Genomic DNA, 144,179 nt, shown 5'->3' on the forward strand with positions numbered 1-144,179 from the left:
GTAACTGGGATTACAGCTGTTAGGCATCTACATAATGAAAATACTATTTTTGAGCAATTTTAAGTTGATTTTAAATACCTTTTGTTGACTTACCACATATTTTTCTATATGTTCGTGTTTGGCTTCTGGAGATTAAACCTAGAGCAGGTTAAGCACGCCGTATATTTTCCTTATATGGTGTGAAACATTTCTGTTGCCTAATTCATAAAACCATTTGTATGTGAATAAAGCCAAAACATAGATGTCAGTAAAAAGAAAATTACAATAAGAAGTAGATACCAGAGCAAAAAGGGCTTTGGGGGTATGTGTCTCAAGTGCCAGACTGCCTAAGCAGAGAGCTCAAATATAAAACCTAGTAACATCCATTGAAACATACACACCAAAGAAAATCAGAAAGGAAAAAAAAATCTTCAACTTCTCAGCTTCATTCTTGTTTGCTATAGTAGTTTTAAAATGTTTTACATTCTCCTATGTTTCTCCTACTGAATGGTAGGATCTGTGTTCCCTCCTCTCGATTCTTGGCCAGTCCTTAGTGAACCTAGGGATTCCCTAACAGGCTATGGTATAAGTCCCTGCAATGAGTGAGACTTGGCAGGTATCCTGTAGTTTATATCTGCTTCTCTATGGGGAGCCAGTTGCCTGAAACCACTAGGTGGCAGCCAAGCTGAGTTCTCAACAGAGCACCACCACCCTGCCCTGTGACTATACCACTATGGGCCCCGCCCAGTCTTGTGACTGCACCATCTATGACATCGTCCAGCCTGGGAGTGTACCATCAGTGGCACTGCCTAGCCTTGTGGGTATACCATCACACATATCCATCCTTGGGAGTATATCATCATGGACACTGGCCAGCCTTGTGAGTGGTACCATTGAGGACACTGACCAACCTTGTGAGTATATCATCATGGACACTGACCAGCCTTGTGAGTGTACCATCTTAGAGACTGAGCGGTGTTGCGAGTGTTCCATCGACACCCTCCAGCCTTGTGAGTCTGCCATTGTCTACGCCACTAGCTCTTGTGAGTCTGCTTCCCTGTACTCTAGCCGCTCTTGTGAGTCCTCCGTTTTGTACACCAGCCGCTCTTGTGAGTCTGCTATTGTAGATCCCACCCAACCTTATGACTGTACTATGTGCCATGCCTCGCAACCTTGTGAGTGTACCATTGTGGAACGGCCTTGTGAGTGTACTGTTGTAAAAACCACAAAGTCTTGTGAATATACTGGTAGGGATACCTCCCAGCCTCGTGAAGGTACCATCGTGAAATCCAGCAAGTCTTCTGAGTCTACCACTGAAGATGCCTTCCAGCCTTGTGAGTGTTCCTTCTGTTTTACCACCCAGCCTTGCAAGTGTACTTCTAAGTATTCCTCCCACACTCGTGAGTGTAACATAGTGAAACCCATCAAGCCTTCTGAGTCTACCATTGGGGATACCTCCCAGCCTTCTGAGTGTCCCATCTGTTTCACCACACTGCCTTGTAAGTGCCCAGCCTCCAAGTATGCTTCCAAGTATGCTTCCGAGTCTAGTGAGTGTACCATGGTGACACCCATCACGCTGTCTACATGTGCCACTAAAGATCCTTCTCAGCCTTGTGAGTGTCCCATCTGTTTAACCCAGCCTTGTACGTGTGCTGCCTCCAAGTATGCCTCCAAGTATGCTTCTGAGTCGAGTGAGTGTACCATGGTGACACCCATCAAACTGTCTACATGTGCCACCAAAGATCCTTGTCAGCCTTGTGAGTGTCCCATCTGTTTAACCCAGCCTTGTAAGTGCGCTGCCTCCAAGTATGCCTCCAAGTATGCTTCTGAGTCTAGTGAGTGTACCATGGTGACACCCATCACGCTGTCTACATGTGCCACTAAAGATCCTTCTCAGCCTTGTGAGTGTCCCATCTGTTTAACCCAGCCTTGTAAGTGTGCTGCCTCCAAGTATGCCTCCAAGTATGCTTCCGAGACAAGTGAGTGTACCATGGTGACACCCATCACGCTGTCTACATGTGCCACTAAAGATCCTTCTCAGCCTTGTGAATGTCCCATCTGTTTAACCCAGCCTTGTACGTGTGCTGCCTCCAAGTATGCCTCCAAGTATGCTTCTGAGTCGAGTGAGTGTACCATGGTAACACCCATCAAACTGTCTACATGTGCCACCAAAGATCCTTGTCAGCCTTGTGAGTGTCCCATCTGTTTAACCCAGCCTTGTAAGTGCGCTGCCTCCAAGTATGCCTCCAAGTATGCTTCTGAGTCGAGTGAGTGTACCATGGTAACACCCATCAAACTGTCTACATGTGCCACCAAAGATCCTTGTCAGCCTTGTGAGTGTCCCATCTGTTTAACCCAGCCTTGTAAGTGCGCTGCCTCCAAGTATGCCTCCAAGTATGCTTCTGAGTCTAGTGAGTGTACCATGGTAACACCCATCACACTGTCTACATGTGCCACGAAAGATCCTTCTCAGCCTTGTGAGTGTCCCATCTGTTTAACCCAGCCTTGTACGTGTGCTGCCTCCAAGTATGCCTCCAAGTATGCTTCTGAGTCGAGTGAGTGTACCATGGTAACACCCATCACGCTGTCTACATGTGCCACTAAAGGTCCTTCTCAGCCTTGTGAGTGTCCCATCTGTTTAACCCAGCCTTGTAAGTGCGCTGCCTCCAAGTATGCCTCCAAGTATGCTTCTGAGTCTAGTGAGTGTACCATGGTGACACCCATCACACTGTCTACATGTGCCACGAAAGATCCTTGTCAGCCTTGTGAATGTCCCATCTGTTTAACCCAGCCTTGTAAGTGCGCTGCCTCCAAGTATGCCTCCAAGTATGCTTCTGAGTCGAGTGAGTGTACCATGGTGACACCCATCACACTGTCTACATGTGCCACCAAAGATCCTTCTCAGCCTTGTGAGTGTCCCATCTGTTTAACCCAGCCTTGTACATGTGCTGCCTCCAAGTATGCCTCCAAGTATGCTTCTGAGACAAGTGAGTGTACGATGGTAACACCCATCACATTGTCTACATGTGCCACTAAAGATCCTTCTCAGCCTTGTGAGTGTCCCATCTGTTTAACCCAGCCTTGTACGTGTGCTGCCTCCAAGTATGCCTCCAAGTATGCTTCCGAGACTAGTGAGTGTACCATGGTAACACCCATCACGCTCTCTACTTGTACCACTAAGGATCCTTCCCAGTCTTATGAATGTCCTATCTGTTTCACCACACTGCCTTGTAAGTGTACTACCTCTAAGTATACCTCTGAGACTCTTGAGTGTACTGTGACACCCATCACGCTCTCTACATGTGCCACTAAAGATCCTTCTCAGCCTTGTGAGTGTCCCATCTGTTTAACTACCCTGCCTTGTAAGTGTACCTCTAAGTATACCTCTGAGACTCGTGAGTGTACCATTGTGCAACCCATCACATTTTCTGCATGTACCACTAAAGATCCCTCTCAGCCTTCTGAGTGTCCCGTCTGTTTCACCACCCTGCCTTGTAAGTGTACTTCTAAGTATACCTCTGAGATTCGTGAGTATACCATCGTGAAACCCATCTCGTTTTCTGAGTGTGCCACTGAGGATACCTCCCAGCTTTGTGAGTGTCCCTACTGTTTCACCACTCAGCCTTGTGAGTGTACCATCATGAAACTCGCCAAGCCTTGTGAGTATGCCATGAAGGATCATTGCCAGTCTTGTGAATGTGCCATCATGAGACCCATTAAGCCTTGTATGTGTACCATTAAGGATTCCTCGCAGCCTTGTAAGTGTACTGTCATGAAATTCATCAAACCTTGTGAATGTACTATTAAGGATCCCTCTCAGCCTTGTAAGTGTGGCATGAAACCCATCAAACCCTGTGAATGCAGCACTAAGGATCTCTCCCAGCCTTGCAAGTGCACCTTCTGTAACATCGTGAAACTCATCAAGGATTCTGAATGTGCTACTAAGGATCCCTCCCAGCCTTGTGAGTGTACCATCTGTGGTGCCATTCAGCCTTGTAAGTGTATAATTAAGGATCCCTGCCAGTCTTGTAAGTGTACCATCTGTAATGCCATTCAGCCTTGTAAGTGTACCATGGAGGATTCCTCCCTGCCTTGTAAGTGCACTATCTGTGAAGCCACTCCATCTTGTGTGTGTACCACCCAGGATCTCTCCCAGCCTTGTAAGTGTACCATTTGTGATGCCACTCAGCCTTGTAAGTGTACCATTAAGGATCCTTCCCAGCCTTGTAAGTGTATCACCTGTGACACCATTCAGCCTTGTGAATGTACCATTAAGGATCCCTCTCTGCCTTGTAAATGTACCACCTGTGATGCCATTCAGCCTTGTGAGTGTACCACTAAGGACTCTTCCCAGCCTTGTAAGGGTAGCATTGTAAAACTCATTAAGACTTGTCAGTGTGCCGCTAAGGAGCCCTCCAAGCCTTGTAAGTCTACCATCGTGAAACCCAAGAAGGTTTGTGAGGGTACCACTAAGGATGCCTCTCAGCTGCGTAAGTGTATCATCTGTAAAAAAACCCCTTGTGAGTGTACCATCGTGAACATCACCCAGCCTTGTCCCTAATAGTACATCATGGTACAGCCCAGTCGAGCTCTAGGTAGTTGCATATCCATCCAGCAACTAACTTTATGGACTCTTATGTCCCAACCATGGACTACTCAGGAGAGCTCTTCTCAGGTTTGATACCCAATAAATTGTGCACAAAATAAAATAGTTGCTTTAAGTCACAGAGTTTTGGAGTGATTTGTTGTATGTAGCAAAATTGTCTTGGCCACTGGACCACTGGTCTCTGAATTCCTTATCTAGGGATAAGAATGCAGAGCTGTCGGCAGGCAAAGGAAGCAATGTAGACATGGAGTTCAGGACAGAGGAGGAGCTGCTTCAGGAACCAGTTGGTCTCTCCTAAGGGCACGTAGGGGTTTGTAGCTAACTAATCTGAGCCTCAATTTCTCCTTCAGACTTCTTCCATGCTGCTGTCCACCTAGCCCATGTCCCTGCTGTTACCAGTAGGTGCTCACATTGATAAAGATCAGAGGTTCTTGGTGTCTCAAATAATTGGCTGAAGACTCCCACACACCAAAGTCAAGTGGCAAAGCAAGTTTAAGTACACATAAGTTTGAGCTAGGTAGCTCAAGAGCAAGCACATGAAAATGTTTACTTCTGTAGAGCACAGGGAGCATGAGGTGTTTGTTGTAATGATAGCTGAACTTAGGGGAAGGAGGGATCATGACCTGGCAGAATTTTGGAAGGGAGCTGCATGTACAAGGTTGTCATTTTGTAGTTTTAAGTATATGTGTGAGATGCAACCCATGTGCATGGAGCTTTACATAGGAGTTGGTTGTACAAAGGTCATTCTGAGGACACATTTAATTTATATTGGTCAAGCTTAAACGTACTTTTTTAAAAAAATGTTTTTGCTGGTCCTTGAGGCTTGAACTCAAGGCTTGGGCTCTGTCCCTCAGCCTCTTTGTGCTCAAGGCTAGTGCTCTTATCACTTGAGCCACAGTACCACTTCTAATTTTTTTTTGCTCATTATGCAAAGCAAATTATGCATCAGGACTAGAAAATTCAGAGATGTTCCGAGGGTTTTTTGTTTGTTTTTACTGGTCCTGGGACTTTAACTCAAGGACCTGGGCACCGTCCCTGAGCTTTAGCTCAAGGCTTACACTCTTATCACTTGAGCCACAACTCCTGGATTTTCTTTCTTCTTTTTTTTTTTTGTTTTGTTTGTTTAGTGGAGAGGAGACTTTCACAGACTTTTCTTCTGGGGCTGGCTTCCACCCCTAAACCTCAGATGGCAGCCTCCTAAGTAGCTAGGATTAGAGGCATGAGCTACCAGAACCTGGCTCCGGAGTTATTAAACTTTCAGTTGTCCAAGAAGAGACACTAAAATAATTGCTGTGTATGTGTATCTTCTCTAATACGCTTTTCCTGATGTGACTTGGTTCATTTACTGTTGAAAAAAATCAGCAAATCAGTAAAAAACAAAGATCTCTCATCTCCTGAAGTTTACATTCTTGCAGGAAACAAACAAAAAGATGAATCTAGATAGATACACCATACAATATGCTAGGAAGTAACACATACTGTTGAGAAAGAGTGCAGGGGATGGGTGGTAGTGGAGGAAAAAGAATTTAGAGGAACTGGGGGAAACAGCTAAGGTGAAATCAAGGATGGAGGTTCCAGGCAGAGAAAATAGCTGGAACAAGGTTTCTCTACCCTTGATTCCTTGAGCTTGATATGTATGGGAAAGATCAAAGATATCAAAGTGGCCGCAGTGCCCTGAGAAAGAGTGGCTGCCTTCAGAAGACCTGAGTACAGGAGTGACAAGTTTCAAGACTCTGGTCAGTACATCATAATCTGTCAAGGTAAGTGAGCAGCCACAGAAGAGATTAATCAGGGGCAGTGGTGGCTGAGGGGATGGGAGGGAGGCATGTGCTGGGTGTATTGGAATGGGAGAATGAATGTGAATTTTTCATGCCCCGGATACAAGACGGGAAATCAAGATTGGTCACAGAGATCAGAATTATGACTTTCAGTGACTCATTTTATAGAAGAGTAAATGGAGGGTTGGGGGCTGGTCTACATCTGTCCTAGAAGAAAAAACTCGACCTACTCAGAATTAACCAAGTTCCTAGCTTGTGTTTCCTGTGCATGGTTATACAAGGATATAAGGCATCTGTAAAGTTAAGAAACTTATTCAACCTAAATGGAGAGCCAGGGTTTGGTTCTCAGTCCTGGTTAGCTCCTACATCTGTTTATCTTTTCCACAATTTTTTCAGCTGGGAGAATGTAAACTGGCTTTTCTTACATAATCACTGTGGAAGACAAAATTATTAATAGAAGAATGCCATGGCCTTCTGAATTTTTTCCTTCTGGAATGATATTTCCTACAACATTCTCATGTTTTTATTTTTGTCATCTTTGTTGGTAAATTGCTTTGTTTTCTGCTATCATAGCTTCTAACTGTGTGACTGTGTATGTAAATGTTGCTGATTTGTGTGTGTTGGTACTAGGGTCTGAACTCAAGGCCTTGGTTTCTCACTTAGCTTTTTCTTCTCAAGGTTGGTGTTCAACCACTTGAGCCACACCTTCACTTCTGGCTTTTGCCGGCTACTTGGAGTAGATAAAAGTTTCTCAATTTTTTCCTATGCTGGCTTCAAACTGAGATCTTCACATCTCAGTCTTTTAAGTAGCAAGGATTACAGGTATGGCACATCGATACCCAGCTCTCCCTTTTGGTTTATAGATAATTATGGCTGCTTCTAGATGGAATTCTATATTGAGTTTTTGGGTGCTTTTAGATAATCCTATTTATCTTAAATGAAACATGTTTAGCTTCACAAAATCTGGATGTCCTTGGCACGGTTGTCATGCATCATTTTGAGATTCTTTTTCCTGCCATATCTCAAAACTTAAAATTGTGGAGAAATGAAAATGAAGAAATGTGTATTTCAGGTAGGTGTGGGGTATATACCTGTAATCCTAGCATTCAGGAAGTAGAGGCAGAAAGATGTAGGATCTAAGGCCAGCCTTCAGAGCTCCATAGATTGTCTTTAAAAGAGGAAATTTGTATTTCAACTTAGTGGCATTTCAAATTAATGAAAACAGAATTGCCAATTTTAATTTGATATAATTTTAAATTTTCAGTAATATTTTACCAGTAATAATGAGGGGTAAAATGACCAAGGGATGCTATATACATGTATGGAAATAATGACCATGGAATCCTCACATTATACAACTTATAAATAAAATACAAGAAGGGGAAAATCATGTCAACTTAATGTGAGACTTTTTTTTTTTTTGGCTAGTCCTGGGGCTTGGACTCAGGGCCTGAGCATTGTCCCTGGCTTCTTTTTTGCTCAAGGCTAGCCACAGCACCACTTCCAGCTTTTTCTGTTTGTGTGGTGTTTAGGAATTGAACCCAGGGCTTTGTCCATGCTAGGCAAGCACTCTACTGCTAAGCTGGAATGTGAAACCTTTACCATGGATTTTTTTAAAAATTCCCTTTTTTGTTAAAAAAAAATAGACATTGTTTACTAATATTAAGCAGCGTTTACTTGTGTGAATTTGAACCATTCAAAACCTTTATAGGGTAAAGGATAAAAAGAAGCTTTGTATTTTTTTTCATAGTTCTCCATGGCAGTAGACAAAGACAGTTTTTAAAAAGTCTAATGTCTTTAAATGTATTAACTAAAGAATAGCAAACAGTTAAGTACCTAATTGTGTTGATAACACAATTGCCCTTTTAGGACAATTCTGTTTGGAAAGTAGCTTTTATGTTTCTGCAGTCATTGCAATTACAACTTAGTCTCTCTAAACTATATGCCTGCCTTCTAATGAATGCAATGGAAGCTTCTAATTAAAGTGTGCAATGCTAAATTTCTTTACATTAAGGCCCAGCTGAACCCAGTGTGGAGTTACAGAATGAAAGTAAAACACCATTAACACTTTGCCTGCTGTTTGCTTCCAGTCTCTGGTAATTAACAGCTGAAAAGAACATAAAATATGTGAACTCCCACCCAGTAAGTTTCAAGCCTACATCTTGTTTTTTCTCCTTCCTTCATTCCTTCCTTCCTTCGTTCCTTCCTTCCTTCCTTCCTTCGTTCCTTCCTTCGTTCCTTCGTTCCTTCCTTCCTTCCTTTCTTTCTTTCTTTCTTTCTTTCTTTCTTTCTTTCTTTCTTTCTTTCTTTCTTTCTTTCTTTCTTCTCTCTTCCTTTCCTTTCCTTTCTTTTCCTTTTTCCTTTCCCTTTCCCTTTCCCTTCCCTTCCCTTTCATTTGGCTTCATTTGAGTTAATCCAATGAAAATAAACGTCTTATTGTATTCTTCTTAGGCAACTTTTGTGAAGTAGAGGAAAATTGGTGATTTCATCAGACATGACAGTGAAGAGACAGAGTATCCAAGAGGGTAAATACTTAATTCTTTTGTTCCTTCATTTAGTCTTCTAAATATTCCTTTTTGCAGTTCCGGGTAATGGAAATAATTTCAACAGAACAGTAGGGTTATGGCATTGAAGATGGCAATTCACTTCCCTATCACACCATAGTGTGAAGGAATGGAGTGGAGGAATGACCAGCTGAACCTTTGGTGTCAATTGAGGATCAATAATCTAGGAAGTGGAGATAGAGCTAAAATAGGAGCCCACACTAGCCTTGGGCCAGTGACAATGTGAGACCCTGAGTTCAAGCCCCAGTACACACACACACTCTCTCTCTCTCTCTCTCTCTCTCTCTCTCTCTCTCTCTCTCTCTCTCTCTCTCTCTCTCTCTCTCACTCTCTCTCGCTGGACCTTAGTAAAAATTGGGAGATCTTTTGAACAACATTTGGGATCACTGTGGTTAGTTTGGCTGGTAAAGAGCCTAGAACCTTGGTTGCAGAAAGCCAAGCATTGTATCTGATATATTGTAATGCTTTAACATGGGAGTCTTGCTTTTTGCACTTGGGCATTTCCCCCACTTAGCGGAGAGAAGATACCTAGCTGGCATTGCCAGAATAGCATTTTATGCAGAGCACGTTGACTAGAATTGTGCATACGTATGTCCCCAGCCACCACTGGCCAGGAGAAGCTTCCCATCCTGAAATCCGAGAGTTGTCTGTCTTTCACCCACTACCTAAGCAAAACCTGGGATCTTATCAGAAGGAAGAAAGGAGTGGAATTGACTTTTCAGGGGAGCAAAAGATAGTTCCTGTCATAACTTAAACAAAAGAAAAGGTCTTGATCCTGCCTTAATATTTGAATAATTCTTTGGTTGAGAACATCTTTGTTGTATGTGTGTGCTGATCCTGGGGCTTGAACTCAGGACTTGAGACACTAGTCTGGAGCTTTATTGCTCAAGGCTACTGCTCCACTTCCAGCATTATAGTCAGTTGGAGATAAAAAGTCTCATGGACTTTCCTAGGATCCTCAGATCTCAGCCCCTTGAGTAGCTAGGATTACAGGTGTGATCCACTGATGAATATACTATTTTCTTTTTACTTTTAACATGGAAATTTTGTTTCCAAAATTTTAGATTTTCATATTGCAATGAGAAACTTAATCCTTCCTCCTCTCACCTTCCACCTCTTTCTCCTATACCTTTTAAAAAATTATTAATTACCCTCCTCTCCTTCAGATATAATCCTATAAGTGTATAAACCTAGCTACTCAGGAATCTAAGATCTGAGGATCATGGTTTGAAGCCAGCCCAGGCAGGAAAGTCTATACGACTCTTTATTTCCAATTAACCACCAAGAAACCTGAAGTTGAGCTGTGACTCAAAGTGGTAGAACAGTTTCCTTGAGCACAAAACTTTAGGGATAGCACTGAAACCCCAAGAAAAACAGATTTTAGGATGTCTCTTTTTCATCAATATTCTAAAGCTTTCAAATGAATTCCCCCCCCCCCCCCTCATTTGGCAGAACTTTCCTTGGGGTCACTGTGACATGAAATGACATGTTTCTCTTCTGAGACTTTTCTCTTTCTGAGACTTTTTCCTGGATTACCCTCATAATTGCTCCAAGACATTTTTTTTCTCTCTCTTTTGTTTGTTTGATACAGGATTTCTGTAAGAATAGGATGTCTTGGGTGGTTCTCTTCTGTTCTTATTTTTCTTCTTTTTGGCATTGTTTTTATTTTCTATATGATTTCCTAAGTGTTACTTTACAATTTTTCTCTTTCTATTGAACATTTTATTTTGGCTTTTAGGTGCATAGTTTCTTTTTTTTTTTTTTTTGGCCAGTCCTGGGCCTTGGACTCAGGGCCTGAGCACTGTCCCTGGCTTCTTCCCGCTCAAGGCTAGCACTCTGCCACTTGAGCCACAGCGCCGCTTCTGGCCGTTTTCTGTATATGTGGTGCTGGGGAATCGAACCTAGGGCCTCGTGTATCCGAGGCAGGCACTCTTGCCACTAGGCTATATCCCCAGCCCTTTAGGTGCTCTATGTTCCCTGAATTTTTAAAATGCTTCGTCTTTCTCTAAGTAAAAGATGCAATATCTTCTGGTGTCTTCATGTATGTGTATGTGAGTGTGTGTATATGTGTTTGTGTTTGGTTACTGGAGATCAAATCCAGGACTGTGCACTTGCTAGGCAAGCAGCTCTACCACTGAGCAACTTCTCAGCCCTAAATATGACCTGTTTCCATCCATACCCCCACCTCATTTCTTTGCCTTGCAGTAGTGGGGCATCAGCATACTAGACTAGAGCACTGTTACACCTCCCAGCCTTCTGCAAATAGCGATCCCAATTTCTGACTGCTTTGTCTTTGCTTCTCCCAAGTCTCCCTCCCCAGTTTATTCCTTGTGTTTTCCACCTGTCATTCATGGTAAAGTCTTTTCCTGGAGTGACTGGGGACTACTGGCGGGCTGCTTATTCTTACAGTCATGAAGAAGCTGGCCTCACCGCTGACAGCTCATAGTCTTCATGAGAACACTTTGGGAATAAGTCTCTGCCTTTCATCTCTGGCATTCCCAGCTTATTTCTGGTGATATAAGACTCAGCTTTCTGGTACTTTAGGGAAGAATGGATGAATAGGTGCCACTCACTGTTTATGACATAGAATTCCTGTTTTTGGAGTCCTGAGACAGAAAACGGAGGAGCTGACTGCTTCTCATCCAATCCCCAGCCAGCTCTGTTGGAGTTAGTCTTGTCCTGAGATTGGTGGCTGATAATGGTCTGGGAGGAGGCCTCTTTCTGGTCCTTTCAGCAGAAAAGAATTTAAGGACACACAGGAAAACCAAGAAAGTTAAAGATAGATAGTATACAATCCAGATAAGGGTGCAGGAATATCTGATGGAATAGAGAGCGTATTAGCATCTTGAGTATATATGGTGAAATAGAAAGTTTGGTTTGGCTCAAAGTTATCCTAAGAAAAGTTTTTTTTTTTCTTTTGATCTGACACTTGGTACATTTAAGTACTCTTTGCTGTTACCTTGTTATCAATTAGGACCAGAGACTTTACCTGATTATTTTATTTAATTTCTTTTACATTGCTCTGAAGCTGGGTGTCCGTGGTTCACAACTATAATCCTAGCTAGCTCTCAAGAGATAGAGAACTGAGGATTATGGTTGCAATGAGTCTGGGTAGACAGATCTCTGGGACTGTTCCCATTAAACAGCAAAACGCTGGAAGTGATAGCATGGCTCAAATGGTAGAGTGCCAGCCTTGAGCCAAGAAATTTAGCTTGAGGCCTGGAGTTTAAGCCTTGGTACTGGCAGAGTGCTTTGAGGTAGCAATTGTGTTTATTCTCATTTTATAACTAAATGGTCCTCAAATTCTACCTTTTCTTCCTCCAAAATATCCTTTTGCTTATTCAAAAGTATTCTGCCCAAACAGTGCCGGCTTAGGGTGGAAAGAGCTTGGACTAGATCCCAGCCTTCCCTGGATTTCAATTCCAGTGCTGCTACTCACTGGCCATGACCTCAGTGTGTGTACAATATAGTATCGTGTGGGAAAAACAAAAGCATGAAAAGTAGCCAGACTAGAATCAATAGTAGAGAATCCATAGGAGCTGCTTTCCTCTCCCTTCCTTACTTGGAAATAATGGAGATGACGTGGAACTTGAGGCTGCTTTGGGGAGGGAGGGGTGAAGAGAGCATTGTGTGGGGAGGATGGAGTTGTGAGGCCTAGCCCCCATCCCAACTTCTGGCTCATGGAGCAGGAAGAACACAGGGTTCTTTCCCCTGAGGCCCATACTGACCTGTGTTACTCAGGGCTGCTCTGACTCAGCACCTTAGGTGCTTGTTACCTGGTTTCTTGAAAGAGGGGACCTTATAAAAGGGGAAACCCATTCCCTACAGTAGGCATGTGATCAATAAGGGAGAACACCTTGAAAGGCAGGAGTTGGAGCTACAGGGATGAGAACCTTGAGGGCTCAGAAAAGTAGGGGAGATGTTGGGGAGACCTGGAGTCCTGGGACACTGCTCAATAGGGTGTTAACATGCTTCCTTCAGCATGTGCCACTTGAGCACACATGGTGTCACAAGTGTAGAGGCCGAGGTGCTGAGTCAGGGGTGTGGGGTGACTTCCTGGGTTGGAACTCACTGTAGCAGCAGTGTGCCCTTCGGCCATTCACCTCTGTTCCCCTCCCCCCATTGGGGTGTCTGTCATATGGGGAGAATAATCACCTTCTGAGAGTATTGCTGCCAAGATTGGATGGCTTACTCAGGGCCTTGCACCCTCACTCTGCTGCTTCCCTCAAGGCTGGCCCTCTACCAAGTGAGCCACAGCTCCACGAATGGCTTTTTGGTGGTTAACCAGAGATGAGAGTCTCATAGACTTTTCTGCCTGGGTTGGCTTTGAACCATGATCCTCAGATCCCAGCCTCCTGAAGATTACAGGTGTGAGCTATCGGTGGCACTAGTCTTATAAGGTGTTCGCAGTAGTGCCTGCCACACAGCATTCCGTACATTTTAGCTGTTTTTATGTGCCAGACTGGGCCATAAGTTCAGAAATGTAAACCCAAGTGTCACTGTATGATGATGTTCTGAAGCTCATCCCCAAAGAATCGGAACAAGGCTCAGCCTGTCAAGATGACGATCTTATTGAGGTGAGCCCAGCCCTGGCCTGTCCTGTGGGGCACAGTTTGTGCCTTTCTTCCAGGATTCCTGATAGCCCTTTGTTTTCAGTCCCTTCATTTTGGTGACTGCAGAGCAATAGGAAAGACCCAGCCCAAGAGTCAGGCTTGTGACTTGCCATGGACCGGACAGGCTGCAGAGCTGACAGATGGGAATTGAGAAAATTACAGATTTTGAGTTGCATCCAAAGGACCCAAGAGAACACTTAATCAAGCTCTCCCCCCATCCCCTTTCATTTGGAAGGGGTTGGTGACCTGACTACCCAGTCAGAACTCCCGAAGCAAACACTCCTCTGACAGCCTGCTTCTAAAATGTGCTGATGCTACAGATGATACCGCTGAAGCCCAGTGTGCTGACTTCCTTGTGTATTAAGTTACGCTTGGAAAAGATGTCAACTAAATATAGTCATCCAGTAAATGAGCGAGTAAAATTCTTTCTTAAGAATGGTGCTGGTTCATCCAGAACATTTTCCCACACTAAGTCTTTAACTTTTTTCAGGTGGGGATTGGGGGTGGGGTGGAGGGTGGGGATAAAGAGATGAAGAGGGGAGAGGGGAGAGGGCTGAAGAGGGAGTTCTTACTAGTAGCTGTTACTCAAAATGAACGCAAGAGGTCACTGCTGTTCCTTGACTGGACATGACCTTGGTTCCTTAAAGGCCGTGTACACCTAACTCTGAAGACAATTCCCAATCTGGGAGTCTCATTTGTACCACATAGCCAGCTGGGAGATATCAGATTCCCATTTTGCTGGAAAGTATAGGTTTGATGCAAGAACATCCACCTGTGTCATTGTTCAAAGATGACAAAGCAATGAAAAAAATGGCAAATTCCCTAATAACCATGTGTGAGGAAAAATGTTTTCCCGAGTTGAAGAGGGAGGCTCAAGGAAGTGAATTTCTAGCTGCCAAGGGCTGGGATGGGTGACCTCATTTGGAAAATAATTGCCAAGTAGGGTAGTATAGTTGGGCACCAATGGATCACACCTGCAGTAATTCTAGCTACTTTTGGAGGCTGAGGACAAGAGGATTGTGATTCAAGGTCAGCATGGCTAGGCAGTAAAGTTGGACACAGTGGCCCACAGCTTTGTAAAAGGCTGGTATCTGGAGAATTACAGTTTCTGATCAGAAAGGTTCCAAGACTGTCTCAGTGGAAGAAGACGGATGTGGTGATGTGCCTGTCATACTAGCTATGATGCCAGAATAAAATGCAGATTACTGTCCAGGAGCTTGTCCAGGAGGCAGGACCCTATGTTAAAGCAAAACACAGAGGTTGATCTGGTACATGGAGTACATATATAGAAATGTTACAGTGAACCTCCCCTCATATAACTAATGTGTGATAACTAAAAGTAGCAAAAAAAAAAAAAAAAAAAAGACCAAAGACCTGGAAGTTGTCTCAGCATCAGCTTAGCAAGTACAGTACCTTGTGTTCAAAGCTGGTAAGAGCCACAAAAGAGGAGGTAGGTAAGGGTGGAACAAGGGTTCTGTCCATGGATTCTTTTTGCAGTGCCTGGGACTGAACCCAGGGCCTCGCACATGCTAGACAAGTGCTCTCCTTCTGAGCTACATCCTTGTGCTGCTTATTTTTTTTCCTTGTGAGGACTATTGACCGTTGGCTGCCATTTGGCACAGAAAGCTAAATGAAAAGCAATCTTTTGCTAATTTCAGCTGTTTACCAGAGGCTATAGGCCTGTCCTGCTTTGGGCTACATCTATCACCTGCTCCCTGCTCACTCTGGCACCCTCCCCTGGCTTTCCCCTACCCCCTTCATGTGGTTGATTTTCTTCAGGCTTCCAGTCCTTTCTCTAAAGAGTCCCTTTCTGAATTCCCCAGACAAGCACACTGCCCACTAGTCCCTGTCACTGTTCCCAGGTTTTATCCCCCACAAACACTACCACAATGTGTTGCTCTCTAGTCAGTTCTGAATATGTGTAGGGCTTCACGTCCCCGTGTATAAAGCAGTGCTGGCCAAGTAATGATTTCATGTCAAGGGATGGGCATGTCAAGGGAATGAGTAATAGTGGACAGACCTGGTGCTTGTGAATAGGAAAAGCAAATCTAGGAGTCACTTATCATTTAATGATTATTAATAAACCAATGATCGAGTTCTCCATTTGTTTATGTTTAAAGGTGTAGTATATTCATTAATGCAAGTTCAGTATAGCTATTGACATGAAAAATAAGGCATGCCCTTTGCCATGAAGAAGGTATTGTGTACCCTGCAGCCAGTAGGGCTTTAGGGAACTGATGGTGAAGCAGCTCTCCCAGGGTTTGGGACAAATTGAACTTCAAAATAACTCATTTTGGAGCCTGCTGAGCATGGCTGTCACCCACAGAGAAGAGAATGGGAATGGTAGTGCCTTCCCTGTCCCCAGGACAGACGCTGCCCTAGTGACATCTTCCTGTCTGCCTGAGACAGTGGCACACACACTTTCCTATTGGCCAGACCTGTTGGGCTTTTTTTTTTAAGCACTTACTAAATTACAGGTAGCATGCTAAGTAATTTCAGGTATTAGTGTCGTTAATTCTTACAACGAAACTGCAAGTCAGGTACTACCACCAGGTCCAAACTACAGACACAGGCACCCTGGCATGCAGAAGTTGGGCTGTAGCAGAGTCTGAGGTCTGCACCCCACACCGAGCCTTGGGACACATGCAAACTAGACAGCGCTGCAGCAGGTTCCCTCCAGAATGATGCGCGGATACCAAGCCCAAGCCTACTGGCCCTCAGGGCTCCTCCACAGCCTCAGTGGAACTGTCCTCCAGGGAGGTGGAATGGTCCCCTGGCCTGTGTCCCTACCTCAAGGTGGAGAAAGCATTTCTTAGGTGCAAAATGTTGCCCACAGATGTGAAAGGTGTGTGCTATATTTCCGAGGTTAAATGTCCCCTCAAAATGCCCCATCTCCAAGCTGGTGCTACTGGGAGATGGTGAAACCTTTGGGAGGCAGAGCTGGCATGAAAAGGATTGTGGGAGAACAGTCTTTTCTGCTTTCTTTTGTCTTCCTGGCCAAGCAGTGAGCAATTTGCTCTGTGGCACACTCGACCCTCAGTAGAGGTGCAGGACAATGAGGCCCAGGAGCATGGACAGTGAGCCACAGTCAACCTTCTCTCTTTAGAAGTTGATTGCCTCTGGTAATTTGTTCCTGTGACAAAGGTCTCACTAGGACAGTTCGGCTAGAAAAAGTCCAGCCGAATGAACTAGGAATGAAAAGCACAAAAAGAGAGGAAAGCTTGAAGTCTGAACATACACATGCCAGAGGCTGCCAAAAAAATGGCAGAGAAACACCACAGGCTCTGGCATCCGGAGAAGCTCAGCCCGACTCTCAGCACTGTCTTCACTGTACTGGCGAGATGATTTAAAAAATTTTAATGTACGTTTTTAAAATAGTTGTACAAAGGGGCTCTAATTCAACACGTCAAGAGTATATGCATCATGGGGGCTGGGGATATAGCCTAGTGGCAAGAGTGCCTGCCTAGGATACACGAGGCCCTAGGTTCGATTCCCCAGCACCACATATACAGAAAACGGCCAGAAGCGGCGCTGTGGCTCAAGTGGCAGAGTGCTAGCCTTGAGCAAAAAGAAGCCAGGGACAGTGCTCAGGCCCTGAGTCCAAGGCCCACGACTGGCAAAAAAAAAAAAAAAAAGTATATGCATCTTGATTAGTGTCGCCTCTTCCATCATCCTCCCCCATCTATCCCAACCCCACCATCCCTTCAAGTTACTTGCTTCCATTTTGCCATGTGTACATTGAGCATTAGGACTGTATCCTCTTTTTAGAGGATTTTTTAAATTTAGTTTTTGAGGCAACGTATCACCATGCAGATGAAGCTGGTTTTGAACTCTCCATCTTTCTGCTTCTATCTCCCAAGTACTAGGATTACAGCTAGGAACAACCATTCTATGCTGTATATGTTGCTTAACCATTAGTAGTCTCGGTTTTCTCAACTGTAAGAGTAGATTAATTATGTACACAGAATTTGTAGAAAAATCTCAGTGTCTTCTGAAATGAATGGTATGAAAAAATTTAACATAGTTTAAGGAAACAAAAGGAAGAATCCACAGAGAAAAACCTACATTGCTGAATTCCTGGCAGCTGTTGAATTCATCCAGCGATGAAAACATTGGGTCAAAAGAGCAGAAGGTTTGTAAACTTTGTCTAAGCAGAACTTGAACTTGTGATTCTCCTGCCTTCATTTCTCTGACTTGCTGGGATTATAGGTGTTTCTCACCCAGCTTCAACATATATTCCTATCTAGTAGCTAGAGACTTAATACTCAGTCTTCACATGCAACAGGTATGGTGGGGGGCGGAGGTGGGGGGAGTCCTTAGCAATCCAGAGGCTGTGACCTGTCAGGAGCACTAAGAATCACCATTACCATTTTCTGCTTCCTGTTGAATGTAAATAACAACCAGGGAGTTGAGAATGCTGGATAGGAGGCTGGCATTGTCAGGCCTCAATGTGGAATCCGGGTTCCTGGCAAAGTCAAGGAAATATGTGTATTAAGCCCTCTCCCTTCCATAGCTGGCCCCTTTTATTATCTTTAAGTAGTTGTACAAAAGAGCTTCAATATATCAATTTCTGAGTCCTCCCATCTCTCCCAACCCCACACATCCTCTTAAGCTGTCTGGTTCCATTTTCACACATGTTCATTGAATGTTATGACTGTGTTCACCCACACTGTCTCCCCCCCCCCCCCCATCTCTCTCAGGAGATTCGTCAAGGTCCTCTATAGCTCACAAGTGTATGTCACTGCATCAGCTCCACAGCCATAAGAACTTTTCCAAGTGACACAAGAGTTTGGTCATTCTGAATTCTGAAGTTGGATGACTGTGGGGAGGGAGCAAATGGTAGCCAATATCAGATCAGAGCTGGCTGCAGCAGGTAAGGATTCCAGCTCTTTGAACCAAGTCACCAATGCCCCCTTGCAGAACACATGACAGGATCAACATCTGACTGCACTGGTCACCATCTGTGTCCTTCTAAACTGGCTGAAGTTGCCAGGCCACCTCTAAGGTATACCTGCATGCAGTTTCTTTGCTGTTTCAGATGTGGCCATGGTAAGCCTGGGAATGCATTGTTGAAGGAGCTTGTACTCATTCAGACTAAGATGAGAAACCCGGAAACTGTAGTCCACAGGCTTGCTTCTCTTTGATTTGTTTGTTGTTAAGCAGATTCTGGTTCTGAGGGCTTGGCACTATGCTAAAGGAAAGGAGGCTATTTGCTTCCTGATGAGTCTAATGTGAGGAAGCCAAGTAAGTCATGTCTGTTTTCAGATTCCAGAGATGCCTGGGAAGAATCCAATGGACATCTGAAGAGCTTTGAATGAGGGCAAGGATGAAAGATCCCCCCTGGCCTTTGGCCACACACCCTGTTTACTTTCCAAAGACAATGGGGGACTTGAAGTGTGCTACAATAACACCTGAATGGGATTAGTCAGCATCCAAAGAAGTCAACTGGATTAAGCCATCTTTAAGACTCTGGGAGAGGAAGGGGTTTGGGGGTGGGTATTTGTCTTGCCCTCTGATCTTATATGTTCATGAGTCTTACAGATTCCTCAGGAACAGGAAGAGTTGGTAAATGAGAGAATTCTCCATGATGTGTATGGAACATACAGAACTGTGGGTTTGTTGTTGGTTATTTGCTTATTTTTTTTTTTAGCCAGCATGTGGTCTCTAGAGATAACGGACAGAATTAAATTATGTATGAACCCACAAGTTTAGCATTCCAGGCCTTTTTCTAAAAAAGAGACCATCCAGCCGGCCTACTGCAGGGAATGCACTAGGTGATTCAGCCCGCAGCATCTGATTGGCTGGCTTCTCCCCTGCTTCAAAGGTCTGTCTTACTCTCCCCTTAGCTCTGGGTCCAGGGTTTGCAACTCCTCTATTTTTGTGCTGCCAATAGGGTACTCAGTGCTCTGAGCTCTTTTCTCCTTTTCTGCTCTAGGCTGGAGCTCTCTACCAATTGAGCCACACCTCCAGTTCCAACCTTTTGTTGGTTAATCAGAAATGAATCAGGCTTTTGTCCCTAGACTAGCTTTGAACCACAATCCTTAGAAATCTGCCTCTTGGTTAGCTAGAATTAGAATCACCACACCCAGGCTGCACCCCTCTTTCTGGAAATCCTGGCTGGAGGGAAAGGAATATTGTAAACATTCCCATGTTGTAGAAATGGAAACATCTCAATCCTTTGCCAGTGACTGGTGGCAGTAAATGATCCAAGCCATCCCTTGACTGAAATGAACCTGTGTGTACATACGTGTGCATGTGTTACATACGTGAAAAGTCACACACACACACACACACATACACATACATACTGAATCTCTGGGACAGATTACCCATTTCTTAAGCTACAAAGTGCCACACAGTTGGGCATCTAGTTGGAAGAATTACTTCTAGTCTGATGTCTTGATATAGGGCAAGCAGCCAAATACCTTCTCAGTTAATCTCCTTTAAGCCAGCTGTGCACTGGTCCCTTGCCCAATTCTTCTGTTCCCCCCTTCCCCCCACCCCACCCTGGCCCCCAATTTTCATGCTGACTTGAAACTCTTCAGTAGTTTCTCCTCCTCTAAACTGAGTGGCAAAAAGGTCCTTTAACGATTGATCCACACCAGTGTCTTTGAAAAACTCTTTTTTTTTTTAGGTCCAAGACTGGAACTCAACCTCTACCTGACACTTTCACTCATTGGCTAGTGCTCTACCACCTAAGCCATACCTCCAACTTCTATACCCACTGTTCTAACAGTAGGATAGACAAAAATCCTAAGATCAAGTGGAGTGTGATAATGGATAGAAGCTTGGGCCCTGTGGGACTGAGCAAAGGTAAGAGGACAGGAACAGGAAGGAGAGGAAGTTCCTGGGGGGTGGGGGTGAGAACCAAGCAAATTTGTGTTTGAAGCACTGGGATTGTACTGACTGTCTAGGCAAGGATAAAACGGCTGAATGAGAGCAGCCAAGGCCAAACACAATGTTTGTGTAAAAGAAGGTGTGACCAGTGCCTAGGGGAGGGACCTGCCCAGATGACCCTTCATCATCTTCACGAGGCAGGAGAAAGTGGGGAGCCTGGGACCTCAGGCAATGGGAAAACCCTCTCTCTCCCTCTCCCCCTTCTCTCCTCTCTCCTCTTCCTCTTCTTTCTTCTCTCTTTCCTTTTGGTGGCACTAGGGTTTGAACTCAGGGCTTTGCACTTGCTAGGCAGGTGCTATACCACTTGAGCCAAGCCCCTAGCTGAAGAAAGTCCTCTTTTGCCTGCTTGTATTTTCCCAGGGAAGACAGAAGAGAAGGTACAAAACCAGCCCATCTTTAAAAGGGGGGTACCTTTGAGGAGGGGAAGGCAGTGAGGTTCCCAAGGAGCCACAGATCATTTTAATTTGTGTGCGAGGATTCCTTCAGACAGAAGTCTGGTGAATTTTACTCTGATAAAATCAAGTGGGAATTGCTAGTTCAGGGATTTGAATTCAGGGCCTCACACTTGCTCAGATGGGTGTCTGTCACTGGAGCAATGACTCCAGTGTCTGATCATTCTGAAGATATAGTCCAGATGACTTTCCTGCCAGGCTGGCTTTGAACTGTGATCCTCCTGGTCTCAGTCTTGAGTAGCAAGTGTGAGACCCCTGTACCTGGCCAAGGTGAAGCCTTGAATGCTGAATTCTCTGGCGGGGCCAATCTTTTCTTCATGTGGTAGACAGGACAAATACCTGAAATATATATTTAGGCACTAAATATACATTATAATGTAATTTTATAATTCCTTATGTGGGCTCAAAGAGTCCCCTCCACTAATTCAACATGAAGACCCTCCACATCTTAGAATTCTTGCAAGGGCACTTGTCTGTGATTCTGGGAGGTAAAGGGATACCTTCCCTAAAGGAGGAGTTGTAATGGACAGACGCCAAAGAGAGGCTGCTACAACCTATACCAACAGAATTATGTTTTTATTTTAAAAATTCCCTCGTAGAGAATACACATCTGAAAGAAAATATAGCAAATACAGCAGTGGCTATGTCTTTTCCTTTCCTTTAATCTTTATTCTTATTTTTAGTGGTGGTGATGGTATGGGCTTTGAGCTGAGGGTCTGGTAGCTTGTTTGCTTAGCACCAGGCCCATTTTATTCTAGATAGTTCACCTTGCACTCCCCCAAGTCCAGTTCCTTTCCTTCAGTGGCCTGGTTCTGTGCGCTCACCTTGTGAACCTGGAAAAAGCACCCAGAGCCTTGGCTTTGAGGTTTTTTTTTCTGGCTAGTATGAGGTAGGATTGCCAAAGGGGGTGGGATGGGGAGGACATTACCTCACCTAGCTCCAAAGGTTCATCCCTCCCTCCCTCCCTCCCTCCCTCCCTCCCTCCCTCCCTCCCTCCCTCCCTCCCTCCCTCCCTCCCTCCCCCCCCCCTTTCCTCCTGGCCTGAGTGCTGTCCCAAGGCTGGCACCCTATCAGTTGAGCCACAGCTCCACTTCTGGCTTTTTTTTTTTGCTGGTTTACTGTAGCTAAGAGTCCCATGGACTTTCCTGCCCAGCCTGACTTCAAACTGATATCCTCAGATCTCAGCTTCCTGAGTAGGTGTGAGCAGCCACCAATGTCCGGTGGTTATATCTTGATGGTAGAATTATGAATGAGGGTTAAAAATTATATGTGAATTTTCTTTAAGTAGTTGTAAACAAACCAGTTGATGAGTACAATGCATCTGGATTAATATCACCCCTTTAAGAATGAAGTTTCAACACAGCACAGTAAGGGAACTTTCTCCTGTTTGAATGTGACTTAACTGTCAAGCCAAGAGCATTGAGATTTCTCGAGCTTTAAAACTCCCCATAATCCTAGCTACTCAGGCTAGATCTGAGGATTGAGGTTTGAAGTCAGCCTGGTCAGAAAAGTCTGTGAAGCTATTTCCAGTCAGCTAGCAAAACATGGGACTTAATACCACTCAGGTAGTAGAGTTCAAGCCTTGAGTTTGGAAAAGCCAAGAGAATATGAAGTCCCAAGTTCAAGCCCCAGTACTGACATAAACCAACAGAAAACAATTCCCCCCTCCCCCTTGGCAATCTTACCTCTTTCATATGAGCCAAAAAAAAATGCCAAAGCCAGGGCTCGGGGTGGGTGGGGGGGCTTTTTCCAGGCCCACCAAGGTGAATGCATAGAACTGGGTCCTGACATTAAGTTAGCCATGGAAGAACAAGGGGCAAGGGAGAGTGCAGAGCTGAACTAACTAGAAAAAGCCCAAAGGCTGAGACTGGGAAACAAAGCCAGCTTTCCCAAGGAGGTTCCCTCATCTCCCCCAGATTATTGTCATCAAGTCTCTTGAAGAGACTACAGCACCACACCGAAAAGGATTGCCCAGCTATAGGGGACCTGGAAGCCATGGGTTGGGGCGGGGGGGGGGGGGGGGGGGGGGGGAACTGAGGAACCCCAGGGCTTCCTGGGTGGGTTGTAGCAGCCTCTCTTTTGGTGTCGGTCCATTACAACTCCTCCTTTAGAGCAGGTCTCCCTTTACCTTCCCAGGGGGCAGGCCTTCCCTGGCCCCCCATTGCTAAATCTTTGTATGCCCCCCTGCAGTTTAGCACTAGCTTGAGTAGGTTGTAATGTAGTCACCGGTCTAGCACACCCTTCCCCCACAGCGGGATCCTCGGGCTGCTCCTGAGGATTGGGCGGATAGTAAATATTTGTGGCCAGAATCTGGCCTGCTGTCTGTGGCCCCCCCTCATTTACATTGTTGCACCCTGAGAAAGCTCCCAGGACAGAAGAAAGTGCACAATAAATCCTGGCCAGGATGTTTTCCTATTAAGAGGATCGAGGGGAGTTTTCAGTCAAAGGCTCCTAGCCTTTGCGGGGTATTTGATAAAAACCTATTCATTCCCTTTCCGCGAAAGAACAGAAATAAGACACCCTGCTTACAACTTGAGGGCGTGGAGAGTCCTACCACCCCAGATAAAAACCTAGACTTAAAAATCAAGAAGAGCCAGGCGCCAATGGCTCACTCCTGTAATCCCAGCTACTCTGGCGGCCGAGAGCCAGAGGATCCCCGTTAGAAGTCAGCCCGAGGAGGAGGAGGAAGTAAGTCCTCCATGAACCAGCGCACCCCGTGCGGCGACCCTCCGAAGAAGGGACGAGGACGTCGAGCGGGCCGGGAAGGGTAAGCGCAGCTCCCGATTTCAGCTCAGCCCACCGCTCCCTCCAGACAAAGTTCAGGACAGACAGCGTCGCCAGGGTCCGGGGAACCTTGGCCGGGCCGCCACGTGCTGGCTGCGGAATCCGGAGGGCAGCGCCTCCCCGCGCCGCGCCGACCCGGGTTCGCGGCCCGGGGGGGTGGCAGGTGCAGGCACACCTGTGCCACGGGCGCAGGGCGGGGCAGGAGTGGGGGGGTGGTGGAATCTGGGGGTGTGAGGAAGATGAGGAATGAGGGGAGGACGAGAAGGGGGGGGGAGGCCGGAGGAGGGGAGGGAGGGAGGGAGGGGGAGGAGTCTGTAACTTTCAGTTCAAGGGCATTGTGGGAAGCAGCCATGGTCTGAGGCGGGCGCCTCACCTGTCAGCCGCGCGGGCTCGGGCGCTCGCGGATCTCCGGGCGCAGCTGGCGGCGGGGCCGGGTCACCATGGTGAGTCCCGGCGGGCGGCGCGGCCCCGGGGACGAGCGCGCTCCCGGGGACACCTGCGGAGCCGGGGCCGGGCGCGCGGCCCGGAGGGGTACGGGGGTGGAGGGGGAGTCGCCCCGGGGCTCTGCGGCTCGCGGGGACCCCACAGGCTCCCCAGGGGGTGGCCGTGGAACCCCCAGCGCCGCAACTGCATTCATCCTGCGCTCCGCCGAGCGCCTCGGCTGTGCGGGGCACGGTGCCGAGCGCTGCGCACGGCGCGGGGGACCAGATGGATCCCCGCGCCCAGGTTGCTTCCAGTCTAGGGGAGGGAAGGGGGACGGGCTTGACAAAGAAAGGTGGGAGCGGAGGGGCCACGGGGGTGGGGGGGGGCGGCGTCTCCCTCAGGTGGAGATAATTGAGATGCCGCGGGTCCCGGGGGCTTTCCGGGGGCTCTGCGTGTCCTGGGGGGTGGGGGGGGGGCGGCTCTGCAGGTGGAAGGAGTATGAGCGAGTGCCCCGGGAAGAGCCCAGAGCCCCGGTGGTAGCAGGGAGACGGGCGGGGCCGGAGGAAGCCCAAGTGAGGAGTTTTGGTTTTGGTTCCAGCGGAACGAACTTCGGGGGGGTGTTTGGACTGTTGTGGTTTGACTCGTGCCAAGTTTCTAGGTCCCCTTGGCTGGTGGAGACGGCCCCGCGGCCCCGGTAGGAGCCGGGACAGCCGAGGGGACCGTGCTGTACGTTCGATCGGAGGTGCCCGGCCCGATGGTGGCTACAGCCCCCCCTGCTGCGGTGCCTTCTGCACGCCGTGCTCCGAGCTGCACCCGCCCCGCGCCCCCACGTGCGCTCACTCCTCGGGTCCGTGGAAGAAAAGTGGTGGGCAGGCTCACGGTGGGCTAAGAAAACGGATCGACAGGGCATTTGCTTAGTCCTGAGTACCTTACAGGAAACCCACAGGTTGGAGCCCTAGGGGAGGCATCTCTGCCCGCTGGAGGCCCATTTTGCTTGTTTGTGGAGGGTGCCTTGTAAATGCAGGGAGAGGCAACAGGGACGCTGTAAATAATAGAGCAACTCTCTTGGCCTGCTCGAGTTTCCAAGGAACTGGGCGATGCTATGCGCAGGTGATACTATGCCCAGGTGATGCTATTCCCAGGCCGCCAGCTCATTTGCCTAATGGAGGGTGGAGTAGCGCCTGAGTGCGTTCTCAGTGCAGATCTGCTTGCTCCACGGGCTCTGTGAGGAAGGGACCTGTGTTATTGGACCCCATCCACCTGGCGAGAGTCTTAGCTTTTCTGCTCATGATGAGAGAGGGTCAGAAAGCTGGGGAGTTTCTCCAGCTGTTTTCCACCAGGTTGCTCCTCTAGGATATATTGCCGATCACAACAAGGCCTGCAGGATGTCCAGCTCCGTACTCTCATCCCATCCTGGGAAGACCACACGGCCCAGACCAAACTGCACTTTGCCAGCTCAGAGCCCTTCCTGCAGAGATGACTCCTGTTTGCTCTCTGTTGGTCCTGTTTGGTCTCTGCTCCTAACTTATAAGACAAGTGTTCTCGAAGTGCAGCTTAGGCACCACTAGGGGTCCCCCAGGATCTCTTTGGGGAGACTCGCAAGGTCAAAACCCTTCTCAAAACAATAATTTGCCCTTTTAATTCTCATTCTAAGACTGCAGGGAAGTTTTTTTTCTTTGAGTCCACATGAGTGAAAACGGCACATCAGACCAAAGGCAAAGGCAGGTAGGAGAGTCCAGCAGCCTTCTTCAGGCTGGACATTAGGAGAATTGCAAAACTAACACAAAACCATTTTCTTCTAATTTCTTTGCCGTTGGAAAATAGTGTTAATAGTGAAAATGCTGTTGCTTATGTGGAATAGGCACAATATTATCACTTATTTTTATTTCATTGAAAAATGTTGCTTTATTCTCTTTCAGTAATTGGCATCAAATGGTTTCAAGTCAACACATTGTTTTATGAGTACAATGTATCTTGATCAGTGTCACCCCTTCCATCGTTCTCACCCACTTATTCCAACCCCTCCCATCCCCTTAAGTTACCTGGTTCCATTTTCACATATGCATATGGAAGCTTATGACCACATTCACCACCATTTCTCCATCGTCTGACACCCCTCCCCAGCCTTGAGCCCCACTCCTGTCTGACAGCACCTAGTTCAGCTTCCTGCTATTCATTTTGTTAAACTGTAAGTTACTCGTCCAAAGGAGTTACACTAGTGGAATCCTCCCTAGTCAATTTCTCTGTGTACATATGCATATGGCCCAGGTACCATATTTTAAAATGAATTAGTAATGCTGTGTCAATGGATGTATCAATGGGCTATAACTGATGTAAGCCAGAAGAACCTGGCATTCTTAGTTTGTAGGAAGGTCCAAAATATGTCAAAGTCATGGTCATGGGGATATGCCAGGGACTGTGAACGAGTGTACCTAAAAGTGCTTTGGAAGAGCCCTGCCCCTTGTAGGTGTAACGCTGTAGAGTTACCTCTCACCTATAGTCACAAGCAGGAAGGCATATGCAGCCTCAGTAGGTCCAGCGCATGCTCTCTGGTTGGACAGCCAGTTTATGAGTCTTTTCCCTCCTTCCTGGTTCCTGTCTCTTGCTGACTTATTTGCTAGAGAACTAGAAAATATTTACCTCCTGTCACCTGGTACTCCACACAGAAAGTGACTTTTGCTTCCTAGGTGCCCTGGTGGCCTATTGTGCATGTGGAGTCGTGGTCCTGTTTGCCACTGGATCATTCTGTTTGAGTTAACTGTGTGTGTTTTATCTTGCCTTTGTGTTTAGAAATCTCTACCTTGGAAAACAATGTTAGGCCTATTGTTCTAGAGGAATTCCACAGGCTCTTACTCTGATCAGTAAGGACTCACTGTTGAATGATTGACAGTGCCCATGGATGAAAGACTCCTTTACTTATTTTTCCGATAGTTGTGAAGGGGGCTGGGAATGTGGTTTAACCATAGAGTGCTTGCCTTGCATGCATGAAGCCCTGGGTTCGATTCTTCAGTAGCACATAAACAGAAAAAGCTAGAAGTGGCGCTGTGGCTCAAGTGGTGGAGTGCTAGCCTTGAGCATAGTGAGGCTCAGACAGAGCCCAGGCCCTGAGTTCAAGGCCCAGGACCAGCAGCAGCAGCAGCAGCAGAAGAAGAAGAAGAGTGTGAAGACTGATAGGAGGACACTGAAGAGGCTCTGGAGCCTTTCCCAATACTGTGAAAAATTTCCTATGGTCTTTTATTAATACTCTGGGATGGAAGTTGGTGTGGTATGTATTTATTGTACTGTGTTGCCAGTGTCCTTTGAGGTTCCATGAGTTATTTCACTATGTGCTAAGATGTAATAGGTGAAAGTAATCTTTCATTCTCTTTGTCTCCTTCCTTCATTTCCTCCCTCCCTCCTCCCTCTTATACATTTTCTCTCTCTCATACACATACAGAATACACATGAATATTTTTTATGTGTCTATGACTCATTTCTTCAATTTTATCTTTTTGTTGCTATACCCAGACCTTCCTCTGGAGACTTGAGCCCCCCACTGTGATTCCTGTGGTCCCTGGGACTTGCTGCCTCTCCTAGCTCTCCCATCTGACACTTCTAATTCTCCTGACACTCTTCCTGGTGGGACTCTTCATTTTCTTTGAAGCCTTGGAGCTACTTACTCAGGAAGATGGCCTTTGAACACTGAGATCCCCCCAGATCCTGTGCCTGAAACAAATGCACATCGATAGCATAGCTCTCCAGTACCCCAACTGGCTGGAGAAATCTACTTGTGTGACTGCTAGTATCAGGATAAAGTAAGAAGCTGAGTAGTGCAGGGGAATGCTGCGCAGTTTGAAATGGGATGCCCTTGACCTCTAGGAGGAAGCTGGCCTTGGAAAAATACTGCCAGCCTCAGATCTGTAAGCTTCTGACAGGTAAAGCTGAGTTTGGAAGTCACTTTCCTCTTAAAGTGAGAGTGACTTTCTGAGGTGGCCTGAGGGTAGGGGGTGGGGGGTGGGGGCTGCAAATAAGATCGTCATACTTTCGTCTCAGTGCCACAGGCATGAACCTAAGAAAGCACATTCAGTCAAGACTGAAGGCATCAGGGATTTCACGTTATTGACCTTACAGGTGGCCTCTATTGAGATTTCTACACTGTCACCTGGAAGTTCAAAAGACTCTTAGGCTTCCTTCCATACTGAGTGAGCCAAAGGGGAGGAGTTAAGTCCACGAGCTGCAAGCCCGGGTGCCTGTACTCTTTGTGTGCTCAGTCTTACAGAGGAGAAAGGTCCACAGATGCACAGAGGGTCCAGCTCACAGCTTGCTTTAGATCGGCAAGAAAAAATTGTTTTAAAATTCAAGTGTGTTTGGGTCCCCAGTGCAAAATTGATGCATATTTGAAAGGCAAAGCCCTTAGACAGCTTGCTTCTCACTAGCTGCTTACAGCTAGTTCTCCAGGTTTCATGAGGCTGCCTGCCTGGAGCATTTAGCTAGGAAAACATGAGAGACAGAGCTCTAAGACACAGGACAGTATGTTTTCTCTGGAAAAGTATAGTTGGTAATAATTTTAGGCTTTACCATTCCTATTGTGTCTGTCATACTTCTGTTTTGGAATAAAGTAGATGGATAAGGCTGTGCTTTTGGTTTTACTTTCTGTTTTTGCATGATCATTTTGTTTGGTCTGTGTATGTGTGTGTGTAATACTGTGTTTTGGACTTAGAGCCTTATGCTCGATGGACAAGCTCTTTGCCCCTTGAAGCACACCCCAGTCTATTTTGGCTTCAGTTATTTTTGTGGGAAGGACTTGAATTTTTGCCTGGGACCAACCCTCCAGCCTTTGCCTCCCAGGTAACTAGCATTACAGATGGGAACTGTCACACCTAACTTATTCTTTTTTTTTTTTTTTGGCCAGTCCTGGGCCTTGGACTCAGGGTCTGAGCACTGTCCCTGGCTTCTTCCCGCTCAAGGCTAGCACTCCGCCACTTGAGCCACAGCGCCGCTTCTGGCCGTTTTCTGTATATGTGGTGCTGGGGAATCGAACCTAGGGCCTCGTGTATCCGAGGCAGGCACTCTTGCCGCTAGGCTATATCCCCAGCCCTATTCTTTTTTTTAATCATCCTTTTAAAATGATTTTTTATTAGCATATCTTAGTTGTACAAGGAGGGGAGGGTTTCATTGCAACATTACCATACATACAGCATGCCCCATCATCAGTCTACCCCTTGATCACTCTTGTTTATCCTCCATCTCCACTTCTTAAAACAATGTCAGCAGGTGTCATTGTTCTATTTTCATAAGTATATACTAAGTATTTTGATCATATTTATCCTTATTTGCCCTTTTCATGCACCCTCCCCATTACCCAGAAGTGACTGTTTTACTCTCCTGTCATTCATATTTTTGTATATGTTATTTGTAATACTATACCATAGTATCTGGTATGGGCATATTTTGTATTTTTAATCAGAATATCCCCCTTTATTGCTTTCTCTTTCTGTTACTCAACCTCCTATTGCAGAGCTGTGTTTTAATAACACCATATACTAACAACATGTTGGAGGGCCAGATTTGATGTATATATTGTAGTTCCTTGACCCATACTTGAAGGTGGCTTTTAGTAATTGATTCATCTGCATGTTGGACAAATACATTTGTAATAGGCCAGAATGTTGATACAATTTATGGTGTTAGTGCAAAATGAAAGCATAAGGTTGTTTGATTAAAAAATATGGAGGAAGTGGCGCTGTGGCTCAAAGTAGTAGAGTGGTAGCCTTGAGCCAAAGAGCTCAGGGACGGTGTCTAGGCCCTGAGTTCAAGCCCCATGACCAACAAAAAAGTAGAAAAAAAATATGGAGGATTTCAAGTTAAGAAGAGTGGAGCATGGATCCTTAAACCAAGTGCCTAGCCCTCCTGAATGCAGCCCTCATGCAGTAACCTTGTGTCCACAGAAAGCTGCCCTGGAGGGAGGCCTAGGAGATTGTCTTGAACAAACTGGAAGCCACTGCACTCAGGTAGATCATGAGGATCAATCACACAGACAGGGTTTAATATCAACACTCATCAGAGCATCATCTGGCTTTTACTCAGTGGGAGTTATGTTTTAGGCTTGGGTGTGTGTGAGGTTGAAATGAAAGAAAACACCACACACATGTGCTCACATTTCCACACATCACACATACACATATATATGCACATGTATGCACACACACAATTTCTGTCATCTGTCTACCTACTTATCTTTTGGCCAGATTCCTGGGACTCCTGAATGAGCTTGCCTCCATATGAGAACTGAGAACAAGAGAATGGGAGAGAGAGAACAATGTGGTCCATTTTTCCTCAGTGACACAGAAAAGAGGCTTTGGGTAATGAAATGAAATCATACCTTTTCATAGGACTGACTCAGTAAAATAGAGGGCTTGCCAGATGATCTGGGGTGGGCCTCTGTGTCCAGTAGACACTGAAGGTTCCTGTAAGATTAAGAAGTCTTGTTCATGAGCCCACCACAGGAGTGGCGGTACACTTCTGTAATCTCATCACTGAGGTTAAGGCTGGAGATTTGTATATATTCATTCAGGGACACTCCATCTCAGAAACAGTAACAACAGCAAAAGGAGTTAAGTAGCTGATGGTCAGGAAGGACCTGTCAATCCTGGGAGCAGACTCAGATGGTCGCTGATCTGTGTGACCTCAGATTTCCGTGTTTATTGCGCATTACCAGCTCTTTCCCCTTTAGCCCCTAAAATCAGGGTAGTGAATCTCCATCATGCAGGTGAAGTTATGAAAGACTTGAAAAAGATTAGTATTTCTTTTAAGGAAGTGTCAGATTGCATCGAGTCACAGGGGCTGCTAGAAGAGGCATTTCTGTCATGTTCACGTCACATGTGTTATGTGTTCTCTATGGAAGTGTCTCTTAGGGCTGCTTGAATGGCCCTTTATAATGCTCCCCCCTCCCCGTGGCTTGTGCCCATTTAGAAAGGAAGGTGTGAGTGCTCAGGTGGAAAGGTGACAGGTAGGCAGCTCCGCCCCCATGTCCTCACTCACCTCTGCCTAAAGTTACCTGAGCCTTACATGAGGTCTTCCAGTTCAGGAAGCACAGGGCTTGGCGCCCGGAACTCATTCCATAAGTGTTAACTAGGGTTATTATTTTTGTTGTTGAGGACAAAAGATTTTTTATTATTTATTAATCGCCTCAGCTACTTTCAACCTCAGATTTACTGTTACTGCTTGAAACAAAAGAAACAAGGTTGTAATAGTTGAAAAACAAGTACTTGCTAGAGTTTGATTATAACAGCTGTAGAGGAGCCAAGTGGAGATGACAAAACAAAACAAAACAAAAAAACCTTAGAATACCCATGGGTAAGACTTTGAAAGAAATAGTTTCAACAATGTTTTTCTGTTGTTTTTTTTTTTCTGTTTGTTTATTCATTCATTCATTTAGTTAGTGCCAGTACTGAGGCTTGAACTCAGGACCTCACACTGTCATGTGACTCACGGCTGGCATCCTGCCACTTGAACCACAGCTCCACTTGGAGCTTTTGCTGATTAAAATCTTTTGTCTGCCTAGGCTGGCTTTAACTCTTGATTCTCAGATCTCAGCCTCCTAAGTAGCTAGGATTGCAGATGTGAGGCAACAGCACCTAGCTCCAGAGAGCTAGCTTGCTTGCTTGCTTTCTCTCTCTCTTTCTTTCTCTCTCTTTTTTGCTCTCTCTCTCTCTCTTTCTTTGGCTTGAACTCAGGGCCTGGGCACTGTCCCTGAGCTTTTGTTGAAGGCTAACACTCTATCACTTGAGCCATAGCGTCACTTCTGGCCTTTTCTGTTTATGTGATACTGAGGAATTGAACCCAGGGCTTCATACATACTAGGCAAGCACTCTACCTCGAAGCCACATTCTCAACCTTCCAGGGAGATTTCTAATGACTGCTGAGTTGGCTGAAGTAGGAAGAACAGAAAGTTCTTTTATTTTGTCGGTTGTGGGGCCTAGGTGCTGTCCTTGAGCTCTTCAGCTCAAGGCTAGCACTCCACCACTCAAAACACAGCGGTACTTCTGGTTTTCTGGTGTTTAATTGGAGATAAGAGTCTCACGGACTTTCCTGCCTGGGTTGGCTTTGAACTGCGATCCTCAGATCTCAGCCTCCTGAGCAGCTAGGATTACAGACGTGAGCCACCGGTACCCAGCTAAGAAGTTCTTGATAACTATTTAAGTTATTACATATTACCATACAGAGGGTTGAGTTTAGCATATTAAACATAGTTAACAAAGTTAAAAAAAATCATACTTAGAAAGATCCAGTAAGCATCATCACTAAGTCATTCATGTTTTAGTTGACTTCAAGGTGTATTGAGAATTGCCTGAAATTTCTGCTTTCTGTCACCAGTATCCTTTTTGTTTTCTCTCTAATAATTTGTACCCTCAACAAAAGTCCTGTGTGCTTCTCAGTGAAAAGCAAATGAGAGCATGGTTCAATACAGAAAAAAAAAAAAAAAGAAGAGAAACAACAGGTGTTCCTGATAAGTTCCAAGGTACTTAGTCCATCTGGGAGAAACAACATTAATGGAGTAGCACCTCATTTATTGCATGGTAGGGTGTTTTCCACTTGTCCTCCTTTCATTCAATACTGGTACTTGAACTCAAGGTCTTGTGCTTCCTTGCCTTGTGCTCCACCACTTGAGCCACATGTCCAGCTCGATATTTGCTGATTATTTGGGAATGTAGTCTCACAGATTTTCTGCCTAAACTGACCTAAAAGGCCCATCCTTAGTATCTCAGCCTCCTGAATAGCTAGAATTATAGTTGTGAGGCACTGGCATCTGGCTGACATTGCATTTGTTGTTTGTTTTGTACTGGTATTGGGGCTTGAACTCAGACCCTGGATGCTGTTCCTAAGCTTTGTTTTTTTTTTCTTATTTATTTATTTATTTATTTATTTATTTTCTTTTTATTTATTTATTTATTTCAAATTTTTATTATCAAACTGATGTACAGAGAGGTTACAGTTTCATTCGTTCGGCATTGGATACATTTCTTGTACTGTTTGTTACCTTGTCCCTCATACCCCCCTCCCTCCCCCTCTTTCCTTCCCCCCCCCCAGGTGTTCAGTTCACTTACACCAAACAGTTTTACAAGTATTGCTTTTGTAGTTGTTTCTCTTTTTTTACCCTGTGTCTCTCAAATTTGGTATTCCCTTTGAATTTCCTACTTCCAATACCAGTAAACACGGTTTCCAATATACTCAGATAAGATTACAAAGACAGTGTAGGTACAACCACAGGAATGTGATACAAGAACATCATCAATAATAGAAGCTACAGATACACATAGGACGTTGAAAGTAGTTACAACTGTGATATAACAATTGTTTCCATAACATGGAGTTCATTTCACTTAGCATCATCTTATGTGTTCATAAGGGTATAGCTATTGGGCCTTGTGATGCTCTGCTATGACTTGCCTAAACCTGTACTAATTATTCCCAATAAGGGAGACCATAGAGTCCATGTTTCTTTGGGTCTGGCTCACTTCACTTAGTATAACTTTTTCCAAGTCCTTCCATTTCCTTACAAATGGAACAATGTCATTCTTTCTGATAGAGGCATCAAATTCCATTGTGTACATGTACCACATTTTCCTGATCCATTCGTCTACTGAGGGGCATCTGGGTTGGTTCCAGATTCTTGCTATGACAAATTGTGCTGCGATGAACATTGTTGTGCTGGTGGCATTACTGTAATTTTGTTTGTGGTCTTTTGGATAGATACCCAAAAGTGGGGCTGTTCCTAAGCTTTGTTTTGCTCAAGGCTGATGCTCTACAACTTCTGGCATTTTGATGGCTAATTGGAGAGATGAGTCTCACAACCTTTCCTGCTCAGGTTTGCTTCAAATGGTACCCTCAGATCTCAGCCTCTAGAGTTGCTTAGATTACAGGCTTGAACCACAGGATGCCCAGCTTTGCATTCTTTAGTTGTCAGGAAAGAAAACTCCACAGTATAAGATCTGAGTCTTTCTTGATTATGAGAAGCTCATCAGGGAATGGTTACTATTTATTGCCAAGCTAGCCTTGGACAAGAGTGGCAAATTAAACTGACTGTGTTGTTTAGCTTATATCAGCACAGAACTTCAGTGGAGAAAGATAGAGATGTAGGGCAGACATTTTGGACTTCATCCAAAATAAAACCTGGCAGGGCGAGGTGACCCTGCCTGCAGCTTTCCCAAAAGAATGTGTGTATGAGGATCAGGTGTGCGTGTGAGTAGGTACAGTAGGAGAGCAGATGTAAAGAAAATTATTATTAAGAAAATATAAATTCTCCAGGAGAGCTGGGTGAAGGTTGACCACAGTGAACTGTTTCCCTATGGATTTTCTCATCTTCCTCTCCTCCTCTAACCTTGCTTCCCCAGACAATCCCTTGGGGAATTATTTATCCAGAACTTTCAAGAATACCATTTCTCACACGTAGATTTTCCACTTAGTGAACAAGAACAACTTCTTTAAAAATAGTGTATTTAAAAAAAAATAAGTATTAAGCATCTGGGTCAAAAGTAGCTTTAGTCTTGTTCCAAGTCAGGAGGTGCCTGAATTCACTCAGTGGCTTGGGTTGGGAAAGAGCATCTATGCAAGCAAGGCTCAATGCTATAGGAGTTTCAAGTGTGTATCTGTGAGTACTCTGTCTCTGGGTGAATCAGATTATTGTTCATGGATCTAAAAAAACACCAGCAATCTCCCTCCAATATTCTCTGATCCTCTTTACTCCCCATGCTCTTCTTCCGCCACTTTATTATCTGTCTGCCTGTCTGTCTATCATCTATCTTTAATTACTTCTATTAGGTATAGGCAGTAGTAGGGTTTGAACTCAGGACTTTTGCAGTTGCAATCTACGTAGGTGTGCATTTATTTTTCCACAAAGAAAACATTCCTATAATAATAAGTTTATTCACTGAAGTAAGAATAAAAGCACAGCCTTATTATTTTGCTGTGGAGTTAACACGCTTCACTTCTTAGGAAATGAGAACAAATCACCTTAGTTTTTCCTTAGGCCTCACATATGGGCTGGTTTTACCATCGGTGAGCATATTCTTTTTAAGTTTGTTACTTCCCCAGTGCTCAGGAATCCAAAGATGGTTTAAAAGTCTAGGAAGGAAATGCGATCAGACCCTAAAGATTTATTACTTGGGTCTGCCTGGAATTAATTAACTGAGTCAGTCCCTCTGTTTTCCTTGGAGTGCATCCAAAATCAACTCTGTGTGGCTTCTCCCAGAATAACACTTCTGGGCTCTTCTTCCAAAAGAAAATGTGTTGTGGGCCTATCAGAGCCGAAGAGTAAACTTAACAAAGCAAGGAGAATGGGTGATTGTGTCCTTAAGCTTTATAGCAAAAATTACTTAAAGGATATTTATTTTTGGAGTCAGTTGTTTTGTTCTGTGAACTCCATATATTATATTGGTAAAATGAATTAAGAGTCTAAGTCAAAGCCAGGTGGGTGGCTCATGCATGAGATCTTAGCTGTTCAGGAGGCTGAGATCTAAGAATCAAGGTTCAAAGCCAGCTATGCAGACAAATCCACGAGACTCTTATCTCCAATTATCCAGCAAAAAGACAGAAGTGGAGCTGTGGTTCAAGTGATAGAGTTACAATCTTGAGTGAAAAAAGCAAACAAGAGGGCAAGGCCCTAAGTTCAAGCTCCAGGACCCACACACATATACAAAAGTAATAAAAATTGTAGTCAACACACTAGTCATTTTAAAATGGATTTTTGTTCTTTTTGTCTAACTGAAATATCCTGTCCAGGCTTAAAATACTTCTGATGCTGATCTTACTTTAAAAGGTGTGTGTGTGTGTGTGTGTGTGTGTGTGTGTGTGTGTGTGTGTGTTGGCTCTAGGGCTTGAACTCAGGGCCTGTGTGCTGTTCCTTGCTCAAGGTTAGTACTCTACGACTTGAGCCACAGCTCCACTTCTAGCTTTGCTGGATAATTGAGATAAGAGTCTCATGGATTTTTCATGCATAACTGGAGATAAAGAGTCTCACAGACTTTCCTGCCCAGGCTGCTCTCGAGTCAGGATCCTCCAATCTCAGACTCCTGAGTAGCTAAGATTACAAGCATGAGCCGCAGGTGCTCAACTCCATAAATGCCTTTAAAAAAAAAATTGAAGTACAACTGAGAAGTTCAAAACGGGGTTGGGGGGATGTTTTGCGAAGGAGACACTGAGAATTCTTATGGTGACAATGTCATTTGTAAAGTTCTCTAGTCTCAGGTACATGAGCATGATGATTCCATCCTGGAGGGCTAGTGATCATTTGAATACAGTCCTTCAAGTACATGTGCTTTCAGAATTGTGTCATATTTGAAGAAGAGGAAGGCCCACGCTTGGTGCAGAATAACCACTTCCCATTATTGACAAGAAAGCAAAGAGCACAGTGTGAGACACTCCACGTTGTATACCTCCCCTGGCCTTCTTGTTCAGTGACTTCTTTCTCTGAGAGTTTCAGGTCAGGTCCTCTATAGCTTGAACATCTCAGGCTGCTTCTATTTCTTGAAGCCTCTAGTATTGTAAAAAATGTATGGATCAAGCTGCGAGCTTGAGTTGGTTGTGGACATGTGCTTACAAATGCAGGGAGAACATTGCTGTCTTGGCACATTGTTGGCTTTTCTGTGACCAATTGAATAATGCCACAGTTGGAAGCCTGCCACCTTCTGTGGACTTTGTGAATGGAGTGGCCACCTCTTCCCTCTTTTTAAAAAAGTTTTAATTTTGTCAAGGTGATATACAGAGGGGTTACAGTTACATACATAAGGTAGCAAGTACATTTCTTGTCAAACTTGTTACCCCCATCCCTCATGTTATTCGAAGGGGCTCTCCTGTAATTCTGAATGTGTTAGTCCAGATTTGTGTCTCATACATTGACCCTCACAAGGCCCATATTTGGAAAATGGCTCACAGAAGAGAAACAGAGGATACAGTCCAGCTTTATTTTCCAAACAGGCCTGTAGTTGGTACAGATTGAGTTGGGGATACCCCAGAGCCTACCTGCCTTCCAAGTCCAGGTCTACCGTCCGTAGTTATATGACCTTGAGCACATCCATGACGTGACCTCCCTGGGACTCAGTTTACTCATTTCTTTTCAGTGTTGGGAATCAAACTCAGGGCTGTGCATGTTGGGCAAGCACTCTAACAATGGGTAATCTTTACAGCCCAGATCCCTCATCTTAAAAGATGGGAAATAATTATTCTCCTTAGATATTTGTTGTGAAGATTAAGAAATTAAAATAGCTTATCACAAAGCTCATCACATGCAGTGATGTTCTAAATACTGTACAATAGTAACATGTTGTGTGTCTTGACTTTTTTCTTTTCAGTAAAAATAGAAATACACTTTTTATATGTGCATAATTGAATACATGTAATTGCCTGGGCATTTTAAAACATTCCAAAGAATGCAAGGGAGTCTCTGACTCCAATTCCCTCTCACTGAAGACCTACTGACTCTTGTTCTTTAGTTGTGGAGACAGTTGAAGCGCTAAGCAGAGTTTCCAGAAGCATTAAAACTGCTCAGTGAAGTTTAGTGATTGGTAATGTGAAGTCAAAATGGCCCAGCTCCATGGAAACCCCTGAAGCCCTCCAAACTTCCTTCAGCAAGAACTGTTCAGATTTCACCTGTCACGCTTTAAAATTACCTTTAATTTCAGTCTAGAATTTCCATGTCTATCAAACATCGCCCAGTCCTGAACATCACTTCTGTAAGTTTGATGGGCAGATCGGGCACTTGCTCCCACCTTACCAAGGTTCACAGGCACATACACCTAAGTGGGGGAAGATTTTGGTTTCATAAATGTTGATACTCAAGTTAGTCTGTAATATTTGGTTTCTGAGAAGTGTGTGAAAGTGATTTATTACTGTTGATCGAAGAATCCCCATGTGTCCCATCCCATTCTTTTTATAAAGAATATAGAGTGGGGGAAGGTGGATGAGAAAGGGTGATGAGGTGAGTCTGATGGGGATGCATTAAATTCATATATGAAGCCCCCTTGTGCAATTAACTGAAGTGAATCAAAGTGTGTCTGTGTGAAAGAGAGAGAGAGAATATGGCTGTCATTGCATTATGGAGAGAGAGAAAAGTCTGGCATAGGGTAGTGGAGAGTTGACAGGACCCTGAATAGCCTCTCAGGCTCAGTTCCCCAGACACATTGTGACATCAGTTTATGTGATCACAGAGATGGTACTTGGCAAAACCTGAGCTTTTAAGTACTTTATATGCCACAATTCCATATCACTAAGGCTATTTTACTGGCACAATAGTGGTAATTAAAGAGTAAGTAGGCCTCATACCACTTAAAAGATATCTAGAACTATCCAGTTCTTGTGGTGGTACATACCTGTAATCTCAGCGACGGGATGATCATTGGTTCAGGGCCAGTTGGTGAAACAGAGACGGTGTCTCAAAACAAACTATTAAAGGGGCACAGAGTATGAGTAGAAGGGGTGAGATAAATTGGAGTTCATTGAAAAGTGTGTGGAAACATAACAGTGATAACCTAATCCCTCTGCAAACTAAGAAGACCAGTAGCAACAGCAAAACAACATCCAAAGGGCTGGGGGGGTAGCTCACGTAAGGCCCTGGGTGTAATTCTCAGTATTCCTACACTGATTTAGGAAGAATGTTTTGTTAAGTGTGTGTTCATTTTGATTAAAGGAATGCTAACAAATCCTGGATGGTTCCATGACTGCACCCCAATATTAGCAAAATCATAATCCTGGGGTGCATGTGTCAGGCTGTGTCCTAGCTATCCAGCAATCATCTAACATACTTCCTCCTTTGTGGCTTTGGAAAGACACTGTGTTCTGTACTTCTCAGCAATCTTCTCTTTTTTTCTTTTCCTTAAGTCCAAGACCGTGCCTTGAACTTGGTATGTGATGCTTTCTTTCACTAGCTAGCACTCTAAACAACTGAGCCAGGCCTCCAGCCAGTCCCCCTCCCCCAGCAATCTCTTCTTAAAGCTTGAAAAGTTATGTCAATAATAGCAATTATAGAAATTCTAGAAAACACAGAAGTATAAAGAAGACTACACACCATCTGAAATTATGTCTTGAGAGAACTACTGCAGGGGTGCTTCTGTTACCAATACTTTCTTAGAAGAAGTGATAAAAGCAAACACAAGATCTCAAGTTATTGGAGCCTCATAAAGGAGTCTTCATCATCACCCATACACTCACACATATAAGAATGCTCATGTGTATACTCACTGCTGAAAGCTTAAAGGCAACTTCAGGCAGTAAGAGGAGTAAAGAGAAGGGAATCTTGTTTATTTCATGTATATTAGGTACATTGTGTATATTGTTAGGAACATTGTAGAAGACAATGAGGCTTCAACTTGCAGTTCTCTCCTAGGTGCCAGGATTTCAGGTGGTTGTGCACCTCCAGGTATCTTTATCTTTCAGGTATTAAGTTGAAAGTCATTTACTTGCTCAAGGGCTTCCTCCTCCTTAATCAAGGAAATCAAGGAGAAAAGTTTAAACAGAACTCATTCTCAATTAGAAAAGAAGCCCACTGGCAGCCGCTGTACCTACTTCTTCTCCTTTCCTGCCCTTCCACCCTTTTCTGTAGGAGACTGCACCCTAGAGTCTGCCTAGTTATCATCTCAAAGGAAGTACTGCCTCTTCCTAACTAGTCCCTTGATAGAGATAACCAAGTATGTTTTCTCTAAGTCCAAGTACTTCATTGTTCCTTTGTAAGAGAAGAGATAAGGGTCCACTTTGATCTAGTTAAACTACTTAGATGACTTCAGAGATTTTTTTTTTTTTCTGTGAGCAAAACTTACCTGTTCAACAAACCTGGCATAGAGTTTTTCCTACCCACCTTATTGCCACTTCTGTGGTACATGTAATAGTGGTGACCTAATGTCATTATTCTCTTCACTTGAGTTTTGTGTTCTTCTGTTATATGGCAAGGAAACAGAAAAGCCACATTTTGAGAGGTTGACTGAACAGTCTTTATTGGAAAGCCGGCGAATGCCGGTGGATTCTTGTCAAAAAGACCTGCAGCCCTGCGAATACACTCAACACTGTCCGAAAACAGCCATGAGAGGAGAGAAAAGAAAGAGCAGAAAAACAATACCAACAAACCAGATCATCTCCAGTGGGGAGCTGAAGTGGGATGCCATGGTGACTGAAGAAGAGACAGGAGACAGGAAACAGGACAGGAGGCATGGTGTACCTGTGCCTGAGCTGGTCCAGGCTTAAATAGGGTCAGGTCAGGGGCAAGGTCACAGGGAGTTTGAGAGTTTATGACCAAGTCCCTGCCCCTGCCCTCTAGGAAATCAGGCATGCCCATCACCTGGGAGGTAGGACTTCCCTGCCTCCACCCTCAAGACAAGATGGCACCAGTCCAACTCAATACCCTACCATCCACAATGTAGCCAAGATGGTGCCAGTTAGATTCATCATCCCTACTTCACTTCTATCTTAATTTTTATAAGTCTAGAACTTTTGGGCTCTTCTGCTTATTTGTATGTTTGACAGAGGAACCTTTGGTACTAGATGAATTAGAGGGAACTTTAAGAGCTAACTTCTTCATGGAGGGGAAATGGAAGCACAGAAACCATGGGACAAAGGGTGAACTAATTCAGCAGGGATAATTACTAGACCATATGTTGGAAATGAACTATACCACTGGGGGGAGTGTGGGGAAAAAGTGGGAGAAAATGAGGGAGGTGGTGACTTCAAAAAGCAGTGGACTCATTACCTGATTGATATTACACCTCTGAACTTATATTACACTTCTGTACATCACCTTTACGATAAATTTTTTTAAATAAAACTACTAAGTTGAAAAAAAAAGAGCTATCTTCATGCTATAAGCATGGTTCAGTATCATAATGACCTTAAAAGTGGATGAGGCCTGTGTAATTGTTGCCAGTGGGTGTGATTTTGCTTTCTTCTCAGAGAGGCAAAAATGCATAGCTAGCCCCAGAACCTTCCAGCTGATTGAGCTGGGGTTAGCTGTTTAAGTTATTGGGTTCGTTTCCTTAGTATTGTTCGTAATCATATATGATCATGTCTTTCATTCTTCTTAGGTATATTTGTGTGATGCATTACATTACTTGACTGAAAAATTTTCCAACAAGCCTTGGATAATACAGATAAATTCTGCTTGTATGTTATTAAACTTAATTTTCTAATGTTTAATTTCCTAATATCTTGTTGAGGAATTTTGTTCCTATGTTCATGAGAAGATTTCTTCAGGTGTAAGATAAGCAGACTTTTCATTAGTTTTTTGTCTTTTCTAGTGAAAATCCTTTCTTTGAGTCTAGGCAATGTATGATTCTTTCATTTATAAATACTGTATACTGTGATAAACACTGAATAAATATTTGCGAAAATGAATGGAATCTACTAGCTATTTCAAATGTAGGTGATTTAAAATATCCAATCAATTGAATTGTAATAACATAAAAAAAGAAATCTGTAATTTTTTTCCGGTCCTGGGGCTTGAACTCAAGGCCTTGGCACTGTCTCTGAGCTTCTTTTGCTCAAGGCTAGTTAGTACTCCACCACTTGATCCACAGCACACTTCTGGCTTCTGTTTAGGTGGTACTGAGGAAGCAAACCCAGGGCTTCATGCATGCTAGGCTAGCACTCTACCACTAAGCCACATTCTCAGCCAAAATCTCTATAAAAATTTTTTAAAGACTTGGGCTGGAACTCAGGGCCTGAGTGTTATCACTCAGCTTTTTTGCTTAAGGCTAGTGCTCTACTCTGTGACCCACAAATCCACTTCTAGCCTTTTGATGGTTAATTGGACATGAGAGTCTCATGAACTTTCCTGCCCTGGCTGGTTACAAACTGCAATCCTCAGATCACAGCCTCCTGAGTAACTAGGGTTAGAGCCATGAGCCACCAGGGCCCAGTTGAAGAAGGTTTTTAAGACTGAAAATATTTACAAGTCAAGGCCAGTTCTAACAAGGCTGTTCTAACAAAGGGCCATGAGCTCAGTGATTAGAACAAGACCCGAGCTACTCACATCTCAAGATCAAAGAAGGGGTCTCAGGTTCTAATGGTTGACTGGCAACTTTGGTGCACTTTGCATTCTGTTGTTCCACTCCAATTTCTGCCTTCGTTTTGTATGGTATTGTGGGGTGTGTGTCTATTTTTTGAGTTTTCTATTTTTTAGGAGCCCACCAGTCATTGGATTAAGGGACCATACTAGCTCAATTGATCTCATCTTAATTGATATTTCTGTAGTGACTCTTTTTCCAAACAAGGTCAGATTTTGAGATTCTGGGGGTTAGGACTTCAAAATATGAATATGTGGGGTAAGAAGGCTGATATGTCTGCCTCCCTCCCTCCTTCCCTCCCTCCCTCCCTTCCTTCCTTCCTTCCTTCTTTTCTTTTCTCTTTTCTTTTTCAGGAAATGTTATTTTTGTAATACAGACATGAGGATAACACTTCTGTGAAGGAATTTTCCTTACAAAAGGGGCTTTAAAGTTTTTACATAAACAGCTACTAGCTAATTCTGAACAATCAGACTTTTAAGTTGCAGATCACTCCTGGGTGGCATGTTAGTTTAGCAAACACCAGCATTTTGTCTTTGGACTATTCTATTTTTCTTGTCCTTTTACTATTTCACTTTATTTGATTTTCACTGAGTTCTGAGGGTTATTTAATTCACCTGCTTCTCAGAGAATTCCTTATGCTACAAGCAGATAGTTCTGCCACTAGATGGTGTACCAGGACTGGGAGAAAAATTGAAATGCATCAGCCAATGTGATTATTTTTCCACACCTTATTTCATGATACAGGTTGTTTTTAATAAGACAAAGATGAAATCCTAAGGTTGTGTAGACTTAATTATGTGTAGAGATTTTCTTTTCCATTACATGAAAACAGAAATCTGGGCTAGAATTCTTTAGGAGGTAAAAAAAGAAGTCAGTGAAAAAGCACTGAGAGAACTTGATCTCTGATTAGATTTGACCATAATCTTAGTCTGAGATGTGGAAGAAAGGTTTTTGAGGTTAGAAGACTCTTCCTGAAACAGAAACAACCAAAGGAAATGTTTTCTAGCTGTAAGACGATAGAATATTGGTGCAGAAAGAGTATTCAGCCATCAGTTAACTCAGCAGCCTCAATTGAGGTCTTCAAGCAAAAAATAGCTCACAATGAGCATTTCTCAGCTTGAAGGATCTCTTTTAAAAATTATTATAATTAGTGGTCAATATTAAAACAATCCCAGTGTTTCCCACAACCAGTCAGATTCCGGATTTCTTAAAGACTTGGCAAAAGCAGCTGACTCCCCACCCCTATTCACTGGGCTGAGTCTCTTCTGCTGCTTTCGTTGGGACTTGTAATTTCGAGTTGACTATTTTACCTCCCATCCCTTATTTTATGACACTGAACCTTTACTCATATTTAATAAGGTACCTGCCCTGCCCAGCCCATGGAAGGTATTTGGACATGTGACCTGGTTTTCTAGTTCATGGAACTTGATGTGAGGCCCAGGGAGGGGGCTGACACTTTGTTCAATCCTCCTCTGTCTCCCAATGCTTCAGCTACTTGAGAGGAAAGAGCCCTTGGTTTGCCCTAAAAGAATGAGGCGATTCCAGTAGAGTCAGTGGAAGGTGACTAAAACCTGAAAGAAAAACACAACCTCCCAAATAAGCTTATGTTAATGAATAGAAAACCTCTTGGAAGTACGTCCAAACAGATGGGGGCATTCTCAATGGACTCTGCCTTACAGAGAATGTGGAGAGAATGAATAAACACATGATTGGGAGATCAGTGGTCAATGGGCAAAAGAAAGAAAGGAAGCGAGAAGTGACTCATTTGCAGGTCTGGGCAGTTTCTGGGGTAAACTCATTATTCAAGTATTGGACAGGTGATTAAGGAGACTGCATGATTGAGGAGACAAGGTTGCAAGTCAGCTAGCCATTGAATGGTTTGTTATTATCCAAAAAACAGCGGGATGCTGTCCTGAATACCCTTGAAATGGTTGTCAGAGACTCTTTGCCATGGAAATCAGTTTTTGAAAAGAAAATAAAAAGGGGTGAGTAATGTCATGATTCCAAAGGGGCCAGTGAAGGCTCTTCCTTTCCTTAATAAAAACAAATGGGAGGGAGGAAGTTTGCTTAGGGATAGCAAACATTGAGTGCTTACTGTGTGCCCAACTCAGTAGTAATAGATGAGGCGACAGAGGACTAGAAAGATCAGATAACTTCCACCTTCACTTAGCCCAATTCCTCCAAAAGAAGTAGATTTCATCAGCCAGTTCTAGCTATGGTTCTCAAAGCTTCCCACTGACCAACCCAGCTACTCTAAGGCCCCGCCACCCTGCCCTTGGACAACAATGTGGCTTGGCCCGTTAGTAAGTGCCTAGGATGCCCCAAGCCAAATAGATTGGCTTTTCGATAAGTTCACAGCATGTTCTGGGCCAGATCTAGATGAACTTACTGACAAACGTACAGCATGTCTTGGAACAAACTAGAAAAAGTGGTTTTGTTATGCCATTTTGCCTGATGGCATGTAAAAAAAAAATCTAGAACTAAAATATTAGTTTGTGGCATGCAACAAGTTTGTTTCCAAAGTTTCTAAAGAACAAGTAGATTGTCAACAGACTTAACATCCTAAGATCATGTATAAATGACACCTGGGAAATGTCAGTCAGCTCACCTGATTTCCACCCAGAGCATGCTGGGTAAAATGTCCAATAAGGGTAGGTCATGTAAGGTTTCTACATATCATGTGTCTTGAGAGAAGGCAATGTGACTTGTGAAGAGAGAACTGTATGTGGTTGGAGCTTAGAGATGGTGACTGTACCATGTTAATGAAGTAAGTGGCTGATCCTCCTTCCACTCGCATGCATCGACCTGACAGAGGCCCAGAGTGAAAGGCAGTGCATGAGAGGTGGCAGGCCCATGGCCTTCAGGAGGCAGAGAGGCAGGGAACCTTGTTAGAAAGCCCATCCCTGCCTGCAGATGTAAACCCCGCGCTCCTGGAGATTTGACTCCTCAGACCAGTCCTGAGAAGCAACTTCATAATGTTGAAAAAATAGCTGATGTAAGAGAAAGAAGAGAATTGTATCCCTTTCAGCTTGCAGATACTGTTAAGCTCTTCCAGTCAGGGAATTATTAAGCCAGCCAGGAGGTCTGGAGAAGACACCCCCCCCCCCCCCCCCCCCCCAGGTACTCTGTGCATCATCGGGACATGGGCATTTTCTATTTGGTCTTATTTTGGGTTTCATTCTCTCTTCTTCTTTTACTCTTCCCCCCTTCCCCCTTGGCTCTTTCTCTGTCTCTCTCTCCTTTCTCTCTGAAATTACTAGAGATGGATCCCAGGGTCTCATACACGGTAGACAAACATTCTGCTACTTAAGCCGCATCCCTACTTGTGTTTGTATTTGTTTTTGAGATAGTCTCACCAATTTTGCCCAGGTTTTCCACAAACTCAAGATCCTCTGGCCTCTGCCTCTTGAGTAAGTGGAATTATAGGTGCAAACATTTTAGTATTGAAGTTTTTCAGCTTGCTTTATTGTCCTAAATAGGTCACAGTGCCTAATGATTGGAGCTTCCTGCTAGCAGCTCCCCTAGCAATGTTTTGGTCTTTGGGGCTTGATACAGTGTTGAAAAGTCTGCTCTTGTCATTTAGTGGCATGATTTTGGGAGGGGCACAGGGAGGAGAGATCAAACCCTGTGCTCCATAGATCTACCTTAAACTTTTGATTTTTTTCTTGCCACAATTCTAAGTGGAGGGGGAGGGTCAAATGTTCTATTTTATGTTTTATTGTATATCAACAACCATTTGTTAGATGAATAAATGAGCTTCAAGTCTCTCTGAAATGCAATGACCTGGCATGGTTGTGAGCCCTGAGATTATCTGTGGTGAACCCTGAAATGATGGAAGAGTACTGAGTGAGGTGGAGGGTTTTCAAGCCGACTCCATAACTCAAGCTGGTATTTCCCTCCCTTTTACACATTTCATTTATCAGCATTAAGTAAAAGAAGTTTGAGTTAATATCTGCTTCAAAGATTGTACTTCTCTATGTTTTGTAAGGAGAGAGTTAGCTATTTGGTCTTCTACTGACCTTCTTGAAGGTCAGTCTTCTGACTGTTTAGAATGCAGTGGTTTGACCCACCCTGAGTCCCACCCAAGTAATTCCTTTCTATACTTGGAAAAAATTCTATACATACAGGTTTTCTTCCTGGTACCCACATTCTCTGAGAGTTAAAGATTAACACTACATAAAAGTTTGCCTTTTGGTTAGCATTTCCTTACTGGCCGGCCTTCTGTTTATACATTGGTTTTGTTTTTGCATCTCTGTGCAAATGACCTCATTGCTAGGCTGTGTCCTTGCATCTTTCTCCTTCTCCTTTGCCTCTTCATTCAGCCACAACCCCTAGCTAGAAATTAATTTTATATTACCACTTACTGCAAGTGTATGCCCCTCACCAGAACTATCTAAAGACAATATTTACCCTTAGTGGGAGTGATGGCCCTGAAATGTGCCCTTCTGTTCTGCTCTTTCTATATGTATGGTGATGGATTAGTACCGGGTTTTACAACTGATAGGATTGAGGCCTGTTGTTGGTAGCACCATAGTCTAGTTAATATGAGAAAGCTTTAAAGTAAGTTCGTTTGTATGGCTAGGAGACATTTTGTCTTCATCTGGTTGCCCAGACTATATATATATATATTGTGTGTGTGTGTGTGTTTTGCTTTATTATTGTCTTTTTTCCTTTTAACCGTTGTGTATGAAGGGGTTATAATTCAGCATGTCAGTTTATGAGTATAATGCATCCTGATCAATGCCCCCTTCCATCATTCTCTTCCATCTCACCTCACCCCCCCCCCCCCATCCCTTCAAATTGCCTGGTTCCTTAGTGGTTGCATCAGCTACACATTCCCATTAACAGTGTAATACAGTTCCTTTCCCTCCCCACATCCCTGCCAATCTGTATTTTTAAAGTAGTTTTAGTTTCGCAACAAAATAGAGCAAAAGGTTTAGAGACAGCCCATTATACCTTTCCCCTTCCTACATAGCTTCCCTTACCATCAGTGGCCTTTACTGGAGAGTGAGTCTATTATAACCCTTGAGCCTACCCCCAATGCCCACAGTTTACATTAACATTCTTTTTTTTTTTTTTTTTTTGTATTGGAAATGTTATCTGTTTGGACAAATGTATTTGGCACGCATCTCCCATTTTGGGGTCAGAGATTCTTTGTGCTCACAATCCTCAGTACTCTGCCTGTTCACTCTCCCTCCTCACCCCAATCTTATTATTTTTCCATACTTCAGATTCTCAATCCTCTGGCATCTCTTTGAGGTAAAGTTTAATTTGATGAAAGAAAGAAACTTGGCATTTACTTAGTATTGCGCATTCAGATAGAATGCCGACGGATTTTTATGAAACCTGTTAAAGTCCTTTCCATTATACGGTTTTTCTAATCTACAGGATCATATGTATGAATTTTGGGAAATCTAGTTAAGAACAAAGAAGAAAATATCATTTATAATTCAACTACTCCAAGATAAACCTTTAAAATTTTAGTACATTTCCTTCATATAATTTTTTAAAAAATTATCTTAGTTGAACAAAAGGGTTTCAATTCAGCATTGCCAGTTTGAGTACAGTCCATCTTCTTTTCCTGCTTTTGTTATTTTTACTTTGTTACTTAAAGTTTTTTATTTTTAAGTAGTGTACAATGGAGTTTTTGAATATAATGCATCTTGGTCAATGTCACCTCTTTCAATATTCTTACCCATTCCCCCCCAACTCACCCCTTCTCTCTTCTCTTTTTTTGTAGGATATACATTGGATTCTTGTTGCATTTTCCTCCTCTTCTTCATTCAGCTATCCTTTTCTCCTTGATCCCAGCCTATCCTTCTCAAGACTCCCTGTATCTTGATCAGTGTTACCTCATCATTCTCTATTCTCTTCTCTGTCCCAACCAAGTCCCTTGGTTCCATTTTTACATACATACATGGAATATTATGACTATTTTCATTCATTATTCCTCTCTTTGTCTACCCCTCTCCCCTTGACAAAACATGTTTCAGCTTTCTAGTATTTACTTTGTTAAAATGAAAGTTGTTCAGAGGAGTTATACCATTGGACTCAGGTGGAAGAACTGAGAATACTATACTTTAGTCAATTTGTTTGCATATATAAGCATATAGTTCTGTATATATTCTCATATGTGTTTATAATTTAAATCTAACTTCCACATATGAGAGAAAACCTGTGCCCTTTGTCTTCGGAATCTGACTGGCTTCATTTAACATCATTTTTCCCAAGGCTATTTCCTTGCAAATGACATCATAATAGTTTTCTTCCTGATGACTGAATAAAATTCTACTACACACACACACACACACACACACACACACTCACACTCACATCTGGGCAATGGAGAATGGTGAATGGATGAAAGGGTGAATAGTGTGCAGCAATGATCATGCGTGTGAAAGTGTCTTTACTGCAGCTTGATTTTTTTTTTTTTTTTTTTGCCAGTCCTGGGGCTTGGACTCAGGGCCTGAGCACTGTCCCTGGCTTTTTTTTGCTCAAGGCTAGCACTCTGCCACTTGAGCCACAGCGCCACTTCTGGCCATTTTCCGTATATGTGGTGCTGGGGAATCGAACCCAGGGCCTCATGTATATGAGGCAGGCACTCTTGCCACTAGGCCATATCCCCAGCCCCTGCAGCTTGATTTTTAATCTTTTTGATAAAGGCCCAAAAGTGGTATGGCCAAATTATAGGGTATTTCTATTTTTCAATGTTTTGAAGAATCTCCATACTGCCTTTCCTTGTGTTAACATTCCCACCAACAGTGTAACAAGATTCTTCACACAATTTCTTTGAAAATATAATATGGTTTTGTTATAGCATTACACATAAGACACAATTTTATTATTAAAAAAAAACTTTAACAGTAGGAAGTGGCACTGTGGCTCAAGTGGTAGTGCATTAGCCTTGCGCTGAAGAGCTCAGGGACAGGGTCCAGGGCCAGAGTTCAAAGCCCATGACCAACAAAACAACAACATTATATCATTGTTATTTCATTGAAATCATTTAACCAATATACTTAAAAAACCTTACTTGGACAGTTTGCACAATTATATGCAACATGTAGTCTCCATTATGGCATCATGAATTATTTTCATTACTCTAACAATCCTTTGTGTGTTGTTTTCTTTGTGTGTGTGTGTGTGTGTGTGTGTGCGTGTGTGTCACTATGAAGAATTGCAATGAACATCTAGTGCCTGAACATTTATCTGCAATTTTTTATTTTATTTTAGTTTAGACAGAGTTCTACTACGTTTCACAGGATTTTGAACTCAAGATCTTCTTACCTCAGCTGTCTGGAATTACAGGCATGCTCACAACAGTTTTTTTTTTTGCCAGTTCTGGGGCTTGAACTCAGGGCCTGAGTACTGACTTTGTTTTTGCTCAAGGCTAGCACTGCACCACTTGAGCCACAGAGCTAATTCTGGCTTTTTCTATATATGTGGTGCTGAGGAATTGAACCTAGGGCTTCATGTATAGGAGGCAAGCATTCTTGCCAGTAGGCCATATTCCCAGCCCTACAGTTAGCTTTTTTATCTGCATCGTAAAGATGGATTACCGAAATAGACTTACAGCCAGGCTCTGGTAGCTCACACCTGTAATTCTTTTTATTTATTTATTTATTTATTAATTAAACACAAATTTTTTGACAAGGTGTTGTGCAAAAAGGGTACAGTTACATAGTAGGGCAGTGTGTACATTTCTTGTGATATCTTACACCCTGTTTTTCTTTCCCTTCCCTAGGTCAGGTAGACATATATACGATACACAATGTACCAAGAACATATACAGTAGCCTGCGCCCAAGAAAATTTGCCTAGGGCTTTAAATGTAATGTCGATATTAGACAATATGTCGACAGTAGTCTTATATGAACATACATACATAGCTTTTGAGCTATTGTATTCCACTGAGAGGTCAATTTTTGACCTTAATATGTTGAGTAGTTGTTTGGTTTTAGTTACATAATGTTGGGTCGCTGACCCAATCCTGTGGGAAATACCATTTGACAAGCAGTTTTTGGTTTCACAGACCTGGTCTCTACTGTCTCTCCGTCACCCTTTCTTAACAGTCATATATCAGGGAGATCATGCCCCTTTGTTTTCTGTCACACCTGTAATTCTAATGGTCACAGTTCCTGGGCAGGAAGGTCTGTGAGACTCTTTATCTCCAATAAACTACCTCAAAAAAAATCCAGAAGTAGAGCTGTGGCTCAAGTAGTAGAACTAGCCTTGAGCTAAAGAAGCTCAGGTACAGTGCCCAGGCCCTGAGTTCAAGCCCCAGGACTAGCACATACAAAATGAAAGACAGGGTCCTTTGGAGCTTATTACCCACTCACTTTTCCAGAAGGCTGCAGCTTTAGAGAAGGCCTTTGTGTTTGAAAGAGGAGAGAGAGACTCAGAGTTATTTAGCACCTTCATTTAGGGAAGGAGCTGCAGAATGCAGGACATGAGTGGGCAGCATAGGAATGAAGTGGGCAGGTGAGAACTGCAAGCTGGGGCCTAAAGAGGTGTTGTGTTCTTCAGCGTGGGGCCGACATATGTTGGGGGCAGATGTACTGATATGGAACCTGAGGAAATCCTGACTGCCTTTCATCCCCTCCTCCTTGTCGGGGAGTGAGGGTGGAAGTCGGGCCCGAGGGCCATGGTCGTGACTTGGAATAACTGATATGAGATACCTGAACGAGTTTTACATTCAAGTGTTGGATCACCTGGGACATTTCCCAGCCCCTCTAGAGGTGCAGCTCTGCCGTGCTGTCTTCCAGGCTGTGAAGTGCCGTGAGGATGTTCCTCCAGAGTGTCTGACACCTGCTTTTGGAAGGAAGATGAGAACGGATGGGTTGATCTGAGCTGGGAATGTGCAGAAGTTGCTGCTGAGATTGGCAAGGAGACAGGCGAGGATGGGAGGCGCAGTGCTGCCTTAGTGACATGTCATGCGACCCTAGCCACCAGACGAGGGCGCTGCTCAGACTGACTGACAGAGAGAATGGAAATGTGTTTGGTGTATCACTGTTCGTTAAAGATGTTTTTATTGGCATACATTAGTTGCATAAGGCAGAGGGGAGACTCATTGTGACGTGAATCTTTACTGTATTTCCTTTTCAAAACAATTTTGACTGATCTCATTTAAACATTTTTATACATGGATATAATGGACATAGAGCATATACATCCTCATTCACTTATGCTGACGCCCCTCTTGAATGGACCCTGTTTTACTCTTTACTTTCATCATCCTTTTTCTTTTATTGTACCTGTCCTGGGGCCTGAACTCAGGGCCTGGGTGCTGTCCCTCAGGGTTTTGTTGTTGTTGTTGTTGTTCAACAGTAGTGCTTGAACCACAGCTCTACTTTTGGCTCTTTTGGTGATTAGAGATAAGAGTGTCATAGACTTTCTTGGCTGGCTTCAAACCATGATCCTCAGCTTTCAGCTTCCTAAGTATTTAGGATTACAGGTATGACCCATTGGTGCGTAGCTCAGTAAAATTTCTTCTGCCACTGTCATACTTAGTCATCATGTATTTCAGTATTATTCACACTTCATCATTCTCTTTCCCTCTCCCTTCCTCCCCCAAACAATCTCATATGTACAGTCTAGTTATATATATATTTATATACACACACATAGTTTCTGAGCTTGGTTTATTTTGCTCTATGTGATGATTTCCAGCTCTATGCACTTTTCTGAAAATTATATAATTTTGGTTTTCTTTATAGCTAAGTAATATTCCATGCTATATATGTGCTATATTTTCTTTATCCATTCATTGGTGGTTGGGCACTGCTTGGCCATTGTGAACAAAGCTACGGTAGGCATAGGTGTGCAGGTTTCATTTTTCATGCTGAAAAATGTATAGTCATATGCAGTCATAAAGTAGATCTATTTTTTTTTTTTTAGGAACTTCCACACTGATTTCCATAGTGATTTTAGTGGTTTACATTTCCTACCAACAGTACATGGGGGCTTTCCACATCCTCGCCAGCATTTTGTCATTTATTTTCTAGATGATTGCCATTTTCACTGGGATAAGATGAAATATTAGTGTGGTTTTGATTTGCATTCCTTTTATGATCAAGGATATTGAACATTTCTTTACATATCTGCTAGCCAGATCTTTTGCTAGAAGAAATTTCTTGTGAGAACTGTCTATTCAGAACACTTGCACATTTATTATTTAGGTTACTTTTGCCTGCTGTTTGATTTATTTGAGCTCTTTGAATTTTTCTGGATCTGAATCCTTCATCTGTTGAGTAGCTAGCGAAGATTTGCTCTCATATAGTGGGTTGCCTCTTGGTTCTATAATTGTTCTTTTGTTGTCTAGAAGCTTTCTGATTTAGTGATGCCCCATTTTTATGCTCTATGTATTATATTCATGGCTTAGATCCCCCAAACAAGCACACATTGCCACGATGGTGCTTGTGATGTTAACAGTGGTGGGGATTGGGAGAGCCTCTTGGATGTTTCTCTTCCTGACCGCTGGTCCATACCATAGATCCTGATGAGGAGCAGGTTGATTTGTAAAATTGAGGACCATAGTTGTTTATCCCAAGCCATTGCTGTACATATTGACCTAAATGAACATGAAACACTGGTTCAACAGACTAGACTGGTTAGTGCTGGTCTGCCTTGCACTCCCCTCAAGACGGTTCCTGGTGCATCAGAAATCTATAAGAAAACCCCAGAATGTCTCAAGTTCTACGTCAAAGCAAGAATTTGGGTCTCTATGTGCTGAGGTCAAGGACTGCTCTAGTGGACCCTTGAGAATAAGGAACGAGTGATTCTTTTGGCATCTTGGGATTAATGGATCGGCTAGCCTGAAGAAAACCATGCACATTACAATGGCAGCGGGTACAGTAGCTTTTTCTTCCTGAGGTGAAGGTCAGAAGTCTTGGTAAACTCCAGAGTTGACCAGAGCCAAGCATTTGAGCTGAATATAAGAACACCCTAACCCTGCTCAATATACCTTGTTAATTTTTATAAATGAACATTACCAGGCTTTCTATTGTTCCTTTAACCTTAGCAATATTATTATTATTTTCATTTTTATTATTACAGTGATGTACAGAGGGGTTGCAGTTATATAAGTCAGGTAATGAGAACATTTCTTTTTGTCACCTCTTCCCTCATTTTCTCCCAATTATTTTACCTCCTGGCCCTCCTTCCCCACAACTCGTATAGTTCATTTTTAACATAGTGTCTAGTGAGTATCACTGCTAAGTTAGTTTACCCTTTGTCACACCATTTCTGTGCTTCCCCTTTCCCTCCCCAAATCAGATAAACATACAAACAAGATAAAAGGAAAACACAAAGCAAAAGACCCTCACAAACGGTAAAATGAACAACTTCTTGTCTCCATTTCTTGAACTTCATTGTGATCGATCGAAATGAATACCCCAGCAGTACTGAAGAGTTGTGGTTTTATGACAGCAACTTGAGTTGAAATTACTGCTGCAGATATTGAAAAACCTTCCACTTGACTTTTTTTTTTCTACTCTGTAATGCTAATCAAAGATGGTATTTGATTAACCTCTTAACATGTATTAGTCAAATGTGTCCTGAATGACTAAACAGATAAATTAAATAAAATTAATTTCAGGCTGTGATGAACTTTGTATCACTATAGTACTGCTCAGTCTGGTGACAGGTCCCATAGAACAAGCTCACTTCTTCCTCAGAGCAGAGCTTGAAAGGTTATGTCTTCCAACCATCCAGGAAATGCATTTATTAGAGGTGTATTCTGTTTCTTTTGCACGTGGAGCACATTTATATATTTCATATGGGTATTATGGATGTATTTATTGTGTCTCTACCCATCATCCTCTCTCATTGATAGGATGAGGTATGCTCTTTTCATTGTTCTGTGTTGTTGGTCCACATTCATAGGGCAGACTCCTGGTCTTGACATGGTTTGCCATATAGAAGAGCTAGGGAGGAAATGGCTACCAAACTTTGTAGATTCTCAGTGACATTTTGAGCATTGATGGGAATTTTAGTAACATTTAGCCTATGGAGAATCCCAGAACACTATCAACAGTGATAACTGAGGTCTAAGAATAAAGAGAAATTATGTATCTTGGATTATTTCTTCTAGAAAAAAGGAGGCTTAAAGCTTTAAAAGCCATCTTCATATGTGTGAAGAATTAATATTGTTCCAAGAGTAGTGAGGATGTTCTGTATGTTTGTTCTTGTTTGTTCTGTGGTGGAGAAAATGGTTTAAATGGTAACAGAAGAGTTTTAGATCAGATGGGAAGAAATACACACACACACACACACGTAGGAAAGGAAAGTCAACACTTACCAAATGTGTGCCTTTCATTTCTCTGGTAAAATTTTGACCATTCCCTAGACTTTATAGGGATCATCTGTTGATGATAATAAAGCGTAGGGTCTTATTCTCAAGGTCCTGATTTTTAAAGTCTCATACCCATCAGTTTTGTACTTTGAGAATGATAATCATTTTTATACTGTCTCTTCTTGAAACAGTACCCATCTCAATATGATTCCTAGGAAGTTAGCAACTGTGTTACATTACCTAATTATTTATACCTCTACCAATGGGGCAGTGGTATTTAATAAAATACAGTGATCTAAGCAGATGTTTGAGGGTGATTTTTTTTCTTAAGGCAGCTGAATGAGTAAGACTTCTAAACTTGGCTTCTTTCTCATCATCTGTCATAACTTGGTCCTCAGATTTTTGCTATAACATGTTTCTTTCTAAGACAAAAGGTTAGTTATTAAGGATACCTCAAATTCTGTAAGTCAGGGCAACTTCTGAATGAACATCTAGGTTATATTTTGTTCTAGTAAGTTATGAGGGCCTATGCCATGTCAAACCTCTTCAATAACTAGTTGAATAGTTTGTTAAAATTTTTTTCTTCTTTATTGTCAAAATGAAGTACAGAGGGTTTACAGTTTCATATGTAAGGCAAGTATATTTCTTATACAACTTGTTACCTCCTCCCTCATTTTTCTCCGTCTCCCCCCTCCCCAGTTCCCTCCCCCCCATAAGTTGTACGGTTGGTTTACACCAGTTGGTTTTGTGGGTATTGCTATTGCAATGTTTTGTCTTTTTATCCTTTGTCTCTCTATTTTGGTATTAAACATTTTTAGAAAATAACATAATTCTTCTTTTATAGCTCATATTGTTCCCTTTTCAACACAACTGTAATGATGTATTTTATTTATTTTCAAAATCAAATGCAATCTGAGTACAGTGCCACATGTCTGAAATCCTATCATTTGAGAATAAGAGGCAGAAAGATTGTGATTTCAGACATCCTTTGCTATATAGCTAGTTCCAGGCCAGCCTGTGCTTTATAGACAGACATTGTCTCTAAAATAAACAAAACATCAAAACAAAAGCTGGACAAGATAAATTGGATTTCAAGCTTGCCCTACTAATGCTATGTATTGAGAAAATTTAATATTTCATCAAGTAAAGTTCGGGCCATTTAACAATATCTGAAAACAAGAATTCTAAGACACTGAAGCAAATGTCCAGATTGTATACTTTCATCTCCCTTAAAACTTTCAAAATTTGTTTAAAATGTGAACTTGCAGTTTTTTATGCACATTTCATTTATTTTATTTCATTTATTTAAAATAAAATCAGATTCTTTCCTAGCGTGATCAACATACTATTGAAATTGTTAAAAGTCTACCAAGATATCAAGACAGTTGTAACTTGAGATGATCAATTGATTCCAAAGCTCTCAGCCAAGCAAACCACAAACTAGAGAATTGCTAACACTTATTGACATGGCGGTCTCCTCTCCCTTACTGGCTCTTTCTCTTGGCTTAATTTCTGTTTTCTTTCTTTCCTTCCTATATTTCTGTATTATCGTTGTGTTTGTTTAGTTGTGATACGCAGCTGGGATATGATTTTTCAAGTAAATCCATTGATTTTTTTTCTTGTTTGTGAGGGGAAGAATTTGTTTTCTTTCTGGATTACTGTGATTGCCTTGTTACAGTTTTCTCTCTTTGATGGCTTTCAACTCTTGAGAGAAATTAAATCATCTTTCCCTATTAAAAATATGCCAAGGTGGTGACACACACACTTGTTTTCTCTGATGGATTAAATGTTATTTATCAGTTGAAATGATTCTCATCTTGGTAAATATTTTCTCATCTGATCAGACTTACATTCCTTTGTAAACCCTGCCATGAAACCTCTGTGTCTATAGAGAATAACTTGATTGTTTTTTTTTTTTTTGGCCAGTCCTGGGCCTTGGACTCAGGGCCTGAGCACTGTCCCTGGCTTCTTCCCGCTCAAGGCTAGCACTCTGCCACTTGAGCCACAGCGCCGCTTCTGGCCGTTTTCTGTATATGTGGTGCTGGGGAATCGAACCTAGGGCCTCGTGTATCCGAGGCAGGCACTCTTGCCACTAGGCTATATCCCCAGCCCCGAGAATAACTTGATTGATCAAGTTCTGGCTTTCCCTGTCCTTTCTTTGTTCTAGATACATTTCATCTTGCTGTTCAGTCGACAAGGGAAATTACGGCTGCAGAAATGGTACACCACTCTCCCTGACAAAGAGAGGAAAAAAATCACCCGGGAAATTGTTCAGATTGTTCTCTCTCGAGGTCATCGAACAAGCAGTTTCATTGACTGGAAGGAGCTGAAACTTGTTTATAAAAGGTGTGAGTACCTTTATGAGAACTGACTTTCTCAATATTGCTTTGGTTTGTGTTAAACTTGAACATTTGAAAACGACTGCAATACTGTTGTTTTCTGAAATCTATCCTTTCCCGAAATCCTTAAAAGCCAGAGCCCAACATTTGCAGTAAGAGCAAAGAACCCTCATTGATTGAAATGGCTTTCACATGTCAGGATGGATTCTAAGTTCTTAAACTATATATTAATAATACATGTATTATCACCATTATATTCAACAAAGGTCTCATGAGCATATTATATTCCTGGCTTATCATTTATATTTGCAGACAATCAAACTGAGGACACTGAATTGAAATAACTAGTCTCCAGGTAAAGTAATTGAAGTGGTAATTAGCAGAGCCAGGACTTAAGTCCAGATGTGTCTGGCTTTAATGCGTATCTACTCCCCTTTTTTTTTTTTTTTTTTGGCACCAATTCTAAGGCTTGAACTTAGTGCCTAACACTCTCATTTAGCCTTTTCTTTACAGATGGCTAGTGTTCTACCAATTGAGTCACACCTTTATTTCTGGCGTGTGTGTGTGTGTGTGTGTGTGCGTGTGCGTGCATGTGTGTGTGTCCGTGTGCGTGCGTGCCAGTTTTAGGGCTTGAACTTAGGGCCTGGACACTGCCCCTGACCTTTTTGGCTAAAGCTGAGCACTCTACCATTTCAGCTACAGCTTTACTTCTGGATTTTTTTTCAGTGGTTAATTGGAAATAAAAGTCTTACAGACTTTTCACTTTTAACTTTGAACTGTGATCCTCAGATGTCAGCTTCTTGAGTAGCTAGGATTATAGACATGAGCCACTACTACCTGGCCACTTCTGGCTTTTTTTCTGGTTAATTGGAGGTAAGAGTCTCATGGATTTTCCTGCCAGGGCTGGATTTGAACCACAATCTTTAGATCTCACCCTCCTAAATAGCTAGGATTACAGCGCCTGTCTAGTTTTCTTATCACATCAGTTTGGAGAAAACAGGCCAGAGATGTAAATGAAGACTCAGGAAATTGATTCCTGTGGCAAAGTCTGAATGTAGCTGCATCTGACACCATACCACAGCTTTCAAGAGCAAAGTACACACTGGAAATGTCCCGACAGAGGGTGTTTATAAGAGCTGATGGGTTAAATGGCAACTTTTTTGCACAACTACTTAAAAGAAAATAAATAAATAAAAAAGAAGAGTGAAGAACAGGGTTGGTACAGGGAGGATAGATGAGAGTGTTGAAGGGGGTGACATTCATAAAGATATAATGTAATCATACTGCTTTATTAAATGGAAATTCCTTTGACAACTAAAGATTATATGTAGCTGTGTGTGTACATATGTACGTATGTATGCATGCATGTATATACAAAAATATAAATAGGCTTGGGCCTAAGATAAAAAAATGACATGGAAATTATTTTAAAAAGCTGATGGAGAGGAGAGGACCTGTATAAATTTATACTTAATAAAGTAAATTACTAGCAAGCAGTGGCCAAAGCTGCTTCTGCTGAGTGCAAGCTCACAACTTGATGAGAGGTTGGGAAACAGACACAGAGTGTCAGAAGTACCATGTGAAGTGAGGGAGTTGGGGCCAGGCCTCTGAGAGGACTAGGCAAGAGTTTGGTCTTGTTTTTGTGTGTATCTGCCAATACTGGGGCTTGAACTCAGGACCTGCACACTGTCCTTTACCTTTTTTTGTTTCAGGGCTGACACTCTGCCACTTGAGTCACAGGCTCCACTTCCAGCTTTTTAGTGGTTAGCTGGAGATAAGAGTCTCATAGACTTTCCTACCCTGGCTGGCATTGAACTATGATTCTCAGATCTCAGCCTCATGAGTAGCTAGGATTACAGATGTGAACCACTGAGGACCAGTATGGATTTGGATTTTCCAAAGAGCAATTTCTGAGCTGGAGAGGGGCATGAATAGACATCATGGTTTCTCCCAGACCAAAGGACACTGTACCCCAGATCCTGGCCCTTCAAGGTAGAATCTTGTGGAGAGCCTTTCATATAATGATGAGAAATGCGAATCCTCCAGTATTTGGGGTGGATACTGGCTATGATGAGTGGATGCTTTCATTCTTGGATGGAGAACATCTCTGGCAGAGAGGAGGTGACTCTACTTATTCTTTGGGAAAACCCATCTTTAGGTTGTTAGTGTCTCATCCTATTTTTCCTTTATTTTTTTTCTTTTCAAGGTATGCTAGTTTATATTTTTGCTGTGCAGTAGAGAATCAAGATAATGAGCTCTTGACACTAGAGATTGTACATCGTTATGTGGAGTTGCTGGACAAGTACTTTGGAAATGTAAGTGTGGTTATGGCCAGTTAGTATTAGTCTTAGTCTCTCTTTCCACTCTTGCCTCCCTTCTTCTCTCATTGCATTCCCTCTCTCTCTCAAGTCTAAAATGTGAATTGCATTTGTACCAAAAATCGTTTTAACTCACCTTGGCTAATAATTCATGGCTTATCTGCCTACTCATAATTCTTAGTAAATGAAAGACTCAAAGGAGACTTGTGTGTGTTTACTGTTAGACCATCAATGCACTGGAGGCTTTGGTACTGGTACTGGTAACCAGAGTGGGATTAAAGAATTTCTTGATGTCATCTTCCTTATTCTCCTTAGTTTTGTCCCCCGCCCCCTTTCTTGTTTTGACCCTTATCCCTTCTCTGTAGTAGTATTAATACATAAGGAGAACCTCCAAGCAAACAAACAAAAGCACCAAAGCCTTTTGCTTCCTATTGTTACTTCATTAAATTTTTTCATTTACTCCTAAGTAACAGTATCTTATGGATTCCATCTTTAAGAACTCATCCACACTGCCAGATTAGCACACTCCCATGGAACCTCTCTGCTTCTGCTAGTCAACACCAGCAAGTGACAGTTCTTACGTCATTACCTGTGTCCTCTCTGCAGTACTAGATCCTGCTCATCATAACACTTTCTTTTCCTCCTCTTGATTTCTGCTGGTTCTTGTCCTAGGTGTCTGGAGGCCCTTCTTTGTCTTGTACCTGAGCTTCTGGTCTGCTGAATGCTATGCTTCTCTTCCCACTCTTGTGATGTGTCTGCAACTCTCTTTCCTGGGACTGCCTTTCCAGGTTGCTCTTCCTTTCCTTGGTGATGGTTCTCACTGAGCTGCTTACTGTCCAGAACCAAACTCATCTTTTTAGAACCGGTTGTATCTTACATTAGGAATTCATTACATTCCAGGATCCTTTCATGCTGGAGGATCTTTGTTTTTTTTTTCATTGTTTATCCATTTATTGTCTTATAATACTCTGCTATGTCAAAACATAGCTCCTATATACAAAGGAAGAACTCACATGAGAATTTATATTCCAGTATGTACCTAGTGGGAGCCTATCAAAATAAATAGGGCTGGGAATATGGCCTAGTGGCAAGAGTGCTTGCCTCGTATACATGAGGCCCTGGGTTCGATTCCTCAGCACCACATATACAGAAAATGACCAGAAGTGGCGCTGTGGCTCAAGTGGCAGAGTGCTAGCCTTGAGCAAAAAAGAAGCCAGGGACAGTGCTCAGGCCCTGAGTTCACGGCCTAGGATTGGCCAAAAAATAAAATAAAATAAAATAAATAAATAAATAAATAAATAAATAAAGTGATCATATTACAAGAAGGTTCATGTACCAGCAGACTGGAAGGCTTCACTATGAAGAAAAATTCCAAACATCCAAACTGTGCCATCACAATGAGATTGCATGTATGTGCAGAGTGTACATTGCTTCTTGGCACACACTGATTGCAGAGCGTGTCTGACAAGCTAAGAGGTTTGCTATTTAGATTCCTAGTTTACATGGAACGCAGTACATGTACTCAGAAGCAAAACATGCATGATTCTGGCTTCAACCAGTTAAGACTTACCTTTACCTACATGCCATGCAAGCGGATCCTTATTTACCCTCTGCTTCTGGCTGTTCAAACTGTTCAAAGTGGACTAACGCTCATCTTCTTCATTCAGCTTCTTTCACTCGTTTAGTTTTCTTGGGAATTCAGTTTCACTCTCCTCTGAGACTTTACATTTGATCCTTTCTGCTGGATTCTTCTCTTCTTGGCTTTGTAGCTACCACATTTCATACAAAGCACAGGTGTAAGATGTGACTTTTCTTTGTAGTTACTTTCCATCACCTGTCAGGAATAAAATTTATACCTCCTAGGTTGGTATTGGAGCTTTCAAAATCATTGGTCCCCAGAATGTTGAAAGCGGTGACATTGATCAAGACTACTGTATTCATAAACTTCTTGGTTGAATGGCAACTCCTCTTTATAAATATTTAAAGAAATTAAAATATTTAAAAACAATTATCGGTCCCAGATTGCTCCTCTATTCCCGTCTTCCTACTTTTGCACCCCTGCCATAGCACAGGATGTGCAACAGCTCCTAGCATCTTTACCTGGGGCAAGAGTTTCCTGACCACTAAGTAGCTGGTCTCTGTGATCATGACTTGTGGCTTATTTCTATAAACCAGCTCAGGCCAGATTTTAGCAAATGCTGCTGGTGCATTTAATCCCATTCATGGTTTCATAAAATAAACCAGTGGATATGGAAATATTTTCTTCTGCTACACATTCTCTGCTCCATTACCTTGTTCACTGAAGACTTTTTCTTACTGCCTGATGTTAGGAGAATTTGATTACAGAGTAGATTTTGGTGTTCTCTGTAATAAACAGTATTTGCAGTATTGATCAGACATTTTACCAGATTCATTTTCAACAGTCTTTTTAACATTGACCACGGAAAGAAGTTTCTCTCCCCCTTTTCTCCTTATAAATGGTGTTGCAAGGTCTAAACTGCTACTTCGGGAATTTTGAGGGTTAGTGTATAGAAATAAGACAGTAATGTCATCTTGTTTTTCTCTTCTTGCCTCACTAAGTTAAAATTTTTTCAAGAGAAACTCGTAAGTACATAAATAGAATGTTTCCAGGGGTGAGATCGTTTAACTTACTGCTGTCCTTTGTTCAAAGGCATGCTGGTATTTTGGTGCCTCTTTCTTTTGGAATGAACTGCAGACCCAGGCTTCTGCAGGGGCTTGGTGGAGATCCCTGTTGCCCAGGCATACTCATAACCTGCCTTGTCTTCCTTGTTTCTCAACTGTGGTTTGCCTTGTTCTGTTTTCCTTAGGGTAGACCAATCATGGCCATACAAATTGAGAGTGAATTTTGATCTCCATATGTTGAGTCAGAATTCAGCCAGATAACCCAAAGTACCCCATTTCTCGAGAGTATGGATGACCTGCACTAACGATCAGTCCTGAGAAAGTATGAAGAGACTCAGAATGAATCCCAATTTCTATAACATTCATTTCCCATCCTATTCTGTTCTACCTTTTGAAGCTCTGTCTTTGTCATGAATCAAAATTTAATTCACTAAAAAATTAAATGAATCTTTCATTAAGCTAAGAGCAGCTAAGAGCACTTCAAGGCTAGATGCCCAGTAGGTGTTCAATTCTTATTAATTAACAGTGAAATGTAAAGGTTTCCACGACTGATTCTCATTGGCATCGTCTCAGTAATATCATCTCTCTTTGGTTTTCTTTTCTTCTTGTACTAATACCAAGGGCTTCCTTGAGTTCTGTCCTGATAATAACCAAGTGAAAGCTTTGTACTGAGCCTCTCTCAGAATATGGGAAAATATCATCTTCCAAAGACAGAGAAGTTAAAATACCTAGCTACTAATTTATGTATTTTTTCTAGCACTTTTCAATTCCCAGGAGATTTATAAGGATTAAGTAGTTAATCTTTCAATCTTCAAGGAGTAGCATTAGCCCCAATTTATAGAGGCTGAGCAGAAAGGTCTCCTAGTACACAAAGCTCTATCTGAGGATTTAAACATAGGTTATATTTTTCATTACAGACTGTATATATTTTATTATTTTAGTTTTTTTTTTAAAACTGATGCACTGAGAATGTATGAATGTGGGTGTTTCCAGGAGCTTTAGAACTTGACATAGGGAGCTTTCTCTTGTAAAAGGATCCCATTGGATTTTGATGTCTGCTTGCTCACTATTCAAACATGACTCCCATTTTACAGATGTGAAAAATTATACTTCAAAATGATAATAGAACTACTGGCTTTTTCCAACCATGTGGCACTGCTGTGAGGGTCACAGAAGGTAGAGAGAACAGTAGAATTTATAAACCACTTATAAACAGAAAGCTTTACAAGCCATATTTAACACTATACCTATTCACTTTGTACATAGCTTTATTGTATTTATGTAATTTCATGTTACCTGAATGGTTTCCTATGTAAAACTTTGAAACTGTACTTACATTAGAACAGAATTTGATAAGTAAGGCTTAGATTCTAGAGGTTTTGGCTGGTGAAATGCCAGAGGTAATCTTACTGTAGCAAGTGTTCTACTACAAGAGAATACCTCAAGACCCGTCATAGTAAAACACAAGATTAGGAAGCTGAAAATAAACAATCAGAACTTTCTGGAATGTAGGTTGGTGGGGAAGAGTAAGTAGAAAGGTTCCTGTGTTTATTTACATGGTTTATGGAGAAGAAAACCACATGTATGTGCTACAATAGTCATTCAAGTATCAGTTTATAATGTACTGAGACTGGACTGTATGACAGAATTTTTTTTTTTTTTGCCTGTCCTGGAGCTTGAACTCAGGGCCTAGACACTTTCTCTGAGCCTCTTTTGCTCAAGGCTAGCACTCTACTACTTGAGCCACAGTGCCACTCCTGGCTTTTTCTGTTTATATGGTACTGAGGAATCAAACCCAGGGCTTCATGCATGCTAGGCAAGTACTCTACCACTAAGTCACATTCCCAGATGGAATTTTTAAATATTTGAGTAATTAAGTACAAGCTTAAATGTTGCCAAGATTCTGGAATGTTATTGCTTCACAGTTTCAGATGGAGTCAGACTCAAAGGCTAACCAGAGTATTTCTTTGGAGTCACTCTATATGAAATAGCCACTCAGTTGTAGCATTCTCTGTAATGCCAGGGAACTGGACATCATTCTCTTAATGCTCTAAAGTTGAGTAGAGCAAGTTTGAATGAGTGTTTTGTGTCTGTCTGACACTACAATCCACTTTACCTTACTCTTATCCCTTGGAACTAGGTGTGGGAAATTGATGACCTCATGGTTATCTTGTTCATTTAAACATTGTCCATCCTTCCCAAAAGAAATTCAGAGACTCTGTTTCTCTTTTTTTTTTTTTTTTTACTACCATAACCCAGCATCTGGCACAGTGCCCAGAACCCAGAAAGGCTTAGAATATAGTTGGCATCTGATGTGAACAGAAATGGGTGCTTGTATTTCCTACTTAAGAAAAGTCTCCTTTCTTTAAGTCTTCCTAAGCCCCTAAGCTTTTCACTCTGGTCCTAGATAGTCCCTTTTGTGTTTGTTTGTTTTTTTTCTGTGTCTAGGGCTTGAACTCAGTATCTGACATTTGACACTCATTGGCTGGTATTCTACTACCTGCCACACCTCTAGCCTCCCCAGACTGTGCTTACCCACTGACTATCTACTGATGGCTGCTGCTACCAGTCATCCATCATACACACCTCTCTGTATTCTCATTCTTTGTTTTTATTTAGGCTATGCTCTACTTATTCATATCTGTCTGTAAATTTTACCAATCCCATGAACAGTGAGTATGAATATCCTTGTCTCTACCATTTCCCGCCATACTTTTCAGATGAGAACTCATCTGTGTTTAATGAGTGAGGCTATAGATTACTAGATGTGTGTAGGTCCCTGTTTTGCCTTCTCCATGATGTTTCTTTTTTCTTTTTTTTTTTTTTTCTTTTGCCAGTCCTGGAGCTTGAACTCAGTACCTGAGTCCCTGGCTTCTTTTGCTCAAGGCTAGCTCTCTATCACTTTAACCATGCATCACTTCTGCCTTTTTTGCTTATGTGGTGCTGAGGAATTGAACCCAGGGCTTCATGCATGCTGGGCAAGCACTCTACCACTAAGTCACATCCCCAGCCCATCCATGAATTGTTTCTTGATAGCCATTATTATTATTAAATTATGATGTTTATCTTAGGGATTTGTGAGAATTCTCTCTCTGTTAGGGATGCTATCTCCTCCACTCTCACTATAAATATTGCACATTTTTTAGTCTCTTGCTATAAATACTATACCTTGATATTCTTTGATTTTTTGACTGAAAAATTTGTTCCGCCATCATTCAAACTCTCAAAATGAAAAGTTAAAGAAAGTCCATAAACTGAGGATTTGACTTTTTGTCATACCATTTTTCCCTGGTGGTGGATTTCAGGAAGTTTGGTTATATACCATATGTCCTGTGAACAGATACTTTAAAAAATTACAGTTTGCCATGTATGTGTGTATGTATGTACAAGTTTATATATACAAATTCACTATGTATAGAGATACTGAGAGAGTCTTTCAAGGGAGAAGGAGACATTTACTTATTCATCCATCTTCTTCAGTCTTTATTTCATGTTCTATTTGTCGACCTGTATATCATCCATCCATATATCTATCTTCTATTTATCTACTTATCTATATATCTACCCATCTTCCATCTCTCTATCTGCTTCTTGATAATTTAAAGTTGCTAGAATTCTAGTGAATGAAGAGGCCATAACCTTTGGAGATGAGTTAGCTGTTTTTTGATGTGCCAAGTCGCGAGACCCTCGAGACGACCCTCAAAATGACGAGACCCAATACAAAGGCAGGGGGGCTTTTATTGAGAGCAAGCTCCAGCTTGGGCCATCCGCCAGGCCAGCACTCCGATGCAGCGGGTGTGGAAGAGCGGCCCCCAGCCCTCGAGATAAAGGGTTTTTAAAGGAAGAGAAACACAAGCAGGGGGTTACATGAGTTCATATGCATTTGGCATTACAGGATTGGGTACTGGTAGATGCTTTTCTATTGAATGGCTAGGAAGTCTAGGGGTTTCCTTGGTTCCGTATCCTGATTCACATCTGCATTGCAGGTGTCTGGTTTTCCTCAACTGTTGGTTATCTCAGGGGTAGGGTGACCTGATAATTATGGCTCCGGAACGTTCCCCCGGGGGTGGGGTAGTTCTTAGAACACTTTACTGTTTTTCCCGAAACTCAGCCAAGGCGCTATTTAAGAGTTTCTATGGTCATTGTCACCCAGCTGCTCAGAACCGTTGTTGTTTGCTATAGGGGAGAATGGGGGAAGGGTGTGTAGCTCTATGGGGAAGCAAGCAGACTTACAGAAGCAGAATATGCAGTTAATATTAATCAATACACTTTTCATTTTTCTCTGCTGGCCATCTACCACAGTGATGTTGTATTCATTTGTTCATATATATCTGGATTCATTTGAATCTGTCAACATAAACCTTGTTCTGTGTATACAGTTTGAAAGTTTGTTAATGCGAATCCTAAATATATAGAGCATCTTGCTAATCTATTGGCACTCATTTTGTATACAGTTATAGCGCTCAGAAGAATCAGATTTATTTATCCCTAGCATAACGGAGACACAGAAGTACATGGAGAAGTACATGGTTGCTGCCTTGTTCACTTTCTCTGCACTGTTTGCCTCCCTATTGTGCCCCAGGATGTGCCAGATGTAAGAGATATGAAGGTGATGAAGAAACGTCTCAGTCCTTAGCCTGAATCTCAGAGGAGTGCTTAGTGATTGACAGCTAGCTGTGTACCAGACCAGTACAGGGAAGGTACGAATGAGGAAGCATTTTTATGAAATCAGAATGGGAAGAGGATTTGAAAATACTGGTGTCCTTGGCCTTTGAATTTGGTCTTGAAACATGAGCTTGGTTTTGTTAACAGGAGAATAAAGGAAAGGGCATTTGGGGAACATTCCAGGAATTGCTGGAATATGTTTGGGCAAAGGTCTGAAAGCACACCGAGAGTTGATATGAGTGACTGTAGTTGGGGGGATGAATGCTGACACAGGAAGGGAGACACAGGGTCTGGGCTAGGTGGTAGAGATTCTTGTATGCTATGCTGAGAATTGTAACTTTGTTCTGAACGTCAGATCTCCCATAGGAGAGGAATACTTTGGCAGTTGAGCACAGTGTGAATGATAGATGGCAGAGACACCGTGTGGAAGGTGATTGCAAGGGTCCAGAGGAGAAGTGTTACAGGCCGGAGCAGCTTTGGGGTGGACAGGAGGAGCAAGGTTAGAGATTTACTCAGTGAGGAATTGGTGACCAAACTGAGAGTGCAAGGCCAGAGAGCGAGAGGAATAAAAGAAGAGGGAAAACAAGGAGAGCTCTACCCTCACATGGATGAAACAGAAAGGCTGCAGCTACTAAGCAAAATAGGGACTAAAGAAAAAGGATAAACTTGAGATCTGGACTGAGGTGAAAATATGAAATGGATGCTCAGATACAGATCAGAGCTAGATGTAGGCTCTCTCTCTCTAGCCACCTGCAGGTTACCCACTGCTGTGCAAGTCACCAAGATAGTCTAGGAAGAGATATGTATTGCAAATATATGAGAGGAGCACCGATATTTAAGGAGAAGGTGGATGGCCAGAAAGTAGCAACATGCAGCAGAGGCATTGTCTGTTGGTCTGATGTCTATGTGCTAGATGCCCCATAAACACTGCTTCAAACAAAGGCCAGCTATTAGGGAGGATCATCCAAGGAGTCTGAGGAGCAGTCATCAGAGATGGAGGAGGAGAAGAAAGAGAGGAGGCAGGTACTGGGTGGCGTTGGTAAGGTCAAGGGAGCAAGGGAGAAGAGATTGCCAGGAAGCCAAGGAGTGTCAAGTGCTGCTGAGCCCTAGCTGTAGAAGAGAACTGGAGACTTTCAATGGTGAGAACACTCAAAGAGAGCAGACACACACACACACACCACCCCCCTACCGCCCCCCCCTCCCCCAAGCATCAAATAGAGGGAACCTGCAGACCCATTCTTCTAGCTCAGAAGCCCTGAGTCTGGGCCTACAGAGCATTCTAAGGAGTCTTCCAGAAGACTTTGATACACTCTAGTGCTGGAAAACGACTGATCTATGGCATCATTTTGAGAAAAAATAACCCTGGGCAAATGTGACTCTGTAGAGTGAGCTGCTGAGAGTTCTGCAGCCAAGTGCTGGGGTTTCTGCCCCAGGAGGAGGCCCCAGGAGGTCGGGGGAGTGCCTTCTGAATGGAGGCTCAGCTTTCACTTGCGTAGATGGATGCATGAACTGAGCAGCCACTCCTCTAGCCACTCTCAATTTTCCTATCGCTACCTAAAACGTTATTATCTAAGGGCATTGCTGTCTAAGGACATTTACTTTTTTTCCCCTCAGGTCTGCTCCCTCATTTTTATTTATCAATTTATTTATTTTCCAATTTACTTTATTGTAGGGTTATCTTTACACACATCCATGAATAACTACATTTTCTTTGGCATCATGTCGTCTGTTCCCTCTTTCACTCCATTCTGTCTCTCCCATCTCCACCCACAAGTTGCATAGTTCACTTTCATCAGTGTCTGGTGCAGCCAGTGAGCTCCACTGCTGCACTTTTTCACCTTTTTCCCTCTGATTCTGTGCTCTCCCCCCACCCTCCCACAGATGTGGATGTGAGCACAATATATAAGGTAATGAATACAGAGTCAACAACAACAACAACAAAAAAAACAAATTAAGACAAAAGTCCTTCATTTCCATATCTTTAGAGTTCATTTCAGTATGTATATTATTTCATATACATATGAGGAGGTACTTGGGCATCGCGATGCCTTTGTGATTCTCTCCTAAACTATAAGGACATTTACTTTTATGAAAGGCTTGGGGTTCAGTGGCCCTACTTTTCAGTCATTAAAATGCCATTTGGCCTTTTGGCATGTCACATAGGTGCTGCTGTTGGAAAAGCTGGTGACCAGGGTGATTGCTTCTGTAGATTCTGCTGCACATTTACCCAGACATCTGTTTCTGTCCCCTCAGGTCTGTGAGCTGGATATCATCTTTAACTTTGAAAAGGCGTATTTTATCCTCGATGAATTTATAATAGGTGGAGAAATTCAGGAAACGTCCAAGAAAACAGCTGTCAAGGCCATTGAAGAGTCGGACATGTTACAGGAGGTTAGTACTTTGGGAAGAAGATAATGATGATAATGATAGTATGAGCCAATACTGAGTACTAACTTGTGCTGTCCATAGTTTCTAATAGATGAAAACTGTATTAACTTAGTTAACTACTACTCTAACAAGTAGGTAGCATATTGTTTTCCCACTCTCCAGATGAATAAACTGAGACCATGAAGAGGCTCAGTAGCCTGCCCAGTTCCAATAAGTATGAAGTCAAGATTGGAAACCCAGGCAGTTAGGTCTTTGCTTGTCCTGTTGGGCTCAGTTTTTGGTGTGATGATATTGCACGTTCTTTGCAAAAATAATGTTATGAGAGGTTAAAAAAGGGGAATTTCATGAAAATATCTGTGGCCCTGGGAATGAGGTAACATGTAGTCATTTCACTTATATCATTATAGTTTATATTATAGTTATTGAAGGTGGCATTTCTCATTTTAATTAAAACTTCTTATACCTCCTTGGAAGACTTTACCTGTGCTACTGTTGACAGAAAGAAATGGGGGACACCGTGGCTTGCTTCCCTAGGGTAAATGGGCCCTGAAACACTCATTTGGTATGGCTCTGGATTTTTTGCGATTCATAAATCATGGAGCTTTTCGTTTTCTTTTCTTTTTTGGTGGTATTGAGGTTTGAACTCATGCCTTGTGCTTGCTAGGCAGGGACTCCACCACTTGAGTAATGCCCCCTCCCCTCATTTTTTTGCTTTAGTTACTTTTAAAATAAAATCTCCTGATTTTGGCTAGGGAAGGTCTCTCAGAGCATGATCTTCATACTTATGCCCTCTCTCTCAAGTAGCTGGATAACAAGTGCAAACTACCACATGGGGCTTGTGCCCTACTGGCCTCCAACCAAGATCCTCTCATCTCTGTCTCCATGATACCTGGGATTATACCATGGAAAAGCTACAGAGTAACTTGGCCTACATTAGCCCCTTTCCCCCTCCAAGGACCTAGTGAGAAAAAGCACTTCATTGCACTGCCCATTGTCCTCCAGTAGACATGATTTGACCAGCTCAGCATGCATTTGGGACCTGGGTTCTGTTCCAGTTCTGCCACCAGTATGTGTGTCTCCCACATTAGTGGGTCTTTTATGTCCCTGTTTTCACGGGGGATTCTGAGCATGATCACGAGCCTGTTTAAGATTGGTACAGAAGCCATTCTTCCCACTATTTGGAAATAAGAGGCTGGTTAAGTCAATCATTTGAGCATGCTTTCCCAGCAAATGTTTGGCCTTTGTCAGAACTGGCTTCTTGCTCCTGCTCAGGGAGGGAACCAGTCATGAGGTGGGTGGACATGAGGAACTGGGCACTGTGGGTAGCTCCAGTGTGTGCTAAGGGGCCAAGGCAATCATTACTGCTGGTGTCCTCACCTCTAAGAATGCATTAAACACCTTGATGTTTACTCACTTCTCCCCAAGTGCTGCTGGAGGAGGACTTTCACAAGATATGGAGCAATCAGTGGCTTGGAAATTCCACAGGACAGCATTTCTTAAAATGCTGGAGATGGAGAGGTGGGGAGTGGGAGGTAGAGGTTATTTACAATGCTGCCTTCAGGTTTCTTAAGGTGGAATCTCCTTACAGGAGAAATAGACTTTTCACAGAGTCTTTGGTGCTTTTGTAATTAAAGCTTCCTAAAATAGAGGCCAAGACACAACCTGGGTTATTTTGAAATCACCTCTCACCCATTAGAAACAGAGGTCTAACGAGCTTTCAGTGAGTCACATGTTTCTAGATCTAGTTAAATTGGGAAAGCAGGTGTTTCAAGAAGGAGGGTTTTCACAATTGGTGTTTTGTTTCCCCTGGTAATGGAGTGAACATTCTTGGCGGGTAGGTCGCAGGGACTTTGACCTTAGCCCTGTGTCCTCACTGATTAGGCAGTGAATACCCTATCTGCCCTCAAGTTGCTCCTGTCACTAACACCTGCCAAATAAAGCGGCTTTCCTTGTGACCTTTTGGGCTCTGGTACTCAATTTGGGGGAACACTTGGAACAACTGAATTTGCTTCTCTGCTTCAGAAAGTTTAGGATGCATAGGAGAAAATAATACAATTGCATAAAGGAAGAAAGAGGCTGCTTGGTTTCCTGTCTTTCAGACCTTGGAGCTACTGTAGGTAGGGGAAGGCTTTGGGGACTTGCCTTCACTTTTAGAACAACTGTACATCTTGAAATGGCCCCTTGGATTTTCTCCTAGTCTCTGGTAGGGTGGACGATTGTCTTCACATTTTTAGTAAGAAGCTACACAGTCTCAAATTGCCAAATGCTCAACACTCAAGGTTTATTCTTAGAGTATGAGGTCTAGAAGTTGGTAATCAGGAAGTAAATGCAGTTTAATTTGGGGGTTGGCTTATTGTAATGACAATGTGGATGATAGGAAGTGTTTTTTTCACAGAATAAAAAATGGTTTAATCAATGAATTACAGCGACCCAGCTCTTGAAACTAGATTTCCAACTTAGAAAGTTTTAGAAGAAAAAAAAAAAGAAAGAAAGAAACTAAGGCAGGTGCCAGTGGCTTATACCTATAATCCTAGATGTTCAGGAGGCTGAGATCTGAAGGTTGTGGCTTGAAGCCAGGTTGAGCAGGAAAGACCATGAGACTTCTATCTCCAGTTAACCACCAAACAAGCCAGAAGTGGAGCTGTGGCTCAAGTGATAGAGGGCTAGCCTTGAGGAGAAAAGTTCAGCCCAGTGAGCAGACAGTATAGAGGATGCAATTCCTAGGGTCACCACTGGGGACAGCCCGCTGGTTAAGAAGGGAAGCTCAAATGGCAGGTCAAGGGTCAAAAAACAGGCTGCTACCTATGTAAGTGTGAATGCAGGAGCAACTGCTTGCTGCATCCCACCGCTGTTACCCTTCAAAGCAGAAACCCAAGCCATAATGCAGTACAAGAAACACAGAGCGCTAGAAAGATCCAGAAAGGGGCAGGGAGTTGTCCCCAAATACTAATTCCAGTGTGCTTCTTTGGAAGGTAAAGGTACAGAGACCTTTAAGGTTGTGCTAGGTTTACATCTGTTACGGGCAATTCAGGTGGAAGGCTCAAGAAAAGACCAACTCTTACATGTCTGTTCTGTGTGCCTTGAGTGACAGCCTGGTTCAGCCAGGGAAGCCAGGGCAGGATCAGCCCCCAAGTCATCTGGTGCTGTAACTATTGATGATAACCAGAAGCCAAGAACAGAGAAGCCGGTGAAGTGTCCACCCCATAGCTTTTGATTGCCAAAGGCTTCTTTAAGTCTGCAGAAGAAGCCTGGCAGTGTGTTCATAGAGCCACATATTCTAGTCAAATTTTGCAAAATCAAGGGATTGTAATCACAAAGACTATGTAGCTGTATAGCAAATATAAGATAGAGAATAGTGTCAAGCAATTTGTTAGGGAAAATAATATACTATTGTGTTTCTTTCTGATACTTGTCATCGTTTTAATATTAGCAATGTGCTATTACTTTTCTAATTCTAAATACAAATTCATACTTAGTTTGTAACCATACTCCTTTAAAAATGATATGAACTCCAGGATCTACAAAATCAGCTCATGCTTTGTCCCAGATGATGCCTCCTACCCAAGTTAAAAGACATGGGTGACATCTTTCAGAGGAACTCAGGGAGGAAGTTTTAAGAGCATGGGCCTCTTGGCCACTGCTCATGTAGGAGCTCTAAGCTTTAGAAGAACATGTGGGTGACTGAGTACAACTATTTCCAGCAGAGAAGCACTGGAATTCGGAAGAGAACAGGTGAACACAGAAAAAAAAAATAAAAAGCCTCTTTTCTAACCCTGGGTATCCTCTGGCAATTCTGTGTGGCCTGATCTCTTAGGCACATGCTGTCAGTGTTCCTAGCAAATTCAAAGGATTCACATGGACTGAGGGGTAAACTTAAAAACAAGTCAAGCATTGGTTGCTAAGTGAGACTTCTAGGAAAGAGGCAGGGGATTCCCTAAGGGTAACTCTACCTCTTAGAGCTCGCATGTTGATTCAACTTGGTGCCATGGTATCCCACAAATGCCTGTGCTTGTAATAGGAGGTCGTGCAAGAACATCTTGCATGGTACAGGCTTTGCGACGTCACGGTGTAGCTTCACCTGTACTTAAGTCTGCTCAAACATTTAAAATGTGCTGGGGAAAAATAATTATGGCTTTGGGCTAGGGATTGTTAGCAAACTTGTTCACTAATGAGGAGTAGGATGGAGAAGGGTAATTTGTGTACTTTGGAGAAAGGGCACTTCAAAACATATGGCAAGAATTCTTCAGAATCCTGGTGTGTTTCTGTTCCTTGATTTGGCAGGAAGTGTGATAAAGATACTCGACACATGTTCTACAAGTCACTTCAGGCTTTTGTAGTACAAGTGCCTGGATGTGGTCCCTACGATCCATGTATCTTAAATCACTAGTGATGTCTTGGCAGCTGTTGAGCTAGCATTTCTTTCCCTCATTTTGTGAGCAGGCTTAGCTTCTCCTCAGTTGAAATATAAGTAGGGCTGGGGATATAGCCTACTGGCAAGAGTGCCTGCCTCGGATACACGAGGCCCTAGGTTCGATTCCCCAGCACCACATATACAGAAAACGGCCAGAAGCAGCGCTGTGGCTCAAGTGGCAGAGTGCTAGCCTTGAGCAAAAAGAAGCCAGGGCCAGTGCTCAGGCCCTGAGTCCAAGGCCCAGGACTGGCCAAAAAAAAAAAAAAAAAGAAAGAAATATAAGTAGCTTCAGCCAAATGGTTGTACATGCAAAGGATCCTCAAACTCTGAACTACCTTTCTTGAACACAATTCCGTGTCCATAATATGTCTTGCAAAGCTTTTATTTTCAGTGATAGAAAAAATATAAAAGAAGAAAAAGAATTGTAGTCAGCCAGAGGATGTAGTTTAATAAAGGGAAAATGGTTCTCATTCATTGTTCTCTTTCAGACAATGGAAGAATACATGAACAAACCTACATTTTAACTGTCCATCTATCTACTTGAAGACGCCAAGTGCTACAAGTTGTGAATTTTAAAGTACTCAATGTTTTGTATCCAGTCCAGATAGCCTCTGAAACCATGCCACAAATAACTTAAAGGGATTCTTGGTTAACTAGCAAAAATTCATGTTTAGCATATTTGAAATGTCTATGTCTATAAGATACTGTATATGAGTGCTTAATCTGCCTCTGTGTTGGAAATAACTGCTGTATAATTCAGCAGACTGAGTAGTTTGTAATGTTTTAACTCCATGAGATTATTTTTAAGCTAAGTAAAATAAATATGTATCTTTGGGATTTTATTTTCTAAGGGATGAAAAACTAACTATATTGTAATATCTCATGTTTATGAATATAAAGTAAACTTGATGCCATTGATGCCTTTCCTAAATGTTTGGTTTGTAAAACTTGAATGTTGATTCAAAATAATATTAACAGTTAAGAGTTCCTGTATATTGCTGTACTTTAAGAATATATATATAATATATGTATTTTTTTGAGAGAGAGACCAGATACAATGTATCTGGTATGAATGTCCTAAATTCATTTATATGTTTGGGATTGAAATTAAGGAGAATAACCAAAGATTGCAGAGAAGCTATTCAGTAATTTTGATGTCTTAGAAACTGCTCTCTAGGTTGGGGTTGTAATTTTTCTTTAAAAAAAACACCCTTTTGAATATAAAGGACAATCCTATAGGCTTATATTTTCTATGAACTATTTATTCAAGTTTTAGGACATCAGAAATAATGTCTATGACATCTCTTACTATTATATAATTCAGTGATAGGGATTCATAATAATGGCAATAATTATTATTGCTACTACTATTTTAAAACAATCTCTTCTATTCCAAGCAATCTTAGTTGCTTGAGAAAGTTTCAAATGGTTTTGAATGTAAATTAATATATTTGAGGTCAAGGTTTCTTAGGCTCACTTCGGGCATTGATTACTATGCAGCTTATATAGGAGGAACATTTCTCCTTTTTCTCCTCCTCCTGCCCCTCCTACCCCCCCCAAAGAAAACACTTGCTGCTAGATGTTATGAATCTGTCACCTTTATACTTGTGAGCTGCAGATTCTGTATAACCAAGTACTAAATGTGATCAGAGGAATGATGAAAAAATTGTCATGGTCATTGTTCTTGTTCCTCATGTCTGACCTATGTATGCTTCTTCAGCGTGGGTTTCGAGGCATGGCCTCACTCAGTGGCCTGGCCAGGGACCTTCCAGTGCTTCCTAGGACAAGAGCATGCAGGTTCTAGGTGAAAGCACACCTGGCAGACCCTGAGAGGATGCAGTGGGAAATGGTAGCTTTGATCCATCTCAGAAGGTATTTAGGAGGAAGAGGACAAGCCATCAGGACAAATTGACCAATTCCTACTCATAACCATTTATTTGAAGGAAATACTTCAGATAGCGTATGAAGTAATCACTAGTCTTTCAATTTCTAATACTTCCTCCAATTAATGGTTTAGAAGGATAATCATGGCCTCCCAATAGAAATGAGATCAACTTTGTTGAGGTGTTCTTCAGTTTTATATTTCACTTTTGTGTGTATGTATGTGTATATGGTTCTGAGGTTTGAACTCAAGGCCCCATTACTTGCCAGGCAGGTATTCATTGTACCACTGAGCCACACCTCCAGTTCCTTTAACTTAAAACCAATTGGTGAATCTTGTTGTTTTTTCATAACAATTCATGTTATGTAACTGTAAATTCATCATAGTTTTTGTGAGTCTATTTCTGGATGAAGGCATCTCTCAAACCTCATTAAATGCTTTACATATATTCTGGACAGTTCCATATTTGGCACTTCTTTGCTGTGCACAGGGGTTCTCAGATTTGCTGAGAACCATACAGAAGATTATCATATTTATGTGGCACACAGGTAAATTTCAGGGATTTGGGAGGCATCTTATATGGGCCTTGGTGAAAATAATCATCATGTTTTCTTTATATTATATAATTATAAGAAAATTGCCAAGTGAAAAGACAATATTCAATTTGTATAAAAGTTTCAAATAAAATATTTTTAAAATTCCATGCCTCTAGTCCTTTAGCTGTAGTTTTTTGTTTATTTTTGGTGGTAGGGTTTAACTTCAGAGCCTCAAAAGCTTGCTTTACTGATGGTTCTACCACTTTAGCCATGCTAGGTTTTTTGTTTGTTTTTGTTGTTGTTGTTGTTGTTGTTTTTGGAAATGGAGTCTAGCTAACTTTTCTTCCCAGGCTGGCTTTGATCCTCAATCTAACAGATCTTAGCTTCCTGAACAGCTAGGACTATATACCTGAGCCAGAAGTGCCTACTAGTTTAGTTGCATTTGTTTTGTTTTTCTGCTTTTTCGGAGGGTCCCACTTTGACCTTAGACCCTCATGATCTTAGACCATGATTCCCTTACCTCTGTCTCCTAAGCCTCTGCATTGCAGGTGTGAACCATCATGTCTACTTTGTGTTTTAAGTCGCTCTAACAGCGATCCTCCCAAGTAGCTGAAATGACAGGTAGGAACCACTATGCCTGGCCCCTAGTACTTCTTCCTTGGATTTGTATTATAATACCTATTAGATGTCATTAGTGAGCTTTCCTAATGTTTCTAATCAATACATTATATTGGTAAATGCTAGTGTATTTTTCCACATGGTCTCTGCAGTTTTTAGTGAAGTTCACTCAGATGCTCTGGAACATAAGGAAGCTGAGCCAGTAGCCTTTTATGAACAATTTATAAAGTGCAGGCCAGTTTTGACTCTTAAAAAAATAACTCTTAACAGAAAGTTCAGTCTGTTGACCATGTACTTGAATATTAAGCAGCAATGATCTATTTGTCATGTGAAACTAAAACCAGAAAGGTCTAAAACTTGCAAAGATTTCTATTCACCTCTTGATAGTTCTATCAAAAGTGACATAGAAATCCAACTTGAAGATGAACCTTCATGAATGAACTCACACATCAACCCAATCTCAAGATCTTTTTGCATCTGTGCCATCAGTACATGAGGTATCTATTTTGCTTCATTAATTTAGTTCAAAATGTTCTTTTACTCTTTTGACTTCTAGTTTATGGACTAATTCATGTTCTGAGCATGTCTCTATAATGTTCAGCATCCAGTCTCTGAATGTGAACAAGTAGGTGATAGCACATTTGTTGGGATGTTTTGAGTCATTCGCCCCTTTTATCTTATTTAGTTAGGATAACAGCAGCCTAGAACTTGAGTAGTTGCAGGTTGTCCTGGCTGCCACTGAAAAGACTCATGAATTTGTCCTTGCTACGAGTAGATTGTGCAAGTCATACAGAGTCAGGGAGGTGAGCTATACTAAATCACTCATTATACTGTAGAGAAAAGAAAATCAGCACATGAACACATGCTTTGATCGGGTCCCAGTGCTAATTGTTTGTCTAATTAAACCTTGTCTTGATCAAAGGTGCTACCCTATGAAAGCATTTGATGAGCTTGTTTTCTTGGAATGAAATACAAGCTAATGACATTCAAAACATGTGTTTCACCCTTTTAAATGATACAAGTGAACTATATTGAGAGCAGTTTGAATGAACAATTCCATTATAAGAATAGAAGAGAAAAAAAACCAGACTACTGGAATACTGTTCAAAGTTGAGTTGCCAAATTTTTGTTGCTAGGTTTTGCAGGTGGAATTCCTCAGGAGTTTCAGAGGGGAGGAAAGAACAGGAAGAAGACATGATTTGGGGATGATGAATAATATTCTGGAAAAACAGACTTCTGTGTCTACTTCAAACATTTAGTTAAGGCTTCTCATTTCCACTTTGTTTGCATCTGAATATAAAAGAAGACCTTCATGTTTGGGTCTGAGCTGAGGAACTAGCATTGGATGAAAACAAACATGGCTTGAAAAATGGAGCAGAGACAGGATGTTTGGTCAACAAATCACTTCCTGTTTCCTCTTGGGTACACAGCCAGACTTTATTTCCCAGCCTTCTTTGAAGTGTTGAGGTCCCACCTTTGATCAAGACATGGCAGAACTATGACCAGAGGAAGACAGGTCAAAGTAACATATACCCCATTGTTGTAAAACTCCTTTTATTCTTTTGTCTTTTTCTGGTTCATTCTAAAGGAAGAGATTGAAGGATCCTGGGAAGATGGAGCCAGGAGACAGAAGGAACCTGAAAGAAGGCTGTGAGGAAAATCAACCATGGAGCGTTAGCCACCTTGAAGTATTTCGTGATGAAAGTGTCGACTTCTCTTGTGTGAAGGCATTTCATCCTTGGGATGTCAGCTGTGGTGCTCAACCTGTCGTAAGCAATGTATGAGACAAGATCAGCAGGGCTGTGCAATCAAGGTTGTTTTCAGGAGGTGAAAAACTATAGCATTCTTTAAAGGAAAAATAAGCAATTATCTGTCTTGGCTAAATAAATATAATTGAAGAAAAGGCTACAAATTCAACTTGATCTACACTCCTACTACTTGATCCATACCCCTAAACTTAGTGCTTTTTGCTTGATTTTTTTTTTTTAATCAAATTTTGGACTTTTGCCTGGGATGGCCTTAGACCACAATTCTCCTGAGAAGCTGGAATTACAGATATATCACTGCACCCATCTCTGAATCTTATATTGATCAAACTACCTCTGAAGTTTTAAATCATGTATTCTTCCTTCCTTCATACTTCATGATATTCTTTTGGTTGTTGCTTGCTTAATTCCTTTTACTGGTGATGCCATTTGCTCTGTCTTCTGTACCCAGACTCTCTTTTTTTTTTAAGTTTTTATTATAAAACTGATGTACATAGAGGTTACAGTTTCATACGTTAGGCATTGGATACATTTCTTGTACTGTTTGTTACCTTGTCCCTCATACCCCACCCCCCGGAGGTGTTCAGTTCACTTACACCAAACATATTTGCAAGTATTGCTTTTGTAGTTGTTTCTCTTTTTTTACCCCGTGTCTCTTAAATTTGGTCTCCCTTATTGGGAATAATTAGTACAGGTTTAGGCAATTCATAACAGAGCATCACAAGGCCCAATAGCTATACCCTCATGAACACATAAGATGATGCTAAGAGAAATGAAATCCATGTTGTGGAAACAATTGTTATATCACAGTTGTAACTACTTTCAACATCCTATGTTTATCTGTAGCTTCTATTATTGATGATGTTCTTGTATCACCTTCCTGTGGTTGTACCTACACTATCGCTGTAATCTTATCTGAGTATATTGGAAACAGTGTTTATGGGTATTGGAAGTAGGAAATTCAAAGGGAATACCAAATTTGAGAGATACCCAGACTCTCTTTCCTTGTCTTCACCTGTTTTGCTAATACTGGGGTCAGGACCTGGATGTTGTCCCTTAGTTTTTTTTTTCTCCCTCAAGGCTAGTGCCCTACCATTTGAACTACCATTCCACTTCTCGCTTTTTGGTAGAGATAAGAATCTCACAGACTTTCCTGCCTGGTGTTGCTTTGAACCTTGATCCTCAGATCTCAGCTTCTTGAGTAGATTACAGGTGTGTGTCACCAGCACCTGGGTATTGATTACCTTTTCACTTAATGCTGGTGCTCTACCACATGAGCCACACTATCACTTCCAGCTTTTTGTTGGTTAATTGGAGATAATTGGAGTCCCTTGACTTTGCCTGGGTTGGTTTTGAACCATGATCTTCAGATTTCAGCCACTTGAGTAGCTAGGATTACAGGTGTGAGCCACTAGTACCCAGCTTAAACCCAGATTCTTAAATACCTACCTCAAGTGCCATTTTCTTAAATAATTTTCTCTTGTTCTGCCTTTTTTTTCCCTTCTCAGGAAGCTCTTGGCATTGTGTTTGTGTTTCCTACAGTACTTGTCACTTTAATGCTACATGATAGATATTCAAGTATATGCCTCATTACCAAGTTCCATTCTTTCTGAGTGCTGAGTGACTGGATCCAATTGATTGTGTCAATTTCTGTGCACGTTATGTTCCATCTTCCTCAGCCATCACTAGTGACTGCTTGGGGAGCTTTCAGGCCTTTAGTCTTAGCCTGGGACTACACCGTGGGTACTCCTTGCCCCAGGCTTGTAGTTTCTTGATGTGAGCAGTTAGGAGATGTCCCGGTTCCTCCAAAACACAGCCATTGTTGACCTACCCAGTTTCTAAACATGGGCTCACAGCTAAGAGGCTCAGAATTTGGACTTTGAACCTTTGAGATGTTGGGGACTCTTGGAGATGGATGGGATGCACTTTGCATTATGAGATGGCAACAAGCTTTTGAGGGACAGGGATGGAAGATGATGGTTTCAGTGAAATGTGCCCTGCAGGCTCATGTTTTAAGTTCTGGGTCCCCAGCTATTTGTGGGATCTTCGGGAGGTGGTGCTTACCTAGAGCATTTATTTGATGGGGGTAGTTACAAAAGTTATGCTGGATCCTCAGTTCTCCCACTTTCTGTGTGCCCAGAGGTGAAGTGCCTCTACTGTGTATTCCTACCACCATTAAGTTCTGCTCAAACACAGGGACCAAGCAACCACAGAGCAAACTGTCATTGATGACTAGAGTTATCACACTACATTTTGTACATTAGTACATGTGAAGATCAAGCATACCATTTTGTTTGTTTATTACTGACCATTTTATCTCTTGAGAAATATCTATACAGTTGAAATAAAATTTAAGCATGCACCTTAAAAAATAAAAAAAAAAATGCTGTATCTCTTGCTCTATGGAAATTCCAAGATGGTTTGTGATGGAAATAGCTTTTTAAGAAGCATTTTAAGGATTTATTGATGTGCTGTATGCATTGACACAGCTATGCATAACTATCAGATGGGAATCTGGAAACCTTTAAACAAGTACATTTTTAAGAATACAAACTGGAACCTTTTGAATGATCACAGAAGTTCATCAAGCCAACAAGCATTCGGTCATTCTTTTTTTTTTTTTTTTTTGGCCAGTCCTGGGCCTTGGACTCAGCGCCTGAGCACTGTCCCTGGCTTCTTTTTGCTCAAGGCTAGCACTCTGCCACTTGAGCCACAGCGCCCCCTCTGGCCGTTTTCTGTATATGTGGTGCTGGGGAATTGAACCCAGGGCCTCATGTATAAGAGGCAAGCACTCTTGCCACTAGGCCATATCCCCAGCCCCTGTCGGTCATTCTTAATGTATTTTCCTAGAAGAGTTTATTTTTGGTAATCAGGGTCTGTCTTGTCTCTTACATTGTCTTCCATTTGGAAATAACATTTTCAGAATAATATCATCCTATTGCATGGTAGAATCTGAAAGCTTCAAGTGATGAGTGACACTGCTGTCCATGACTTTTTAAACATTTTCTTTTCTCCTGGGTCCTCATTGACCATAGTAGGGACTGGTATACCATAGGTTATATCAGTGTTTGCTGAAGGAAAGTTGAATGCTGAAAGACTAACCATGATTGCTTAGCTGTGGTCATTTTTGGAATAAAATGATCACAATTATATGGCTAAAATAGCACTCATGCAGATAGCTTAAGGGATGAATTTTGTTTCTTGTGAAAGAAACAAGTGGGTTGGGAGGAAGAGCTAAGTAACCATGTTTCCAGGCCAACCAATTAGAGCCATTCCCTGAGGTGTTCTTGTCAACTGGCCACCTTGATGAATGAGAACTCGCTGGTTTACTGATGAGATTTTACAGAGAGAATGATGCTCCATAGAACCACAGGGTCCATGTCTATCCAAAGATGGACTCTGTGTTTTTTATTGTGTTACATAGATTATGACTTTAGTAAAAGATGAGTACAGGGGACAGCTCTTTGTTCCTAACGAGTAGAAAGCAATGGTATAATAAATCCTCTATGTCTTTACTATCTTGTCTGTCCTTGGCTGTAAAAATGAGTTAACTTGCTCTGCTATGAGAGTGTGTATACACAAGAACTACAAAGACAAAACCTAGGAAGGCCTGTTTGTGCACAGACAGGGAAACGTGCCTTCCAAGAACCTGCTGGTAGCTGAAGGTGGTTGTTGCTATGGGAATGATCAATTACCAATTTCCTTCTATGCTAGACCCAGTGAAGGTATGACTTATTAGGGGAAGGAAGCAGTTTCTTTCACTCCTCTTCTTATTTTTTCTTAATTTAGAATGGATGAGCAAATGGGGAAGGCCAGACAAAAGCAAAAGTGATAATGATATGTCCTGTTGATAAATGCAAACCGTTTCATTTACTTAGTTCTCTCATTTTGTGTTCTTGCTTCTAGAGGAAAAGACAGCTAAAGCACACATTTAGAGTGAAACATTGTGAAGAAGCTTTGAAAGCTGCCTTAAGGACTTCCTATTGATTTCTCTGAACCATTTTGCTAATTACATTTCAATGACAGTGGCAAATTAATTATAGATAGTTAAAGAGTTAGGTTAGTGATAAAGGTCTGTCTGATTAACAAGTTTTTTTTTTTAATGGGTAATCTTCAGATTCAGCTGCTTGCTTAAATATCTTAATGCAAAGGGAAATATTTAGAAAAATAACACTAAATATAAAACTGTGATTGGCAAGCCCACTGTTCTCTTGCTTGCTTAATTGCCCCTAGAGAAAGCAGGATGTTAAAATCAGGACCCCCTCACAACTGTCTTTCTTTGGGCAGACTGGCCTGTAACAGGGCTTCCCAACCAGTTTGCAGTAGGAAATGGGTCACACACGGTCAACATGTGACCCGCAGAGAGGCAGAAAGCAGAATCATCCACACAGGTGCCCTTCACTAGCCAACACTGTGCGTGAAGAAGTCACCTCACACGCGAATTCATACATCAAAAGCTCTTGTTGGGCTGGGAATATGGCCTAGTGGTAGAGTGCTCGCCTTGTATACTTGAAGTCTGGGCTCGATTCCTCAGTACCATGTATATAGAAAAAGCCAGAAGTGGTGCTGTGGCTCAAGAGGTGGTAGAGTACTAGCCTTGAGCAAAAAGAAGCCAGGGACAGTGCTCAGGCCCTGAGTTCAAGCCCCGGGACTGGCAAAAAAACCAAAAAACAACAACAACAAAAAACCCCCAAAACCCTCTTATCTATGCTGGCTATTGGATAACTCCCAGTTGCTTAAGCTATTAAAAAATGACTGCAGAAATCATCTTTGTTCTTGAAGACTTTCCTGACTTGGCATTTTTTCCCTCTTAGGGAAGTAAAGAGTAGGAAAAGCTCTTGTGGAAGGAGCTACATAGTAGAAATTTTAGGCTTTTGTAACCCAAGCACTTAGAGGTTAGAAGCAAGAAGAAGGATTGATAGTTTGATACCAACTTGAGTTACATAGGTCCTGTCGCAAAAAAATAATACATTTATTTATATAATTTATATATAAGATATAAATATAGTATGCATTTATATGCTGTATATTTCAATATATGAATATATATACATATATTTGATTTATAGGTCTTTCTAGAACCCAATACTATAAGGCATTTTCAGAGATTTCTTTGCATCATGTGGGATTTTTGTCACTTCTATAAGTTTGGCCTCTTAGAGACTGGCCAGCAGTGTAACCAGGGCCACATTATGTTTTATTGAAAGGCATCAGATACAGTAGTTCACCTTGTTAACCCAAGCAATGCTTTCTGTTATAGTCTTTCTGATTTGAGAGGAATTTCTGTACCTACATCCCAGGCCAGTGATTTCTCCAGGTAAAACCATAGATGGGATACAAGTCAGATTTACCCACTCTGTTGCTCTTAATTCTGCAATGGTCCTTGGTGTCTGTGGGAAAATCCCATGCTTCTTAGTGTGCAGCTAGCTATTTTCCTGATCTCTCCAGCCTCCCTGAGCCCAGGAATCTACATTCAGCCCCCACCTTCAATGGATCATTTGCTTTCTGCTGTATTTTCTCTCCCTGGATAGCTCCAGTGTCGCCTTGGAGAAATCTGAGATGGGCACCGAGGTGACATAGCGGCTCATCTCCCCGCCTCAGTTACTTTCTCTCCCATAACCCACGTTTACATCCTTCATTACATTTGTATTGTCCGGAATCCTATTTATTTGCTTGGTTGCTAAGTTTATATGTGTGGGTGCAGTTGTGTATTCATGGTCTCTCCCTCCTGCCTCTTCTTCCCCAGATTGTATCTAATAGAGAGGGCAGAGGAGAGTGCTTCCTTTTTTGTTCCTCAGAGAGAGCCCCTAAGTATCTATTGCTCCTGGTTGGTGCATCGTATACCTCCCCTCTGTCAGCAGCCTCAGAAGTTAAGCAGGAGCGCTCTGTAGCCACAGTTCACACACTGCCTGAGATGATGTGATGTGATGTAGGAGCAAACTTGGTTTGGGTTTTGGTTCGTGGTGGGGCTAGAACGCCAGGCCTGGGCTCACTCTCTGAGCTCTTTTGCTCAAGGCTACCATTCTGCCACTTGGAGCCGCAGCTCCTCTTCCAGTTTTCTAGTGGTTAATTGGAGATAAGTGTCTCATGGACTTGCCTGCTTGGGCTGGCTTTGAACGACGATCCTCAGATCTCAGCTTCCTGAGTAGTTAGGATTACAGGTGTGAGCCAGCAGTGTCCAACAGGAGCAAACTTTTAATGCATGAATGAATACATCAATGAATCCATAATAGTTCCAAATTAATACTTGCATTGAGTTGATTTGAGTCAGTTTTTTTGGCTCCTTCTCAAAAACCAATAAACAGGATGGGGTGAGGGGAACTGGGAGAGAGAAAAGAAGGGGTGATGTTGTCCAGAAAGAAATGTACTCATTTCCTGACTTATGTAACAGTAAACCCTTTGTAGTAACAAAAAATTAAACACAACAACCAGAATAAACCTTCACCAAGTATGTGAAATGTATGCTTACATATTATGGGGAAGACAGGCTTGGTTATGTTTGTTGTTTCTGCCTCCTTTTACTTCTCCGCTTCATAGTCCTAATGCACAAGTAAAACTCCAGGAGCTACCTGGAGGCAAAATATATGCAGCCCCTGCAATGTTGTATCTACTTCTTCTTATACACAGTGCCCTGGGAAAAGAGGTTTTTGAAATAACTTCAAAGACTTCAGCTCATGATTCCTTTGGATGTGATTGTATTCACACCAGACACTTCACACAGAAAGAGATAGGAATTAATTAGAATCACAGATTCATAGTATTGATACCAGCTAGGGGTCAGGTGGCAGCTATATTCAGATGATCAACATGTGAGATCCAGGGAAGAGGTGATGAATTTGATCAAAGTACATTATATGCATGTGTGGGACTAGCACAGTGAAACATATTGACAATTAATATACAGTGATGAAATAGGAAAACACCTGGGGAAGCTGGAAAAGATTGTTCCCTCATTGTATTTTTATATATTTGTCCACTTGGACATCCCTTCTCTGCTATTACCTCACTGCGTATGAAAGAGACAGGGGATGAATTATACTACTGGGCAATACTGCTTGAGTTGTAATGGGGCAGCCGGCTTGGAATGACAGAGGCCCACAGAAGGATCACTTTCAAGTGCAAAGTTGGTCCCCAGGAAACAACCCCAAGAGCCTTATCTTCCCCACGTGTTTGTTGGGCAGTGCGACAGGGCCAGGAGGACAAAAGGACACTGGTCCAGAGAAGGCTGAGCAGAGTGGGACTCCATGGCCACTTTGCGCAACTCTTGTTTTTGTTTTAAAGGCTGAAATGCCAGAACAGAAGGTCCAACTAGACACTGGGCTCACTCAGGAAATATCTAGACTTGGTTTGCTGCTGCTGCTGGTGCTTGCGGGTATTAGAATTCTTTCACACCTCACACTAGGAATGCCCCCTTGGAAGCCATTTCATAACTGAATGACTGACATCTGCTGTCAGGGAGCCTCTCTCACGAGTCTAGAAAATACCATTTGGGTTTTACAGCCAGGGAAGTGGAGGCACAGGAAGTGGTTGACTTGAGCTAGGTCGCACAGAAAATGGAATTCTTTCCAAGTCCTTCTGAGTTTGGCATTCTGATACTTCGAGGTCTTGGGAAGTCCCATCTGCTGGGTTTGGTAGATGATGGACACAGGAGTAAAAGTGATGTTTACTTATGGTACGAACTGCTTGGGTAATTTATAGACTGGATTTGAAGGCAATTCCAAGCATTTGTTTCAGAAGAACAAATGGGAAAAAGAATTCTAACACCAGGTGTATGTGGCATGTGAACACTCAGGCCCATGTGCTTGCATTCCACCACCTGATCTGTGTCCCTCAGTTGTTTTTTCTTTTAACCGGGTCAGCCTCAGACTGTGATCCTCCTACCAGGAACTCCTACACAGTCTACTACTACACAGTCTTACTTGGGGGAAGGGCTGTAAAAAATATAATTTCTTAAAATAGTTGTACAAAAGATTGGTCATTTAACAAAACAGTTTTTGAATATAATGCATCTTGATCAATGTCACCCCTTTGGACATTCCCTCCCCCACTCTCCCCCCAACTCCACCCCTTCAGCCAGGCTTACTTTTTGAGATAGAATCTCACTAGGTTGTGTTTTGCTCCTTGCCTAGCCTTGAGTTGTGACCCTGCTATCTCTTCCTCCTGAGAAGCTGTGATTACAGGTCTGTATTACATTTCACCACACCTGACTCTGCACGTGCTTCTTGATTGTTGGGCTCGTTAGCCTCTCCCGGCTCTGGTACTTCTTTCTTTCCACCCTCCCTTTCTCGCTCTCTCCCCTAGCCGTCCGACCTGCAGATAAGCTAGAGTGAGGCGGGGGAGTCAGCGCCGACCTGCCGTGCTCGTGGCCTGGCCGCGGATGTGTGCCCGCCCCCTTACGCTAGAAGTCTGACGTACACATGCCACGGGGCACGGGGTTAGCTTCTTAGAGCGAACTAACTTTATTGAGACAAGGACAAGGGGAGATGATTCCGAGGGAGGGGTTTGGCCAGGATGTGATAGACTGAAAGGTATCACCTGACCCCCAAGAGCTATCGTCACTGGAGCTCGGGCTGGCCAGAGGGTTGGGGGGCTGTTTGCCCAACCGGTTTCTCTGGATTCCGATCCAGAGGGGGTAGCCAGGCCGCATTCCCCAGGGCTAGGGGAGGGGCATCAAGCCCCTTCCATCAAGGCCAAAGGTGGATCCCAACACTTGATTATAAGCAACGGCATTAATATAAAAAAGGAACTGAGAGTGAGAGCATGAGAGTCAGAGAGAGATAGAGGAGAAAAGAGGGAGGAAGAAGAAAAGGAAGGAAAGGAGAGAGAGAAAATGGTGGATTTTTGTGTCATGGAACAACAGAAATGATACCAATTCACACATTGTGATCAAGAGGAACAAAGCTTCTTCATGGGAAAAGAAGGAAATTAACACCGATCAGCTTCACTGCTGAACAGGGGGAGCAGCAGGCTTTTATTTAACTTGTTCAGGGCAGCATACACAGTGGTATGGGGGTCATAGGGGTGCTTGGAAAAGATGGTTTTATTCTTGAGTGCAAGCATTCTGGCTTTGTACTTGGTTGGACTCAAAGGCTGTGACTTAGGAACTACTCCATTTCTTCTGTCCCTGAAGGCATTGCCTTGCTTAATTATTTTGACTTGTAGTTTGGCATATGTATATATACATATACATATATATACATACATACACATATATGTGTGAGAAATATATATATTATATGTGTACATACATGTATACATGTGTGTGATAGCTATAGATGTATATTTTGTATATAATATATATTTATTGTCTATAGCTATTATATATATTATATGTATTATGGCTGATTTATAGCGTGAGCTGCCATGAAAATATAAAAGCAGAATAGCAGAAATACATTTACTACCACAGGCAATAGGCCAAGTTAACCCTGTCTTGGACAAAAGAAGTGATCAGCATACCTAAAGACAGAATCAAGTAGAGTCTGACTCAGGGGTTGAGACATCAAAGCCATCAAAGGAGACAGACAGTGTGAAGAGAGAAATGCCAAACCTTTCATCTTTTTTTAGTCACCCATCAGTTATATATAGGTTCCAGTAAAGAGTCAGTATTTTTAGCAAAACAGCCTTTAAGTTTCTGTGAAGTAGCGTAGGCAACTGTTATCATAACCCACATGACAGAGGTGGTATTGTACCTATTAAAAAGCTGTTAGCGTCTTGCTCAGTGGTGTGACCTCTAAAATGAATGACTTTTGAGCTTAACTAAGGACAGATGAGGCAAATGGGCTTATTTTGTTTTATCTTCAGTACCAATTCATGCTTGTATTTTGCTTGTTATCTGTGTGGCCATCTTGAACCCCAGTAACTTTTCTCTTGATCTAGTCATAAAGGGATTAAAACCTGTAAATATTTTGTCATTATGGCCCAATTTGGTGTTTCATGATAAATAAGTTGAGAAAGAACATGGGTGGATGTCTTTAATACATTAAGGGGCCAGTATTTATTGGTCTTTCATTACTTCCTCCCCCTCCCCCTTCTCCCTGTGATGTTCTCTGCCCTATTTTCTTGAGGAGAGGGTAAGAGAGAAACAAAGAAAAAGAAGGGCAGGACTTCGGTAGTTCCAGAAGCAGGACTACAGAGGAATGTTCTGTATAGAAACTGCCAGCTATACAGAGCTACACCATTGACGCTCCAGAAAAGGTAGCTCCATGCCATACAATGGACCATATGATTTGATATGGTGAGATCACTCTTGGCATCTTGTGTCCCAAAGGCTGCTGAGCTTCGATGTGAGTGGCTCGGGATTGATCTCAGAATCAGGCCTGGCTATGCGCAGGGAGAAGGTAGACAAAGGCAACCTCTCTTTGAATTTGCTGAGGGGCAGGTGCCCAGAATCACCCTGCTGCCAAGATAACACATGATACCCCACATGACAGAATAGGAACTGCCACAGGGAAATTAGAATGCTTTAGGAAAAGTGAAATGGAATTTAGGCATTAAAAAGAGAGAATCTCAAGAAATGCCAGCGACTACCTCAGTGGATGGAATGCGCATGCATGTGAGGTTGGGGGAGGGGGGCAGGGACCCCAAGCTTGTAACGCAAATGTAGTTAGGATAGTCAACCCACTCTGGAATGACTTTTGCCATCTTGCTAATAGAGAAAGAACATAGGCAAGAAAATGTCCCTAAAGGAGATCAAGATGCTTGAAGTTCATTTGTTTTATTTATATAACTATTTGACAAAAATATTTAAAATATTTTACTGTGAGTTAACTGAACTGTCTACTCATAGATGATTTAAAATTGTCCCCGGAGAGGGAATGACGCAGAAAATGAGCATGACTGACGTTGCTGTGTGACTTACATCCCTCCTTGAGTCTCAGAAGCCTGTACGTTAGTTTTATCTGGCTCCTCTCGGTTACTGTATTTATGGTCTGAACTTGAACTTAGTGGGATAAATATAGTGTCAAGAGCCCCAGGCAATTTATAGAAATCATGACCAAAAGTTTATCTCCTGTTTCTCTTATTTCAGCCTGCTTTTTTTTTCTTCGATCTAGTTTTATCTGGATGAACCAGAGTAAGTAACATTTTACTGAAAGCAACTTTAAGTTAAAAAGTACTCCACAGGTGACTCCCAGTGCAGAGAAGATTCAAGGTCAATTATACTTCTACTTTTCTCTATAGTTTCTTTCTTCTCCTTCTCAAAGTCCTCATTTTCTTTTTTCTTTTTCCTTTTTCCTTTTCCTTCCTTCCTTCCTTCCTCTCCTTCCTCCCTTCCTCCCTCCTCCCTCTCTCTCTCCTCTCCTCTCCTTTCTCTCTCTCTCCTCCCTCTCTCTCTCTCTCCTCTCTCCTCTCTCCTCTCTCTCTCTCTCTTTCTTTCTTTCTTTCTTTCTTTCTTTCTTTCTCTCTCTCTCTCTCTCTCTTTCTTTCTTTCTCTTTCTTTCTGAAATGGAAACCTCTTTGACAGATGATAATAGTATCAAGGCAGTAATTAGTTCACTTGACAAATGAGATGTCTTATCTGAAGTCAGAACTGGGGTTAGCTTCAGTTCCAGTGGGTAAAATAGTAAAACCAAGACTGAACTGCTTTTGAGGAGTCAAAGTTTTTCTCTAGTTTTGGAGAAGGACCCAAGTTCATGACATTAAAATATAATATAAGTGGTGGTTTTCTAGGTGGAAGGATCCAAAAGAATTTCAGAAATGAATCACTAATGAAGTTATAAATGATTCATACCTATGTATACTTGCTATTCTGATGCATGACTGTGAATATTGGTAACTAAAACAATTCAAATTAAAATTGTGTCCTCATTAAGGGGAGGGTGGATGAAAGAATCTCTTCAAATGTTTAGCATAGGGCCTGACACACAATAGGTGCTCCATAAATGCTATAGTGTTTGTAGTTTGTCATATTATTATTAACATCAATGCTAATATTTTTTGAGTTCTTACTATGTGTTTAGATACAGGCACCATTTCTCTTCAATGCAGGTAGTTCTTAGAACCTTATTCAGCAGATAATCTTGTCATTTCCATTTTACTTGTGGAGAAACTGAATCAGAGGGCTCAGCTCATACAACTATAAAGTGATAAAGCATCATTTCCTACCACTGTCACTTTTAGCTGACTTTCAGAAATACATAAAAAGGGAGGCTGTTGAGATGGAAGAGGAACTTCTGCTTGAAAGAACCATAAGCCAAAACCTCTTTAAAACACAAAACTAGAGAAAGTACATTAAAGAGTTTGAAAAATGAAAAGAATAAGAAGATGAACCCATATGTTATCCCACTGTAATAATCTTTGGGTTGTGTTGATAATAGTGTCAAGCCAACTCCAGAAAAATATATTTAGTGCCTTCTCAAGAGCCTTTTCTAAAAGAGTGACCCTGTCTTCCTGCATGCTGTACCCCATGTCACTTAATTTTATATTCAATACTACTTAATGATTATACTACAGTTTAACCATGTGTATCTACTTCTACTTCCTGTCCATTTCCAGAGGTGGGAAAATCATTCCTGAGGGCAGCCTTTATGTCTCATTATCTTCCCATCTTTCTGTCAATGCCTGAATATAGCAGGTGCCCAGAAAATATTATTATTGATGGATTTAAATACCAATATACTTGCACCTCTAAGCTTTTCCACTGAAGAACCTCAAAAGACTTAGAGATGCAGGGGTGGTACAGTTGGTCACACTCATATTTATCTTTTCTATGTAGCGTGTACAGAGGAAAACAGATGGTAAAAAATGCCCACGGATTCCTAGAAGTGTGATATGAGAGTGCCACCAGTGGTAGATCTATCCAGCATCTGTCCTGACGCTGTATCTTTACTGAGAAGAAGCGTGCCACCCTGGGAGCTGGGCAGCAGTGACTGACCTCATGAAGGTAGCTGTCTTTATGCCAGGCTGCAAGGATTGCCAGAGGCAGATTCCTTTTACTCCACAGAGCCAAGACTGTACCTTCTAAGTGGAGGTTCAGGACTGTGTCAACTCTCCTACTTTCTGCCACAATATATCTGTAGAGATTTTGATTGTTTTGACACTGCAAAGAATAGCACGCGTATCCCCAATTCGGTGCTGTGGTGCTGGTTGTGCTTGGATGAGCCGGAGATACTAACAACTTCAGATGCCTAGGACAAAGGTACATGAGAGCCAGAGGGCGGACAGATTTCCAACTCAGGGTGACAAACTGTATCCATCAGGATCCCATCATGAACACAGAGAGCAGTGACTGTAGCAAAGGGAACGTAAACAGTGGAGGGCTAAAAAAACTTGAAGAGAACACAGATATGTCATAGAGGCGGTAACTCCAGAAAGCAGCTTGAACATGAAGGGAGAAATAGCTATTAAACTTTCAGGGGATGGTATAAACCATGTGGTTTTAATCTGCCACGTGGTGTGTGTTCCTTCCTATACCTGTCTCCAACGAAACTTCAAGTGCACAAAGATCATCTTACATTGTGCCCCTAGTTTGTCACTAAGGCATTTCAACTTCTGATGGGCTTATTAGGACATCACACAATCACAAGTCAACCCACATGTAGCTCCCGAAGTTGCCCTAACAGAAGTCCAATGCAACTTGAAAAATCTTTTACGGAGAGACATATATTAGTGCAAGGCACTGGGGTGCTACCCTTGAGGAAAGGAATGGAAGCCAGAATGGAAGTGGTAAAGTAAGTATGTTGCCCTCAAGAACCACAAAATAGACTGGAAGCTTTTGCATTAATCAGACTTTTTAATTGTAACGACACACCTGAGAGAACAACTGAAAAGCTGGACAGACTTCTTGGCATTCACAGTCTCAGAGGTGTCAGTCCACAAACCAGCTGCCTCAGTTGCTTCTGGGCAGTACTGAGGCACAGCATCATGGTGTGGGAGGGAGTGGAAGAACAAAGTTGATAACCTCATGGGGTCAAGCTGTAGCTCTCAAGCACACGTTCTCAGTGACTCCGAGGATGCTTCATCTCCTTTCGTTTACAAACCCTCCCCTGCCTCATCCCCTAGGCATCGATTTCTCAACCATGAGCCTATGGAGGAGGTGTGTATTTCAATCACAATATGTGACATGCAAAGTTAATGTAACAAAAAAAATGAGATTAAAAGCCTACTACCTCTAGAAGAAAAAATAAGAAAGAATGCCCAAATGAGTGACAAACACTCTTTCCTAATAAAAATCCAAAGCACTAAGCGATTAGTGGGCATTGCAGTAGCTAGGTATGATTTAGAATTTTGAGGTAGATTGAGTAGATGATCTCTTTGTGCCCATCAACAATTTGGATTTGACATGTTAATTAGAGAACTAGTATCTCTAGAAAGCAGAGAGAGACTTATAATGGGTTTGATAGTTCTTTTCAGGAGGGTAAACAAGGGGACAACCCAGATAGGATTCCCCAAGACATATTCCTAATGAGTTGAATTATGAAGTAGTTATCTTCCCAAGGACACATTTGCTTGACTATTGACAAAAACTATGAGCTTTGTTGGATTTTTCTGGTGGATTCCTTGCCAGTCTTCGGCCATTATAGAATGAGAAGTTATCAAAGTGAATGTTGGGATGGCCCTGTGCCTAACTTGACAAAGTCTTTGAAAATCTTGAAAGATAAACTAGAAATGGTCACCATTTAGGTGTTGTACATTGTTATGGAATGCATTTGTGTGCAACTCCCCCCTCCCACGAAAAAATGCATGTGTTCAAAACTCAACTCCCAGTGTGGTATTTGGAGATAAGGACTGGGAAGGTGATTGGGTCTAGATGAGGACATGAGTTTAGAGCCTCAATGGCAGAATATATATTCCTATAAGTGAAAGCGATTTTAGGCCGTGGAGCTCTCCATCTCTGTGGGACTCTGTCTCTCCCTCTTTCTTTCTCAAGTAGGATATGAAGATAGCATCTGTCAACAACTAGACCTGTTCACCATGTCTAGTAGCATCTTGTCCTTGGCTTTCCTGGACTCCAGGCGAATGCATTGTAAGCCACTTGGTATATCTCAACATGGTATTTTTGTTATAGTAGCCCAAACGGACTAATACACCTATCAATACAAAACACCCTACTTAAGGGACTTCACGTCTTGGATATTTTACAAGGGAAAAGAACTACAAGGAAGATGTGGTTAAAAAAAAAAAAAAAAAAAAAAAAAAAGACTTCGGTTCCTAGTTTTCCAGTTAACTTGACAGGAAAATTGGACTTTTTCACAGCTTAAACTTCCTGTGAGTTTTAATCATCTTTGCCAGCCGTGGGAAGAGGAAGCGGTTAAGGCCCACACAGGTCTCAGGAGGGCATTTGGGTCATTCTGCCAGGCCATTATCATTCTGTGTCTCCTCCTCTAGAAGAAAGGAAAGGGGCTTTGACGTCAGGTGGAGATGAGTCATCTCTTGGCTCAGGGCCTCCGGCTGAGACTTGCAGACTGTCTTTTGTAGCACTTATTCTGTTAGTCACTCACACACACACATATACACACACTATTGGAAAAGCAGAAAGGAAATGCTCGGCTGAGCAAGTGATTAAATTTCTGTTTTCACAGGCTGACTGCTGGCTTGCTCACAAAAGCAACCCCATTCAGTACCGAGCACCCTAAGGGCACCCCGTAAATACTTGTGGATTGATTGAAAAGGGGATCTGCTGTGCCATTGTAAGGCTCTCAGTGTTGAAACTGTATTTTTTAATATGATTATGTGGCTGTAGATATAGCTTTGTGCCTTTTTACGTCTCTATGCAGTGCAATGTCACCTCGGATTTGAAATGATTTACATAAGGAGGTAAGTAACATGGCTTGTCCCACTGTCATGATCATTCTGAACAGAAGATGAATCAGGCCCTTTCTGGAGTTCTGTCTGTGGGCATCCATGTGGGATTTGACAGAAGGAAAGCTGAACTGTGACCTATGCATTATTGCCTGTTTTGCGCTGAGAAAGACCTCAGCAATTCATTCCATCCCTTGAGAATCTATTAGGGAAAAGGATAAAAATATCTCCCTACCTACCAGAAATATGTAGGACTAAGCAAAGGCAAAGAACATTAGTTTTGTAATCGTCTTCCAACCCAAGAGATAATATCATTATTGCACTGCTTCTCATTAACAGATAGGAATCAGAGGTATGGACAATTAATTAGCCAGAGCAGTCTACATCTGTGGCCTAGGGCTGTGGCTCTTTATGGCATCCACATTTCTGCCTCTAGCCTTAAGCGGCAACGGCACATACACCTATGTGTGCTTTACAGCACAAATTTTACAGCCTAATTGGTATTTCTGTCTTTGTGAAACTCATAAGATCCCCACAAACTTGTTCTCCCTTAGGAGGGACCACCATTTGCAGTTTCTCTAAGCCAAAGAAGTCCTGGGGTCATTCTGGATTCCTTGCTTTGCCAGTTTGATTGAGTCTGTCTCAGTCCCTTCTCCCGTGCTCACTGCCAACACTCTACTGTATGCCGTGGTTATGTCTCACCCATTTCCCGGCAGAAACTACCACCTGTCTTCCTTTACTCCTAACTCCTGTTATTTGGGTCTCCAATCACAACTTCAGGTAGAATTATCATAATGTTAATTGGGTTGTTTGCTTTACTCAATGCTAAGGATTTGTCTCCTAGATCCTATTGTTCTTGAGATGACATTCTTCTTCTTTTTTTTTTTTCCCTGTTTGTGCCAGTCCTGGGGCTTGAACATTGGGCCTGAGCTCCTTTGGCAGGGCTAGCACTCTTCCACTTGAGCTATAGCTCCACTTGCAGCTTTTTTCTTTTTTTACTCACTCTCCGCTAATTATCATGGCCCATTCCGCCCACCCCCAGTTTTTCCTTCCAAAATTACATTTCATATGAAGTCATATCAAGAAATACTTCTCATGGTTCCTCCTTATCTCAACCTTCTTCATACCATGAACACCATCCAAGATCCATTTTCTGTTCGAATACTCCTTGTCTTCAATTCCCAGACCTCCTAAGTATCTGCTCACCTTTGGCTCAACTGAAAAGCCATTTCCTTGGAGGAGGTCACCTGACTCCCACAGAATGATCCAGATCTCCTTGTCTTATGTGTCTGTTAGTCATGCTACTTTGCAGGCATGTATCACCGCTCAAATTAACGAATCTGCTTCCTGATTAGATGGAGAGTCTGGTAGACAGAGGCTCGGAGTCCAGCAACACCCTTCCCAGTGGTTGACCAGCAGGGAATACTGGAGTAAGTAAATGAATGTCAGTATTTCAAGAGGAAAAAACTCTCACAATACCTCTCTGTCTCTTCTTTGGAGGTCGAAAATTATGAAGCCATTTTTCTTTGCATTGAAAGTTTGTGCTTATCACTACCCACACGTTTTCACTTCCTAACTGAATTTAATCATTCTAGAAAAAGAAAATTGTGTTAAGTTCTCAAAGAAGAGAGATCACACACACAAATAAAGTGAAGAGTGCTGATGAGTAAAAGACAAAACCACAACTCTTCCCAGCATCTTTGAACTTTTATTGTGTTACCAGCATTAAAAAAAATCACAAACAATAATTTCTTCTTTGAAGTTGAGCAGGCGTGGTCTTACGCAGTTCCTGCACAGTTTTCTATATACACATGATAATCCTGCTGGAAGAAAAGCTGAGTCTCTTCAAAAGTGTAAATTACAGTAAGGAGAATTTCTATTGATGCTATCAAATCTATGAATAAAACAAAAAGACCAGGACTAATCTAACCAGCATTATATCACCAGTCTAGCTCAGTAGCAAATAACAGGGGAAAACAGGAAAAAACGAGGGAATTAAAAAAATGAAAGACACATTGAGGGTCAGTATTTTAATGACTACTTAATGTGATCAGCACTTTACTATTTTCATTAAAGCTGAATTGAATTCATCATGAGCCATACCAATGGTTCCCAACTTTGGTTTATTGATGTCTTGCTTCCCACTGTGGCTTACTGGTAGATTAGTTGGAGGACTGATGGGATTCAGAGAGAAAATTCACCCAGATGATAACACCTTCAGGCAGATAGCACAGAAATGTACTCTCTCAGTACAACAGAGATAGTACAGACATGACCAAGAGAAGCTCTGGTTTCACCTACTCCACTGGTGGCTTATGAAACGGGGACATGCTTCGGGCTTATTAAGTCTGATTGTGGAGAGCAATTTCAAACATGATATAATGCTATATTTCTTATCTGGAACTTGACATTTTCCTAGGCCTTTGAGAAATTAATATTTCAAGTGTGGATATGATTTTTCAGAAGGGTCTATGAAAGGTGTATTTGCCATTTGGGATTAGATGTCAGATCAGTAAACTACATTACATTATTGATGGAGTTACTGGGTGATCTCTTAATATGATCAGAGCCTGGAAGAAAAGTTTATGTGAGAAAACTCTTCCGAACCACATCTCAACCTAAAAAGTTTGGCTTATGTGAAGGGAAAAAGAGAAAGAGAGCAACGATGAGAATAAAAAGCTTATAAAATTAAGGAACTCCACACTAGGAAAATTGTCCAACATCACTTCTCTATTTTTTAAAAAATTGGGGTTGTGAATGTGGCTCAGTGGTAGAGTGCTTGCCTAGCATGCATGAAGCCCTGGGTTCGATTCCTTAGCACTACATATACAGAAAAAGCCAGAAGTGGCGCTGCGGCTCAAGAGGTAGAGTGCTAGCCTTGAGCAAAAAGAAGCCAGGGACAGTGCTCAGGCCCTGAGTTCAAGCCCCACAACTGGGGAAAAATTATTTTTACAGTTTCCTCTTTTGTTTTTAATTTCCTTAAAAATCACCCAGCAATTCAGGAATTTCATTTCTTCTTCATAAATTTCTCTTTTTGAACTCTATATCTATCAGAGTCAATTCTGGTAAACAGTACTTTCCTAGAACAGTTTCCCATTCATCTTGTATCTAAGTCATATCTGTTTAGGAGAATATAGAGTAGTCTCATCTATTTGAATAATTAAGAGTTAAGGTTGTAAATACTCCTCTAATAATTTTAATATGTTTCATAGGTTTTGAAAGATACTTATTTCATTATCAATGATTTTCTTCAAATTCTGTTATTTCAGTTCGTAATTCTTTTTTATCCTAACCATCGCTGTTTGATAGTTCAGATGAATAGATTAAAATAACATGATATATATATATATACACTATATATGTATGTATGTATATACATATACACACACTCATAAATAAAAAAATAGTCATGTCATTTGCAGGAAAATGGATGGAACTGGAGATAATTGTGTTAAGTGTAATTCGTCAGACTGCAAAAGAGAAGTTGTGCATTTTGTCTCTCATATATGGGAACTTAAAAAATCCTGGATACCACATTGTTTTTTAGTTGCGTTGTTTCTTTTAATTTTTTTGTCTGAGTCCAGGACTCAAAATCATTATCTAAGACTGATTTTGTTCATTGTCTGATGCTCTTTGACCTGAGCTATGCTGCCAACACTTGTAGTATTTCTGTTTTGTCTAAATGTTATTCATCTATTTTAGTTATATATATTTATGTACATACACAAAACGAAATATATTAAATGCCTACCATTCATTCATTCATTGATTCTTTTTTTTTTTTTTTTTGACAGTCCGGCCTGAGCACTGTCCCTGGCTTCTTTTTGCTCAAGGCTAGCACTCTGCCACTTGAGCCACAGAGCCACTTCTGGCCGTTTTCTGTATATGTGGTGCTGGGGAATCGAACCCAGGGCCTCATGTATATGAGGCAGGCACTCTTGCCACTAGGCTATATTCCCAGCCATTCATTGATTCTTAATTGTGTCTTTGTTGAATGGAGTTTAACCTCCGAGGAGTCTCAGAGAGAGTGCATGTATGCAATAGACCCTGACTTCTTCCATACTTAAAACTGATTAGATATTTTTTTTTTGCCCTACTACTTCCTAAGTTTCATGTACAACTTGGCTCTGAGGACAACTCATTTGTAAATTTTTCCTTACTCCCAAGTGCCCAATTTCCTTAGCCATTTAAAATACATCTGATTACATGCTTAGCATATGACGACAGATTATTCCAGCCTGACCTCTCACTATACACTATCATAAGTGTATAAGCAGAATGATATACAGGCAGGATAAAGGGCTCTGGTACAGGACTGCTAAACTACATCTTGGTTCTGCTGTTTCTATTTGTAAGTTGCTATGTATATATATTATCAAACACACCTATGTATTTGCTTTCTTATATTTATCTTCAAAAGTTGTGCAAGGGAGGCGTCAATTTAACATGATCGTTTTTGTGTACAATGCATCTTTTTTTTTTTTTTGCCAGTCCTGGGGCTTGGACTCAGGGCCTGAGCACTGTTCCTGGCTGCTTCTTGCTCAAGGCTAGTACTCTGCCACTTGAGCCACAGCACCACTTCTGGCCATTTTCTGTATATGTGGTGCTGGGGAATCGAACCCAGGGCCTCATGTATACGAGGCAAGCACTCTTGCCACTAGGCCATATCCCCAGCCCCTACAATGCATCTTTATATGAGCTACTCCTTCTATTGCTCTTCTCCCCTCATCTTTCTTATTCTCATCAAGTTACCTAGTCCCATTGTTATATAAGCATTTTGTGTATTAGGACTGTATTTTCCTCTTCTCAGTTGTCAGTCCTCCCCATTGTATCCTCCACCCCCAGTCAAGAAATGTTTTAGCTTCCCACTACGCATTTTAAAAACTGCCTGTTAATAGACTGTATGTTCTCCCTTACTGGTAATAGTTAGTATATTTCTAGGATAGTCCTAGCAGAATATCACAATAGCTCAATACCTAAGTACATATGAACACATACGATGATGCTAAGGGAAATGAACTCTAAGTTATGGAAATAAGTGGCTTATTGTTATTATTTCCAATGTACTATGTGAAATTATGCTTTTTTCTTTTGTTTTTCTTCCCTATGGTTTTACCCCTGATGTCACTGTAACTGATTTTGGTACCCTGGATATTGTATATATATTTATCAGAACTGGGGAAGGGAAGGGGAACATCAAAATGGAGAGACAAAGGGTAAAAGGAGAACCAACACAACAGCCATACTTACAAGACAATATGCTGTAAACCAACTGTATAACTGGGGGCAGAGGATTGGGGAAGGAAGGAAGGTGGGAGAAAAATGGAGGAGGTAACAAGTTTGATAAGAAATGTACTCACTGCCTTATGTATGAAACTGTAACCCCTCTTGACAATAAATTAAGAAAAAAACAACAAAAAACCTGCCTGTTGATTGTTCAAAGGGGTTTCATCATGAAATCTCACTTCTACATTATATAGGTATCTATATGTATATATAAAATGTAGGAGTGATATATATTTATATATCTCATATATATATGGAGAGTGCCTGGACTATTCCTATAACTTGGCTATTATGAATATTGCTGCAATGAACATGGGTGTGAAGTTACCTTTATTATATCCTGACTTGAAAACTTACTTATAGATGCTAAAGAATGGTATCACTGATGACTGGGTAGTTCTGTTTTAGTTTTGGGAAGAATCTTCATATTGGCTTCTATATATCCCCAAGACTGTATTAGTGTTTCTTTCCCCCCCACATCTTTGCCAGCATTTGCTGATGATTATGTTCTTAATAATGTCACTTCTAATTTTATGCTGTTAGTAGGTTATTCCATTATGATAGAGTGTGTCTTTTTTTTTTTTTTTTGTCAGTAGTGGGCTTGAACTCAGGGCCTGGGCACTGACCCTGAGCTTTATTGATCAAAGCTAGCAGTCTACCGCTTTGAGCCACAATGCCACTCCAGGTTTTCTGGTGGTTAATTGGAGACAAAATTCTCACAGACTATCCTGCTGGGGCTGGCTTTGAATCTCCATTCTCAGATCTCAGCTTTCTGTGTAGGATTATAGGCATGATGTACCAGCACCCAGCGTGTGTTTTTAAGCTCAATGGTGTTTATTTAGCACTTTATTTAGCCTCAGCATTTGTTTTATAGATGTTAAGAATTGTTATTTCTCCTTGATGAAGAATTCTTTGTTAGAATGAAGTGACCTTGTTTGTCTGTTCTGATTAATTTTGATATGAAACCTATTTTGTCAGATATGAATATAGCTGTTCCTGCCTGGTTTCAGATTCCATTTGCCTGGAAGATTTTTCTAACCTTCCATCCTAAGCCAGTGTTTGTTTTGGCATATGGATGTTTTCTGTAATCAACAGATGCTTAGACCTTGCCTTTTGATTCAGGTCAGTATTCTGTGCCTTGTGGTTGGAGTTAATTGATATTACATGTCAAATTGAGAAACAAATGATACTGTTTTTCTTTCAGTTTCTCCTATACTTACCTACTCATCTGTGGAATATATTTTCTCCATTTTTTCATGTTGATCTTTTGTGTGTAGGATGTCTTTGACTATCTTCTATGTTGGTAGTTTAGTAGTGATACTTTTTTTTTTTTTTAGTTTTTATTCATCATGGAATGTTTTTGTTTGCCATTCAGTTATGAAGGAAACTTTCAGTAGTTAGAAAATTTGGTGGTGACAATTGTTAACTTTCAATCTTGAAATATACCATTTCAAGCTCTACTTGCTTTTAAGTTTTCTGTTGAACTGTCTGATGTTATTCTGATGAGGAAGTGAGTTTTTTCCCCTCTCATAGTTGTTAGGGTTCTTTCCTTATTCTCTGACCTTATTGACTACAATGTGTTTTGTAGAGGTTCTTTTCTAGTCTAGTCTCTTGGTGCTATAAAAAGCTTCTTATACCTAGATGAGCTTCTATTTTTCAAAATTTTGGGAGTGTTTAAGCAGAAAATTCTGTTAAATATATTCCACGTGCCTTTATCTATTCTCTCATCTTCTTCCTCAATTCCAAGATAAAAATTTTGTTTTTTAATTGAGTCTTGAAGTTCTTGCAAAAGCCTTTCATTACTTCTTTGATTATTTTTCATGCATTTTCTCCTACCTTTTATACCATATCTATGCTTTCTCCAAGCCTAGAATTTCTATCTCCCATATCATCTTGTTTGGTTGAGAGGTTTTCCATTTTATTTTTCATCTTTCATCTTTCAGTTTTATTGTTTTTCAGGATTTCAGGCTCTTTATTGAGACCCATAAGGAGATACTGATGTCCCCAGCCACCTGATAAAAATTGCATGTCAAGATAAAATGAAATGAGGTAACCCACTAAATTAGTTGTCTTATGCCAAGTAAGCACTCTATAAGCAGGGCGATTTTTATGGTGAGCTTTGCTTGCTTTATGCTATTCTCCAGTAGATACTGGAAGCTCCAAACATAAAGTATAATAATTTATGACTATGTTAAACTCTAGCCTGGAGGTAAGCACACACAGAGAATATGGACTGTAATAGGAGAAGGCGGTGGCCTGAAAATTGCTATATGGGGGTGAGAATGGATTAGAACCAAGAAAGAAAGCAAACAACAAGACAAAAACTTAATCTGTGGTGAGCATATAATCCAGCCAGAAGAGATTTTTGAGTCAACATGGGAATTATATAGACTAGAATTTTTTAAGTAAATATTCTTTTAAACTAGCTTTAGAAGAAACATTGGATTGTATTATATTGAGATCTACTTGGAGGACTAAATTAAATAATTCTCTATCAATTGTTTTATTTTACCTCATAAACCAAATTAAAGATAATTTTTAGTATGCGTATTTTATGTATCAATTAAGAATTTTACTGAATTTTCTTTATCTATCTGTTATTTACAAAATGAAACTCTTGGATGGAGAAATCTCCAAAACATAGCTGGATATTTAAATTGGGATTCTAGCTCAGTGTAGAGCTCTTGTCTACTATGAGTAGGGGTCCTAGTGCAGGATAAAAGGAGATTTGTTTCTTCCTTTGATATTCTAAGGCATTTAAAACCATTCTGTTTTCCTAAGGAGATTTCTATGGTAGAATAGGAATAGTGATACTGTAATATTCTTAATGAGCTTTCCTCATAGAAAGGTCACATCGAGTTTAATGGGATTAGTTTGGCTGTCACATTCAACTTGAAAAGCGATTTCTGTGCCTGTGTCAGCCGACATGGATTTTTGAAAGAAGAGCTCAGATGCTTCCAACTTCACACCCAAGTGTGGCTCGGTAAGTCATGTCACTGGCTGAAACGTTGCTGACTAACTTGGTTGCTCACACAGATGACAGATAGATGACTTACCTAGACATTCGTGGGTTCTATGCAACAAATCCTGCTCGACCTTCATGCCACACTAGCCCTGAATTTGGGACCCTCTTTGTCATCTAATAAAAGAGCAATCAGATTTGGGGGTTGGCCTTATGCAGATTTAAAGATGAATTTTGTCCAAGGATGGTTGATTGAAAAAGAGAAAAACCTTTCTATTGCAGCTGCTGCATAGGCAGCCCCAGCCTCCCCAGTGCTTTCAGATCCTTCCCTTTCTGAACGTTTGGGCTCAAGGGCAAGAGCTTTCTGTTGATGGCAATGACAGTCACATCACCAAATGCTCTTGTATTTCCCCCCCCCCCAATGATGTCAGGAGCTTTTCTTTTTAAACTGCAGCAGCTTTTGCATGTGTGCATCTTACATGTCTTTCTATGGGTGGAGATGGCCTTGGGAACTGAAGACAGGGAAATTTACAAATAATTATGGCCAATCCACTAGGAGCTAACCTGAGTAAAACTCTGAAACGATTCTTTTTTTTTTATCAAAAAGTTTTATCAGTTGGATAGGTACATTCTATTTGTATCTTTCTCCATCCACTTAGAAAAAAAATCTTTTCACTGTGGGTGAAAGAGAACATAACAAGACAAAGCAGGTATTGATCCATGAGACAAATTTCTGTGCCTGCCTTGTTTTTCTGAACATTGAACTGAATTGATTTGCAAAGGCCTTGCCCTGGAGTCGAAACATGGTGTTGGTTTATTTAATGGCCTTGGTACTTGGCTGTGAGATCCGATGCTGAAAATGGTTGGACACAAGCTTTAGTCTCAAATAGAGTTCTATTTAGCCCCCTCCCCTTCTTATTCTGTATATGCATGTGCCATCTTATCTATACCTGATTTTTATATATGCAAGGGACTTACCTATATCTGATTTTCCCCTCTCTTTCAAAGTAAAGTAACACCTACCTGATGGTTAGTGCCTCATAGGTGCTCATAGTACCTTATAATAACTCAGAATTAGTGTCTTGTAAGTATTCTCTCATAGGGAAATACCTACCTCACAGAATTGTAGTAAGCATTAGAAGAAACAATTTAAATGTTCATTCTCGGTTTCTCTCTCTATCACACACACACACACACACACACACACACACACACACACACACACTTACCACTAATGTTTTCCTTACTTTTGTATTTCTTTCCCTGAACTTTTGACTTCTTGACTCTAAATAATGTGAATCTGTAGCCTGAATTATTTTATAAGAAGGAGAAAGGGAAAGAAAAGTCTAGCAGCAGGGACTTGGTGAAGAAAAAGCAGTCTGACCATGGTGATTCTTTTGGAGAGGAGTGAAGGTAGACCTAGGTAAAATTTAGTTTTGGAATTGAGAGACAGAAAGTTAGTAATGCTACCCAGTAAATAGGCGAGGAAATGTTCTGAGACAAAAGATGAAGAATCTAGCTGTCTATATGTAGAACAAGTCATATGCTCATATAATGAATATCGAATTGAATCTAGTTGATCATATATAGAATATCTGGTATAAATTTCTAGTAGGCAAAATCAAGTGTTGGGAATCTAACTTTTTACATCATGAAGTATTAAAAGAAGCTAAATATACTATAACTTTGATATTTTTATTTTGTATACTTTTCTCTTTTTAATTATTACATAAATATTTTGATTTTTTAACCAGAATTTAAAAATGTATTCTTTTCTTTTTTGGAGAATACTTATCATTTGAGGAGTGGGGATAACTGTGTCTTCCTCGTAGGAATTTCTCTTATTTGAATATGTACTGATCTTTATTTTAACGTACATGTCAGCAGAATTAATGAACAAATGATATTTCTTGGAATTAGGGTTTAAAGATGTGATGACATGGTCATCACTTTCTGCTTCATTGATTAATAACCCAGAAATCACTCAAAATGGAAGTCTCATTAGGGAACTTTGAAAAAGATATGCTGAGAATAATCGTATTAGGCTAGAAGCCTGCTAAATTTATCAACTCTGGACACATTTTTCTACAAAGGGGAGAAATAAAGAAAGAGAATGAGTGGCAAGCAAATACTGATAGAAAATATATACTTTGCTTCAGAGAATAGTAATCACATTATACCCAACTGTCAGTTTCGTGCCATGAAACACTTGATGACCTTTTAAGATAAAATCTGATAACATTTAGATGACAAATGACAAATTCAGTCTGTCTACAAATATCAGGACCAATTTGATGTTTTGAACACTTATATAAGTACTTTGAAAACTTAAGAGGAAAAACTCTGATTTACCTATTTTGATGCTTTGTATTATTTCCTGACTGATTTACCTATTTTGATGCTTTGTATTATTTCCTGATTTTTTCCCCCCAATCTGGCTTCACTTCACTTCAAACTTAGACTTCTTTTACCAATTCTGATAGCACAGGCATGAATGCTATAAAGTCTAGTTTTCTCTAAAGAAATATGTTTGACCTTGAGTTTTGAAGGCTCTTTGTGCTGGAACTAAACAGGTTGCATTGATGTAAAAATTATTGCATTACTTTAGAAACAAAGATTTGCATTGACTTAAAAATTATTACAGCACTTTATATTACCTCTGAACCCCATGATTACCGATGAAAAGTCAGTGATCATTTGATTCTGTGTCTTAGTGTGAAGCATATTATTTTTCTTTGCTCTTGAGATTTAGCTTTTAATCTTTGCTTTTTACCAGATGGGCTATGATGTCATAAGGTATAGTTCTCTTTGTTTTCAATCTGGGTGTTGTTCACTATAAATTTGTGACAGTCATCAAATCTGCAAACATTTCATCCATTATTTTCTCAAACGATTTTGTGTATATATATATATATATTTTTCTATCAGTCTTGTCTCCAGTTGCAATTTGATAGAACTTTTGATAATGTCCCACAGGACTCTGAGGCTTTACTATTATTAATTTCCAATCATTCTTATTTCTCCTCAGACTGCATGCTCTTTGTTGATCTCTTTTCAACATGGCAATCTTTCTTCTGTCATCTTCACTCTGTGTTAAGCCCCATCCAATAACTTGTAGTTTAGATACAGAGGGTGATGACTTCAAGCTTTCCAGTGTAAGAAAATTGCATGGCATTTACTGAATGGACAAAGACCAGGTACTCCTAATGTTAGTAAGTTAATGTCATATGGGTAATCTATTCATCCGGGTTATCTAGAGGCATAAGATCAGCCATTTGTATACATAACTGTAAAAGAATTTGTTAGAGTGGCTTACACAATCAGATGTTAGGATAGCTGCACAATGGCTGCCTCCATGCTGGCAATCTGGAGAAACCAGTAGTTAGTCATTCAGTTCAAGAATACGGAAGCCTCAGAGCAAGAGGAAGCAATAATGTAGCTACTGTCTGAAGCTAAGGACCTGCGGGCTCTCTGGAGAGTGGCTGGTGAGTCCCCTTTCAAAAGTAAAAAGCAGTTAGAGTCTGCTGTGCACAAGCTTTGGCAGTGGCAATATATATATATATATATATATATATATAATATGCAAAAATGCTTACATGTGGAAAAGACCTTCCCTTACTGTATGAGAATACTAATACTTTGCAGTGTTTTGGGAATTGAGCTCTTACTGGTAAAATTTAACATGTGCATGCTTTTTAGGGAGTAATTTTCTTTCTAGGAACGTTCTTTGAAATATCAGCATCTGAGGTCCTTCCTTGAAATAAGGATCTAAGATCCTTACTTGAAATATGAAAATAATCACTATTTCAATAGTAGGTTTCCCTCACTGGTCACTCTGTGCCGTATTCTTGGTATTGTAGTGACAATCCTGCGTTTCTGAAATGGAAAAAGGAGGTTAACTTACGTAAACCAACGTAGAAGATTGGTGCTAATGGCTGGGGAGTCTGGCTCAAGTGGTAGAGCCCCTGGTTTGCAAGCATGAAACTCTTGATTTCAAACCTTAGTATCACACAAAAACCCACCTCCCCCATAACAAGAAAAAAGAGAGAGAATGGTGATAAAATGGCAGATGATGATGATGATGATGATGTGTACTTTATTTCTTAAATTGCTCTCATGCTCATCTTGTTTCTGGGATTGCATGTGCTAATGCTTCTGTAAGGAAAGAAACATTAGGGAAAACTCAATTTATGCACTATAAATATATTCTACATCAGTTCATTTATAACAGTGGTTTGAGTACAGTAGAACATACCTAAGGAAAATATACATATCCACTTTCAAGTTACTATTTCATGAAGATGGGGAGACAGAATATTTTTGCATGAACGGAGACAGTTTTTACGGATCGCTTAAGCAACCTATATGGAAAACAGTTGCTGCAGCAATTGAGAGGAAGAATCCTCCATATCCTAGTTTCTATGACTAGTAGTTCTCGCTGCTCTGAATCTCTCTGAATTCTTCACCCACTGTTGCCTGTGAGGTCTCAATAGCACGCCAGTAGCCATCGGTTTATCTGCTTAAGCAGTGAACTTGCCTGTTTCCTCTGGCACAAATTTAAATCTCTATTGTTCCTTTCCAATTATGAGCACCACCTGGAGTAACTGCTGACTAGAGAGAGAGATGATAGGAAAACACGGCGCTTTTAACTACAAAGCTTTCTGACCTGTTTCTAGAAATGTACTTCATCAATAAGTGGGACTTGCTGTTATATCTCTAGAAGGCAGCCGACCATACTGGTAAGACTCTATGCTTGACTTTAATATTGGCAGTGCCACTTAATAAGGGGTTGACAGCGGAAGACTACTTGTATTTTAATCACACTCTTCTTAATAAAGAGATAATAATAGTAACTTCATCCTATAGTCGTAATGAAAAATAAGGTAATATATGTTGAGTGTTCAGAATAATATCTATTACATAAACATGTTCTCAATAAGTTCTAGCTATGAAGTGTGGCTGTGGTTATTCAATATTTCAACTTTTGGAGGTTGCTGCATCATCATGTATTTGAGTCCTTGTACATGGATGATGTGATCAGCTCCATTATGGAAAACTCCAACATAATTTGAAAGACAAAGCCATAAAGGGAACATTCTCCCAGCCTGACTTTGAGTGAGAGCTGAGAATCAAGCAGGTTTTCGTTGCTTAAAGGATCAGTTTTTGTTATTGTACCTGTCCTAGGGCTTGAACTCGGCCTGTACATTGTCCTTGAGCTGTTTTGCTCAAGGCTAGCACTCTACTACTTGAGTTGCAGCTCTGCTTCCTGCTTTTTGATGGTTAATTGGAAATAAGAGTCTCATGGACTTTTCTGTGAGGGTTGGCTTCAAGTCCTGATTCTCACATCTCAGCCTCCTGAGTAACTAGGATTATAGGTGTGAGCCCCTGACACTCAGAAAATACCAGATTTTGAGTCAGTTTTCCTATAACCCCATGTAGCCAAACTTCCACTATGTACTTGTTGCTTTTCAATAGCTAAAATTTCCCTTTATCACTTAAACACATTAACGTATTTACTTTTTAGGAGACATATTTTTACAAAATTAGAGGACCACATTGAATAGAAAACAATGAGCATCTTCCCTCTAAGACGAAAAGTTGTATATTTTATTGGATAAAATTACTAAACCCTTCTTTGATGCTGAGGCTGAATATTTGATGATGATGCCTGCATTGCCAATTACCATCATCATTTTCTTGAATTTTTAATTTTCTCTTCTTTTTAGTACATATGGGTTTATTTGCCCTTCAGGGAGAGTATAACTAATCTCATTGTGTTTGTGTTTGCTGAAATTTTTAATAAGTTCCATGGATACTAAAGATGTTTATTTGGGGAAAAAAAAGCCCCAGAACACCTAACCCTCATAACATTTGAGAGTCAGTTTCACTATAGGATTGGATTTCAAGTCATCAGTTCCATGTATCTCAGGAAGTACATTTCATGCTTGAAAATAAAAATTCTACTAATAGAAATATGTTCACTAACTATACTTCTCAACTTCAAATAAACCGGATGTTAGATTGACTGAGTGTGATGTCAAACCTATACAACTAAATACACTATCTTATGACTCATTTCCTTTAGTCACTGAGTCATGTCCTTCTTTGTTTAATCAGAGCTACGAAAAAGGTCTCAAGATGAGCTTTAGAGCACCTTATGTTCTTTCTAGCCAGGACGGAAGGACCTAGTCATATTTCCATTGTCTTAAATATTCATGATTCGATGGGTAGCAATGTGAGACTTGCCTAAGTGGTTCAGTTCTATCTTTCCTTTCTTTTCTTTTTCCATTTTTATAACCACAGATTCAATGTGCAAATTAAAATGATAATCTGTTGCATTCTCAGTCCACGCACTAGAGCGGCCAGGAGGAACAGTTATTCAGACGAACTCTTTCTAATAGGATGTCATGGCTAGATTGAAATCACAGAGACCTAAGTCTAATAAGTAGACAATGTGGAGTCACTCTTGAAATCAGGTCAACATGAAGGCATTATTTTGATCCATCTGGACAAACTTTATTTTTCTAAGTCAGGCTCCATCATCTTTATTGAAGAGAAAGTAGCTGATGGAAAATGACTTAAACTAAAGTACTCACTTCCCCCTGCCAGCCGTATCTTAGTACTGTCCTTGCTACAGACCCCACTGAATCATCTCCCCTCCCCTTCCCCTTCCACACATGCACTGGAAGTGTTGGAAGAGAGCTTGAGACCAAGGCCACATCTGACACTGATGCCCCAATGAACACAGAGGCTGTGGAGACCTTGAAACTCCCCAGTCAAAATAACATTGCTTACCTACCTTTCCTCCATCTCCCCCTGCTTCCCTCTGTGCAGCCTTCTGGCTTCACTCTGTCTGCCTAGTATTTAAAGAGCCCTCGCTGTAGGGTGCACCATTCCCCCTTCATCCATGCTGAAGTCAATTGGGTTGCCCTTTCCAGGCTTCACTTGGGAATAAAGCCTGTTGGTCTGTCAAGTTCTCTTTCTGCCCTTTCTTTATCCTGATAATCTCCTCACTAAGTTTCCTTACAGTTGCCTTAGAGGAAATCTGCTCGAATCTCCAGGGAAAAGTAAAAATAGTATGCCTCAATGTTGTGGATCTGGGAGCCTTAAAAGAAAATGACATGAAATGGGGATTTCTTTTCTAGGAAGCACAAGGGTTTGCATGCTTATTGGTGGTAAACAGAAAATGCCCTTCATCGAATGAATGTGACTCAGAGGTAGGACGTAACCTCAGGGAAATGGTAAGACTGTGGGGTTTAAGACACCTTCTGTTTTGTCTTGCTTGAAGAGTCTTCATGACATCACTGTAAAGAACACATGGCCACAGTTTCTCCTCCTGTGCAGCAGTGATGACTTTCTTTACTGACTAAAGTTTGTGAATGGTGGGCTGGGAATATGGCCTAGTGGCAAGAGTGCTTGTCTCGTATACATGAAGCCCTGGGTTCAATTCCCCAGCACCACATATACAGAAAATGGCCAGAAGTGGCGCTGTGACCCAAGTGGCAGAGTGCTAGCCTTGAGCAAAAAGAAGCCAGGCCCTGAGTCCAAGCTCTAGGACTGGCAAAAAAATAAAATAAAAATAAAATAAAATAAAGTTTGTGAATGGTAATCAGAGGTGTATGCAGGGGGCCAAAGAAGACAAGCACACTGCTACTGTAGCCAACCATTAACAGGTAGGGCCATGATGAAAACATGTGAGAGCAACTGGTCAGCCAAAGAGAGGGCGGAGCTCAAGCCTGGAATTCCCACTACTGTGGAGATGGTGGTGGGAATTACTCGAGGGCAGCCTTGGGAGATGAGTGGGTGCAGCGATACGCACCTGTTAGGCCAGCCGTGGGGAAATCACCGTGGCTGGGGGTGGCGGCCCATGGCTGGAAGCTCAGCCTCACAGGGAAGCACAGGTAGGAGTACTGCGGCGAGGCTGACCCAGGGATAAAAGAAGACAAAAAGAGGCTGGCTCAGATGCTGCAGCCCGCTCCACAGGCATGGGACTCCAAGGCCAAGCCTCGGTATTACCTTTAAAAAAGAAAAAGGGAAAAGAAGGTAGTCATAGGGTAGCCATGCTCGGGGGGGTTCTGTCCTCAATGTGAAGGACACAGAGCTCCTGCTCTTCACTCTAGACCAGGCCTACGAATTTGTCTCCCTGAATTGTGAATCCAAGTGCACCTTACATGACAATGTGGGTAAAAAAGATCATCTGCTTAGCAGTGTGAGGACACTGGGAATTGATTCAGATCAGGCAGAGAAGCCGTCCCTGGCCTTTCTCACACTCACTGCTGGAGGCTTCTATATAAAGGGTATTTCCCTTGCAGCCTCCTCCTTCTCCCCTTCCCTTCCCTCTTCCTCTTTTTCTTCCTCTTCCTCCTTCCTTCCTTCCTTCTTTTCCTGCTTCTTTCCTCCTCCTCTTCTACCTCTTCCTCCGCCTTCCTTTTTTCTTTTCCTGCTTCTTTCCTCCTCCTCCTCCTCCTCCTCCTCCTCCTCCTCCTCCTCCTCCTCCTCCTCCTCCTCCTCTTCCTCTTCCTTTTCTCCTTCTCCATCTTCTCCTTCTGCACCTCCTCCTCCTCCTTCTCTTTCTTCCTTTCCTCCTCCTCCTCTTCCTCTCCTCCTTCTCCATCTTCTCCTTCTGCTCCTCCTCTTTCTCCTCCTCCTCCTCTTTCTTCCTTTCTTTCCTCCTCCTCCTCCTCCTCCTCCTCCCTTTCCTTCCTCCTCTTTCTCCTTCTTTCTTTCTTCTCTTTCTTCCTCCTCCGCCTTCCCCCTCCTCTTCCTCCTCTTTCTTCTTTTTTCTCCTTCTTCCTCCTTCTCCTTCCATTGTTGTTCTTAAACTTTTCCTTTATACTGTTACTAAAGAATGATTTCCCAAACTAATAAAAGTAAAATGGACTCTCATACAACAGAAAATAATCATGTGCCATTGCATTTAACACCTTAAAAAATTGTCACTGTCAAAGAAGAAGTCAGTAAGATGTTTCAATTGGTGCAAAGAACTCACCAAAGAATATAAATGATTACAATTCAAGAACATTGGAACAAATGTACAGAAGAGAATCTGGCTGCTTCTACTGTGGTAAAGAAGTCAATTGAAAGTTGTGAATTTTTTTCCTCTTTGTAGAATGTTTTGAGTTTCTTTCACCTGTGATGGGTAAAGCCAATTTTCCATTACCTCCTAAGTGTTCCTAATATTGCTTAGAATATCATTATTTTATTTCTAAACCCCAGAGGTCAGATTCCAGTATTCTCTAGACCAAGTCATAAAATGAAAGTCAAATACATTACCTGTTTCTTAATGAAAAGACTGTTATGAGATCTCCCTGTGGCTCATGCATTTCACAAGAAAGAAATGAAAAGGACAGCCATGTGGGCTGTATCAATGCGATTGATCTTTCATTCTCCGAGTAATTACAAGGCCTCAGTCTCATTTGCGCTGGCATGTTCAGTGAAATAAGATCGTTTCTATGGAGAATCATTTCACTTAAATGGATGAGCTAATAACTTGGTACTAATGATGAGTATCTTTCAGCTATGGGAATTATACTTTTCACTTAGTAATTTTCTTTGGAAGCATGCTACATTCTTTAAAAGTACCCAAAGCCTCAAAATACTGCTGAGGTTTGCGGACAGAAGATCTTCCACTTAATGTTAGAGCACAGGAGCCTGAAAAAAGGGGCTGTCAGAAAATGTCATGAAGGGCTGATAGACCTGAGGCAGACAATTCAAATCCATTGAATGAGCAAACAGACAAGAAACCACCAGTGCTATAGAAGATACATGGATAGACTTTGGCATAGCAGTTCTATCAAACAATACACTGGAGTATTGGCTTGGCAGATAAACAATTAGGGAGAAAGGAGCAAGAATGCCATGGGTGGAGATGTGGTGATAAAGGCAGCCTCTGGCTATGACCCGAGTCCTTAGGTGTTACTGGAGGAAGTTGCAGTAGCTGGAAGGTACATTTGTGGAAGGCTACGGAGAGTCTTTACTTCATTCATCACAACTATGACCCTTTCTCAGGATGGGGCATTTTGAGGAGCTGTTAAAATTTTGGGGTGGGGGGTAGGGTAGGATACTATCTAAATTATTTTTACCTTTGAGTTCTTAGTAGTACATACCTGTAACCCCAGTCAGTACTCAAAAGTCTGAGGCAGGAGAACCAAGTTTGGGGACACACGGGCCAGCCTGAGTTGTATAACAAGACCCTGGCTTAAAACAAGTGAACCAATAAAACAAAACAAAATGAAACCCTAAATCGTTATGATGGACACAAAACACTTTTTGAAGAAATATCCATGGAGATAGTCATGCAGTTAGTGTGAAGAAACTGACAAACTCGCTTTAGCTTGGAGATTCTGTAACCTTATTTCTGGCCACTTTTGTTCAAGTCTGAGCACTGTTCCTTAAATATCACTGCATTACTCTGAAGAAAGGTGTGTAGGGGTGTGTGTGTGTGTGTGTGTGTGTGTGTGTGTGTGTGTGTGTGTCAAGTAATTCTGGAGACTGTCAAGGGATACAGTCTGTGCAAGGTGAGAACCCTGAGAAGCTAGTGATACAGTTACCAAAGACCAAACTCCAAGGCTGGGGACCAACGATGTAAATCTCAGTTCAAGGGTAGAAGACCAGTGTTCCAGCTCCAACAGACAGATAGGAGTCAAAGGAAATAAATTCCTGCTTTCTCTGACTTTTTGTTCTACATAGGCCTTAATAGATTGGATGATGCCAGTGCACAGTGGCAAAAGTAGATTTACTACTGATTAAAAGGCTAGTTATTCTGGAAATACCCTCAAAAACACATGGAGAAATTGTGTTTAATCTGGGCACCTCTGAGCCCAGTTAAGTGACTGGTAGGGTTAACCATCATACTACCTGAGATTAAATGAGATGATGCCCCTCATGCTCAAGAAATGTGAGGTATTATTATTACTGGCACTACTAATGGAGATGAGAATCAAATCCATATTTCACTGACTCCAGAGTCTGTGCTCTTTCTTTGGTGCCTTGTTCTTGATTTTTTTCAGTCATTACTTTTCTCTCTTGGTGCATATTACGACATCAATTTTCTATGCAAATTTCTCATCCATGACAGATACTGACAAGACTCTTGGGATAAGCAAGGCCTCAGCGAGGAGCAGTTGAGATCAGTTGTGTGGTAAACAAGTGGAGGCAAGCGTCTCACATGGTCTTAATATTGAGAGATCTGAGCGGAACAGATTGCTCTCTAGAGAGGTTGGATTCTCGGAGGAGTAGCAAGCTTGTGTGCAGTCACGAGACCTCACATCAGTACAGACAGGACATCTTTTTGAAAGTGGCTTTCTCTCGTGGCATCTCAAGAGCTCATCCTTATGGGCATCAGTAACAAACGATGGCCAGGAAACATATATGACAGGGCAGCTGGCTAGATGTAAAATGCAACATCTGGCAAGAGGTGAGCCCCTGACGGGAGCTCTTCATGGTTGCCCCTGCAAGTGTTATTTATGGTAGGAGGGTCTTGGCATCCTTGCAGATGGTCAACTGCTTAGATTTTTATATCCCTTATGATCAAACTTTATAGAGAAAGCTATGTGCAGTAATTTATTTAAACAAATCATTATCACGCTATTCAGTGGTTGCAGGTATTCCTTTGTTATTAGAGGCAAGCACAACATTGTTCCATTTTTTTTTACTGTTATTTGATATAAATGGAAGAAAGAACTGAATACAATGTATAGCTCCTCTCATTTTAATAATGTCTTTTTCACTGAGTATCTGTGGTGAACTGTTAAGATTAGAGCTACATATAATATATCTCCTTTAACCTAGCACTATAAGCTAAATTATTATTGTCATTTTGGCTGAGAGGGAAATTTAGACTCAATTTCCATGGGTAACTAGAAGACTGGCTAGGTTTTGGGTCCAGATTTTCTAATGCTAAATCTGTGTTAGCCTGCACTTTTAAGTTCTCAGGACTTGTATTTTTAAATGCATATTCACTATTATTGTCTTGCTACTATTTATTCGCAGGGGAAAGAATGATACACAGATCATTATTCCACCAAATAGACTGGCTGTTCAAGGCCCAAGGGATTACAAGTGGTACTCCTCCTAGCCAGCCCAGTGAGTGACAAGGTAGACATAGAATCTTGGAAATAGTCCCTCATCAGAATCATCTTGTATAGCTTGTGGAAATGCAGATTTCAGGGCTCCTCCAAGTGCACCTGAGGTCCTTCCCTGTGTTCTGGTGAAAGATGTACACTTTGGGAATCACAGAGCCAGATCTCCAACTTCTTTCTTAGGTTATTGCCACCGGGCTGTGCTGTCACTTGAACCCTATGTAGGGGAGAGTCAACTTGAAACCCTGCAACTTTGCTAATGCTTTTGCCCAGGGAGAATGCCTGAACCTGAAGGTTGAATTTAAAAGCATCATGGAATTGCTGATTAGACTCCTAACTGTAGCATTAGCTATATGGGAATAAACCTGTCAGTGTCTATGTATATTCAAATCTACATTTCTGGAAAAGCAATTAGCCTAATTAGTGTAGTGATGAGTAATGTTAACCTTTAAATATCATTAAAGTTGCAAAGTGCCAGTGTACTTCTGTCCCCCCAATTTAATTTGTCATTTCATATTGAGATGGAAGTGTTCTTTTCATGATTCAAAGTCAACTGCTCAACTGGGTTGCATGGGGGTGGTGAAAAAGAGTCACACTGGCAATTTGAAGGCAGAAGTATCTGCTAGATTATTTAAATGTTTCCTGTTCCAATATGGCTTTTCAGAAAGGTATCAGGCCTGCTAAGAAGTAAAGATCATTGACTTTGACTTTTTAGGGAAATGTCATCAAGGTGATTTGATTGCTTTACTTTTATTTCATAAATAAGTGCTTCCAAATTATCTTTTTCCTCAGTTTTTAGAAGCCTGGGCATCTTATTAACAATCAGATTTCCTGTTCCACTCTGGAAACTCACATTTAATCTACATGAATTCTACTTTCTGGGTCATTTCTTGTGCATCCTAGTTTCTGAAGTTCTCCATATATTTCTAAGATAATGATTCCCAAACAACTGTAAAAAGTAAAAGGACCATCTTGTAGGTCTTGGCATGCTTCCCTATAAACTTTGTTTTAGCAAATTCTATTCAGTCTTACACTGACTTTTCTTCATCAAAGCAAGGAGGATAACTTTTAATTATTTATTTGATATTTTTAAAGAAATCTACATTTGCATTTCCAGTGGCAGTAACCCATTGTAGCTCAACATGTGTGTCCCAGAGACTCCCTTGAACTTAAAGAGCTTTTATATTCCTGTGCAGAGTGAAACAAACAGATTAATGATGCCAAAGTTTGTGAATAAGACTTTCATTTGAACGACCTGAGCCTCACTTTGGTCTATAATGAATAGAGCAAGACTTCAGACAGGTAGACCTGCCCTGCAGTAGTTTTTAACTAACTTCTCCTTTTATTCTGAGACATTTTAGGAAAATCTCTGGTTTCTGTTTTGACTTAATTAGTTTACTTATTTGATACTTTCCCATTTGAGTGATATGGCCAAATCAGAAGCAATGGGTCACGCCTATCATTTCCCTAGCCCTTTGCAGGAAATCAGAGGAGGATCTTCAATCACTGGCTTGATGTTTCAGAAAGTCAAGAGTTTACTTCCTAAGATCTGGGTTGCTGTGAATGTTTTAATTTTTTCCCCAAAGTTTACAATGCCAAAATAATGTAATTATTTTAGAGCTGAGCAGCAGTAGCTCACATTTGTAGTAACCCTAGCTACTCTGGAGGCAGATAGCATAACGATCGCTGCCAGCTTAGGCAGAAAAGTCTGTTAGATTCAATCTCCCAAACAACCTGCCAAGAACTGGGCTGGATGCATTACTCACGTGGCATAGCACTAACTGAGAAAGCAAGCCAAGGAGGCTCAAAGCCTTGAGTTAAACCCTGGTCATGGCAAAAAAGATTGTAGAACATACAGACTATATATATATATATGTACATATATGTATATATAAAATATTATTTAATGTATCAAACAATCTGGTATAAAATACCAATATACAACATGCAAAATAATATTATTTACAATATGATATTATCCTGGCCCCAGATCAGAAATATGCTTTAGGTAACAGGCTGTTTTGAAAGCCAGTTACTTAACACTTGAAAAAATACCTTATTTTGATATTATATTATGGTGTTATAAGATATACTTTGTAAGAATAATGCCTAATTTTTATGGTATATATTTTACATATTGTTAAATGCATAATGAGATACATATTTATTGTATATTTTAACATAATTATGTCATATATACACAAATAATTATGTATATTTATATATAAATGCATGAAATTCTAGTATTGTTTCTGACTTCATAGAAGGTGTGATATCCCTGTGATAAGCTCACATGGCTATGGGTTATTTTCTTTTATGTTTATACTTGGTTGCAGCATTTTTATGTGCTTTTTCCATTTCTACTTTGTGGTAGCATAGCTGTAAGGTATAAATTAAATATGTGTTCATTTTCTCATTGAGATAGATAACTCACAGATATTATGAAGTTATATGAAAAACATCTTATAATGATTATAGTAACTATTTCTCCTTATGGTAGGAAGGGACAGATCTCTAGCTATCTGGACTATGGGAGCCCTTCTTCTCTGGCATGTTCCAACCATGCTTGTACGTGGACATCTAAAAGCCCCAACATGGGGACTGGAAGCATGGCCCGGGTGGTAGAGTGCCAGACAATGAGCAAAAGCATCAGATACTGAGTTCAAATCCCAGTCTCCAATGGGCTAGGAATATGGCCTAGTGGTAAAGTGCTCGCCTCATATAGATGAAGCTCTGGGTTCGATTCCTCAGCACCACATATATAGCAAAAGCTGGAAGTGGCGCTGTGGCTCAAGTGGCAGAGTGCTAGCCTTGAGCAAAAAGAAGCCAGGGACAGTGCTCAGGCCCTGAGTTCAAGCCCTAGGACTGGCAAAAAAAAAAAAAAAAGCTTAAATCCCAGTCTCCAAAAAACAATCTTCCCCTTGGGATAAACAATGGATAATTTATATAACACTAAATTACTGGCAATAACACATTAAAAACAAGAATACCAAGCTATAATCCCAGCATTGGGTTATTGAAAAGAATCATATCTGCAGCCAACCTAGGCCATAGAGCAGGATGTGATATGATAAAAAAAAAACACAAAACCATCCCAAACCACCAGTGTGGTTCTATCAAATGTGCACTAGGCGTTTAATAGTGCCCGAATGTACTTAATGTCATGAAGCACAACGCCAGAATGTGGTCAGTGCGGAAATGGCCTTGTGGACATGAAATCACTTGCCCAGGGTTCTAAGACCAAGACAGAGTTCTGTTCCACCAGTGCTGATTCTCCATTGAGCTTTAATATTAGCTTACGTGACTGTAAAAAAAAAAAATTGCCAATTTGTCTATTTTATATAGAAATGGCCTATGGCATTAGAATAAAGGGAAAACTCAGAATCTTATTCTAATGATATAATATGTGGATGTATCTATATATCAATACATACACACTGGTATATATTTGTTCTAAGAATTCCAAAGTACAAGTAAAACAGCTTAACCCTTTCCTACTGTTTTTTGTTTTTGTCTGTCGTGGGGCTCAAACTCAGAGCCTGGGCATTGTCCCTGAGCTCTTTAACGCAAGGCTAGTGCTCTAGTGCTCAACCACTTTAAACCACAGCTTCAATTCCAGTTTTCTAGTAGTTAATTGGAGAGAAGAGTCTCATGTACTTTCCTGCCAAGGTTGGTTTTGAACTGTGATCCTTAGATCTCAGGGTTCCTGAATAGCTAGAATTAACAAGGTGTGAGCCACTAGCACCCAGCTTTCTTCCCAATTATTCAACATGTAGTAATTTTGCCTCAGAAAAATTACTTTGACACATTTCTTTTACATTTGCCTATGTTAATGTCTTTACTTTTCTTAATATGAGATTGCAGAATTAGAATTTTAAGATATGAAATGTGTCTTAAAAAATCCTACATGTTATATTAATGTTTGCTGTTATATTGGTTTGCTACCAATAACTCATGCAAGATCCATGTCTTGATATACCAGTTTAGGGAGCACTGCTTTTTATAATATTGGTTCATGTGGTAAACAAAAAATATGTCAAGTTCATTTAGACTAAGAGGTAAGCATTTTATGTATTTATCACTTATATTTCTTCTTTTATGAACTTCATAGTCATTTATTTTGATCATTTTATCCAGATATTTTTCTCATTGATTTATAAATGTACTTTATATTTAAAGACATTAAGCTACGTTTAACTGCACAATTTGTTCTTCCACCATTTAACATCATGCTTCAGTTTTCACATGTTGAATTTTGCCTTTCTAAAACCATATTTTTCCACTGCTGAACTCTAATATGTTTTTTATAACAGCTTTATAAGATACAATTTACATACAGTTTCAGTGATTTTTAATAGTAGTATCTATCACCAGTAGCTATCTTTAACACATTTTCTGCACTTAAAAATGAAGCTCCACTGCTTAGTAATCACTTCCTAATTCTCCTTCCTTATATCATCATGAATCCTTTTTCATAGTCTATTTGAATCGTATGGTATTTGACTCTTGTGTCTGGCCTTTTTCACTTAGCATAATGTTTTCAATGTTCATCTATATGCTAGCCTGTATATGTATGAATTCCTTTTTATTATCAAATAATATTCAATTATATAAATGTACCTTGTTTTCTTATGCATCCTCCATTGGATGGATATGTGAATCGTTTCTATTTTTTTATGTCTATTGTCATCTCCTTAGAGTTCTTAAATCTCATCATCTTATCTCTCAGTTGGTATTTGCCATGGAAAGTTCTTTCCTCTGTGGTGCTAACATGACTTACTGGAAATGAATTTGGTCATCTCATCAAATCATTACTGAACATAGCTTATTAGACGATCATTAAGATTTACACCTTTTTTGAGATTACTAACAGTTTGTCTTTAGGCAAGATATTTGATCTCTAATAATAGTTAACATATGAAGCTCTTCACATGGGCTACCTCACACATGCACTCCTACACGCATATATGTGCACACACATTTTCTTCCTTTATTGTCAAAGTGATGTACAGAGGGATTACAGTTTCATATGTAAGACAGTGCCGTACATTTCTTATCCAACTAGTTACCTCCTCCCTCATCCCCCCCCCCGCATTCTCCCTCCCCATTTCCCTCTCCTGCCCCCACCCATGAGTTGTACAGTTGGTTTACACCATATAGTTTTGAAAGTATTGCTGTTGCATTGGCTTGTCTTTTTATCCTTTGTGTCTCGATTTTGGTATTCTCTTTTCCTTCCCTAGTGCCAATACATGTTTCTACAGTATCCAGGGTACTAAAATCAGTTACAGTGATATCAGGGGTAAAACCATGGGAAAGAAATAAAAAACAAAAAGGGCATAATTTCACATGGCATGTTGAAAATAACAACAATGATATGCCACTTATTTCCATAACTTGGAGTTCACTTGGCTTAGCATCATCTTATGTGTTCATATGGACAGAGCTATTGAGCTATTGCCACCTCTGCTAGGACTATCCTAGACGTGTACTAATTATTCCCAATGAGGGAAATCATAGAGTCCACGTTTCTTTGGATCTGGCTCACTTCACTTAGGATGATTTTTTCCAAGTCCTTCCATTTCCTTACGAATAGGGCAATGTCATTCTTTCTGATAGAGGCATAGAAGTCCATCGTGTATATGTACCACATTTTCTTGATCCACTCACCTACTGAGGGTCATCTGGGTTGGTTCCATAGCAATGACAAATTGTGCTGTGATGAACATTGTTGTGCTGGTGGCTGTAGTGTGGTATGCTTGTAATCTTTTGGGTAGATGCTCAAAAGTGGGGCTGGGACATAAGGGATGCGGAGCTCTATGTTTAGCCTTCTGAGAAACCTCCATACTATTTTCCAGAGTGGTTTAACAAGTTTACACTCCCACCAACAATGAAGTAGGGTTCCCTTTTGGCCACATCACCTCCAGCATTTGTTATTATTAGTTTCCTGAATAATGGACATTCTTACTGGGGTGAGGTAGAATCTCAGTGTTGTTTTGGTTTGCATTTCTTTTATGGCCAGTGATGTAGAGCACTTCTTCATGTGTCTCTTGGCTATTCTCCTTGTCTCTTTTTGGGTCTTTAGCCCATTTGTTGAGTGGCAGTTGGTTCTATGAGGATTTGTTTTGTAGGAATTTAATTTTTTGAGTTCTATGTATATTTTAGATGTGAGGCCTTTGTCCATTGTATGGCTGGTAAAGATCTTCTCCCAATCTGTGGGATTTCTGTTTATCTTGAGAGCTATGTCCTTTGCTGTGCAGAAGCTCTGCAGTTTGATGCAGTCCCATTTGTCCATCCTTTCTTTGATTTGTTGCGTTTCTGGGCTTTATTGAGAAAGTTTTGTCCTGTACTGAGGAGACCAGGAGTTTCTCCTATTCCTTATTTATTTGTTTTTTTTTTTTTTGGCCAGTCCTGGGCCTTGGACTCAGGGCCTGAGCACTGTCCCTGGCTTCTTCCCGCTCAAGGCTAGCACTCTGCCACTTGAGCCACAGCGCCGCTTCTGGCCGTTTTCTGTATATGTGGTGCTGGGGAATCGAACCTAGGGCCTCGTGTATCCGAGGCAGGCACTCTTGCCACTAGGCTATATCCCCAGCCCTCTTCTATTCCTTCTTATAGTGTTTTCAGGGTATCTGATTTTTACCTCAAGGTCTTTGATCCATTTGGAATTGATTTTGGTGCAGGGTGATATGTAAGGATCTAGTTTTAGTTTGTTACAGGTGTTGAACCAGTCGTCAGCACCATTTGTTGAAGAGGCTGTCTTTCTTCCATCCTATTTTCTTAGCTCCTTTATCAAAGATTAAGTAGCCATTGGTCACAGGGTTCATGTCTGGGTCTTCAATTCTATCCATTGGCCCTCAGGCCCGTTCCTGTGCCAATACCAGGCTGTTTTTATTACTATAGCTTTGTAATACAGCTTTAAGTTTGGTATTGAAATTCCTCCAGCACTGTTCTTTCTGCTTAGGATTGTTTTTTGCTATTTGGGGTCTTTTATTGTTCCATATGAATTTCTGGATTGCTTCCTCTATTTCATTAAAGAATGGACACACACATACTTTTATGAGTATACTGGAAATATCTAGAATATAACATAGAAGCCATTTAAAAATCTTCAGGATTTATAAAACTTAATAAAGGCTACAAAGAGTCTGTACCTACCAATACTTCCCTTATTAATAATTAAAATTTAGAAAGATTTAATACCTATGTAGCACTTCCTTCAAAAGGATATAGCTACATTTTCCCCTAAGAATGGTATTTGCTTTCAGGTTTTGCAACATATTTCATGGCTTGCTTTATCCATGTCTGAAGGATTTTCCTATTTTATTCTACATTGAATTGGTGGCAATATATAACACCAAGAAATCTCTGGAAAACTCCCAATGTCACAGTAATGAAAGGATAAGAATAGGAAGGGAAAATGATATTTTAATATTGTTGTATAAGCAATTCTGTCCTTTTTATTTATTTATTTATTCTTTGCCAGTACTGGGGCTTGGACTTGGGGCCTGAGCACTGTCCCTGGCATCTTTTTGCTCAAGGCTAGCACTCTACCACTTGAGCCACAGCGCCACTTATGCCTGTTTTCTGTATACGTGGTGCTGAGGAATCAAACCCAGGGCTTCTTGTATACTAGCACTCTTGCTACTAGGCCATATTCCCAGCCCCTGAGCAATTTTGTCATTACAGAACATTCGAATGGTGCCTGGACCTCTCTGATGAATTGCTACTCTACAGGACAATGGGTTGGGTGCTTGTGTTTGAGTTCTACCCTCAGCCTTGACCCTCAGGCTCTCTGACCCTTAGAAAATTAATTTGCATTTTACCCTTATTTTCCTTATCTGTAAAGTGGGATTTGTAATAATGAGGATTAATAGGTTAAGATATCCAGTATAAAATAAAACTTGGAAAAATGTCAACACTTTATTTATGATAACTAACATCATGATTGTGGCTGTTACCCACTTTCTACATTGGAAAATCAACGTCTAGTGAGTGAGTATCCATGCTGAGACGCAGCTCCTATGAAACTGGGGCTAAGTTTTCTTAAGCTTCGGGGGTCTTAGAGTCCTCATTTGGAATATGACAATAAGAGAAGTACTTACCAAAAGTAGTTACTAAGTGTTGAATGAGACAGCACAATCACTGCCCTCTACAAACAATTCACAAATGCTCATCTGTTGATTGTTATGTAATTATTGATGCCATCAAGTATATGTATGTGTATATATTATGTATGTGTGTGCATAGTCTAGTCAGGAGACATTTGGTGTTATGGGGCTTCTGACTCAATGTTTGTGATGTCTCAAAATTCATAGTTGAAATCAAATCCCACCTGTCATGGTATTTTTAGGCAGGCTGTTTGGGAAGTGGTCAGGTCATGAAAATGGAACCTTCATGAAGACATGAAGATTAGTGTTCTTAGGGGAGAACCTCTGGGAAGATCCCTTGTTATTTCTCCCATGTGAAGATGTAATATCGACCATCTGAGAACTAGAACCAGGCTCTCACGAGAACTCCACTATGTGGACACTTGATCCAGGACTTCTGGCCTCCACAGCTGTGAAAAACGTCAGCTGTGTACAAGTCACTCAGCTCAGTATTTTGCTAGAGCTGCCCAACCTGACTAAGATGCTCAGAACATTATGCCTTCTTCTATGAGCACAACCAAATGGGACACAATGTGGCCCAAATAGATTGCTTAGCTTAATTTGATATCTGGCCAGCCAGTGTTCAGTCTTTATTTAAACTCAACAGACAACCTTTCCTTTTATTAATATTCAGACACAGGGACCTATGGTGGCTTGTTAAATAGCAAGCCCCTAAAAATATAATTTAAATAGCAAGGACTCTTTATAGAAATGTCTTCTTGTTTTGCTTATTAGGAAGCTCTGAACTGTTGCTTATTGACAATTAAATCTGCAAAATCCCATTCTGACATGAGTAAATGGTTGGTTGGTCTTTAGAAGTGACAGTTTTGGGATTAATTAGAAATTAAAGCATCATCCATGTCACATGGAAAACCAGGAGTGTTCTATCCAAACATTCTCCTCTGATAATTAAAATAGGAAGCTTAATAATCTTACGTGATTGTGTTTGCTTTGTTTACTTTATCATAGATGGTACTTCAGGCAATTGTATTCAGTGCAAACTATAATTATTAAGAACTTTTAATGTTTTTGTAATCGACTTTTAATAAAAAGGGGAAATCAACCATAACACTTCTTGTTGATAAAGCAAATTCTCCTTAGAGGTATTAAGATTTATAATTAGTGACACTTCAAATTAAATAAAATGCTAAACACCTCAAATTTTTAGACTAAATAAAATATGACTTCTTTTTTTGGAATGACAGTATCACAGTTTGAATGGAGGGCTTTCCAGTTACTGGGTTTACTTACTCAAGTGGTATTCTACCACTTGAGCCACACCTTCCGCTTAGGTTTTTGGTTGGTTTATCTGGAAATGGAATCTTTTAGACTTTTCTGCCTAGGCTGGATTTGAACTCCAATCCTGAGATCTTTTCTTCCTCCTAACTAGTTAGGATTATAGGCATGAGCCACTATTGCTAGCTAGAGATTTTATTAATATCCATTAGTTATAAAGGTGATATACAGAGGGGTTATAGTTATGTAAGTAAGGTAATTCCTCTTTCTTAAAACTAATTCTAGGATTTCACTGTTCTATTTTCATACGTGCATCTAAAGTACCGTGATCATATTCCCCTTCGTTTACCCTCGCCATTGGCCTGCCCCCTCCTGAGTAAATCTGCCTCCAGCGGAGCCTGGTTTACTTTCCTGTCCTTTATTTTTCTATTAATGGCACAAAGGAACTTCACCATGATGCATGTATTATATTTTAGTCTGATTGACTTCCTCTCAGGCTGTCTTTCCTCAGTGCCCTGTGTCTGCACAGAAGCTCTCAGTGAGATCCCTTACATCATAGACACAGTGGATTTGCTATTCTTTTTACCAGTGATTTTCATGTTGTGTGAACACCATGAGTGCACTCACACAAACGCAGGTGTTCTCCCCTGGTGCACATCTAGGCTGTATGGTAGAGTCTATGCTCCCCACGCTACACTGACAATCCCAAAATAATGGTGTCTGTTCATAGAACACACCAAATGACAGAAAAAGTAGAATGAAAATGCTAGAGGAGAGGATTTGGTATTACTTTATGGGACTATCATCGACTGTTCAGGATGCTGCTATGTAGAACATTACTTCGTAGATATGTATGTCTGTACATATTTTAAAATGTCTTAGTTGGCCATAGGCCCCTTTATCTGCTTGATTTCAAAGTCAACAGCAATGGGAAGAAGAGGCAAGTTGCTGCTACAAACATCATTGAGTTTAACAGCTCTCTGCAAAGCTATGTGCTTTGTGAGCAGACTTTGTTGGAGAATCTGTATGTTTTTGTTTTGAGTTGATGAGTACATTAAAATATTTACAAAAGGGAAGAATCAAGCCCTAACAATTTTCCAAAATTTGTTCATTTGTTTTAATGAAACATGATTCCATTCCTTCAAAAGTAAGCAAGCGAGTGATGACAGTATCCACACACCAGACTGAGAAATCCTAGGAAGCAACAAGTCCGTTTTCATGATCATTTTCAACTAACATGTCCAGTTTTTCATTTGGGGTTCTAGATACAATTTTTTTAAAAATATACATCTCTTTTGTTGGCCATTAGGAATATTGAATGAATTTGACATGCAAGTTGTTTTTTTTTTCTTTGCCTTGATCAAAGATAGAGCAGCAATTAAAAGCTGTTTCAAACCCTTGGAAACAAATTAGGACTATTTTAGCAATTAGCATCACAAGAGCTCTTGCTTTTGAGACCCCCTGCAGCAAAGAGTTAATGCTCTAACTACTTAAAATTCAGTGATGGTTAGTTAATAAGGCAGTTTTTAAGGCTCTTTCTCATTTTACAACCTCATCAGATTTTCCTTAAGGAGTTCTTTTTTCCCCTTCAGTAATTTCAACTGAATTTTGGTAAAACTGGGTTTCTAATTTTATTGTAAATTTCAAATAAATATTTTAGTGTTAACTCATTATTGCAATTATGCCATGGGCTACTTTTGGTAACTGCCACATTTCTGATTTCATTTACTAGAAGCAGAAACTCCAAATCATTCCTCATTCTTTCTTTCTTTTTCTATTTTTTTTTTTTTTTTGCCAGTCCTGGGGCTTGAAGTCAGGGCCTGAGCACTGTCCCTGGCTTCTTTCTGCTCAAGGCTAGCACTCTACCACTTGAGCCACAGCACCACGTCTGGCCTTTTCTATATAAGTGGTGCTGAGGAGTCGAACCCAGGGCTTCATGTATATGAGGCAAGCATTTTACCACTAAGCCATATTCCCAGCCCTCCTTATTTCTTTTTGTAAGTTATTTTTATGATCTTTAGGTAGTTGTACAAAGGGGTTACCACTCAACAGATCAGCTTATGAGTACTATGTGTCTTGCTCAGTGTCATCCCTTTCATCATTCTCCCCCATCTCTCCAGCACTGCAAATCACCTCAATTTACATAGGTACGTTTTCACACACGTACATTGCATATTATGTCTGTATTTTCCCACTCGTCCTTCCACCCCAATTACCCTAGTCTGTTCCTACAGCAAAGAATACAGAGAATGTATACTCGAATCCCTTTATTACATGACCCGAATGCTTGATAGAAATTGCCCCTATAACCCCTAAACAGCTCTTGGGCTCATAACACCATGTGAGAAAAAATCTGATGTGGGCCACATAGCACTGTGGATGTAAACATTGGCCAGTAGAGGCCCATGGCCTCCTAACATATAGGCAGAAAGACAGACAGATAGACACAAGACAGCTCGACCAAGACAAGACAGCTTGATCAGGAGAATGGACCCAGAGGAAACAAGGACTTGGGTGTCTGCCCTTAGACATTGATTGGAGCATCAGAGGACATTTGCTGAGGAAATGGGATCTGAACTAAGAAAGTGCATCAAGTAATGAAGCAAAAGAAGTGAGGAAGGATGCTCTGTGCCAGAGTGAACTGTATGCCACTAATGAAGTCATCTATTCGGAGTTTCTTCTCTAATGCCAAGAGGCACTTGTAAGAGCTAAAGATTTCCAGTGGTACAGCTCAAACTATTCCTTATCTTTGTGTTGTCAGCTCCCTACCCCATTATCACTTCTCTTTCTTTTCCCATCCTATTTCTTCTGCTCCTTCATCATTCCCACCATATTTCTTCCTTACTTCCTCTTTTCCTCCCCCCTCTCTCTCCTTATCGCCTCTTCCCTTCCTTTATCTCTCCTTCCATTTTCTCCCTTCCTCCCATTCACTTTCTCTCCATCTATTCCTTCCTTCCTCTTTGTTATTTTTTTCCTCTGCATAAGCTTTTATAGGTAAAATATCCTTGCCGGCACCAGTGGCCCAGGCCTGTAATCTTAGCTACGCAGGAGGCTGAGCTCTGAGGAACCCAGTTCAAAGCCAGCCTGGGCAGGAAAGTCTGTGAGACTCTTATCTCCAATTAACCACCAGAAAACCAGAAGTGGCGCTGTGGCTCAAAGTGGTATAGCACTAGCCTTGAGCTGAAGAGCTCAGGGACAGTGCCCAGGCCCAGGCCCAGAGTTCAAGCCCCACAACCAACAAAAATATTCTTTTTTTTTTTTGGCCAGTCCTGGGCCTTGGACTCAGAGCCTGAGCACTGTCCCTGGCTTCTTCCTGCTCAAGGCTAGCACTCTGCCACTTGAGCCACAGCGCCGCTTCTGGCCGTTTTCTGTATATGCGGTGCTGGGGAATCGAACATAGGGCCTTGTGTATCCGAGGCAGGCACTCTTGCCACTAGGCTATATCCCCAGCCCCAACAAAAATATTCTTGATGTTTTGGAACATTTAAAAAGGAAAGGCCTGGGGGTATTTTTTTTAGTAGCCTTCAGAACCAGCATCACTCTTGAAATGATCTAAATAATTGGCGGTTTCCATCTAACAAATGGAAATGACCTGATACACTTTGAAATGTACAGGTACTTTGTCTTACCACCTGTAGCACCTGGAAGAGTAGTGTAGGCATTTGGCCTCAAATGTATTTGGCTGAGTGACAGGATGTTGAATTATGCCAGTCTCTCATTAAGAAAACAGACAAATATGAAAAAAAACACACCCAAAACTCAAAGTAACCAGAAAACTAACATCATCATTATTGTAAATAAGTCCTTGATTCAGTATTGGATGCCTTCCCTGATTGTAGTCTCAGTATCCAGTCTCATTTCTAATAGGTATATTCCCCACCTTGCCCCACGTGCATGCCGGTTCCCATGATCCAGTTTGACCTAAAAGCTCCCTGTTCCATGAATGTACTACCTTTCCCCCTGACCATTGCCCTTCTTACTTCCTGGATTTCTCTTTACTACAGATCCACCCATTAAGCACCACCCATTTGTCAAGGCTCAGCTAAAATAGCATTTGTTCTGTATTCCAATGCTTTAGTAAAATTCTTTTGACCATTTTTTTCTTATAGTGTGTTTTGTAGCCTGGAACTGACATGCTCTCTACAGGCCCACAGGCTAAAGGCCTTGACGCTAGCCTAGGGAGCTATTACGAGGTGCAAGAAACTTTAGAAGGTGGGACCTAGCCTGAGGAAGTTGGGCTGTTGGGGATGTGCCCTTGAAGGGGTTATTAAGCGATCACTCTCTTCCATTTCCTCTCTTTTTGCTTCTTGACTGCTGATAGGCAAGCAACATCCTCTACTACATGGTCTTTGTATGATGTATTCGGCTCCACAGACCTAGAACAACAGGGTCAAGCCATATTAAATCAAGCCAGTTCTTGAAACCATGTGCCAAAATAAACCTTTCCTTTTTCTGAATTAATTTTCCTGCATACTTTGTCAAGTGTCAGAACACACATGCCTTCCATGTTCATGAGTCTTTCTTCCCATTAGGTTGCAAATTACACATCTCTGTACCTTGGTTTCAGATAGACTGACCCAGAAATAGGACACCAGAGGTTCCCAGATAGATGGAATGTCTCCCACTCTTCTGCTCCCCCAAATCTCCACACTGCATTTTGATCTTAGAGGATATTTACAAACAGTAGCCTTAATTAGAATAAGGCACCATGTTGTTTTAGATTCCCTGGGAGGAGTGTCATAGTAATTCATTGGTATATTGCTTGGGATGAGCTCATCTAATTAGCAATTCTATGAGAAACACTCATCTATAAGCTAGGCCTTTATGGGATTGTAGGCAGTAGGGGTTCTTAGTATCCGTTGATTATCAAAGACACCTGGGATATTTTAAAATGTAACTTCCTGTAGGTTCTGATTTGGTAGCTCTGTGAACAATAACAGTAAGACATGTTTGCAAACAAAACAATACAACAAAACAATTCTACTGGTGACTCTAGTGCCAGCCTGGCTTGGAAAATAAAAACAAGAGACCAGAGGAAAGCCTGTGAACAGTTCCAGTTAGGAGAAATGAATGCAAATGATGGAAAGGAAAGAGAAAAGTAGAAGGTAGAGAGAAATATACTTACTCATAGTACAAGTGCGTTGAATCACCCTGTCTAGTAATAGAGACTAGATATGGCATGGTGAGCATGGATTTTATTCTCACTGGTGTTCCCTGGTGAGGAAGACAGATGACCAAGCTCTTGAAAAATTGTGCATTATACAGCATGGGAGGACCACTGGATTAGAGCATGTCTGTGTTGAGGGTGGGAATGTGGGTTGAGCCCACAGGATCTGAAATAAGAGCGGAGTGAGATAGGAACAGAAGAGGAAGAATATTGATCAAGTGAGCAATCTACACTTGAGAAACCAAAGCATTAATAAAGGTTGGAAGTGTGTGGAAAGGCAAAAGAGAAGGGGAGTGTAAAGGCTGCTCACGGGGATATCCTATGATCAACCTTTTGGCAGCAAACCTAAGAACACACTGGAGAGGGACCTGCAACAGTCATCCAAAGGGAGAGAGAACAGTGGTGATTAGAGCCAAGGCAACCCTCTGATGGGAGGGTTGGGGAGTAAGTCATGAGGTGAACTAGAGGAGCTGGAACTAAACTGCAAGGAGGATTCTGGGATGCTCCTCATGATGCTGTCTTTGACAATCACATGGATGGGTTTCTGTTCTCAAAGACAGAGCACATTGAGGACAGAAGGGCGGTGGCTATTTTAGGTGATAATTTTCTTCATTTTGAACCACCCATGGTATAGCAAATTGAGTTATTTACTATCCTATTGCATAAAGACTTTTCAATCTCAAAAGAGCTTTGAACCTGACAGTCTTAAATGTCATCAGTATAAGCCGGGCACCTGGTGGCTCACATTTGTAATCCTAGCTACTCAAGAAGCTGAGATCTGAGGATCATGGTTCCAAGCTAGCCTGGGCAGGAAAGTCTGTGAGATGCTTATTTCCAATTAACCTCCAAAAAAGCCAGAAGTAGAGCCATAGGTTAAGAAGTTAAAGTGCTAGCCTTGAGCAAATAAAGCTTGGAGACAATGTCCAGGCCCTGAGTTCAAGCCTCAGGACTGACACATACACACAAAAAGTTATCAGTATAACTAAATTTATCAAAAATGCACATTTGGGAGCACTCCACACAAAGACATTGCTTTAAGTGATTTTTTTTTCATTATCTACAATCTCACACAAATCCTGTGAGATGGATAAAATGCAATATGAAATAAAATGTGAAAATGGAGCCGTAGAGAAGTGAAATAACTGACCTAAGCTTGTGATTCATGGAAAAATCTTGGCTTGAGCTAATATAGGCTTACTCCACAGTTTACTCACCTTCCTATTGCCTAGATCTTCACTGCAGGTAAGAGTAGGAGGTATCTCTATGGAAGTTCATATATAATGTGCTAAGTCGTCTTCACAAGGTCTGAAATCCAATGGGTGAGGCTGAAAGAAAACCCCAGATGCAGGGAGTGAGGGTATGTGGTGTGAAATACGAAGCAGAGTGTGCCATTGAGGAAGAACTAAACAGTCCTGTGCCTAATCTTCTAAGAGATTGACTTAGTCCATTCAGACTGCTGTAGCAAAATACCTTAGACAGGCTGTTTGTAACAACACAAATCTCTCTTTTTTATTTATTTCTTTATTGTCAAAGTGATGCACAGAGGGGTTACAGTTTCATATGTAAGGCAATGTGTACATTTCTTATCTAATTTGTCTCTTACAATTGTAGAGGCTGGGTAGTTCAAGACCAAGCTACCGACAGAGTCAGTGTTTGGTAAGGGCCTGTTCTTCATAAATGGCACCTTTTTGGGGAGTGGGTGGTACTGGGGTTTAAACTCTGGACACCTTACTACTTTATAATTCCAACCAGTTTTTCTGAAGTTATTTATCAGATAGGACTTCACACATTTTTCTTGGTATGGACTTCCGATTATGATCCGCCTACTTATGCCCCCTGCATAGTGGCAATCACAAGTATGTCCTATCATCACTGGCTTGTTGGTTGAGATAAAAGTCTTGCTAACTTTTTTTTCCCAGGTTGGCATTGGCCTAGAACTATAATCCTCTTGATCTTCTTGATTATAGGGCTTAGATTTCACAGTCCTCCCACCTCAGCCACCAGTGCGACCATTACATGCTCCTCTATGTGGCCTCTGGGTCCTTATAAGGCAGAAGGGACAATTTGTCTTCCTCAAGCCTTAATTTATTTTTTTTTAAGTTTTTATTATAAAAGTGATGTACAGAGAGGTTACAGTTTCATATGTTAGGCATTGGATACATTTCTTGTACTGTTTGTTACCTTGTCCCCCCCTGAGGTGTTCAGTTCACTTACACCAAACAGTTTTGCAAGTATTGCTTTTGTTGTTGTTTCTCTTATTTTACCCTTTGTCTCTCAATTTTGGTATTCCCTTTCAATTTCCTAATTCTAATACCAGTATACATGGTTTCCAATATACTCAGATAAGATTACAGAGATAGTGTAGATACAATCACAAGAAGGTGATACAAGAACATCATCAATAGTGGAAACTACAGATACACATGGGATGTTGAAAGTAGTTACAAGTGTGTTATAACAATCATTTCCATAAAATGGAGTTCATTTCACTTAGCATCATCTTATGTGATCATAAGGGTATAGCTATTGGGCTCTTGTGATCCTCTGCTGTGATTTGCCTAAACCTGTGCTAATTATTCCCAATAAGGGAGACCATAGAGCCCATATAGCCTTAATTTATTTAAATACAAGGAAATGAATTATGTTCACAAGGATAGAGTCCTCATAACCTAATCAACTACCAAAGGGCCAAAGGCCGTTCCTTTTAATTCTCTCTCAGTGGGGTTTAAGTTTCACATATGGATTTTTGAGGGGAGACAAGTATTCAGAACACAGCAGAAACCAAGTGAGAGCTTGCCTGCAGAGCAATCATGGGCTATACGATGGGGTCATAGTACACAGGAAGAGTGCTTCCGAAGAGGGATGGAAGCATATTCCAGACCTTAGTGCACTTGAGGTATGAGGAAGAAGAGACAGGAAGTGGAGCCCCTCTCCTTTGGGACATTTGAAGGCATGGACAGAAATAGCATTGGAGTTGGTGGGGATATGGGAGTGAAGAAGGTCATTTTTATTTATTTTAGATGAAGAGCTGAGAGTGCTAATAGGTTCATATGTGGTTAAGATTTTGCCGGCAGTGAAATAGAGACTGAAGATTGAGTAGAGAGGCAGAGTGTTCTTCTAAGATATCCTGTACTTGGGATAATAAGGAGCAGTTTTTCCACTGGCACCAGAAGGAAGAAGAAACAGCTTGGAGATGATTGTGTATGCTCATCAATATGGTTTAGAAAATGGATGGAGCTCTTGTCTGATCTTAACCAGTTTTCTCTGGGAGGTGAGACCATCTTCAGATCATGAAGGGACATGTGTCAGGATGAAGCAACTTGGAAGGTTAAAATCTCCCTCTGGGGCACGGAGTTGAAGACATCAGTAGATGAACTGTCAGGAAGTATTAAGGCCTAAGATGTCACATTGTCGTCAGGGTGCACTAGTTTGCCAGCACAGCTCAATGTCTAGGTGATAGGAAAGGTGGATGATGGGGTGGAGTGAGAATCCAGACCTCATTGAGTATTTATATCACTCTCTCCATTTTCTCCCTCCTTCTTCCTAGGAGAACTCTGATGTGGCTTAGTAACTTATCTCCTGGTATTAGGTATATTCTTCAGGGAAGGCTGGCCCATTCACAGATAGAAGGCTGGGCTCGATCAATGTGAGCTGATTTCCTCCCAGTGACTGTGCACACACATGAGCAATTCTAGGCAATCACGTGGATTTCATGCACAGGAATATGTTTGTTTTTTTTTTTTTTGGCCAGTCCTGGGCCTTGGACTCAGGGCCTGAGCACTGTCCCTGGCTTCTTCCCGCTCAAGGCTAGCACTCTGCCACTTGAGCCACAGCACCACTTCTGGCCGTTTTCTGTATATGTGGTGCTGGGGAATCGAACCTAGGGCCTCGTGTATCCGAGGCAGGCACTCTTGCCACTAGGCTATATCCCCAGCCCCAGGAATATGTTTTTAAGAAGACACAGAAACAGCCTATTTTCTATTACGGAAATCTGTTCTGTTTGCAAGTGATGCTTGGCAAGCTTGTTTTAGGATGAGAAGTACACATGAAAGACAGATCTTGGATCTTGAAAATATCATTGAACCAGCGTCCTGCTTGTTACACAGCCTGTTGTTTGCAACATTCTGAGCAGGTTCTTTTATAAATCCAAAGCTCAATGTATTCCACTGAATACAACTGAGGAGCCCATCAGAAAAATATAGCACAAAAACCACCAAGGATGTTGCCTATAACCCCAATTTGATGACAGGAAAGGGATGCTATGCAGAAAACTAAGGGAACTCTGGATAGGCCTGAAAGTCACAAAGTCACACAGTTAACATCTTTGAAATGACAGAATGAACACGTTAGAGCAACTAAACAGGTAGAATTTACTCAGATACTCTGAGACTTCTCTAATATTGTCATTTTCGAGGAATCATGTGACTTTCTACTTCAGGATTTTTGAATATCCCTAGAAGGTAACTAATATAGGATCTTATCAGTAAAGTGGGAGAGACAAGAGTACCCTATCACTGTCCATCCATTTTGAAAATAAAGAAGAAAAAAATGGTGTATTTAGGAGAACTTGGTGGAGAGATTTGCTTTTAGTAGGAGAATGCAAATTGCATTTTTCCAACCCCGGTTCCATGTTATTTGGAGAAGCAGGTAATCAGAATAATACACTATGGTCACTCATTCACTTAGGAGTCTAAAACAGTGGCTACCTTTTATTTATGGCATTTATTTATTTATTTATTTATTTTTGCCAGTCCTGGGCCTTGGACTCAGGGCCTGAGCACTGTCCCTGGCTTCTTCCCGCTCAAGGCTAGCACTCTGCCACTTGAGCCACAGCGCCGCTTCTGGCCGTTTTCTGTATATGTGGTGCTGGGGAATCGAACCTAGAGCCTCGTGTATCCGAGGCAGGCACTCTTGCCACTAGGCTATATCCCCAGCCCCGTATGGCATTTATTTTTGATGGAAAAATTTATTCTGTGATATCCATAGTCTGCCTAATTGTTTTTACCTTTCCTATTTCTTCCATCAACACCATTTAAAAATAGTAGGTTATTCCTCAAAAAGAGTGCTCAATGTTTTGTTCATACTTTATGTGAAGTGGAAAATCCTGAGTTCAGAGGAAAGTTGGCTGCCATTTCAGGTGAAGGCCTTATCATTGTTCCTACGCTATACAGTGAGCATTTGCATTTTCCTTTCCTGGATGCCTCCTTCTGATCTACAATTCTGATACCTTATTTCTCATTCTAGAATTTTCTGAATTGTAAAATGTCCTAATTACTAAGGTACTCACCAAACTCTTTCAGTCTTGGAGTCTTCCTGATTAGTGTCATGAGGACATTATGGTCTCTATATTATTTTATTTTATTATTTATTTATTTATTTTTTTTGCCAGTCCTGGGCCTTGGACTCAGGGCCTGAGCACTGTCCCTGGCTTCATTTTGCTCAAGGCTAGCACTCTGCCACTTGAGCTACAGCACCACTTCTGGCCGTTTTCTATATATGTGGTGCTGGGGAATCGAACCCAGGGCCTCATGTATACGAGGCAAGCTCTCTTGCCACTAGGCCATATCCCCAGCCCCTTTATTTTGTTTCTTTAAAAAACAATTTGGTGCTCATTCAGATTTGTTTCTGTATAGTTTTATTATCATAAAGAAGTTGTACAAAGGGGTTGCCATTCAACAAAAAGTTTATGAATATAGTGCATCTTGATCAGTGTCATCCCTTTCAACATTCTCACTCACCCCTCCCAATGCACATTTTCCCTCACTTTAATTGACTTTTTTGCCATTCAACAAAGCAATTTATGTATACAACATATCTTGATCTGCATTATTACATCAACATCTTCATTCCCACTTTGACCTGCCTCTTCCCTTATTTTTCTCAATTTTGTGGTGTATACCATGCATTTTGGCCTGAATTTCCCTTTCATTCTTCTCGCTTCTCCCCTTGGACCTCCTTGCAAGTACCCATTTCCTAGTAATTATTTTGTTGGGCCTTGACTTAGTCTTTGTAAAGAATTATACTATTCGAGCTTCTATTCAATAGAGCACAAACAAAGCTACACTAAAGCCATCAGCACAACCATGTTCACTGCAGAATTATCTACCATAGCCAGGGTATGGAATCAGCCCAAATACTTCAATGGAAAAATGTGTTGTACATACCCAATGGAATTCTACTCATCATTCAGAAAGAATGATATTGTACCATTCATAAACATACTGGTTGGTATGCAAGCAGTTATCCATGACTTAACTGAAATATAATACACTCATTCCATTTTATAACCACTTCACTCTTCATTCCTAGGTGATCCATACTCTTATTGTCCAAAACCCTCTACCATAGAAGCCTGCTCAGTACCTTTGCCTGTTTCTTTAACCTTCAGCAACTCAGTAATATAGAAATAAGAGCCAAGAAAATACCCATGCTTCACTTCTTAGTGATTCCTCTTAGGGCTAGAAGAACATAGCAAGAACAAGTCTGGAGATAGAAGTACTTGAGTTCAGATTGAAAACAAAGCACAAATTTTTGGGTTTAGGGGAGATTGTAGTTCATTCTCTCTCTCTCTCTCTCTCATTCTCTGAGCCTACAAGGTATATGACAGCCATCATGGCTTAATTTATTCTACTAAATTCTAGTTAGAAAGTTTATCACTCAGGCTAGGCAAGGGTATGCTGAAGTAATGGATAATCCCAGAAATCACAAACCTATTTCTCAATCAGTGGTCATTGGGAAGGAGGGCTCTGCTGATCAAAGGTACTCAAAAAGGCTGAATGAAATTTTAAGTTATTTATTTATTTATTTATTTGTGTGTGTGTGTGTGTGTGTGTGTGTGTGTGTGTGTGTGTATGTGTGTTTCTGTGGTCACCTAGATGGGGGAAAGGGATGGGGAAACCATTTCTTGGCTCTTTTCATTCACTTTTAGCCTTGCCATGACTTCCAAAAAAGATAGGGCAGTGCAATTCCATATGTGTCCTGAAGGGAGAGAGCCAGAAACATTTACTAAACAGAACAACCTTTTCAGAAGCAATTCACACTCACCAAAGATGATTTTGAAAGTAGAGAAATAGGTAAAAACCAATTGTCTTGAGGTTCTGGGCTGCCTTAACAAAATGCTATAGACAAAGTGGCTTAAATAATATAAATGTATCTTCACAAATTTCTGGAGATTGGAAAGTTCAAGATTCTGTATCTAGGGCTGGGAATATGGCCTAGTGGAAGATTGCTTGCCTCATATACATGAGGCCCTAGGTTTGATTCCCAAGCACCACATATGTAGAAAATGGCCAGAAGTGGCACTGTGGCTCAAGAGGCAGAGTGCTATCCCTGAGCAAAACAAAGAAGAAGCCAGGGACAGTGCTCAGGCCCTGAGTCCAAGGCCCAGGACTGGCCAAAAATAAATAAATAAATAAATAAAAATAAAAGATTCTGTTTCTAGCTTGCAGATAGCCCCTGTCTCCCTGTGGCATTTTCTGGATCCATGTGCTTGGAGAAAGAAGTAAGCACTCTGATCTGTTCTGAACTGCTCTTACAAGGACACGCATCCTAATAGATTGGGGTCCCCTCATTATGACTTCATTTAAACTTAAGTACCTCCTAAAGGCTCCATCTCCAAATACTATTATACACACATATTCACACACACACACACACACACACACACACACACACACACACACTGTGTCATATTATTAGGGCTTAGAACTTCAACATGTAAATTTTGAGGGACACATTCACTTCATTCCACAGAATTTTTCTGCAGTCACTATCTCAGCAGTCAGGAGGACTGAATTGATGCAGACTCTTCTTACAGCAGATAGTTGAAATTACGGTTTAATTTCCTATTTTTTATATGCACTTGAGAGAAAGAGGTTCCTAAGAGAATATAAGGGAATTTACAGACAAAGAAGGATATTGAGAGAAACTAATTTCCCAGGGACTACATTATCCCTGGATATAGGATCTAGGGACAAAGGCTTGGGATTTCAGGCCCATTGGAAGAGCAGAAGACAAGCTCCAGGGGCAAAGAGGGTAGGGGAACAATGACAAGACCTAACATTGAAAAAAGAACAGGAAATCTTCGCCTGGCAGAGTGGAGAAGTGACAAGGAAATGAGATGTTCACCTGAGGGAGAAACAGTTTCCTGTGACAAATTGAAACTCTAATTCTGTACTCTAGGCTGCTCTGTGGTTTTGGTCTCCTCCATACAGTGTAGAATTTTGAGAGATTAATATGAAACCTGGTCTAACTCCTGAGAGCATCCTAGAATCCCCAGTAGAATGAGGTATAAATCACTTTTTAAGGAACCTGGCATGATTATAATAGGAAGTCACTTGACAGCTCATCATCCAAAGACAAATTTGCCCAATAATTTAGTAAAATTACGCCTGGAGGTTAAAAAAATCTATCCATCTCTATCTATCTATCTATCTATCTATCTATCTATCTATCTATCTATCTATCTATCTATCTATTTATCTATCTATCTATCCATCTATCTGTCTAATCATTATTCTCCTAATATTTTCAGTCCTGGAAATCAGATTTTTCTCCAAACAAAATATGACTATTTTGTTGCAGAAGGGAAAGGAAAGAATTTAAGGCAATGGGGAATTTAGAAAAGGATGAACTAAGAAAACATGGCTCAGCAAGAGCTCAACTGTTGCCTTTGTCCCCAAGTGTATTGTAAGAAGTGTAAACGATTTCCATTTGATTGGTTTATACAGACATTTCTCTCAGAAAACAGGCTTTCCAGCCAACCCACCGCCCTCCACCTCAGTGTCTCATGACTTCCTCCTTCATGTCTAATTAGACTCAAAGATGGATTATTCTCCAGAGCATATGAAGAGGTTTTTTTTTTCCCAAAGGAATTATGCACCTGTATATTGTTCAAAAGAACTTGGTGTCAACACTTCTATTCTTTCTGTGCAGGTGGCATAATGGGACAAGATGTGTAGTAAAGATGACAGTTTGCTACTAAGGACCTTCAGATTGGCTCAGAATTCTGAGTAGTTATTTTAGTGTCTGGCTATCCTTAGTTACGATGCACAACCTTTCTTTGGTCAGTGTGGCTAGCTTTCCACTTCTGACAGTGGCTAACTCCACATTTTTGCCTTGTGTGGATGTTTTCTCTGAGGCTAGCCACTCCCTTCCCCTATTGGCTGTTTATAACCAATCCAGGGCACATAAATAGCCAAATACCGATGGAAATGTAAGAACTAGTCTTCAGTTTTCTTAATTTAGTTATACTGGGGGTCTCAACCACAACCCTAATTCTTGTATTTATTTATTTATTTTGGCTAGTGCCAGGTTTTGACCTCAGGGCCTTGGCTTGCTCAACTTGCTTGCTCAGCTGGTTCTTTACCACTTGATCTGTGCCTCTGGCTCAAGTGTTTTGCTGGATACTATGGAGATAGAATCTTATGGTTTTTTTTTCCTCTGCACTGGCTTCAAACCGTGATCCTCTAGATCTCAGCCTCTTGAATAGCTGGGATTACATATATATATATACCACTGTTACATGGTCCCTTCTTTGCTTTAGTTATTGTTCAGGTCTTACATTCTTGCCTAGTTGCCTTCTGATTGTGATTCTCCTACCTATCTCTCCCAATAGCTGGGAGCACAGGTTCATGTTACTATGTCCAATCCAGTTCGTTGTTGAGAGGGGTGGGGGGTGTCTTGCTAACATTTCCTTGGGCTGGTCTCACTCTGTGATTCTCTGAATCTCCACTTCCTGAGTAAAGATCTACTTCTTTTAATGCATCCACTCTTTTGCTTTAAAAGTTGAATTCTGGGCTCACAGGACTCTGTTCTTACTCAGTTGCCGAAGAAGAAATTAAGAAAGAAAATGTGAACTGCTGATGGGCCCCCATAAGTCTGCTCCCTACACTGTGGTGGACAATTCCAGTGTTCATGAATATTCCTCATTTTCCACCTTCTGTGTGATACATGGCAGACCTCATTTCTCAATCCTCTTTGAAGTTGGGCAAAACTATATGACTGGCCAATGAGCTGTAGCTGGGCTAAAAAGCTATCATTCCAGCACTGCAGCGAGATTCAAAATGGCAATAGATTAAAAACATACAGATTGCTAGGCTGCTGGGAGCTACTCAAGAGGCTGACATCTGAAGATTACAGGTTGAAAGCCAACCTGGGCAGGAAAGTCTGTGAGACTCTTATCTCCAATAATCAGCAAAAAGCTAGAAGTTGAGATGTGGCACCCATGGTGGAACACCAGCTTGAGCTAAAAAAGCCAAGTGGGAGTGCAAGTTCCCAGTATCAGCACAAGAACAACATCAATAATAATAATAAAAAACAACCCACAAAGAAGTCCCAGAACTGAGTAGTTTCTAAGACAGAGGTCATGGTTAACAGGGTCCACAGAATACTTAATTCTGCCTAGATTTTCCAGTTATATTTGTTACTTCTCCCAATAGACAAGTGAAAGGAAAAAGTTGACGAGGAAAAGCAGAAAGGATTACGGTTTTGTGTCTCTTGAGGAAGAAGGTAGAGCTCCTGCAGTGGATGCTACCCTGCTTCAATCCCCAGACACAAAAGTTTGTGCTACCCCTTGAGGAAAGCTAACCTAACACTTAAGGTGGTGTCACCCACCAAAGTAAGCTATTATCAGACATCAGAGTTCATGTCACCCCATGAGGTGATGGATGTGCATGAGAGGAATCTAAATGGGGCCTGTGGGATAAAGGGAAGGGGAGTTTCTGTTAGGGCTTCAAAATCAGCAGCAGCAGCATCTGACAACAGTTTGCTTCACTAACTTGTGTAAGTTCCCTAGGAAACAATATCAGCCACCATTTTAGTGTTTATTCTCTGTTTTAATTTCTCCTAAGCATGTTATTGCCTCTACTTTTTCAGTCACTGTCTTGATGGTTCAAATTTATTATAAAACCGCAAAGGATTCTAAGTGGCCCCAGGGAGTAATGCTGAGGTGAATACTGAAGTGGTCCTCTCAGCTCCCCACTTTAGGGCTAACCTAGCAAGCCTATCAATTCTTGAGTTCTTGTGTCTCCCACTGAGAATAATCTTTTTTTTTCTTGTTTTGGTTGGTCCTGGGGCTTGAACCCTGAGTCTGGGCACTGTCCCTGAGCTCTTCAGCACAAGGCTAGTGCTCTACCACTTGAGCCACAGCGCCACTTATGGTTTTTCTGGTGGTTAATTGGAGATAAGAGTCTCATGGACTTTCCTGCCTGGGCTGGCTTTGAACCACAATCCTCAGAGCTCAGCTTCTTGATTAGCTACGATTACAGGCATGAGCCACCGATGCCTGACGAGAATAATCTTAGTTGTAGGCATCTCTGTCATCTAAAGTCATGACTTTCTGGGTAAATGGTTGTTAGCCAATGACTAGATGAAGCAGGGAGACCAAGTCCTGACCTCCTTACTTAAAGCTGGGATGACCCGGAAAAGTTCTGTTTTTCTAGAATTTCCCCTAGGATAGGCTGAGGCCTTACATGCCAGTTTCTCCCTCTATTCACATGCTTTCTTCTTCATTTCCTTATGTGTTTACTTCATGAGATTATTTCCCAACACATGTTCTGGACACATTTTTTTCTTCCCCAAATGCAGTCCCTAGAAGTACAACCTAAGGTATTTTCCTGTTCGAAAAGGAGAATTAATTTTGCCTTCCGATGCCAGGGGTTTCCCACTGGGATCTTAGGAGATAGATGGTGAGTATCAGAATGTCCCTTGTTGCATTGAACTAAATCAGTTTTTCATGTGACTCTCAATACCTGGAATGGGAAAGAGCTCAAAGAGATGATATACTGTATTGAAGCTCATTGCTTAAATGCCAGATGCTACGTTCTTTTTAAACCACTGAGCCACAGTTGGATAAAGTAGCAAGAAATCTACATAGATGTAGAGGTACAACCAGAGTTCTAGGTAGAACAGCAACCCCTCTGCATTCTACATAATCTATCTTGACAGCAAGCCTAGTGGAGGCAAAGGGGAGATGGAGCTGGAGTCTGTTGGCTGTCCTGTTCACATTTGTTTTTTTGTTTTTTGTTTTTGGCCAGTCCGAGGCGGTGAACTCAGGGCCTGAGCACTGTCCCTGGCTTCTTTTTGCTCAAGGCTAGCACTCTGCCACTTGAGCCACAGCGCCCCTTCTGGCCATTTTCTGTATATGTGGTGCTGAGAAATCGAACCCAGGGCCTCATGTATACGAGACAAGCACTCTTGCCACTAGGCCATATCCCCAGCCCCTCACATTTGTTTTGAGGAAGTTGACTGAGTTCTTTACACTCTTAGTGTACTAGCCTTTTTTTCTTCTCTTCTGCTGTCTGGATTCTGCCTACAATGCAGTGTGTGTGTGTGTGTGTGTGTGTGTGTGTGTGTGTGTGTGTGTTTTGTGTACACACATGTGAGTGCACATTTATCATAAAGATGATTTGTAAAGTATTGTTAATACCAAAGGATTTTCCATCTACTAGGATTGACATTATTTTTCTTTTCTCTCATGGCAAGATTTTCTAGAAGAAAAAAAAAAATCTCAAGATGGCTCTGGTAGAAGTGGTTTCCTGATTCCAAAATACAGAATTTAATTTTCGAGTGTTGAGATTTCCAGGTCATAGACTATTCTATGCATTCAACCTTAATCTCTTACCCAACCTTTTCTGAGTGCATGTCAACAGAAGCACTAGCCCTTACTTCTGCTTTGGTTTGAATATCATGTAATGACTTAAATTAAAACTTTCTTTAATAATTCAGAGACTTATCTCAAAATCATTTCTTTTTCACAGAGCATTGCTGCAAATGTAGGAAAGTATACAAAACTCAGAGGGAAGTATATATTAACCATTTCATATTCCCTGAAATTCATGGTAAATGTGTAATATGTTTTATGTTTTTTGACTGTTACTTTTCCTTAAAAACCATATAAAATAAGTCCTATTTTAAGGATCTAATTATTTGTAGCCTAGTAAATTAACATCTTTTGGACTATGTTGAGGGCATTCTATCTATTCTAAACATGTTGGAGGGGAGGGCAATGGGGAGGGACATATGAAAGGAGGGAGGAAGGATGAGCAGTCATTCTATTCAATGTACATTATGTAAAAATTGAATTAAGTAATATAAACATAGGTATGGGAGGGAGGAAAATGAGATCGAATGATGGAAGGGGTGACATTGGCCAAGATACATTGTACTTATGACCTGAGTTATGGAATTGTAACCTCTTTGTAATTAAAAAAATCAGAAATATTACCTTGAAAAAAGATTCTATCTGTCTCAAAACACCAGGCTACCTACGCTATTTATGTTCACACAACCAGTTAGGAAATTCAAGCATAACTTCCATGTCTTTGGATTTCTTGGGAGCTAAAAATGAAATTCTGAAAATGGAACTGATGGAGGATTCTGTCAACTTTTTTGTATTCCATTGTTTTAACCATACAGAAATTAGGTCTTTTCTTTACTACCTGTAGTTGGTAAGCTCTGCTGCCACTTTTCGTGGGCTCCCTTTTTAGCTAATTATGGTGCTTGCTTGCTTAATTTTTTAAAAGACATTGGTTATTATTGATTTCTTTGGACACATCCTGGGCTGTCCAATCTCAGCACAGAAAGGTTTGAAGTTCTCCCCTCCCTCCACCCAGTTATACTCCTGCTGGATTACATTCAGGATGTTTTCCTTTGCGATTGTCCATGGAGATTTTACAAAGGAAGAACAGAGCTATGAAGATGGCAGGTGTCACCCCATCAAGAAGAAGCCTTGACTTCATTCATACATAGTAGGTTGCAAAATGATAAAAAACAAAACGTTTAATTTGAACTTCAATTTATTTTTGCATTTCATAAAACTAAAAAAAGATGAGATCCACAAGTTTTGTTAATTACGCAATTATGTGAAAGAGGAAACAATCTTGATAAAACAAAGACTGATAAAATTTTTTTTGGCTGTAACTTGAATAACTTGTTTGAAAACCACAACTGAAATTAAGAAAAACTGTTATTAATTTCTGCTACAGATAACCTGGATCAACTCAGTCGACTTCTTTTTAGTAATTCTGGAGAAGATACTTACCTTACTGTTTTGCTGAGAAACACAAGTCTTTACTTGGGTGCATGCATTAAGTAGGAGCTGGATAAAGGGTAGACATCCTAGCCTTAGCCATTTTGTATCTGTATCTATTACCTGGAGCCATACTCTCCTGAAATCACTTTGCAGACATCTTCAGAAGAACAGACAGGGGACCTGACCATCTCCCCAGGCACCAGTTATTTGCTGTAACACAGTCCCGCCTGAACAATCAATATACTACCAGAGCAATAGACGGAGACAACAGACCGGTAGACCACTGCTGACACTACCTCACATCAACTGAAGACAGTTAAGATGCACTGAAGTGCTATCTCCCCACGGCGTGCCCATGTCACGTAATATACCTTTCTCTGCCCTTCACTCTGTGTGTACGTGTGCATGTATGTGTGTGTGCTGGACCTGGGCTTGAACTCAGGGCCTGGGTGCTGCCCCTGAGCTTTGTTACTCAATGCTATTTACCGGCCACTTGAGTTTCAGTTCTACTTCTGGCTTTTCGGTGGTTGATTAGAGTCACATAGACTTTCTTGCCCAGGCTTACTATGGCTGTTTAATTGGCAGATAGGCGATAGGTAGGGGTCAGATCTCACATGTAGAAGAACTCCTGGCATTTGGTCCTGCGATCTACAACTCCAAATTACAGTCTTTCCTTTTATTTTAAGGGACATCTTCTGAGAGCATTCAGCCCTCTTCAACAGTTTTCTCATAGGCCCAGCCTTCAACCGGAGCACAACCACTGAAAACTGCTGGCCTCTAGGAGAGCTGTCGGAACCATTCTTTTTACACTCCTGACATGCAAATACTTCAAATATCCTTGGATAAGAAAACCATGGTGACTATGGCTCTGGAAACGATTTTATTGTGAAAACTTCAGACATTTGAACTTGATAGCCCTCTTTTTGAGCCTGAGATAAGCTATTTCTGGTACATGTTTAAATGAGGAAACTCTGGAACAATTAAAGATTTTGTGTAGCATGACTTGTGTGTTGGAATATGTGGGGAATCAGGTTAAAGAGAAATGAGGGTCAAAGGGATCAGACAAGTTCAAAGCAGAGCTGTTTAGTGTCTTGGGTTACTCAAAGAAGAAATGTTGATCTCCTTACACTTTGCATTCCCAGAAGTACAAACACAGCCATTACCAAATAACCTCCAGTGTCCTGATGAAGGATCTTCCAAGTCATTCCTTCAAGATTCAGTGCAGGTGATTATATCATTTTTTAGGACATAGTTTATACTGGGGCAAATAGGTTAACTATATAGTATTTGCATTTAGGTTCTAAGGAAAAGAATCTGTAGAGAAATCTATGCAATATAGAATTTGTCCAGATTTGTTTTCATTTGGGGAAAGGAGTTCTGAAGTACCTCTAGAGCAGTTTTTACTCATCAATTGAAAGTCCTCCAAACAGAACTATTGGGAAACTATGGTGTGTGGTTTTGGAAAAGAAAAGCTCCCTCAGTTTTTGGAGGGAATAACTAAAAATACTTAAATGGCTAAGTTTACTTGGTACAGTTAAGAATTAAACTTGGGCTG

At 41.3% G+C, this 144,179-nt stretch overlaps 1 protein-coding gene and 1 long non-coding RNA gene across 5 annotated transcripts; both read left to right on the top strand.

Moving 5' to 3' along the window:
• The first annotated feature begins 18,277 nt into the window (after positions 1-18,277).
• LOC125350254 lies at positions 18,278-21,637 on the top strand. Of its 2 annotated transcripts, none has more exons than XR_007210708.1 (3): positions 18,278-18,413; positions 18,806-21,211; positions 21,491-21,637. It is a non-coding gene; the product is annotated as an uncharacterized LOC125350254 (long non-coding RNA). The 2 variants fall into 2 exon arrangements; XR_007210709.1 differs by lacking the exon at positions 18,278-18,413 and having other exon boundaries at positions 18,568-19,032; positions 20,175-21,211.
• A 2,381-nt stretch (positions 21,638-24,018) lies between these two features.
• On the top strand, positions 24,019-73,803 carry Ap1s3 (adaptor related protein complex 1 subunit sigma 3). 3 transcript variants are annotated; one of them, XM_048344663.1, is made up of 6 exons: positions 24,019-24,116; positions 30,324-30,437; positions 56,578-56,756; positions 58,956-59,064; positions 68,629-68,766; positions 73,663-73,803. In XM_048344663.1, the coding sequence occupies exons 2-6, from the start codon at positions 30,357-30,359 to the stop codon at positions 73,696-73,698; spliced, it is 543 nt and encodes a 180-aa protein (XP_048200620.1). In that variant the 5' UTR covers positions 24,019-24,116; positions 30,324-30,356; the 3' UTR covers positions 73,699-73,803. The 3 variants fall into 3 exon arrangements, with proteins under 3 accessions (XP_048200620.1, XP_048200621.1, XP_048200619.1); XM_048344664.1 differs by lacking the exon at positions 30,324-30,437; XM_048344662.1 differs by lacking the exon at positions 24,019-24,116 and having other exon boundaries at positions 30,101-30,437.
• Positions 73,804-144,179: the final 70,376 nt, after the last annotated feature.

This window comes from Perognathus longimembris, chromosome 4 (assembly GCF_023159225.1).
Source record: "Perognathus longimembris pacificus isolate PPM17 chromosome 4, ASM2315922v1, whole genome shotgun sequence".
Taxonomy (NCBI): Eukaryota; Metazoa; Chordata; class Mammalia; order Rodentia; family Heteromyidae; genus Perognathus; species Perognathus longimembris.

What these genes read in the sequence shown, in the direction of transcription:
- Ap1s3 (XM_048344663.1), top strand. Translation starts at nt 30,357, where the DNA reads ATGAGAACTGAGAACAAGAGAATGGGAGAGAGAGAACAATGTGGTCCA. An exon ending in ACACAGAAAAGAGGCTTTGG is followed by an intron (nt 30,438 to 56,577) that starts GTAATGAAATGA and finishes TCTTTGTTCTAG; the next exon opens with ATACATTTCATCTTGCTGTT. An exon ending in CTGAAACTTGTTTATAAAAG is followed by an intron (nt 56,757 to 58,955) that starts GTGTGAGTACCT and finishes TTTCTTTTCAAG; the next exon opens with GTATGCTAGTTTATATTTTT.